We start from the raw sequence: 144,179 nt of genomic DNA, 5'->3' as shown, positions 1-144,179 counted from the left end.
AATATCTTCATATAAAATATAGACAGAAGCATTCTCAGAAACTTCTCTGTGATGTGTGTCCTCAACTAAGAGAGTTCAACCTTTTTTTTGATACAGCAGTTTGGAAACACTCTTTTTGTAGAATCTGTAAGTGGATATTTGGATAGCTATAACGATTTCATTGGAAACGGGTATAACTTCATCTAAAATCTAGACAGAAGCACTGTCGGAAACTACTTTGGGATATCAGCGTTCAAATCACAGTGCTGAACTTTCCCTTTCACAGACCAGGTTTGAAACACTCTTTCTAAAGTATCTGGAAGTGGACATTTCAAGCGCATTCAGGCCTATGGTGAAAAAGGAAATATCTTCCGATAAAATCTACACACAATCATTCTCAGAAACAAATTTGGGATGTGTGTCTTCAACTAACAGAGTTGAACCTTTCTTTTGCTACAGCAGTTTGGAAACACTCTTTTTGTAGAATCTGCAAGTGCATATTTGGATAACTGTGAAGATTTCGTTGGAAACGGCAATATCTTCATATAAAATCTAGACAGAATCATTCTCAGAAACTACTTGGTGATGAGTGTCCTCAACTAACAGAGTTCAACCTTTCTTTTGATACAGCAGTTTGGAAACGCCCTTTTTGTAGAATCTGCAAGTGGATATTTGGAGAACTGTGAAGATTTCATTGGAAACGTGAATATCTTCATATAAAATCTAGACAGAAGCATTCTCAGCAACCTCTTTGTGATGAGTGTCCTCAACTTACAGAGTTCAACCTTTATTTTGATATGGCTGCTTGGAAACACACTTTTTGAAGAATCTGCGAGTGCATATTTGGATAACTGGGAAGATTTCGTTGGAAATGGCAATATCCTCATCTAAAATCTAGACAGAAGCACTGTCAGAAACTACCTTGTGATATCTGCATTCAAGTCACAGAGCGGAACATTCCCTTTCATAGACCAGGTTTGAAACACTCTTTCTGTAGAATCTGGAAGTGGACATTTCGAGTGCATTCAGGCCTAGGGTGAAAACAGAAATATCTTCCCATAAAAACGAGACAGAAGGATTCTCAGACACTTATTTGATATGTGTGTCCTCAACTAACAGAGTTGAACATTTCTTTTGATAGAGCAGTTTGGAAACTCTCTTTTTGTAGAATCTGCAAGTGGATATTTGGATAACTGTGAAGATTTCATTGGAAACGGGAATACCTTCGTATAAAATCTAGACAGAAGCATTCTCAGACACTTCTTTGTGATGTGTGTCCTCAGCTAACAGAGTTCATACTTTCTTTTGATAGAGCTGTTTGGAAACAGTCTTTTTGCAGAATCTGTAGGGGGATATCTGCATACCTCTAATGATTTCGTTGGAAACGGGAATATCTTCATATAAAAATCTAGACAGAAGCATTCTCAGAAACAAATTTGGGATGTGTGTCCTCAACTAACAGAGTTGAACCTTTCTTTTGATACAGCAGTTTGGAAACAGTCTTTTTGTAGAATATGCAAGTGGATATTTGGATAACTGTGAAGATTTCATTGGAAACGGGAATATCTTCATATAAAATCTAGACAGAAGCATTCTCAGAAACTTCTTTGTGATGTGTGTCCTCAACTAACAGAGTTCAACCTTTCTTTTGATACAGCAATTTGGAAACACACTTTTTGTAGAATCTGCAAGTGGACATTTGGATAACTGTCAAGATTTCGTTATAAACGGTAATATCTTCATAAAAAATCTAGACAGAAGCATTCTCAGAAACTTCTTTGTGATGTGTGTCCTCAACTAACAGAGTTCAAACTTTCTTTTGATAGAGCAGTTTGGAAGCACTCTTTTTATAGAATCTGTATGTGGATATTTGGATAGCTCTAACGATTTCATTGGAAACGGGAATATCTTCATATAAAATCTAGACGGAAGCATTCTCAGAAACTTCTTTGTGATAGGTGTCCTCAACTAACAGAGTTCAACCTTTCTTTTCATACAGCTATTTCGAAACACTCTTTCTGTAGAATATGCAAGTGGATATTTGGATAACTGTGAAGATTTCGTTGGAAACGGGAATATCCTCATCTAAAATCTAGACAGAAGCACTCTCAGAAACAACTTTGTGACATCTGCATTCAAGTCACAGAGCTGAACATTCCCTTTCACAGAGCAGGATTGAAACACTCTTTCTGTACTATATGCAAGTGGACATTTCAAGCGCTTTGAGGCCTATGGTGAAAAAGGAAATATCTTCCCATAAAATCTAGACAGAAGCATTCTCAGAAGCAAACTTGAGATGTGTGTCCTCAACTAACAGAGTTGAACCTTTCTTTTGATACAGCAGTTTGGAAACACTCTTTTTCTAGAATCTGCAAGGGGATATTTGGATAACTGTGAACCTTTTGTTGGAAACGGGAATATCTTCATATAAAATCTAGACAGAAGCTTTCTCAGAAACTTCTTTGTGATGTGTGTCCTCAGCTAACAGAGTTCATACTTTCTTTTTATAGAGCTGTTTGGAAACACTCTTTTGTAGAATCTGCAAGTGGATATTTGGATAACTGTGAAGATTTCGTTGGAAACGGGAATATCTTCATATAAAATCTAGACTGAAGCATTCTCAGAAACTTCTTTCTGATGTGTGTCCTCAACTAACAGAGTTCAATCTTTCTTTTGATAGAGCAGTTTGGAAACACTCTTTTTGTAGAATCTGTACGGGGATATTTGCATACCTCTAACGATTTCGTTGGAAACGGAAATATCTTCATATAAAATCTACACGAAGCATTCTCAGAAACTTCTTTGTGATGAGTGTCCTCACCTAACAGAGTTCAACCTTTCTTTTGTTATAGCAGTTTGGAAACACACTTTTTGTAGAATCTGCAAGTGGATATTTGGATAACTGTGAAGATTTTGTTGGAAACGGGAATATCTTCATATAAAATATAGACAGAAGCATTCTCAGAAACTTCTCTGTGATGTGTGTCCTCAACTAAGAGAGTTCAACCTTTCTTTTGATACAGCAGTTTGGAAACACTCTTTTTGTAGAATCTGTAAGTGGATATTTGGATAGCTATAACGATTTCATTGGAAACGGGTATAACTTCATCTAAAATCTAGACAGAAGCACTGTCGGAAACTACTTTGGGATATCAGCGTTCAAATCACAGTGCTGAACTTTCCCTTTCACAGACCAGGTTTGAAACACTCTTTCTAAAGTATCTGGAAGTGGACATTTCAAGCGCATTCAGGCCTATGGTGAAAAAGGAAATATCTTCCGATAAAATCTACACACAATCATTCTCAGAAACAAATTTGGGATGTGTGTCTTCAACTAACAGAGTTGAACCTTTCTTTTGCTACAGCAGTTTGGAAACACTCTTTTTGTAGAATCTGCAAGTGCATATTTGGATAACTGTGAAGATTTCGTTGGAAACGGCAATATCTTCATATAAAATCTAGACAGAATCATTCTCAGAAACTACTTGGTGATGAGTGTCCTCAACTAACAGAGTTCAACCTTTCTTTTGATACAGCAGTTTGGAAACGCCCTTTTTGTAGAATCTGCAAGTGGATATTTGGAGAACTGTGAAGATTTCATTGGAAACGTGAATATCTTCATATAAAATCTAGACAGAAGCATTCTCAGCAACCTCTTTGTGATGAGTGTCCTCAACTTACAGAGTTCAACCTTTATTTTGATATGGCTGCTTGGAAACACACTTTTTGAAGAATCTGCGAGTGCATATTTGGATAACTGGGAAGATTTCGTTGGAAATGGCAATATCCTCATCTAAAATCTAGACAGAAGCACTGTCAGAAACTACCTTGTGATATCTGCATTCAAGTCACAGAGCGGAACATTCCCTTTCATAGACCAGGTTTGAAACACTCTTTCTGTAGAATCTGGAAGTGGACATTTCGAGTGCATTCAGGCCTAGGGTGAAAACAGAAATATCTTCCCATAAAAACGAGACAGAAGGATTCTCAGACACTTATTTGATATGTGTGTCCTCAACTAACAGAGTTGAACATTTCTTTTGATAGAGCAGTTTGGAAACTCTCTTTTTGTAGAATCTGCAAGTGGATATTTGGATAACTGTGAAGATTTCATTGGAAACGGGAATACCTTCGTATAAAATCTAGACAGAAGCATTCTCAGACACTTCTTTGTGATGTGTGTCCTCAGCTAACAGAGTTCATACTTTCTTTTGATAGAGCTGTTTGGAAACAGTCTTTTTGCAGAATCTGTAGGGGGATATCTGCATACCTCTAATGATTTCGTTGGAAACGGGAATATCTTCATATAAAAATCTAGACAGAAGCATTCTCAGAAACAAATTTGGGATGTGTGTCCTCAACTAACAGAGTTGAACCTTTCTTTTGATACAGCAGTTTGGAAACAGTCTTTTTGTAGAATCTGCAAGTGGATATTTGGATAACTGTGAAGATTTCATTGGAAACGGGAATATCTTCATATAAAATCTAGACAGAAGCATTCTCAGAAACTTCTTTGTGATGTGTGTCCTCAACTAACAGAGTTCAACCTTTCTTTTGATACAGCAATTTGGAAACACACTTTTTGTAGAATCTGCAAGTGGACATTTGGATAACTGTCAAGATTTCGTTATAAACGGTAATATCTTCATAAAAAATCTAGACAGAAGCATTCTCAGAAACTTCTTTGTGATGTGTGTCCTCAACTAACAGAGTTCAAACTTTCTTTTGATAGAGCAGTTTGGAAGCACTCTTTTTATAGAATCTGTATGTGGATATTTGGATAGCTCTAACGATTTCGTTGGAAACGGGAATATCTTCATATAAAATCTAGACGGAAGCATTCTCAGAAACTTCTTTGTGATAGGTGTCCTCAACTAGCAGAGTTCAACCTTTCTTTTCATACAGCTATTTCGAAACACTCTTTCTGTAGAATATGCAAGTGGATATTTGGATAACTGTGAAGATTTCGTTGGAAACGGGAATATCTTCATCTAAAATCTAGACAGAAGCACTCTCAGAAACAACTTTGTGACATCTGCATTCAAGTCACAGAGCTGAACATTCCCTTTCACAGAGCAGGATTGAAACACTCTTTCTGTACTATATGCAAGTGGACATTTCAAGCGCTTTGAGGCCTATGGTGAAAAAGGAAATATCTTCCCATAAAATCTAGACAGAAGCATTCTCAGAAGCAAACTTGAGATGTGTGTCCTCAACTAACAGAGTTGAACCTTTCTTTTGATACAGCAGTTTGGAAACACTCTTTTTCTAGAATCTGCAAGGGGATATTTGGATAACTGTGAACCTTTTGTTGGAAACGGGAATATCTTCATATAAAATCTAGACAGAAGCATTCTCAGAAACTTCTTTGTGATGTGTGTCCTCAGCTAACAGAGTTCATACTTTCTTTTTATAGAGCTGTTTGGAAACACTCTTTTGTAGAATCTGCAAGTGGATATTTGGATAACTGTGAAGATTTCGTTGGAAACGGGAATATCTTCATATAAAATCTAGACTGAAGCATTCTCAGAAACTTCTTTCTGATGTGTGTCCTCAACTAACAGAGTTCAATCTTTCTTTTGATAGAGCAGTTTGGAAACACTCTTTTTGTAGAATCTGTACGGGGATATTTGCATACCTCTAACGATTTCGTTGGAAACGGAAATATCTTCATATAAAATCTACACGAAGCATTCTCAGAAACTTCTTTGTGATGAGTGTCCTCACCTAACAGAGTTCAACCTTTCTTTTGTTATAGCAGTTTGGAAACACACTTTTTGTAGAATCTGCAGGTGGATATTTGGATAACTGTGAAGATTTTGTTGGAAACGGGAATATCTTCATATAAAATATAGACAGAAGCATTCTCAGAAACTTCTCTGTGATGTGTGTCCTCAACTAAGAGAGTTCAACCTTTCTTTTGATACAGCAGTTTGGAAACACTCTTTTTGTAGAATCTGTAAGTGGATATTTGGATAGCTATAACGATTTCATTGGAAACGGGTATAACTTCATCTAAAATCTAGACAGAAGCACTGTCGGAAACTACTTTGGGATATCAGCGTTCAAATCACAGTGCTGAACTTTCCCTTTCACAGACCAGGTTTGAAACACTCTTTCTAAAGTATCTGGAAGTGGACATTTCAAGCGCATTCAGGCCTATGGTGAAAAAGGAAATATCTTCCGATAAAATCTACACACAATCATTCTCAGAAACAAATTTGGGATGTGTGTCTTCAACTAACAGAGTTGAACCTTTCTTTTGCTACAGCAGTTTGGAAACACTCTTTTTGTAGAATCTGCAAGTGCATATTTGGATAACTGTGAAGATTTCGTTGGAAACGGCAATATCTTCATATAAAATCTAGACAGAATCATTCTCAGAAACTACTTGGTGATGAGTGTCCTCAACTAACAGAGTTCAACCTTTCTTTTGATACAGCAGTTTGGAAACGCCCTTTTTGTAGAATCTGCAAGTGGATATTTGGAGAACTGTGAAGATTTCATTGGAAACGTGAATATCTTCATATAAAATCTAGACAGAAGCATTCTCAGCAACCTCTTTGTGATGAGTGTCCTCAACTTACAGAGTTCAACCTTTATTTTGATATGGCTGCTTGGAAACACACTTTTTGAAGAATCTGCGAGTGCATATTTGGATAACTGGGAAGATTTCGTTGGAAATGGCAATATCCTCATCTAAAATCTAGACAGAAGCACTGTCAGAAACTACCTTGTGATATCTGCATTCAAGTCACAGAGCGGAACATTCCCTTTCATAGACCAGGTTTGAAACACTCTTTCTGTAGAATCTGGAAGTGGACATTTCGAGTGCATTCAGGCCTAGGGTGAAAACAGAAATATCTTCCCATAAAAACGAGACAGAAGGATTCTCAGACACTTATTTGATATGTGTGTCCTCAACTAACAGAGTTGAACATTTCTTTTGATAGAGCAGTTTGGAAACTCTCTTTTTGTAGAATCTGCAAGTGGATATTTGGATAACTGTGAAGATTTCATTGGAAACGGGAATACCTTCGTATAAAATCTAGACAGAAGCATTCTCAGACACTTCTTTGTGATGTGTGTCCTCAGCTAACAGAGTTCATACTTTCTTTTGATAGAGCTGTTTGGAAACAGTCTTTTTGCAGAATCTGTAGGGGGATATCTGCATACCTCTAATGATTTCGTTGGAAACGGGAATATCTTCATATAAAAATCTAGACAGAAGCATTCTCAGAAACAAATTTGGGATGTGTGTCCTCAACTAACAGAGTTGAACCTTTCTTTTGATACAGCAGTTTGGAAACAGTCTTTTTGTAGAATCTGCAAGTGGATATTTGGATAACTGTGAAGATTTCATTGGAAACGGGAATATCTTCATATAAAATCTAGACAGAAGCATTCTCAGAAACTTCTTTGTGATGTGTGTCCTCAACTAACAGAGTTCAACCTTTCTTTTGATACAGCAATTTGGAAACACACTTTTTGTAGAATCTGCAAGTGGACATTTGGATAACTGTCAAGATTTCGTTATAAACGGTAATATCTTCATAAAAAATCTAGACAGAAGCATTCTCAGAAACTTCTTTGTGATGTGTGTCCTCAACTAACAGAGTTCAAACTTTCTTTTGATAGAGCAGTTTGGAAGCACTCTTTTTATAGAATCTGTATGTGGATATTTGGATAGCTCTAACGATTTCATTGGAAACGGGAATATCTTCATATAAAATCTAGACGGAAGCATTCTCAGAAACTTCTTTGTGATAGGTGTCCTCAACTAACAGAGTTCAACCTTTCTTTTCATACAGCTATTTCGAAACACTCTTTCTGTAGAATATGCAAGTGGATATTTGGATAACTGTGAAGATTTCGTTGGAAACGGGAATATCCTCATCTAAAATCTAGACAGAAGCACTCTCAGAAACAACTTTGTGACATCTGCATTCAAGTCACAGAGCTGAACATTCCCTTTCACAGAGCAGGATTGAAACACTCTTTCTGTACTATATGCAAGTGGACATTTCAAGCGCTTTGAGGCCTATGGTGAAAAAGGAAATATCTTCCCATAAAATCTAGACAGAAGCATTCTCAGAAGCAAACTTGAGATGTGTGTCCTCAACTAACAGAGTTGAACCTTTCTTTTGATACAGCAGTTTGGAAACACTCTTTTTCTAGAATCTGCAAGGGGATATTTGGATAACTGTGAACCTTTTGTTGGAAACGGGAATATCTTCATATAAAATCTAGACAGAAGCTTTCTCAGAAACTTCTTTGTGATGTGTGTCCTCAGCTAACAGAGTTCATACTTTCTTTTTATAGAGCTGTTTGGAAACACTCTTTTGTAGAATCTGCAAGTGGATATTTGGATAACTGTGAAGATTTCGTTGGAAACGGGAATATCTTCATATAAAATCTAGACTGAAGCATTCTCAGAAACTTCTTTCTGATGTGTGTCCTCAACTAACAGAGTTCAATCTTTCTTTTGATAGAGCAGTTTGGAAACACTCTTTTTGTAGAATCTGTACGGGGATATTTGCATACCTCTAACGATTTCGTTGGAAACGGAAATATCTTCATATAAAATCTACACGAAGCATTCTCAGAAACTTCTTTGTGATGAGTGTCCTCACCTAACAGAGTTCAAGCTTTCTTTTGTTATAGCAGTTTGGAAACACACTTTTTGTAGAATCTGCAAGTGGATATTTGGATAACTGTGAAGATTTTGTTGGAAACGGGAATATCTTCATATAAAATATAGACAGAAGCATTCTCAGAAACTTCTCTGTGATGTGTGTCCTCAACTAAGAGAGTTCAACCTTTCTTTTGATACAGCAGTTTGGAAACACTCTTTTTGTAGAATCTGTAAGTGGATATTTGGATAGCTATAACGATTTCATTGGAAACGGGTATAACTTCATCTAAACTCTAGACAGAAGCACTGTCGGAAACTACTTTGGGATATCAGCGTTCAAATCACAGTGCTGAACTTTCCCTTTCACAGACCAGGTTTGAAACACTCTTTCTAAAGTATCTGGAAGTGGACATTTCAAGCGCATTCAGGCCTATGGTGAAAAAGGAAATATCTTCCGATAAAATCTACACACAATCATTCTCAGAAACAAATTTGGGATGTGTGTCTTCAACTAACAGAGTTGAACCTTTCTTTTGCTACAGCAGTTTGGAAACACTCTTTTTGTAGAATCTGCAAGTGCATATTTGGATAACTGTGAAGATTTCGTTGGAAACGGCAATATCTTCATATAAAATCTAGACAGAATCATTCTCAGAAACTACTTGGTGATGAGTGTCCTCAACTAACAGAGTTCAACCTTTCTTTTGATACAGCAGTTTGGAAACGCCCTTTTTGTAGAATCTGCAAGTGGATATTTGGAGAACTGTGAAGATTTCATTGGAAACGTGAATATCTTCATATAAAATCTAGACAGAAGCATTCTCAGCAACCTCTTTGTGATGAGTGTCCTCAACTTACAGAGTTCAACCTTTCTTTTGATATGGCTGCTTGGAAACACACTTTTTGAAGAATCTGCGAGTGCATATTTGGATAACTGGGAAGATTTCGTTGGAAATGGCAATATCCTCATCTAAAATCTAGACAGAAGCACTGTCAGAAACTACCTTGTGATATCTGCATTCAAGTCACAGAGCGGAACATTCCCTTTCATAGACCAGGTTTGAAACACTCTTTCTGTAGAATCTGGAAGTGGACATTTCGAGTGCATTCAGGCCTAGGGTGAAAACAGAAATATCTTCCCATAAAAACGAGACAGAAGGATTCTCAGACACTTATTTGATATGTGTGTCCTCAACTAACAGAGTTGAACATTTCTTTTGATAGAGCAGTTTGGAAACTCTCTTTTTGTAGAATCTGCAAGTGGATATTTGGATAACTGTGAAGATTTCATTGGAAACGGGAATACCTTCGTATAAAATCTAGACAGAAGCATTCTCAGACACTTCTTTGTGATGTGTGTCCTCAGCTAACAGAGTTCATACTTTCTTTTGATAGAGCTGTTTGGAAACAGTCTTTTTGCAGAATCTGTAGGGGGATATCTGCATACCTCTAATGATTTCGTTGGAAACGGGAATATCTTCATATAAAAATCTAGACAGAAGCATTCTCAGAAACAAATTTGGGATGTGTGTCCTCAACTAACAGAGTTGAACCTTTCTTTTGATACAGCAGTTTGGAAACAGTCTTTTTGTAGAATCTGCAAGTGGATATTTGGATAACTGTGAAGATTTCATTGGAAACGGGAATATCTTCATATAAAATCTAGACAGAAGCATTCTCAGAAACTTCTTTGTGATGTGTGTCCTCAACTAACAGAGTTCAACCTTTCTTTTGATACAGCAATTTGGAAACACACTTTTTGTAGAATCTGCAAGTGGACATTTGGATAACTGTCAAGATTTCGTTATAAACGGTAATATCTTCATAAAAAATCTAGACAGAAGCATTCTCAGAAACTTCTTTGTGATGTGTGTCCTCAACTAACAGAGTTCAAACTTTCTTTTGATAGAGCAGTTTGGAAGCACTCTTTTTATAGAATCTGTATGTGGATATTTGGATAGCTCTAACGATTTCGTTGGAAACGGGAATATCTTCATATAAAATCTAGACGGAAGCATTCTCAGAAACTTCTTTGTGATAGGTGTCCTCAACTAGCAGAGTTCAACCTTTCTTTTCATACAGCTATTTCGAAACACTCTTTCTGTAGAATATGCAAGTGGATATTTGGATAACTGTGAAGATTTCGTTGGAAACGGGAATATCCTCATCTAAAATCTAGACAGAAGCACTCTCAGAAACAACTTTGTGACATCTGCATTCAAGTCACAGAGCTGAACATTCCCTTTCACAGAGCAGGATTGAAACACTCTTTCTGTACTATATGCAAGTGGACATTTCAAGCGCTTTGAGGCCTATGGTGAAAAAGGAAATATCTTCCCATAAAATCTAGACAGAAGCATTCTCAGAAGCAAACTTGAGATGTGTGTCCTCAACTAACAGAGTTGAACCTTTCTTTTGATACAGCAGTTTGGAAACACTCTTTTTCTAGAATCTGCAAGGGGATATTTGGATAACTGTGAACCTTTTGTTGGAAACGGGAATATCTTCATATAAAATCTAGACAGAAGCATTCTCAGAAACTTCTTTGTGATGTGTGTCCTCAGCTAACAGAGTTCATACTTTCTTTTTATAGAGCTGTTTGGAAACACTCTTTTGTAGAATCTGCAAGTGGATATTTGGATAACTGTGAAGATTTCGTTGGAAACGGGAATATCTTCATATAAAATCTAGACTGAAGCATTCTCAGAAACTTCTTTCTGATGTGTGTCCTCAACTAACAGAGTTCAATCTTTCTTTTGATAGAGCAGTTTGGAAACACTCTTTTTGTAGAATCTGTACGGGGATATTTGCATACCTCTAACGATTTCGTTGGAAACGGAAATATCTTCATATAAAATCTACACGAAGCATTCTCAGAAACTTCTTTGTGATGAGTGTCCTCACCTAACAGAGTTCAACCTTTCTTTTGTTATAGCAGTTTGGAAACACACTTTTTGTAGAATCTGCAGGTGGATATTTGGATAACTGTGAAGATTTTGTTGGAAACGGGAATATCTTCATATAAAATATAGACAGAAGCATTCTCAGAAACTTCTCTGTGATGTGTGTCCTCAACTAAGAGAGTTCAACCTTTCTTTTGATACAGCAGTTTGGAAACACTCTTTTTGTAGAATCTGTAAGTGGATATTTGGATAGCTATAACGATTTCATTGGAAACGGGTATAACTTCATCTAAAATCTAGACAGAAGCACTGTCGGAAACTACTTTGGGATATCAGCGTTCAAATCACAGTGCTGAACTTTCCCTTTCACAGACCAGGTTTGAAACACTCTTTCTAAAGTATCTGGAAGTGGACATTTCAAGCGCATTCAGGCCTATGGTGAAAAAGGAAATATCTTCCGATAAAATCTACACACAATCATTCTCAGAAACAAATTTGGGATGTGTGTCTTCAACTAACAGAGTTGAACCTTTCTTTTGCTACAGCAGTTTGGAAACACTCTTTTTGTAGAATCTGCAAGTGCATATTTGGATAACTGTGAAGATTTCGTTGGAAACGGCAATATCTTCATATAAAATCTAGACAGAATCATTCTCAGAAACTACTTGGTGATGAGTGTCCTCAACTAACAGAGTTCAACCTTTCTTTTGATACAGCAGTTTGGAAACGCCCTTTTTGTAGAATCTGCAAGTGGATATTTGGAGAACTGTGAAGATTTCATTGGAAACGTGAATATCTTCATATAAAATCTAGACAGAAGCATTCTCAGCAACCTCTTTGTGATGAGTGTCCTCAACTTACAGAGTTCAACCTTTATTTTGATATGGCTGCTTGGAAACACACTTTTTGAAGAATCTGCGAGTGCATATTTGGATAACTGGGAAGATTTCGTTGGAAATGGCAATATCCTCATCTAAAATCTAGACAGAAGCACTGTCAGAAACTACCTTGTGATATCTGCATTCAAGTCACAGAGCGGAACATTCCCTTTCATAGACCAGGTTTGAAACACTCTTTCTGTAGAATCTGGAAGTGGACATTTCGAGTGCATTCAGGCCTAGGGTGAAAACAGAAATATCTTCCCATAAAAACGAGACAGAAGGATTCTCAGACACTTATTTGATATGTGTGTCCTCAACTAACAGAGTTGAACATTTCTTTTGATAGAGCAGTTTGGAAACTCTCTTTTTCTAGAATCTGCAAGTGGATATTTGGATAACTGTGAAGATTTCATTGGAAACGGGAATACCTTCGTATAAAATCTAGACAGAAGCATTCTCAGACACTTCTTTGTGATGTGTGTCCTCAGCTAACAGAGTTCATACTTTCTTTTGATAGAGCTGTTTGGAAACAGTCTTTTTGCAGAATCTGTAGGGGGATATCTGCATACCTCTAATGATTTCGTTGGAAACGGGAATATCTTCATATAAAAATCTAGACAGAAGCATTCTCAGAAACAAATTTGGGATGTGTGTCCTCAACTAACAGAGTTGAACCTTTCTTTTGATACAGCAGTTTGGAAACAGTCTTTTTGTAGAATCTGCAAGTGGATATTTGGATAACTGTGAAGATTTCATTGGAAACGGGAATATCTTCATATAAAATCTAGACAGAAGCATTCTCAGAAACTTCTTTGTGATGTGTGTCCTCAACTAACAGAGTTCAACCTTTCTTTTGATACAGCAATTTGGAAACACACTTTTTGTAGAATCTGCAAGTGGACATTTGGATAACTGTCAAGATTTCGTTATAAACGGTAATATCTTCATAAAAAATCTAGACAGAAGCATTCTCAGAAACTTCTTTGTGATGTGTGTCCTCAACTAACAGAGTTCAAACTTTCTTTTGATAGAGCAGTTTGGAAGCACTCTTTTTATAGAATCTGTATGTGGATATTTGGATAGCTCTAACGATTTCGTTGGAAACGGGAATATCTTCATATAAAATCTAGACGGAAGCATTCTCAGAAACTTCTTTGTGATAGGTGTCCTCAACTAGCAGAGTTCAACCTTTCTTTTCATACAGCTATTTCGAAACACTCTTTCTGTAGAATATGCAAGTGGATATTTGGATAACTGTGAAGATTTCGTTGGAAACGGGAATATCTTCATCTAAAATCTAGACAGAAGCACTCTCAGAAACAACTTTGTGACATCTGCATTCAAGTCACAGAGCTGAACATTCCCTTTCACAGAGCAGGATTGAAACACTCTTTCTGTACTATATGCAAGTGGACATTTCAAGCGCTTTGAGGCCTATGGTGAAAAAGGAAATATCTTCCCATAAAATCTAGACAGAAGCATTCTCAGAAGCAAACTTGAGATGTGTGTCCTCAACTAACAGAGTTGAACCTTTCTTTTGATACAGCAGTTTGGAAACACTCTTTTTCTAGAATCTGCAAGGGGATATTTGGATAACTGTGAACCTTTTGTTGGAAACGGGAATATCTTCATATAAAATCTAGACAGAAGCATTCTCAGAAACTTCTTTGTGATGTGTGTCCTCAGCTAACAGAGTTCATACTTTCTTTTTATAGAGCTGTTTGGAAACACTCTTTTGTAGAATCTGCAAGTGGATATTTGGATAACTGTGAAGATTTCGTTGGAAACGGGAATATCTTCATATAAAATCTAGACTGAAGCATTCTCAGAAACTTCTTTCTGATGTGTGTCCTCAACTAACAGAGTTCAATCTTTCTTTTGATAGAGCAGTTTGGAAACACTCTTTTTGTAGAATCTGTACGGGGATATTTGCATACCTCTAACGATTTCGTTGGAAACGGAAATATCTTCATATAAAATCTACACGAAGCATTCTCAGAAACTTCTTTGTGATGAGTGTCCTCACCTAACAGAGTTCAACCTTTCTTTTGTTATAGCAGTTTGGAAACACACTTTTTGTAGAATCTGCAGGTGGATATTTGGATAACTGTGAAGATTTTGTTGGAAACGGGAATATCTTCATATAAAATATAGACAGAAGCATTCTCAGAAACTTCTCTGTGATGTGTGTCCTCAACTAAGAGAGTTCAACCTTTCTTTTGATACAGCAGTTTGGAAACACTCTTTTTGTAGAATCTGTAAGTGGATATTTGGATAGCTATAACGATTTCATTGGAAACGGGTATAACTTCATCTAAAATCTAGACAGAAGCACTGTCGGAAACTACTTTGGGATATCAGCGTTCAAATCACAGTGCTGAACTTTCCCTTTCACAGACCAGGTTTGAAACACTCTTTCTAAAGTATCTGGAAGTGGACATTTCAAGCGCATTCAGGCCTATGGTGAAAAAGGAAATATCTTCCGATAAAATCTACACACAATCATTCTCAGAAACAAATTTGGGATGTGTGTCTTCAACTAACAGAGTTGAACCTTTCTTTTGCTACAGCAGTTTGGAAACACTCTTTTTGTAGAATCTGCAAGTGCATATTTGGATAACTGTGAAGATTTCGTTGGAAACGGCAATATCTTCATATAAAATCTAGACGGAAGCATTCTCAGAAACTTCTTTGTGATAGGTGTCCTCAACTAGCAGAGTTCAACCTTTCTTTTCATACAGCTATTTCGAAACACTCTTTCTGTAGAATATGCAAGTGGATATTTGGATAACTGTGAAGATTTCGTTGGAAACGGGAATATCCTCATCTAAAATCTAGACAGAAGCACTCTCAGAAACAACTTTGTGACATCTGCATTCAAGTCACAGAGCTGAACATTCCCTTTCACAGAGCAGGATTGAAACACTCTTTCTGTACTATATGCAAGTGGACATTTCAAGCGCTTTGAGGCCTATGGTGAAAAAGGAAATATCTTCCCATAAAATCTAGACAGAAGCATTCTCAGAAGCAAACTTGAGATGTGTGTCCTCAACTAACAGAGTTGAACCTTTCTTTTGATACAGCAGTTTGGAAACACTCTTTTTCTAGAATCTGCAAGGGGATATTTGGATAACTGTGAACCTTTTGTTGGAAACGGGAATATCTTCATATAAAATCTAGACAGAAGCATTCTCAGAAACTTCTTTGTGATGTGTGTCCTCAGCTAACAGAGTTCATACTTTCTTTTTATAGAGCTGTTTGGAAACACTCTTTTGTAGAATCTGCAAGTGGATATTTGGATAACTGTGAAGATTTCGTTGGAAACGGGAATATCTTCATATAAAATCTAGACTGAAGCATTCTCAGAAACTTCTTTCTGATGTGTGTCCTCAACTAACAGAGTTCAATCTTTCTTTTGATAGAGCAGTTTGGAAACACTCTTTTCGTAGAATCTGTACGGGGATATTTGCATACCTCTAACGATTTCGTTGGAAACGGAAATATCTTCATATAAAATCTACACGAAGCATTCTCAGAAACTTCTTTGTGATGAGTGTCCTCACCTAACAGAGTTCAACCTTTCTTTTGTTATAGCAGTTTGGAAACACACTTTTTGTAGAATCTGCAGGTGGATATTTGGATAACTGTGAAGATTTTGTTGGAAACGGGAATATCTTCATATAAAATATAGACAGAAGCATTCTCAGAAACTTCTCTGTGATGTGTGTCCTCAACTAAGAGAGTTCAACCTTTCTTTTGATACAGCAGTTTGGAAACACTCTTTTTGTAGAATCTGTAAGTGGATATTTGGATAGCTATAACGATTTCATTGGAAACGGGTATAACTTCATCTAAAATCTAGACAGAAGCACTGTCGGAAACTACTTTGGGATATCAGCGTTCAAATCACAGTGCTGAACTTTCCCTTTCACAGACCAGGTTTGAAACACTCTTTCTAAAGTATCTGGAAGTGGACATTTCAAGCGCATTCAGGCCTATGGTGAAAAAGGAAATATCTTCCGATAAAATCTACACACAATCATTCTCAGAAACAAATTTGGGATGTGTGTCTTCAACTAACAGAGTTGAACCTTTCTTTTGCTACAGCAGTTTGGAAACACTCTTTTTGTAGAATCTGCAAGTGCATATTTGGATAACTGTGAAGATTTCGTTGGAAACGGCAATATCTTCATATAAAATCTAGACAGAATCATTCTCAGAAACTACTTGGTGATGAGTGTCCTCAACTAACAGAGTTCAACCTTTCTTTTGATACAGCAGTTTGGAAACGCCCTTTTTGTAGAATCTGCAAGTGGATATTTGGAGAACTGTGAAGATTTCATTGGAAACGTGAATATCTTCATATAAAATCTAGACAGAAGCATTCTCAGCAACCTCTTTGTGATGAGTGTCCTCAACTTACAGAGTTCAACCTTTATTTTGATATGGCTGCTTGGAAACACACTTTTTGAAGAATCTGCGAGTGCATATTTGGATAACTGGGAAGATTTCGTTGGAAATGGCAATATCCTCATCTAAAATCTAGACAGAAGCACTGTCAGAAACTACCTTGTGATATCTGCATTCAAGTCACAGAGCGGAACATTCCCTTTCATAGACCAGGTTTGAAACACTCTTTCTGTAGAATCTGGAAGTGGACATTTCGAGTGCATTCAGGCCTAGGGTGAAAACAGAAATATCTTCCCATAAAAACGAGACAGAAGGATTCTCAGACACTTATTTGATATGTGTGTCCTCAACTAACAGAGTTGAACATTTCTTTTGATAGAGCAGTTTGGAAACTCTCTTTTTGTAGAATCTGCAAGTGGATATTTGGATAACTGTGAAGATTTCATTGGAAACGGGAATACCTTCGTATAAAATCTAGACAGAAGCATTCTCAGACACTTCTTTGTGATGTGTGTCCTCAGCTAACAGAGTTCATACTTTCTTTTGATAGAGCTGTTTGGAAACAGTCTTTTTGCAGAATCTGTAGGGGGATATCTGCATACCTCTAATGATTTCGTTGGAAACGGGAATATCTTCATATAAAAATCTAGACAGAAGCATTCTCAGAAACAAATTTGGGATGTGTGTCCTCAACTAACAGAGTTGAACCTTTCTTTTGATACAGCAGTTTGGAAACAGTCTTTTTGTAGAATCTGCAAGTGGATATTTGGATAACTGTGAAGATTTCATTGGAAACGGGAATATCTTCATATAAAATCTAGACAGAAGCATTCTCAGAAACTTCTTTGTGATGTGTGTCCTCAACTAACAGAGTTCAACCTTTCTTTTGATACAGCAATTTGGAAACACACTTTTTGTAGAATCTGCAAGTGGACATTTGGATAACTGTCAAGATTTCGTTATAAACGGTAATATCTTCATAAAAAATCTAGACAGAAGCATTCTCAGAAACTTCTTTGTGATGTGTGTCCTCAACTAACAGAGTTCAAACTTTCTTTTGATAGAGCAGTTTGGAAGCACTCTTTTTATAGAATCTGTATGTGGATATTTGGATAGCTCTAACGATTTCGTTGGAAACGGGAATATCTTCATGTAAAATCTAGACGGAAGCATTCTCAGAAACTTCTTTGTGATAGGTGTCCTCAACTAACAGAGTTCAACCTTTCTTTTCATACAGCTATTTCGAAACACTCTTTCTGTAGAATCTGCAAGTGGATATTTGGATAACTGTGAAGATTTCATTGGAAACGGGAATATCTTCATCTAAAATCTAGACAGAAGCACTCTCAGAAACAACTTTGTGACATCTGCATTCAAGTCACAGAGCTGAACATTCCCTTTCACAGAGCAGGATTGAAACACTCTTTCTGTACTATATGCAAGTGGACATTTCAAGCGCTTTGAGGCCTATGGTGAAAAAGGAAATATCTTCCCATAAAATCTAGACACAAGCATTCTCAGAAGCAAACTTGAGATGTGTGTCCTCAACTAACAGAGTTGAACCTTTCTTTTGATACAGCAGTTTGGAAACACTCTTTTTGTAGAATCTGCAAGTGCATATTTGGATAACTGTGAAGATTTCGTTGGAAACGGCAATATCTTCATATAAAATCTAGACAGAATCATTCTCAGAAACTACTTGGTGATGAGTGTCCTCAACTAACAGAGTTCAACCTTTCTTTTGATACAGCAGTTTGGAAACGCCCTTTTTGTAGAATCTGCAAGTGGATATTTGGAGAACTGTGAAGATTTCATTGGAAACGTGAATATCTTCATATAAAATCTAGACAGAAGCATTCTCAGCAACCTCTTTGTGATGAGTGTCCTCAACTTACAGAGTTCAACCTTTCTTTTGATATGGCTGCTTGGAAACACACTTTTTGAAGAATCTGCGAGTGCATATTTGGATAACTGGGAAGATTTCGTTGGAAATGGCAATATCCTCATCTAAAATCTAGACAGAAGCACTGTCAGAAACTACCTTGTGATATCTGCATTCAAGTCACAGAGCGGAACATTCCCTTTCATAGACCAGGTTTGAAATACTCTTTCTGTAGAATCTGGAAGTGGACATTTCGAGTGCATTCAGGCCTAGGGTGAAAACAGAAATATCTTCCCATAAAAACGAGACAGAAGGATTCTCAGACACTTATTTGATATGTGTGTCCTCAACTAACAGAGTTGAACATTTCTTTTGATAGAGCAGTTTGGAAACTCTCTTTTTGTAGAATCTGCAAGTGGATATTTGGATAACTGTGAAGATTTCATTGGAAACGGGAATACCTTCGTATAAAATCTAGACAGAAGCATTCTCAGACACTTCTTTGTGATGTGTGTCCTCAGCTAACAGAGTTCATACTTTCTTTTGATAGAGCTGTTTGGAAACAGTCTTTTTGCAGAATCTGTAGGGGGATATCTGCATACCTCTAATGATTTCGTTGGAAACGGGAATATCTTCATATAAAAATCTAGACAGAAGCATTCTCAGAAACAAATTTGGGATGTGTGTCCTCAACTAACAGAGTTGAACCTTTCTTTTGATACAGCAGTTTGGAAACAGTCTTTTTGTAGAATCTGCAAGTGGATATTTGGATAACTGTGAAGATTTCATTGGAAACGGGAATATCTTCATATAAAATCTAGACAGAAGCATTCTCAGAAACTTCTTTGTGATGTGTGTCCTCAACTAACAGAGTTCAACCTTTCTTTTGATACAGCAATTTGGAAACACACTTTTTGTAGAATCTGCAAGTGGACATTTGGATAACTGTCAAGATTTCGTTATAAACGGTAATATCTTCATAAAAAATCTAGACAGAAGCATTCTCAGAAACTTCTTTGTGATGTGTGTCCTCAACTAACAGAGTTCAAACTTTCTTTTGATAGAGCAGTTTGGAAGCACTCTTTTTATAGAATCTGTATGTGGATATTTGGATAGCTCTAACGATTTCGTTGGAAACGGGAATATCTTCATATAAAATCTAGACGGAAGCATTCTCAGAAACTTCTTTGTGATAGGTGTCCTCAACTAACAGAGTTCAACCTTTCTTTTCATACAGCTATTTCGAAACACTCTTTCTGTAGAATATGCAAGTGGATATTTGGATAACTGTGAAGATTTCGTTGGAAACGGGAATATCTTCATCTAAAATCTAGACAGAAGCACTCTCAGAAACAACTTTGTGACATCTGCATTCAAGTCACAGAGCTGAACATTCCCTTTCACAGAGCAGGATTGAAACACTCTTTCTGTACTATATGCAAGTGGACATTTCAAGCGCTTTGAGGCCTATGGTGAAAAAGGAAATATCTTCCCATAAAATCTAGACAGAAGCATTCTCAGAAGCAAACTTGAGATGTGTGTCCTCAACTAACAGAGTTGAACCTTTCTTTTGATACAGCAGTTTGGAAACACTCTTTTTCTAGAATCTGCAAGTGGATATTTGGATAACTGTGAAGATTTCGTTGGAAACGGGAATATCTTCATATAAAATCTAGACTGAAGCATTCTCAGAAACTTCTTTCTGATGTGTGTCCTCAACTAACAGAGTTCAATCTTTCTTTTGATAGAGCAGTTTGGAAACACTCTTTTTGTAGAATCTGTACGGGGATATTTGCATACCTCTAACGATTTCGTTGGAAACGGAAATATCTTCATATAAAATCTACACGAAGCATTCTCAGAAACTTCTTTGTGATGAGTGTCCTCACCTAACAGAGTTCAACCTTTCTTTTGTTATAGCAGTTTGGAAACACACTTTTTGTAGAATCTGCAGGTGGATATTTGGATAACTGTGAAGATTTTGTTGGAAACGGGAATATCTTCATATAAAATATAGACAGAAGCATTCTCAGAAACTTCTCTGTGATGTGTGTCCTCAACTAAGAGAGTTCAACCTTTTTTTTGATACAGCAGTTTGGAAACACTCTTTTTGTAGAATCTGTAAGTGGATATTTGGATAGCTATAACGATTTCATTGGAAACGGGTATAACTTCATCTAAAATCTAGACAGAAGCACTGTCGGAAACTACTTTGGGATATCAGCGTTCAAATCACAGTGCTGAACTTTCCCTTTCACAGACCAGGTTTGAAACACTCTTTCTAAAGTATCTGGAAGTGGACATTTCAAGCGCATTCAGGCCTATGGTGAAAAAGGAAATATCTTCCGATAAAATCTACACACAATCATTCTCAGAAACAAATTTGGGATGTGTGTCTTCAACTAACAGAGTTGAACCTTTCTTTTGCTACAGCAGTTTGGAAACACTCTTTTTGTAGAATCTGCAAGTGCATATTTGGATAACTGTGAAGATTTCGTTGGAAACGGCAATATCTTCATATAAAATCTAGACAGAATCATTCTCAGAAACTACTTGGTGATGAGTGTCCTCAACTAACAGAGTTCAACCTTTCTTTTGATACAGCAGTTTGGAAACGCCCTTTTTGTAGAATCTGCAAGTGGATATTTGGAGAACTGTGAAGATTTCATTGGAAACGTGAATATCTTCATATAAAATCTAGACAGAAGCATTCTCAGCAACCTCTTTGTGATGAGTGTCCTCAACTTACAGAGTTCAACCTTTATTTTGATATGGCTGCTTGGAAACACACTTTTTGAAGAATCTGCGAGTGCATATTTGGATAACTGGGAAGATTTCGTTGGAAATGGCAATATCCTCATCTAAAATCTAGACAGAAGCACTGTCAGAAACTACCTTGTGATATCTGCATTCAAGTCACAGAGCGGAACATTCCCTTTCATAGACCAGGTTTGAAACACTCTTTCTGTAGAATCTGGAAGTGGACATTTCGAGTGCATTCAGGCCTAGGGTGAAAACAGAAATATCTTCCCATAAAAACGAGACAGAAGGATTCTCAGACACTTATTTGATATGTGTGTCCTCAACTAACAGAGTTGAACATTTCTTTTGATAGAGCAGTTTGGAAACTCTCTTTTTGTAGAATCTGCAAGTGGATATTTGGATAACTGTGAAGATTTCATTGGAAACGGGAATACCTTCGTATAAAATCTAGACAGAAGCATTCTCAGACACTTCTTTGTGATGTGTGTCCTCAGCTAACAGAGTTCATACTTTCTTTTGATAGAGCTGTTTGGAAACAGTCTTTTTGCAGAATCTGTAGGGGGATATCTGCATACCTCTAATGATTTCGTTGGAAACGGGAATATCTTCATATAAAAATCTAGACAGAAGCATTCTCAGAAACAAATTTGGGATGTGTGTCCTCAACTAACAGAGTTGAACCTTTCTTTTGATACAGCAGTTTGGAAACAGTCTTTTTGTAGAATCTGCAAGTGGATATTTGGATAACTGTGAAGATTTCATTGGAAACGGGAATATCTTCATATAAAATCTAGACAGAAGCATTCTCAGAAACTTCTTTGTGATGTGTGTCCTCAACTAACAGAGTTCAACCTTTCTTTTGATACAGCAATTTGGAAACACACTTTTTGTAGAATCTGCAAGTGGACATTTGGATAACTGTCAAGATTTCGTTATAAACGGTAATATCTTCATAAAAAATCTAGACAGAAGCATTCTCAGAAACTTCTTTGTGATGTGTGTCCTCAACTAACAGAGTTCAAACTTTCTTTTGATAGAGCAGTTTGGAAGCACTCTTTTTATAGAATCTGTATGTGGATATTTGGATAGCTCTAACGATTTCATTGGAAACGGGAATATCTTCATATAAAATCTAGACGGAAGCATTCTCAGAAACTTCTTTGTGATAGGTGTCCTCAACTAACAGAGTTCAACCTTTCTTTTCATACAGCTATTTCGAAACACTCTTTCTGTAGAATATGCAAGTGGATATTTGGATAACTGTGAAGATTTCGTTGGAAACGGGAATATCCTCATCTAAAATCTAGACAGAAGCACTCTCAGAAACAACTTTGTGACATCTGCATTCAAGTCACAGAGCTGAACATTCCCTTTCACAGAGCAGGATTGAAACACTCTTTCTGTACTATATGCAAGTGGACATTTCAAGCGCTTTGAGGCCTATGGTGAAAAAGGAAATATCTTCCCATAAAATCTAGACACAAGCATTCTCAGAAGCAAACTTGAGATGTGTGTCCTCAACTAACAGAGTTGAACCTTTCTTTTGATACAGCAGTTTGGAAACACTCTTTTTCTAGAATCTGCAAGGGGATATTTGGATAACTGTGAACCTTTTGTTGGAAACGGGAATATCTTCATATAAAATCTAGACAGAAGCTTTCTCAGAAACTTCTTTGTGATGTGTGTCCTCAGCTAACAGAGTTCATACTTTCTTTTTATAGAGCTGTTTGGAAACACTCTTTTGTAGAATCTGCAAGTGGATATTTGGATAACTGTGAAGATTTCGTTGGAAACGGGAATATCTTCATATAAAATCTAGACTGAAGCATTCTCAGAAACTTCTTTCTGATGTGTGTCCTCAACTAACAGAGTTCAATCTTTCTTTTGATAGAGCAGTTTGGAAACACTCTTTTTGTAGAATCTGTACGGGGATATTTGCATACCTCTAACGATTTCGTTGGAAACGGAAATATCTTCATATAAAATCTACACGAAGCATTCTCAGAAACTTCTTTGTGATGAGTGTCCTCACCTAACAGAGTTCAACCTTTCTTTTGTTATAGCAGTTTGGAAACACACTTTTTGTAGAATCTGCAAGTGGATATTTGGATAACTGTGAAGATTTTGTTGGAAACGGGAATATCTTCATATAAAATATAGACAGAAGCATTCTCAGAAACTTCTCTGTGATGTGTGTCCTCAACTAAGAGAGTTCAACCTTTCTTTTGATACAGCAGTTTGGAAACACTCTTTTTGTAGAATCTGTAAGTGGATATTTGGATAGCTATAACGATTTCATTGGAAACGGGTATAACTTCATCTAAAATCTAGACAGAAGCACTGTCGGAAACTACTTTGGGATATCAGCGTTCAAATCACAGTGCTGAACTTTCCCTTTCACAGACCAGGTTTGAAACACTCTTTCTAAAGTATCTGGAAGTGGACATTTCAAGCGCATTCAGGCCTATGGTGAAAAAGGAAATATCTTCCGATAAAATCTACACACAATCATTCTCAGAAACAAATTTGGGATGTGTGTCTTCAACTAACAGAGTTGAACCTTTCTTTTGCTACAGCAGTTTGGAAACACTCTTTTTGTAGAATCTGCAAGTGCATATTTGGATAACTGTGAAGATTTCGTTGGAAACGGCAATATCTTCATATAAAATCTAGACAGAATCATTCTCAGAAACTACTTGGTGATGAGTGTCCTCAACTAACAGAGTTCAACCTTTCTTTTGATACAGCAGTTTGGAAACGCCCTTTTTGTAGAATCTGCAAGTGGATATTTGGAGAACTGTGAAGATTTCATTGGAAACGTGAATATCTTCATATAAAATCTAGACAGAAGCATTCTCAGCAACCTCTTTGTGATGAGTGTCCTCAACTTACAGAGTTCAACCTTTATTTTGATATGGCTGCTTGGAAACACACTTTTTGAAGAATCTGCGAGTGCATATTTGGATAACTGGGAAGATTTCGTTGGAAATGGCAATATCCTCATCTAAAAACTAGACAGAAGCACTGTCAGAAACTACCTTGTGATATCTGCATTCAAGTCACAGAGCGGAACATTCCCTTTCATAGACCAGGTTTGAAACACTCTTTCTGTAGAATCTGGAAGTGGACATTTCGAGTGCATTCAGGCCTAGGGTGAAAACAGAAATATCTTCCCATAAAAACGAGACAGAAGGATTCTCAGACACTTATTTGATATGTGTGTCCTCAACTAACAGAGTTGAACATTTCTTTTGATAGAGCAGTTTGGAAACTCTCTTTTTGTAGAATCTGCAAGTGGATATTTGGATAACTGTGAAGATTTCATTGGAAACGGGAATACCTTCGTATAAAATCTAGACAGAAGCATTCTCAGACACTTCTTTGTGATGTGTGTCCTCAGCTAACAGAGTTCATACTTTCTTTTGATAGAGCTGTTTGGAAACAGTCTTTTTGCAGAATCTGTAGGGGGATATCTGCATACCTCTAATGATTTCGTTGGAAACGGGAATATCTTCATATAAAAATCTAGACAGAAGCATTCTCAGAAACAAATTTGGGATGTGTGTCCTCAACTAACAGAGTTGAACCTTTCTTTTGATACAGCAGTTTGGAAACAGTCTTTTTGTAGAATCTGCAAGTGGATATTTGGATAACTGTGAAGATTTCATTGGAAACGGGAATATCTTCATATAAAATCTAGACAGAAGCATTCTCAGAAACTTCTTTGTGATGTGTGTCCTCAACTAACAGAGTTCAACCTTTCTTTTGATACAGCAATTTGGAAACACACTTTTTGTAGAATCTGCAAGTGGACATTTGGATAACTGTCAAGATTTCGTTATAAACGGTAATATCTTCATAAAAAATCTAGACAGAAGCATTCTCAGAAACTTCTTTGTGATGTGTGTCCTCAACTAACAGAGTTCAAACTTTCTTTTGATAGAGCAGTTTGGAAGCACTCTTTTTATAGAATCTGTATGTGGATATTTGGATAGCTCTAACGATTTCGTTGGAAACGGGAATATCTTCATATAAAATCTAGACGGAAGCATTCTCAGAAACTTCTTTGTGATAGGTGTCCTCAACTAGCAGAGTTCAACCTTTCTTTTCATACAGCTATTTCGAAACACTCTTTCTGTAGAATATGCAAGTGGATATTTGGATAACTGTGAAGATTTCGTTGGAAACGGGAATATCTTCATCTAAAATCTAGACAGAAGCACTCTCAGAAACAACTTTGTGACATCTGCATTCAAGTCACAGAGCTGAACATTCCCTTTCACAGAGCAGGATTGAAACACTCTTTCTGTACTATATGCAAGTGGACATTTCAAGCGCTTTGAGGCCTATGGTGAAAAAGGAAATATCTTCCCATAAAATCTAGACAGAAGCATTCTCAGAAGCAAACTTGAGATGTGTGTCCTCAACTAACAGAGTTGAACCTTTCTTTTGATACAGCAGTTTGGAAACACTCTTTTTCTAGAATCTGCAAGGGGATATTTGGATAACTGTGAACCTTTTGTTGGAAACGGGAATATCTTCATATAAAATCTAGACAGAAGCATTCTCAGAAACTTCTTTGTGATGTGTGTCCTCAGCTAACAGAGTTCATACTTTCTTTTTATAGAGCTGTTTGGAAACACTCTTTTGTAGAATCTGCAAGTGGATATTTGGATAACTGTGAAGATTTCGTTGGAAACGGGAATATCTTCATATAAAATCTAGACTGAAGCATTCTCAGAAACTTCTTTCTGATGTGTGTCCTCAACTAACAGAGTTCAATCTTTCTTTTGATAGAGCAGTTTGGAAACACTCTTTTTGTAGAATCTGTACGGGGATATTTGCATACCTCTAACGATTTCGTTGGAAACGGAAATATCTTCATATAAAATCTACACGAAGCATTCTCAGAAACTTCTTTGTGATGAGTGTCCTCACCTAACAGAGTTCAACCTTTCTTTTGTTATAGCAGTTTGGAAACACACTTTTTGTAGAATCTGCAGGTGGATATTTGGATAACTGTGAAGATTTTGTTGGAAACGGGAATATCTTCATATAAAATATAGACAGAAGCATTCTCAGAAACTTCTCTGTGATGTGTGTCCTCAACTAAGAGAGTTCAACCTTTCTTTTGATACAGCAGTTTGGAAACACTCTTTTTGTAGAATCTGTAAGTGGATATTTGGATAGCTATAACGATTTCATTGGAAACGGGTATAACTTCATCTAAAATCTAGACAGAAGCACTGTCGGAAACTACTTTGGGATATCAGCGTTCAAATCACAGTGCTGAACTTTCCCTTTCACAGACCAGGTTTGAAACACTCTTTCTAAAGTATCTGGAAGTGGACATTTCAAGCGCATTCAGGCCTATGGTGAAAAAGGAAATATCTTCCGATAAAATCTACACACAATCATTCTCAGAAACAAATTTGGGATGTGTGTCTTCAACTAACAGAGTTGAACCTTTCTTTTGCTACAGCAGTTTGGAAACACTCTTTTTGTAGAATCTGCAAGTGCATATTTGGATAACTGTGAAGATTTCGTTGGAAACGGCAATATCTTCATATAAAATCTAGACAGAATCATTCTCAGAAACTACTTGGTGATGAGTGTCCTCAACTAACAGAGTTCAACCTTTCTTTTGATACAGCAGTTTGGAAACGCCCTTTTTGTAGAATCTGCAAGTGGATATTTGGAGAACTGTGAAGATTTCATTGGAAACGTGAATATCTTCATATAAAATCTAGACAGAAGCATTCTCAGCAACCTCTTTGTGATGAGTGTCCTCAACTTACAGAGTTCAACCTTTCTTTTGATATGGCTGCTTGGAAACACACTTTTTGAAGAATCTGCGAGTGCATATTTGGATAACTGGGAAGATTTCGTTGGAAATGGCAATATCCTCATCTAAAATCTAGACAGAAGCACTGTCAGAAACTACCTTGTGATATCTGCATTCAAGTCACAGAGCGGAACATTCCCTTTCATAGACCAGGTTTGAAACACTCTTTCTGTAGAATCTGGAAGTGGACATTTCGAGTGCATTCAGGCCTAGGGTGAAAACAGAAATATCTTCCCATAAAAACGAGACAGAAGGATTCTCAGACACTTATTTGATATGTGTGTCCTCAACTAACAGAGTTGAACATTTCTTTTGATAGAGCAGTTTGGAAACTCTCTTTTTGTAGAATCTGCAAGTGGATATTTGGATAACTGTGAAGATTTCATTGGAAACGGGAATACCTTCGTATAAAATCTAGACAGAAGCATTCTCAGACACTTCTTTGTGATGTGTGTCCTCAGCTAACAGAGTTCATACTTTCTTTTGATAGAGCTGTTTGGAAACAGTCTTTTTGCAGAATCTGTAGGGGGATATCTGCATACCTCTAATGATTTCGTTGGAAACGGGAATATCTTCATATAAAAATCTAGACAGAAGCATTCTCAGAAACAAATTTGGGATGTGTGTCCTCAACTAACAGAGTTGAACCTTTCTTTTGATACAGCAGTTTGGAAACAGTCTTTTTGTAGAATCTGCAAGTGGATATTTGGATAACTGTGAAGATTTCATTGGAAACGGGAATATCTTCATATAAAATCTAGACAGAAGCATTCTCAGAAACTTCTTTGTGATGTGTGTCCTCAACTAACAGAGTTCAACCTTTCTTTTGATACAGCAATTTGGAAACACACTTTTTGTAGAATCTGCAAGTGGACATTTGGATAACTGTCAAGATTTCGTTATAAACGGTAATATCTTCATAAAAAATCTAGACAGAAGCATTCTCAGAAACTTCTTTGTGATGTGTGTCCTCAACTAACAGAGTTCAAACTTTCTTTTGATAGAGCAGTTTGGAAGCACTCTTTTTATAGAATCTGTATGTGGATATTTGGATAGCTCTAACGATTTCATTGGAAACGGGAATATCTTCATATAAAATCTAGACGGAAGCATTCTCAGAAACTTCTTTGTGATAGGTGTCCTCAACTAACAGAGTTCAACCTTTCTTTTCATACAGCTATTTCGAAACACTCTTTCTGTAGAATATGCAAGTGGATATTTGGATAACTGTGAAGATTTCGTTGGAAACGGGAATATCCTCATCTAAAATCTAGACAGAAGCACTCTCAGAAACAACTTTGTGACATCTGCATTCAAGTCACAGAGCTGAACATTCCCTTTCACAGAGCAGGATTGAAACACTCTTTCTGTACTATATGCAAGTGGACATTTCAAGCGCTTTGAGGCCTATGGTGAAAAAGGAAATATCTTCCCATAAAATCTAGACAGAAGCATTCTCAGAAGCAAACTTGAGATGTGTGTCCTCAACTAACAGAGTTGAACCTTTCTTTTGATACAGCAGTTTGGAAACACTCTTTTTCTAGAATCTGCAAGGGGATATTTGGATAACTGTGAACCTTTTGTTGGAAACGGGAATATCTTCATATAAAATCTAGACAGAAGCTTTCTCAGAAACTTCTTTGTGATGTGTGTCCTCAGCTAACAGAGTTCATACTTTCTTTTTATAGAGCTGTTTGGAAACACTCTTTTGTAGAATCTGCAAGTGGATATTTGGATAACTGTGAAGATTTCGTTGGAAACGGGAATATCTTCATATAAAATCTAGACTGAAGCATTCTCAGAAACTTCTTTCTGATGTGTGTCCTCAACTAACAGAGTTCAATCTTTCTTTTGATAGAGCAGTTTGGAAACACTCTTTTTGTAGAATCTGTACGGGGATATTTGCATACCTCTAACGATTTCGTTGGAAACGGAAATATCTTCATATAAAATCTACACGAAGCATTCTCAGAAACTTCTTTGTGATGAGTGTCCTCACCTAACAGAGTTCAACCTTTCTTTTGTTATAGCAGTTTGGAAACACACTTTTTGTAGAATCTGCAAGTGGATATTTGGATAACTGTGAAGATTTTGTTGGAAACGGGAATATCTTCATATAAAATATAGACAGAAGCATTCTCAGAAACTTCTCTGTGATGTGTGTCCTCAACTAAGAGAGTTCAACCTTTCTTTTGATACAGCAGTTTGGAAAGACTCTTTTTGTAGAATCTGTAAGTGGATATTTGGATAGCTATAACGATTTCATTGGAAACGGGTATAACTTCATCTAAACTCTAGACAGAAGCACTGTCGGAAACTACTTTGGGATATCAGCGTTCAAATCACAGTGCTGAACTTTCCCTTTCACAGACCAGGTTTGAAACACTCTTTCTAAAGTATCTGGAAGTGGACATTTCAAGCGCATTCAGGCCTATGGTGAAAAAGGAAATATCTTCCGATAAAATCTACACACAATCATTCTCAGAAACAAATTTGGGATGTGTGTCTTCAACTAACAGAGTTGAACCTTTCTTTTGCTACAGCAGTTTGGAAACACTCTTTTTGTAGAATCTGCAAGTGCATATTTGGATAACTGTGAAGATTTCGTTGGAAACGGCAATATCTTCATATAAAATCTAGACAGAATCATTCTCAGAAACTACTTGGTGATGAGTGTCCTCAACTAACAGAGTTCAACCTTTCTTTTGATACAGCAGTTTGGAAACGCCCTTTTTGTAGAATCTGCAAGTGGATATTTGGAGAACTGTGAAGATTTCATTGGAAACGTGAATATCTTCATATAAAATCTAGACAGAAGCATTCTCAGCAACCTCTTTGTGATGAGTGTCCTCAACTTACAGAGTTCAACCTTTATTTTGATATGGCTGCTTGGAAACACACTTTTTGAAGAATCTGCGAGTGCATATTTGGATAACTGGGAAGATTTCGTTGGAAATGGCAATATCCTCATCTAAAATCTAGACAGAAGCACTGTCAGAAACTACCTTGTGATATCTGCATTCAAGTCACAGAGCGGAACATTCCCTTTCATAGACCAGGTTTGAAACACTCTTTCTGTAGAATCTGGAAGTGGACATTTCGAGTGCATTCAGGCCTAGGGTGAAAACAGAAATATCTTCCCATAAAAACGAGACAGAAGGATTCTCAGACACTTATTTGATATGTGTGTCCTCAACTAACAGAGTTGAACATTTCTTTTGATAGAGCAGTTTGGAAACTCTCTTTTTCTAGAATCTGCAAGTGGATATTTGGATAACTGTGAAGATTTCATTGGAAACGGGAATACCTTCGTATAAAATCTAGACAGAAGCATTCTCAGACACTTCTTTGTGATGTGTGTCCTCAGCTAACAGAGTTCATACTTTCTTTTGATAGAGCTGTTTGGAAACAGTCTTTTTGCAGAATCTGTAGGGGGATATCTGCATACCTCTAATGATTTCGTTGGAAACGGGAATATCTTCATATAAAAATCTAGACAGAAGCATTCTCAGAAACAAATTTGGGATGTGTGTCCTCAACTAACAGAGTTGAACCTTTCTTTTGATACAGCAGTTTGGAAACAGTCTTTTTGTAGAATCTGCAAGTGGATATTTGGATAACTGTGAAGATTTCATTGGAAACGGGAATATCTTCATATAAAATCTAGACAGAAGCATTCTCAGAAACTTCTTTGTGATGTGTGTCCTCAACTAACAGAGTTCAACCTTTCTTTTGATACAGCAATTTGGAAACACACTTTTTGTAGAATCTGCAAGTGGACATTTGGATAACTGTCAAGATTTCGTTATAAACGGTAATATCTTCATAAAAAATCTAGACAGAAGCATTCTCAGAAACTTCTTTGTGATGTGTGTCCTCAACTAACAGAGTTCAAACTTTCTTTTGATAGAGCAGTTTGGAAGCACTCTTTTTATAGAATCTGTATGTGGATATTTGGATAGCTCTAACGATTTCGTTGGAAACGGGAATATCTTCATATAAAATCTAGACGGAAGCATTCTCAGAAACTTCTTTGTGATAGGTGTCCTCAACTAACAGAGTTCAACCTTTCTTTTCATACAGCTATTTCGAAACACTCTTTCTGTAGAATATGCAAGTGGATATTTGGATAACTGTGAAGATTTCGTTGGAAACGGGAATATCTTCATCTAAAATCTAGACAGAAGCACTCTCAGAAACAACTTTGTGACATCTGCATTAAAGTCACAGAGCTGAACATTCCCTTTCACAGAGCAGGATTGAAACACTCTTTCTGTACTATATGCAAGTGGACATTTCAAGCGCTTTGAGGCCTATGGTGAAAAAGGAAATATCTTCCCATAAAATCTAGACAGAAGCATTCTCAGAAGCAAACTTGAGATGTGTGTCCTCAACTAACAGAGTTGAACCTTTCTTTTGATACAGCAGTTTGGAAACACTCTTTTTCTAGAATCTGCAAGGGGATATTTGGATAACTGTGAACCTTTTGTTGGAAACGGGAATATCTTCATATAAAATCTAGACAGAAGCATTCTCAGAAACTTCTTTGTGATGTGTGTCCTCAGCTAACAGAGTTCATACTTTCTTTTTATAGAGCTGTTTGGAAACACTCTTTTGTAGAATCTGCAAGTGGATATTTGGATAACTGTGAAGATTTCGTTGGAAACGGGAATATCTTCATATAAAATCTAGACTGAAGCATTCTCAGAAACTTCTTTCTGATGTGTGTCCTCAACTAACAGAGTTCAATCTTTCTTTTGATAGAGCAGTTTGGAAACACTCTTTTTGTAGAATCTGTACGGGAATATTTGCATACCTCTAACGATTTCGTTGGAAACGGAAATATCTTCATATAAAATCTACACGAAGCATTCTCAGAAACTTCTTTGTGATGAGTGTCCTCACCTAACAGAGTTCAACCTTTCTTTTGTTATAGCAGTTTGGAAACACACTTTTTGTAGAATCTGCAGGTGGATATTTGGATAACTGTGAAGATTTTGTTGGAAACGGGAATATCTTCATATAAAATATAGACAGAAGCATTCTCAGAAACTTCTCTGTGATGTGTGTCCTCAACTAAGAGAGTTCAACCTTTCTTTTGATACAGCAGTTTGGAAACACTCTTTTTGTAGAATCTGTAAGTGGATATTTGGATAGCTATAACGATTTCATTGGAAACGGGTATAACTTCATCTAAAATCTAGACAGAAGCACTGTCGGAAACTACTTTGGGATATCAGCGTTCAAATCACAGTGCTGAACTTTCCCTTTCACAGACCAGGTTTGAAACACTCTTTCTAAAGTATCTGGAAGTGGACATTTCAAGCGCATTCAGGCCTATGGTGAAAAAGGAAATATCTTCCGATAAAATCTACACACAATCATTCTCAGAAACAAATTTGGGATGTGTGTCTTCAACTAACAGAGTTGAACCTTTCTTTTGCTACAGCAGTTTGGAAACACTCTTTTTGTAGAATCTGCAAGTGCATATTTGGATAACTGTGAAGATTTCGTTGGAAACGGCAATATCTTCATATAAAATCTAGACAGAATCATTCTCAGAAACTACTTGGTGATGAGTGTCCTCAACTAACAGAGTTCAACCTTTCTTTTGATACAGCAGTTTGGAAACGCCCTTTTTGTAGAATCTGCAAGTGGATATTTGGAGAACTGTGAAGATTTCATTGGAAACGTGAATATCTTCATATAAAATCTAGACAGAAGCATTCTCAGCAACCTCTTTGTGATGAGTGTCCTCAACTTACAGAGTTCAACCTTTATTTTGATATGGCTGCTTGGAAACACACTTTTTGAAGAATCTGCGAGTGCATATTTGGATAACTGGGAAGATTTCGTTGGAAATGGCAATATCCTCATCTAAAATCTAGACAGAAGCACTGTCAGAAACTACCTTGTGATATCTGCATTCAAGTCACAGAGCGGAACATTCCCTTTCATAGACCAGGTTTGAAACACTCTTTCTGTAGAATCTGGAAGTGGACATTTCGAGTGCATTCAGGCCTAGGGTGAAAACAGAAATATCTTCCCATAAAAACGAGACAGAAGGATTCTCAGACACTTATTTGATATGTGTGTCCTCAACTAACAGAGTTGAACATTTCTTTTGATAGAGCAGTTTGGAAACTCTCTTTTTCTAGAATCTGCAAGTGGATATTTGGATAACTGTGAAGATTTCATTGGAAACGGGAATACCTTCGTATAAAATCTAGACAGAAGCATTCTCAGACACTTCTTTGTGATGTGTGTCCTCAGCTAACAGAGTTCATACTTTCTTTTGATAGAGCTGTTTGGAAACAGTCTTTTTGCAGAATCTGTAGGGGGATATCTGCATACCTCTAATGATTTCGTTGGAAACGGGAATATCTTCATATAAAAATCTAGACAGAAGCATTCTCAGAAACAAATTTGGGATGTGTGTCCTCAACTAACAGAGTTGAACCTTTCTTTTGATACAGCAGTTTGGAAACAGTCTTTTTGTAGAATCTGCAAGTGGATATTTGGATAACTGTGAAGATTTCATTGGAAACGGGAATATCTTCATATAAAATCTAGACAGAAGCATTCTCAGAAACTTCTTTGTGATGTGTGTCCTCAACTAACAGAGTTCAACCTTTCTTTTGATACAGCAATTTGGAAACACACTTTTTGTAGAATCTGCAAGTGGACATTTGGATAACTGTCAAGATTTCGTTATAAACGGTAATATCTTCATAAAAAATCTAGACAGAAGCATTCTCAGAAACTTCTTTGTGATGTGTGTCCTCAACTAACAGAGTTCAAACTTTCTTTTGATAGAGCAGTTTGGAAGCACTCTTTTTATAGAATCTGTATGTGGATATTTGGATAGCTCTAACGATTTCGTTGGAAACGGGAATATCTTCATATAAAATCTAGACGGAAGCATTCTCAGAAACTTCTTTGTGATAGGTGTCCTCAACTAGCAGAGTTCAACCTTTCTTTTCATACAGCTATTTCGAAACACTCTTTCTGTAGAATATGCAAGTGGATATTTGGATAACTGTGAAGATTTCGTTGGAAACGGGAATATCCTCATCTAAAATCTAGACAGAAGCACTCTCAGAAACAACTTTGTGACATCTGCATTCAAGTCACAGAGCTGAACATTCCCTTTCACAGAGCAGGATTGAAACACTCTTTCTGTACTATATGCAAGTGGACATTTCAAGCGCTTTGAGGCCTATGGTGAAAAAGGAAATATCTTCCCATAAAATCTAGACAGAAGCATTCTCAGAAGCAAACTTGAGATGTGTGTCCTCAACTAACAGAGTTGAACCTTTCTTTTGATACAGCAGTTTGGAAACACTCTTTTTCTAGAATCTGCAAGGGGATATTTGGATAACTGTGAACCTTTTGTTGGAAACGGGAATATCTTCATATAAAATCTAGACAGAAGCATTCTCAGAAACTTCTTTGTGATGTGTGTCCTCAGCTAACAGAGTTCATACTTTCTTTTTATAGAGCTGTTTGGAAACACTCTTTTGTAGAATCTGCAAGTGGATATTTGGATAACTGTGAAGATTTCGTTGGAAACGGGAATATCTTCATATAAAATCTAGACTGAAGCATTCTCAGAAACTTCTTTCTGATGTGTGTCCTCAACTAACAGAGTTCAATCTTTCTTTTGATAGAGCAGTTTGGAAACACTCTTTTTGTAGAATCTGTACGGGGATATTTGCATACCTCTAACGATTTCGTTGGAAACGGAAATATCTTCATATAAAATCTACACGAAGCATTCTCAGAAACTTCTTTGTGATGAGTGTCCTCACCTAACAGAGTTCAACCTTTCTTTTGTTATAGCAGTTTGGAAACACACTTTTTGTAGAATCTGCAGGTGGATATTTGGATAACTGTGAAGATTTTGTTGGAAACGGGAATATCTTCATATAAAATATAGACAGAAGCATTCTCAGAAACTTCTCTGTGATGTGTGTCCTCAACTAAGAGAGTTCAACCTTTCTTTTGATACAGCAGTTTGGAAACACTCTTTTTGTAGAATCTGTAAGTGGATATTTGGATAGCTATAACGATTTCATTGGAAACGGGTATAACTTCATCTAAAATCTAGACAGAAGCACTGTCGGAAACTACTTTGGGATATCAGCGTTCAAATCACAGTGCTGAACTTTCCCTTTCACAGACCAGGTTTGAAACACTCTTTCTAAAGTATCTGGAAGTGGACATTTCAAGCGCATTCAGGCCTATGGTGAAAAAGGAAATATCTTCCGATAAAATCTACACACAATCATTCTCAGAAACAAATTTGGGATGTGTGTCTTCAACTAACAGAGTTGAACCTTTCTTTTGCTACAGCAGTTTGGAAACACTCTTTTTGTAGAATCTGCAAGTGCATATTTGGATAACTGTGAAGATTTCGTTGGAAACGGCAATATCTTCATATAAAATCTAGACAGAATCATTCTCAGAAACTACTTGGTGATGAGTGTCCTCAACTAACAGAGTTCAACCTTTCTTTTGATACAGCAGTTTGGAAACGCCCTTTTTGTAGAATCTGCAAGTGGATATTTGGAGAACTGTGAAGATTTCATTGGAAACGTGAATATCTTCATATAAAATCTAGACAGAAGCATTCTCAGCAACCTCTTTGTGATGAGTGTCCTCAACTTACAGAGTTCAACCTTTCTTTTGATATGGCTGCTTGGAAACACACTTTTTGAAGAATCTGCGAGTGCATATTTGGATAACTGGGAAGATTTCGTTGGAAATGGCAATATCCTCATCTAAAATCTAGACAGAAGCACTGTCAGAAACTACCTTGTGATATCTGCATTCAAGTCACAGAGCGGAACATTCCCTTTCATAGACCAGGTTTGAAACACTCTTTCTGTAGAATCTGGAAGTGGACATTTCGAGTGCATTCAGGCCTAGGGTGAAAACAGAAATATCTTCCCATAAAAACGAGACAGAAGGATTCTCAGACACTTATTTGATATGTGTGTCCTCAACTAACAGAGTTGAACATTTCTTTTGATAGAGCAGTTTGGAAACTCTCTTTTTGTAGAATCTGCAAGTGGATATTTGGATAACTGTGAAGATTTCATTGGAAACGGGAATACCTTCGTATAAAATCTAGACAGAAGCATTCTCAGACACTTCTTTGTGATGTGTGTCCTCAGCTAACAGAGTTCATACTTTCTTTTGATAGAGCTGTTTGGAAACAGTCTTTTTGCAGAATCTGTAGGGGGATATCTGCATACCTCTAATGATTTCGTTGGAGACGGGAATATCTTCATATAAAATCTAGACAGAAGCATTCTCAGAAACAAATTTGGGATGTGTGTCCTCAACTAACAGAGTTGAACCTTTCTTTTGATACAGCAGTTTGGAAACGGTCTTTTTGTAGAATCTGCAAGTGGATATTTGGATAACTGTGAAGATTTCATTGGAAACGGGAATATCTTCATATAAAATCTAGACAGAAGCATTCTCAGAAACTTCTTTGTGATGTGTGTCCTCAACTAACAGAGTTCAACCTTTCTTTTGATACAGCAATTTGGAAACACACTTTTTGTAGAATCTGCAAGTGGACATTTGGATAACTGTCAAGATTTCGTTATAAACGGTAATATCTTCATAAAAAATCTATACAGAAGCATTCTCAGAAACTTCTTTGTGATGTGTGTCCTCAACTAACAGAGTTCAAACTTTCTTTTGATAGAGCAGTTTGGAAGCACTCTTTTTATAGAATCTGTATGTGGATATTTGGATAGCTCTAACGATTTCGTTGGAAACGGGAATATCTTCATATAAAATCTAGACGGAAGCATTCTCAGAAACTTCTTTGTGATAGGTGTCCTCAACTAACAGAGTTCAACCTTTCTTTTCATACAGCTATTTCGAAACACTCTTTCTGTAGAATATGCAAGTGGATATTTGGATAACTGTGAAGATTTCATTGGAAACGGGAATATCTTCATCTAAAATCTAGACAGAAGCACTCTCAGAAACAACTTTGTGACATCTGCATTCAAGTCACAGAGCTGAACATTCCCTTTCACAGAGCAGGATTGAAACACTCTTTCTGTACTATATGCAAGTGGACATTTCAAGCGCTTTGAGGCCTATGGTGAAAAAGGAAATATCTTCCCATAAAATCTAGACAGAAGCATTCTCAGAAGCAAACTTGAGATGTGTGTCCTCAACTAACAGAGTTGAACCTTTCTTTTGATACAGCAGTTTGGAAACACTCTTTTTCTAGAATCTGCAAGGAGATATTTGGATAACTGTGAACCTTTTGTTGGAAACGGGAATATCTTCATATAAAATCTAGACAGAAGCATTCTCAGAAACTTCTTTGTGATGTGTGTCCTCAGCTAACAGAGTTCATACTTTCTTTTTATAGAGCTGTTTGGAAACACTCTTTTGTAGAATCTGCAAGTGGATATTTGGATAACTGTGAAGATTTCGTTGGAAACGGGAATATCTTCATATAAAATCTAGACTGAAGCATTCTCAGAAACTTCTTTCTGATGTGTGTCCTCAACTAACAGAGTTCAATCTTTCTTTTGATAGAGCAGTTTGGAAACACTCTTTTTGTAGAATCTGTACGGGAATATTTGCATACCTCTAACGATTTCGTTGGAAACGGAAATATCTTCATATAAAATCTACACGAAGCATTCTCAGAAACTTCTTTGTGATGAGTGTCCTCACCTAACAGAGTTCAACCTTTCTTTTGTTATAGCAGTTTGGAAACACACTTTTTGTAGAATCTGCAGGTGGATATTTGGATAACTGTGAAGATTTTGTTGGAAACGGGAATATCTTCATATAAAATATAGACAGAAGCATTCTCAGAAACTTCTCTGTGATGTGTGTCCTCAACTGAGAGAGTTCAACCTTTCTTTTGATACAGCAGTTTGGAAACACTCTTTTTGTAGAATCTGTAAGTGGATATTTGGATAGCTATAACGATTTCATTGGAAACGGGTATAACTTCATCTAAAATCTAGACAGAAGCACTGTCGGAAACTACTTTGGGATATCAGCGTTCAAATCACAGTGCTGAACTTTCCCTTTCACAGACCAGGTTTGAAACACTCTTTCTAAAGTATCTGGAAGTGGACATTTCAAGCGCATTCAGGCCTATGGTGAAAAAGGAAATATCTTCCGATAAAATCTACACACAATCATTCTCAGAAACAAATTTGGGATGTGTGTCTTCAACTAACAGAGTTGAACCTTTCTTTTGCTACAGCAGTTTGGAAACACTCTTTTTGTAGAATCTGCAAGTGCATATTTGGATAACTGTGAAGATTTCGTTGGAAACGGCAATATCTTCATATAAAATCTAGACAGAATCATTCTCAGAAACTACTTGGTGATGAGTGTCCTCAACTAACAGAGTTCAACCTTTCTTTTGATACAGCAGTTTGGAAACGCCCTTTTTGTAGAATCTGCAAGTGGATATTTGGAGAACTGTGAAGATTTCATTGGAAACGTGAATATCTTCATATAAAATCTAGACAGAAGCATTCTCAGCAACCTCTTTGTGATGAGTGTCCTCAACTTACAGAGTTCAACCTTTCTTTTGATATGGCTGCTTGGAAACACACTTTTTGAAGAATCTGCGAGTGCATATTTGGATAACTGTGAAGATTTCGTTGGAAATGGCAATATCCTCATCTAAAATCTAGACAGAAGCACTGTCAGCAACTACCTTGTGATATCTGCATTCAAGTCACAGAGCGGAACATTCCCTTTCATAGACCAGGTTTGAAACACTCTTTCTGTAGAATCTGGAAGTGGACATTTCGAGTGCATTCAGGCCTAGGGTGAAAAGAGAAATATCTTCCCATAAAAACGAGACAGAAGGATTCTCAGACACTTATTTGATATGTGTGTCCTCTACTAACAGAGTTGAACATTTCTTTTGATAGAGCAGTTTGGAAACTCTCTTTTTGTAGAATCTGCAAGTGGATATTTGGATAACTGTGAAGATTTCATTGGAAACGGGAATACCTTCGTATAAAATCTAGACAGAAGCATTCTCAGACACTTCTTTGTGATGTGTGTCCTCAGCTAACAGAGTTCATACTTTCTTTTGATAGAGCTGTTTGGAAACAGTCTTTTTGCAGAATCTGTAGGGGGATATCTGCATACCTCTAATGATTTCGTTGGAAACGGGAATATCTTCATATAAAAATCTAGACAGAAGCATTCTCAGAAACAAATTTGGGATGTGTGTCCTCAACTAACAGAGTTGAACCTTTCTTTTGATACAGCAGTTTGGAAACAGTCTTTTTGTAGAATCTGCAAGTGGATATTTGGATAACTGTGAAGATTTCATTGGAAACGGGAATATCTTCATATAAAATCTAGACAGAAGCATTCTCAGAAACTTCTTTGTGATGTGTGTCCTCAACTAACAGAGTTCAACCTTTCTTTTGATACAGCAATTTGGAAACACACTTTTTGTAGAATCTGCAAGTGGACATTTGGATAACTGTCAAGATTTCGTTATAAACGGTAATATCTTCATAAAAAATCTATACAGAAGCATTCTCAGAAACTTCTTTGTGATGTGTGTCCTCAACTAACAGAGTTCAAACTTTCTTTTGATAGAGCAGTTTGGAAGCACTCTTTTTATAGAATCTGTATGTGGATATTTGGATAGCTCTAACGATTTCGTTGGAAACGGGAATATCTTCATATAAAATCTAGACGGAAGCATTCTCAGAAACTTCTTTGTGATAGGTGTCCTCAACTAACAGAGTTCAACCTTTCTTTTCATACAGCTATTTCGAAACACTCTTTCTGTAGAATATGCAAGTGGATATTTGGATAACTGTGAAGATTTCATTGGAAACGGGAATATCTTCATCTAAAATCTAGACAGAAGCACTCTCAGAAACAACTTTGTGACATCTGCATTCAAGTCACAGAGCTGAACATTCCCTTTCACAGAGCAGGATTGAAACACTCTTTCTGTACTATATGCAAGTGGACATTTCAAGCGCTTTGAGGCCTATGGTGAAAAAGGAAATATCTTCCCATAAAATCTAGACAGAAGCATTCTCAGAAGCAAACTTGAGATGTGTGTCCTCAACTAACAGAGTTGAACCTTTCTTTTGATACAGCAGTTTGGAAACACTCTTTTTGTAGAATCTGCAAGTGCATATTTGGATAACTGTGAAGATTTCGTTGGAAACGGCAATATCTTCATATAAAATCTAGACAGAATCATTCTCAGAAACTACTTGGTGATGAGTGTCCTCAACTAACAGAGTTCAACCTTTCTTTTGATACAGCAGTTTGGAAACGCCCTTTTTGTAGAATCTGCAAGTGGATATTTGGAGAACTGTGAAGATTTCATTGGAAACGTGAATATCTTCATATAAAATCTAGACAGAAGCATTCTCAGCAACCTCTTTGTGATGAGTGTCCTCAACTTACAGAGTTCAACCTTTCTTTTGATATGGCTGCTTGGAAACACACTTTTTGAAGAATCTGCGAGTGCATATTTGGATAACTGTGAAGATTTCGTTGGAAATGGCAATATCCTCATCTAAAATCTAGACAGAAGCACTGTCAGCAACTACCTTGTGATATCTGCATTCAAGTCACAGAGCGGAACATTCCCTTTCATAGACCAGGTTTGAAACACTCTTTCTGTAGAATCTGGAAGTGGACATTTCGAGTGCATTCAGGCCTAGGGTGAAAACAGAAATATCTTCCCATAAAAACGAGACAGAAGGATTCTCAGACACTTATTTGATATGTGTGTCCTCAACTAACAGAGTTGAACATTTCTTTTGATAGAGCAGTTTGGAAACTCTCTTTTTCTAGAATCTGCAAGTGGATATTTGGATAACTGTGAAGATTTCATTGGAAACGGGAATACCTTCGTATAAAATCTAGACAGAAGCATTCTCAGACACTTCTTTGTGATGTGTGTCCTCAGCTAACAGAGTTCATACTTTCTTTTGATAGAGCTGTTTGGAAACAGTCTTTTTGCAGAATCTGTAGGGGGATATCTGCATACCTCTAATGATTTCGTTGGAAACGGGAATATCTTCATATAAAAATCTAGACAGAAGCATTCTCAGAAACAAATTTGGGATGTGTGTCCTCAACTAACAGAGTTGAACCTTTCTTTTGATACAGCAGTTTGGAAACAGTCTTTTTGTAGAATCTGCAAGTGGATATTTGGATAACTGTGAAGATTTCATTGGAAACGGGAATATCTTCATATAAAATCTAGACAGAAGCATTCTCAGAAACTTCTTTGTGATGTGTGTCCTCAACTAACAGAGTTCAACCTTTCTTTTGATACAGCAATTTGGAAACACACTTTTTGTAGAATCTGCAAGTGGACATTTGGATAACTGTCAAGATTTCGTTATAAACGGTAATATCTTCATAAAAAATCTATACAGAAGCATTCTCAGAAACTTCTTTGTGATGTGTGTCCTCAACTAACAGAGTTCAAACTTTCTTTTGATAGAGCAGTTTGGAAGCACTCTTTTTATAGAATCTGTATGTGGATATTTGGATAGCTCTAACGATTTCGTTGGAAACGGGAATATCTTCATATAAAATCTAGACGGAAGCATTCTCAGAAACTTCTTTGTGATAGGTGTCCTCAACTAACAGAGTTCAACCTTTCTTTTCATACAGCTATTTCGAAACACTCTTTCTGTAGAATATGCAAGTGGATATTTGGATAACTGTGAAGATTTCATTGGAAACGGGAATATCTTCATCTAAAATCTAGACAGAAGCACTCTCAGAAACAACTTTGTGACATCTGCATTCAAGTCACAGAGCTGAACATTCCCTTTCACAGAGCAGGATTGAAACACTCTTTCTGTACTATATGCAAGTGGACATTTCAAGCGCTTTGAGGCCTATGGTGAAAAAGGAAATATCTTCCCATAAAATCTAGACAGAAGCATTCTCAGAAGCAAACTTGAGATGTGTGTCCTCAACTAACAGAGTTGAACCTTTCTTTTGATACAGCAGTTTGGAAACACTCTTTTTCTAGAATCTGCAAGGGGATATTTGGATAACTGTGAACCTTTTGTTGGAAACGGGAATATCTTCATATAAAATCTAGACAGAAGCATTCTCAGAAACTTCTTTGTGATGTGTGTCCTCAGCTAACAGAGTTCATACTTTCTTTTTATAGAGCTGTTTGGAAACACTCTTTTGTAGAATCTGCAAGTGGATATTTGGATAACTGTGAAGATTTCGTTGGAAACGGGAATATCTTCATATAAAATCTAGACTGAAGCATTCTCAGAAACTTCTTTCTGATGTGTGTCCTCAACTAACAGAGTTCAATCTTTCTTTTGATAGAGCAGTTTGGAAACACTCTTTTTGTAGAATCTGTACGGGGATATTTGCATACCTCTAACGATTTCGTTGGAAACGGAAATATCTTCATATAAAATCTACACGAAGCATTCTCAGAAACTTCTTTGTGATGAGTGTCCTCACCTAACAGAGTTCAACCTTTCTTTTGTTATAGCAGTTTGGAAACACACTTTTTGTAGAATCTGCAGGTGGATATTTGGATAACTGTGAAGATTTTGTTGGAAACGGGAATATCTTCATATAAAATATAGACAGAAGCATTCTCAGAAACTTCTCTGTGATGTGTGTCCTCAACTAAGAGAGTTCAACCTTTCTTTTGATACAGCAGTATGGAAACACTCTTTTTGTAGAATCTGTAAGTGGATTTTTGGATAGCTATAACGATTTCATTGGAAACGGGTATAACTTCATCTAAAATCTAGACAGAAGCACTGTCGGAAACTACTTTGGGATATCAGCATTCAAATCACAGTGCTGAACTTTCCCTTTCACAGACCAGGTTTGAAACACTCTTTCTAAAGTATCTGGAAGTGGACATTTCAAGCGCATTCAGGCCTACGGTGAAAAAGGAAATATCTTCCGATAAAATCTACACACAATCATTCTCAGAAACAAATTTGGGATGTGTGTCTTCAACTAACAGAGTTGAACCTTTCTTTTGCTACAGCAGTTTGGAAACACTCTTTTTGTAGAATCTGCAAGTGCATATTTGGATAACTGTGAAGATTTCGTTGGAAACGGCAATATCTTCATATAAAATCTAGACAGAATCATTCTCAGAAACTACTTGGTGATGAGTGTCCTCAACTAACAGAGTTCAACCTTTCTTTTGATACAGCAGTTTGGAAACGCCCTTTTTGTAGAATCTGCAAGTGGATATTTGGAGAACTGTGAAGATTTCATTGGAAACGTGAATATCTTCATATAAAATCTAGACAGAAGCATTCTCAGCAACCTCTTTGTGATGAGTGTCCTCAACTTACAGAGTTCAACCTTTCTTTTGATATGGCTGCTTGGAAACACACTTTTTGAAGAATCTGCGAGTGCATATTTGGATAACTGTGAAGATTTCGTTGGAAATGGCAATATCCTCATCTAAAATCTAGACAGAAGCACTGTCAGAAACTACCTTGTGATATCTGCATTCAAGTCACAGAGCGGAACATTCCCTTTCATAGACCAGGTTTGAAACACTCTTTCTGTAGAATCTGGAAGTGGACATTTCGAGTGCATTCAGGCCTAGGGTGAAAACAGAAATATCTTCCCATAAAAACGAGACAGAAGGATTCTCAGACACTTATTTGATATGTGTGTCCTCAACTAACAGAGTTGAACATTTCTTTTGATAGAGCAGTTTGGAAACTCTCTTTTTGTAGAATCTGCAAGTGGATATTTGGATAACTGTGAAGATTTCATTGGAAACGGGAATACCTTCGTATAAAATCTAGACAGAAGCATTCTCAGACACTTCTTTGTGATGTGTGTCCTCAGCTAACAGAGTTCATACTTTCTTTTGATAGAGCTGTTTGGAAACAGTCTTTTTGCAGAATCTGTAGGGGGATATCTGCATACCTCTAATGATTTCGTTGGAAACGGGAATATCTTCATATAAAAATCTAGACAGAAGCATTCTCAGAAACAAATTTGGGATGTGTGTCCTCAACTAACAGAGTTGAACCTTTCTTTTGATACAGCAGTTTGGAAACAGTCTTTTTGTAGAATCTGCAAGTGGATATTTGGATAACTGTGAAGATTTCATTGGAAACGGGAATATCTTCATATAAAATCTAGACAGAAGCATTCTCAGAAACTTCTTTGTGATGTGTGTCCTCAACTAACAGAGTTCAACCTTTCTTTTGATACAGCAATTTGGAAACACACTTTTTGTAGAATCTGCAAGTGGACATTTGGATAACTGTCAAGATTTCGTTATAAACGGTAATATCTTCATAAAAAATCTATACAGAAGCATTCTCAGAAACTTCTTTGTGATGTGTGTCCTAAACTAACAGAGTTCAAACTTTCTTTTGATAGAGCAGTTTGGAAGCACTCTTTTTATAGAATCTGTATGTGGATATTTGGATAGCTCTAACGATTTCGTTGGAAACGGGAATATCTTCATATAAAATCTAGACGGAAGCATTCTCAGAAACTTCTTTGTGATAGGTGTCCTCAACTAACAGAGTTCAACCTTTCTTTTCATACAGCTATTTCGAAACACTCTTTCTGTAGAATATGCAAGTGGATATTTGGATAACTGTGAAGATTTCATTGGAAACGGGAATATCTTCATCTAAAATCTAGACAGAAGCACTCTCAGAAACAACTTTGTGACATCTGCATTCAAGTCACAGAGCTGAACATTCCCTTTCACAGAGCAGGATTGAAACACTCTTTCTGTACTATATGCAAGTGGACATTTCAAGCGCTTTGAGGCCTATGGTGAAAAAGGAAATATCTTCCCATAAAATCTAGACAGAAGCATTCTCAGAAGCAAACTTGAGATGTGTGTCCTCAACTAACAGAGTTGAACCTTTCTTTTGATACAGCAGTTTGGAAACACTCTTTTTGTAGAATCTGCAAGTGCATATTTGGATAACTGTGAAGATTTCGTTGGAAACGGCAATATCTTCATATAAAATCTAGACAGAATCATTCTCAGAAACTACTTGGTGATGAGTGTCCTCAACTAACAGAGTTCAACCTTTCTTTTGATACAGCAGTTTGGAAACGCCCTTTTTGTAGAATCTGCAAGTGGATATTTGGAGAACTGTGAAGATTTCATTGGAAACGTGAATATCTTCATATAAAATCTAGACAGAAGCATTCTCAGCAACCTCTTTGTGATGAGTGTCCTCAACTTACAGAGTTCAACCTTTCTTTTGATATGGCTGCTTGGAAACACACTTTTTGAAGAATCTGCGAGTGCATATTTGGATAACTGGGAAGATTTCGTTGGAAATGGCAATATCCTCATCTAAAATCTAGACAGAAGCACTGTCAGAAACTACCTTGTGATATCTGCATTCAAGTCACAGAGCGGAACATTCCCTTTCATAGACCAGGTTTGAAATACTCTTTCTGTAGAATCTGGAAGTGGACATTTCGAGTGCATTCAGGCCTAGGGTGAAAACAGAAATATCTTCCCATAAAAACGAGACAGAAGGATTCTCAGACACTTATTTGATATGTGTGTCCTCAACTAACAGAGTTGAACATTTCTTTTGATAGAGCAGTTTGGAAACTCTCTTTTTGTAGAATCTGCAAGTGGATATTTGGATAACTGTGAAGATTTCATTGGAAACGGGAATACCTTCGTATAAAATCTAGACAGAAGCATTCTCAGACACTTCTTTGTGATGTGTGTCCTCAGCTAACAGAGTTCATACTTTCTTTTGATAGAGCTGTTTGGAAACAGTCTTTTTGCAGAATCTGTAGGGGGATATCTGCATACCTCTAATGATTTCGTTGGAAACGGGAATATCTTCATATAAAAATCTAGACAGAAGCATTCTCAGAAACAAATTTGGGATGTGTGTCCTCAACTAACAGAGTTGAACCTTTCTTTTGATACAGCAGTTTGGAAACAGTCTTTTTGTAGAATCTGCAAGTGGATATTTGGATAACTGTGAAGATTTCATTGGAAACGGGAATATCTTCATATAAAATCTAGACAGAAGCATTCTCAGAAACTTCTTTGTGATGTGTGTCCTCAACTAACAGAGTTCAACCTTTCTTTTGATACAGCAATTTGGAAACACACTTTTTGTAGAATCTGCAAGTGGACATTTGGATAACTGTCAAGATTTCGTTATAAACGGTAATATCTTCATAAAAAATCTAGACAGAAGCATTCTCAGAAACTTCTTTGTGATGTGTGTCCTCAACTAACAGAGTTCAAACTTTCTTTTGATAGAGCAGTTTGGAAGCACTCTTTTTATAGAATCTGTATGTGGATATTTGGATAGCTCTAACGATTTCGTTGGAAACGGGAATATCTTCATATAAAATCTAGACGGAAGCATTCTCAGAAACTTCTTTGTGATAGGTGTCCTCAACTAACAGAGTTCAACCTTTCTTTTCATACAGCTATTTCGAAACACTCTTTCTGTAGAATATGCAAGTGGATATTTGGATAACTGTGAAGATTTCGTTGGAAACGGGAATATCTTCATCTAAAATCTAGACAGAAGCACTCTCAGAAACAACTTTGTGACATCTGCATTCAAGTCACAGAGCTGAACATTCCCTTTCACAGAGCAGGATTGAAACACTCTTTCTGTACTATATGCAAGTGGACATTTCAAGCGCTTTGAGGCCTATGGTGAAAAAGGAAATATCTTCCCATAAAATCTAGACAGAAGCATTCTCAGAAGCAAACTTGAGATGTGTGTCCTCAACTAACAGAGTTGAACCTTTCTTTTGATACAGCAGTTTGGAAACACTCTTTTTCTAGAATCTGCAAGGGGATATTTGGATAACTGTGAACCTTTTGTTGGAAACGGGAATATCTTCATATAAAATCTAGACAGAAGCATTCTCAGAAACTTCTTTGTGATGTGTGTCCTCAGCTAACAGAGTTCATACTTTCTTTTTATAGAGCTGTTTGGAAACACTCTTTTGTAGAATCTGCAAGTGGATATTTGGATAACTGTGAAGATTTCGTTGGAAACGGGAATATCTTCATATAAAATCTAGACTGAAGCATTCTCAGAAACTTCTTTCTGATGTGTGTCCTCAACTAACAGAGTTCAATCTTTCTTTTGATAGAGCAGTTTGGAAACACTCTTTTTGTAGAATCTGTACGGGGATATTTGCATACCTCTAACGATTTCGTTGGAAACGGAAATATCTTCATATAAAATCTACACGAAGCATTCTCAGAAACTTCTTTGTGATGAGTGTCCTCACCTAACAGAGTTCAACCTTTCTTTTGTTATAGCAGTTTGGAAACACACTTTTTGTAGAATCTGCAGGTGGATATTTGGATAACTGTGAAGATTTTGTTGGAAACGGGAATATCTTCATATAAAATATAGACAGAAGCATTCTCAGAAACTTCTCTGTGATGTGTGTCCTCAACTAAGAGAGTTCAACCTTTCTTTTGATACAGCAGTTTGGAAACACTCTTTTTGTAGAATCTGTAAGTGGATATTTGGATAGCTATAACGATTTCATTGGAAACGGGTATAACTTCATCTAAAATCTAGACAGAAGCACTGTCGGAAACTACTTTGGGATATCAGCGTTCAAATCACAGTGCTGAACTTTCCCTTTCACAGACCAGGTTTGAAACACTCTTTCTAAAGTATCTGGAAGTGGACATTTCAAGCGCATTCAGGCCTATGGTGAAAAAGGAAATATCTTCCGATAAAATCTACACACAATCATTCTCAGAAACAAATTTGGGATGTGTGTCTTCAACTAACAGAGTTGAACCTTTCTTTTGCTACAGCAGTTTGGAAACACTCTTTTTGTAGAATCTGCAAGTGCATATTTGGATAACTGTGAAGATTTCGTTGGAAACGGCAATATCTTCATATAAAATCTAGACAGAATCATTCTCAGAAACTACTTGGTGATGAGTGTCCTCAACTAACAGAGTTCAACCTTTCTTTTGATACAGCAGTTTGGAAACGCCCTTTTTGTAGAATCTGCAAGTGGATATTTGGAGAACTGTGAAGATTTCATTGGAAACGTGAATATCTTCATATAAAATCTAGACAGAAGCATTCTCAGCAACCTCTTTGTGATGAGTGTCCTCAACTTACAGAGTTCAACCTTTATTTTGATATGGCTGCTTGGAAACACACTTTTTGAAGAATCTGCGAGTGCATATTTGGATAACTGGGAAGATTTCGTTGGAAATGGCAATATCCTCATCTAAAATCTAGACAGAAGCACTGTCAGAAACTACCTTGTGATATCTGCATTCAAGTCACAGAGCGGAACATTCCCTTTCATAGACCAGGTTTGAAACACTCTTTCTGTAGAATCTGGAAGTGGACATTTCGAGTGCATTCAGGCCTAGGGTGAAAACAGAAATATCTTCCCATAAAAACGAGACAGAAGGATTCTCAGACACTTATTTGATATGTGTGTCCTCAACTAACAGAGTTGAACATTTCTTTTGATAGAGCAGTTTGGAAACTCTCTTTTTGTAGAATCTGCAAGTGGATATTTGGATAACTGTGAAGATTTCATTGGAAACGGGAATACCTTCGTATAAAATCTAGACAGAAGCATTCTCAGACACTTCTTTGTGATGTGTGTCCTCAGCTAACAGAGTTCATACTTTCTTTTGATAGAGCTGTTTGGAAACAGTCTTTTTGCAGAATCTGTAGGGGGATATCTGCATACCTCTAATGATTTCGTTGGAAACGGGAATATCTTCATATAAAAATCTAGACAGAAGCATTCTCAGAAACAAATTTGGGATGTGTGTCCTCAACTAACAGAGTTGAACCTTTCTTTTGATACAGCAGTTTGGAAACAGTCTTTTTGTAGAATCTGCAAGTGGATATTTGGATAACTGTGAAGATTTCATTGGAAACGGGAATATCTTCATATAAAATCTAGACAGAAGCATTCTCAGAAACTTCTTTGTGATGTGTGTCCTCAACTAACAGAGTTCAACCTTTCTTTTGATACAGCAATTTGGAAACACACTTTTTGTAGAATCTGCAAGTGGACATTTGGATAACTGTCAAGATTTCGTTATAAACGGTAATATCTTCATAAAAAATCTAGACAGAAGCATTCTCAGAAACTTCTTTGTGATGTGTGTCCTCAACTAACAGAGTTCAAACTTTCTTTTGATAGAGCAGTTTGGAAGCACTCTTTTTATAGAATCTGTATGTGGATATTTGGATAGCTCTAACGATTTCATTGGAAACGGGAATATCTTCATATAAAATCTAGACGGAAGCATTCTCAGAAACTTCTTTGTGATAGGTGTCCTCAACTAACAGAGTTCAACCTTTCTTTTCATACAGCTATTTCGAAACACTCTTTCTGTAGAATATGCAAGTGGATATTTGGATAACTGTGAAGATTTCGTTGGAAACGGGAATATCCTCATCTAAAATCTAGACAGAAGCACTCTCAGAAACAACTTTGTGACATCTGCATTCAAGTCACAGAGCTGAACATTCCCTTTCACAGAGCAGGATTGAAACACTCTTTCTGTACTATATGCAAGTGGACATTTCAAGCGCTTTGAGGCCTATGGTGAAAAAGGAAATATCTTCCCATAAAATCTAGACAGAAGCATTCTCAGAAGCAAACTTGAGATGTGTGTCCTCAACTAACAGAGTTGAACCTTTCTTTTGATACAGCAGTTTGGAAACACTCTTTTTCTAGAATCTGCAAGGGGATATTTGGATAACTGTGAACCTTTTGTTGGAAACGGGAATATCTTCATATAAAATCTAGACAGAAGCTTTCTCAGAAACTTCTTTGTGATGTGTGTCCTCAGCTAACAGAGTTCATACTTTCTTTTTATAGAGCTGTTTGGAAACACTCTTTTGTAGAATCTGCAAGTGGATATTTGGATAACTGTGAAGATTTCGTTGGAAACGGGAATATCTTCATATAAAATCTAGACTGAAGCATTCTCAGAAACTTCTTTCTGATGTGTGTCCTCAACTAACAGAGTTCAATCTTTCTTTTGATAGAGCAGTTTGGAAACACTCTTTTTGTAGAATCTGTACGGGGATATTTGCATACCTCTAACGATTTCGTTGGAAACGGAAATATCTTCATATAAAATCTACACGAAGCATTCTCAGAAACTTCTTTGTGATGAGTGTCCTCACCTAACAGAGTTCAACCTTTCTTTTGTTATAGCAGTTTGGAAACACACTTTTTGTAGAATCTGCAAGTGGATATTTGGATAACTGTGAAGATTTTGTTGGAAACGGGAATATCTTCATATAAAATATAGACAGAAGCATTCTCAGAAACTTCTCTGTGATGTGTGTCCTCAACTAAGAGAGTTCAACCTTTCTTTTGATACAGCAGTTTGGAAACACTCTTTTTGTAGAATCTGTAAGTGGATATTTGGATAGCTATAACGATTTCATTGGAAACGGGTATAACTTCATCTAAAATCTAGACAGAAGCACTGTCGGAAACTACTTTGGGATATCAGCGTTCAAATCACAGTGCTGAACTTTCCCTTTCACAGACCAGGTTTGAAACACTCTTTCTAAAGTATCTGGAAGTGGACATTTCAAGCGCATTCAGGCCTATGGTGAAAAAGGAAATATCTTCCGATAAAATCTACACACAATCATTCTCAGAAACAAATTTGGGATGTGTGTCTTCAACTAACAGAGTTGAACCTTTCTTTTGCTACAGCAGTTTGGAAACACTCTTTTTGTAGAATCTGCAAGTGCATATTTGGATAACTGTGAAGATTTCGTTGGAAACGGCAATATCTTCATATAAAATCTAGACAGAATCATTCTCAGAAACTACTTGGTGATGAGTGTCCTCAACTAACAGAGTTCAACCTTTCTTTTGATACAGCAGTTTGGAAACGCCCTTTTTGTAGAATCTGCAAGTGGATATTTGGAGAACTGTGAAGATTTCATTGGAAACGTGAATATCTTCATATAAAATCTAGACAGAAGCATTCTCAGCAACCTCTTTGTGATGAGTGTCCTCAACTTACAGAGTTCAACCTTTCTTTTGATATGGCTGCTTGGAAACACACTTTTTGAAGAATCTGCGAGTGCATATTTGGATAACTGGGAAGATTTCGTTGGAAATGGCAATATCCTCATCTAAAATCTAGACAGAAGCACTGTCAGAAACTACCTTGTGATATCTGCATTCAAGTCACAGAGCGGAACATTCCCTTTCATAGACCAGGTTTGAAACACTCTTTCTGTAGAATCTGGAAGTGGACATTTCGAGTGCATTCAGGCCTAGGGTGAAAACAGAAATATCTTCCCATAAAAACGAGACAGAAGGATTCTCAGACACTTATTTGATATGTGTGTCCTCAACTAACAGAGTTGAACATTTCTTTTGATAGAGCAGTTTGGAAACTCTCTTTTTGTAGAATCTGCAAGTGGATATTTGGATAACTGTGAAGATTTCATTGGAAACGGGAATACCTTCGTATAAAATCTAGACAGAAGCATTCTCAGACACTTCTTTGTGATGTGTGTCCTCAGCTAACAGAGTTCATACTTTCTTTTGATAGAGCTGTTTGGAAACAGTCTTTTTGCAGAATCTGTAGGGGGATATCTGCATACCTCTAATGATTTCGTTGGAAACGGGAATATCTTCATATAAAAATCTAGACAGAAGCATTCTCAGAAACAAATTTGGGATGTGTGTCCTCAACTAACAGAGTTGAACCTTTCTTTTGATACAGCAGTTTGGAAACAGTCTTTTTGTAGAATCTGCAAGTGGATATTTGGATAACTGTGAAGATTTCATTGGAAACGGGAATATCTTCATATAAAATCTAGACAGAAGCATTCTCAGAAACTTCTTTGTGATGTGTGTCCTCAACTAACAGAGTTCAACCTTTCTTTTGATACAGCAATTTGGAAACACACTTTTTGTAGAATCTGCAAGTGGACATTTGGATAACTGTCAAGATTTCGTTATAAACGGTAATATCTTCATAAAAAATCTAGACAGAAGCATTCTCAGAAACTTCTTTGTGATGTGTGTCCTCAACTAACAGAGTTCAAACTTTCTTTTGATAGAGCAGTTTGGAAGCACTCTTTTTATAGAATCTGTATGTGGATATTTGGATAGCTCTAACGATTTCGTTGGAAACGGGAATATCTTCATATAAAATCTAGACGGAAGCATTCTCAGAAACTTCTTTGTGATAGGTGTCCTCAACTAGCAGAGTTCAACCTTTCTTTTCATACAGCTATTTCGAAACACTCTTTCTGTAGAATATGCAAGTGGATATTTGGATAACTGTGAAGATTTCGTTGGAAACGGGAATATCTTCATCTAAAATCTAGACAGAAGCACTCTCAGAAACAACTTTGTGACATCTGCATTCAAGTCACAGAGCTGAACATTCCCTTTCACAGAGCAGGATTGAAACACTCTTTCTGTACTATATGCAAGTGGACATTTCAAGCGCTTTGAGGCCTATGGTGAAAAAGGAAATATCTTCCCATAAAATCTAGACAGAAGCATTCTCAGAAGCAAACTTGAGATGTGTGTCCTCAACTAACAGAGTTGAACCTTTCTTTTGATACAGCAGTTTGGAAACACTCTTTTTCTAGAATCTGCAAGGGGATATTTGGATAACTGTGAACCTTTTGTTGGAAACGGGAATATCTTCATATAAAATCTAGACAGAAGCATTCTCAGAAACTTCTTTGTGATGTGTGTCCTCAGCTAACAGAGTTCATACTTTCTTTTTATAGAGCTGTTTGGAAACACTCTTTTGTAGAATCTGCAAGTGGATATTTGGATAACTGTGAAGATTTCGTTGGAAACGGGAATATCTTCATATAAAATCTAGACTGAAGCATTCTCAGAAACTTCTTTCTGATGTGTGTCCTCAACTAACAGAGTTCAATCTTTCTTTTGATAGAGCAGTTTGGAAACACTCTTTTTGTAGAATCTGTACGGGGATATTTGCATACCTCTAACGATTTCGTTGGAAACGGAAATATCTTCATATAAAATCTACACGAAGCATTCTCAGAAACTTCTTTGTGATGAGTGTCCTCACCTAACAGAGTTCAACCTTTCTTTTGTTATAGCAGTTTGGAAACACACTTTTTGTAGAATCTGCAGGTGGATATTTGGATAACTGTGAAGATTTTGTTGGAAACGGGAATATCTTCATATAAAATATAGACAGAAGCATTCTCAGAAACTTCTCTGTGATGTGTGTCCTCAACTAAGAGAGTTCAACCTTTCTTTTGATACAGCAGTTTGGAAACACTCTTTTTGTAGAATCTGTAAGTGGATATTTGGATAGCTATAACGATTTCATTGGAAACGGGTATAACTTCATCTAAAATCTAGACAGAAGCACTGTCGGAAACTACTTTGGGATATCAGCGTTCAAATCACAGTGCTGAACTTTCCCTTTCACAGACCAGGTTTGAAACACTCTTTCTAAAGTATCTGGAAGTGGACATTTCAAGCGCATTCAGGCCTATGGTGAAAAAGGAAATATCTTCCGATAAAATCTACACACAATCATTCTCAGAAACAAATTTGGGATGTGTGTCTTCAACTAACAGAGTTGAACCTTTCTTTTGCTACAGCAGTTTGGAAACACTCTTTTTGTAGAATCTGCAAGTGCATATTTGGATAACTGTGAAGATTTCGTTGGAAACGGCAATATCTTCATATAAAATCTAGACGGAAGCATTCTCAGAAACTTCTTTGTGATAGGTGTCCTCAACTAGCAGAGTTCAACCTTTCTTTTCATACAGCTATTTCGAAACACTCTTTCTGTAGAATATGCAAGTGGATATTTGGATAACTGTGAAGATTTCGTTGGAAACGGGAATATCCTCATCTAAAATCTAGACAGAAGCACTCTCAGAAACAACTTTGTGACATCTGCATTCAAGTCACAGAGCTGAACATTCCCTTTCACAGAGCAGGATTGAAACACTCTTTCTGTACTATATGCAAGTGGACATTTCAAGCGCTTTGAGGCCTATGGTGAAAAAGGAAATATCTTCCCATAAAATCTAGACAGAAGCATTCTCAGAAGCAAACTTGAGATGTGTGTCCTCAACTAACAGAGTTGAACCTTTCTTTTGATACAGCAGTTTGGAAACACTCTTTTTCTAGAATCTGCAAGGGGATATTTGGATAACTGTGAACCTTTTGTTGGAAACGGGAATATCTTCATATAAAATCTAGACAGAAGCATTCTCAGAAACTTCTTTGTGATGTGTGTCCTCAGCTAACAGAGTTCATACTTTCTTTTTATAGAGCTGTTTGGAAACACTCTTTTGTAGAATCTGCAAGTGGATATTTGGATAACTGTGAAGATTTCGTTGGAAACGGGAATATCTTCATATAAAATCTAGACTGAAGCATTCTCAGAAACTTCTTTCTGATGTGTGTCCTCAACTAACAGAGTTCAATCTTTCTTTTGATAGAGCAGTTTGGAAACACTCTTTTTGTAGAATCTGTACGGGGATATTTGCATACCTCTAACGATTTCGTTGGAAACGGAAATATCTTCATATAAAATCTACACGAAGCATTCTCAGAAACTTCTTTGTGATGAGTGTCCTCACCTAACAGAGTTCAACCTTTCTTTTGTTATAGCAGTTTGGAAACACACTTTTTGTAGAATCTGCAGGTGGATATTTGGATAACTGTGAAGATTTTGTTGGAAACGGGAATATCTTCATATAAAATATAGACAGAAGCATTCTCAGAAACTTCTCTGTGATGTGTGTCCTCAACTAAGAGAGTTCAACCTTTCTTTTGATACAGCAGTTTGGAAACACTCTTTTTGTAGAATCTGTAAGTGGATATTTGGATAGCTATAACGATTTCATTGGAAACGGGTATAACTTCATCTAAAATCTAGACAGAAGCACTGTCGGAAACTACTTTGGGATATCAGCGTTCAAATCACAGTGCTGAACTTTCCCTTTCACAGACCAGGTTTGAAACACTCTTTCTAAAGTATCTGGAAGTGGACATTTCAAGCGCATTCAGGCCTATGGTGAAAAAGGAAATATCTTCCGATAAAATCTACACACAATCATTCTCAGAAACAAATTTGGGATGTGTGTCTTCAACTAACAGAGTTGAACCTTTCTTTTGCTACAGCAGTTTGGAAACACTCTTTTTGTAGAATCTGCAAGTGCATATTTGGATAACTGTGAAGATTTCGTTGGAAACGGCAATATCTTCATATAAAATCTAGACAGAATCATTCTCAGAAACTACTTGGTGATGAGTGTCCTCAACTAACAGAGTTCAACCTTTCTTTTGATACAGCAGTTTGGAAACGCCCTTTTTGTAGAATCTGCAAGTGGATATTTGGAGAACTGTGAAGATTTCATTGGAAACGTGAATATCTTCATATAAAATCTAGACAGAAGCATTCTCAGCAACCTCTTTGTGATGAGTGTCCTCAACTTACAGAGTTCAACCTTTATTTTGATATGGCTGCTTGGAAACACACTTTTTGAAGAATCTGCGAGTGCATATTTGGATAACTGGGAAGATTTCGTTGGAAATGGCAATATCCTCATCTAAAATCTAGACAGAAGCACTGTCAGAAACTACCTTGTGATATCTGCATTCAAGTCACAGAGCGGAACATTCCCTTTCATAGACCAGGTTTGAAACACTCTTTCTGTAGAATCTGGAAGTGGACATTTCGAGTGCATTCAGGCCTAGGGTGAAAACAGAAATATCTTCCCATAAAAACGAGACAGAAGGATTCTCAGACACTTATTTGATATGTGTGTCCTCAACTAACAGAGTTGAACATTTCTTTTGATAGAGCAGTTTGGAAACTCTCTTTTTGTAGAATCTGCAAGTGGATATTTGGATAACTGTGAAGATTTCATTGGAAACGGGAATACCTTCGTATAAAATCTAGACAGAAGCATTCTCAGACACTTCTTTGTGATGTGTGTCCTCAGCTAACAGAGTTCATACTTTCTTTTGATAGAGCTGTTTGGAAACAGTCTTTTTGCAGAATCTGTAGGGGGATATCTGCATACCTCTAATGATTTCGTTGGAAACGGGAATATCTTCATATAAAAATCTAGACAGAAGCATTCTCAGAAACAAATTTGGGATGTGTGTCCTCAACTAACAGAGTTGAACCTTTCTTTTGATACAGCAGTTTGGAAACAGTCTTTTTGTAGAATCTGCAAGTGGATATTTGGATAACTGTGAAGATTTCATTGGAAACGGGAATATCTTCATATAAAATCTAGACAGAAGCATTCTCAGAAACTTCTTTGTGATGTGTGTCCTCAACTAACAGAGTTCAACCTTTCTTTTGATACAGCAATTTGGAAACACACTTTTTGTAGAATCTGCAAGTGGACATTTGGATAACTGTCAAGATTTCGTTATAAACGGTAATATCTTCATAAAAAATCTATACAGAAGCATTCTCAGAAACTTCTTTGTGATGTGTGTCCTCAACTAACAGAGTTCAAACTTTCTTTTGATAGAGCAGTTTGGAAGCACTCTTTTTATAGAATCTGTATGTGGATATTTGGATAGCTCTAACGATTTCGTTGGAAACGGGAATATCTTCATGTAAAATCTAGACGGAAGCATTCTCAGAAACTTCTTTGTGATAGGTGTCCTCAACTAACAGAGTTCAACCTTTCTTTTCATACAGCTATTTCGAAACACTCTTTCTGTAGAATCTGCAAGTGGATATTTGGATAACTGTGAAGATTTCATTGGAAACGGGAATATCTTCATCTAAAATCTAGACAGAAGCACTCTCAGAAACAACTTTGTGACATCTGCATTCAAGTCACAGAGCTGAACATTCCCTTTCACAGAGCAGGATTGAAACACTCTTTCTGTACTATATGCAAGTGGACATTTCAAGCGCTTTGAGGCCTATGGTGAAAAAGGAAATATCTTCCCATAAAATCTAGACACAAGCATTCTCAGAAGCAAACTTGAGATGTGTGTCCTCAACTAACAGAGTTGAACCTTTCTTTTGATACAGCAGTTTGGAAACACTCTTTTTGTAGAATCTGCAAGTGCATATTTGGATAACTGTGAAGATTTCGTTGGAAACGGCAATATCTTCATATAAAATCTAGACAGAATCATTCTCAGAAACTACTTGGTGATGAGTGTCCTCAACTAACAGAGTTCAACCTTTCTTTTGATACAGCAGTTTGGAAACGCCCTTTTTGTAGAATCTGCAAGTGGATATTTGGAGAACTGTGAAGATTTCATTGGAAACGTGAATATCTTCATATAAAATCTAGACAGAAGCATTCTCAGCAACCTCTTTGTGATGAGTGTCCTCAACTTACAGAGTTCAACCTTTCTTTTGATATGGCTGCTTGGAAACACACTTTTTGAAGAATCTGCGAGTGCATATTTGGATAACTGGGAAGATTTCGTTGGAAATGGCAATATCCTCATCTAAAATCTAGACAGAAGCACTGTCAGAAACTACCTTGTGATATCTGCATTCAAGTCACAGAGCGGAACATTCCCTTTCATAGACCAGGTTTGAAATACTCTTTCTGTAGAATCTGGAAGTGGACATTTCGAGTGCATTCAGGCCTAGGGTGAAAACAGAAATATCTTCCCATAAAAACGAGACAGAAGGATTCTCAGACACTTATTTGATATGTGTGTCCTCAACTAACAGAGTTGAACATTTCTTTTGATAGAGCAGTTTGGAAACTCTCTTTTTGTAGAATCTGCAAGTGGATATTTGGATAACTGTGAAGATTTCATTGGAAACGGGAATACCTTCGTATAAAATCTAGACAGAAGCATTCTCAGACACTTCTTTGTGATGTGTGTCCTCAGCTAACAGAGTTCATACTTTCTTTTGATAGAGCTGTTTGGAAACAGTCTTTTTGCAGAATCTGTAGGGGGATATCTGCATACCTCTAATGATTTCGTTGGAAACGGGAATATCTTCATATAAAAATCTAGACAGAAGCATTCTCAGAAACAAATTTGGGATGTGTGTCCTCAACTAACAGAGTTGAACCTTTCTTTTGATACAGCAGTTTGGAAACAGTCTTTTTGTAGAATCTGCAAGTGGATATTTGGATAACTGTGAAGATTTCATTGGAAACGGGAATATCTTCATATAAAATCTAGACAGAAGCATTCTCAGAAACTTCTTTGTGATGTGTGTCCTCAACTAACAGAGTTCAACCTTTCTTTTGATACAGCAATTTGGAAACACACTTTTTGTAGAATCTGCAAGTGGACATTTGGATAACTGTCAAGATTTCGTTATAAACGGTAATATCTTCATAAAAAATCTAGACAGAAGCATTCTCAGAAACTTCTTTGTGATGTGTGTCCTCAACTAACAGAGTTCAAACTTTCTTTTGATAGAGCAGTTTGGAAGCACTCTTTTTATAGAATCTGTATGTGGATATTTGGATAGCTCTAACGATTTCGTTGGAAACGGGAATATCTTCATATAAAATCTAGACGGAAGCATTCTCAGAAACTTCTTTGTGATAGGTGTCCTCAACTAACAGAGTTCAACCTTTCTTTTCATACAGCTATTTCGAAACACTCTTTCTGTAGAATATGCAAGTGGATATTTGGATAACTGTGAAGATTTCGTTGGAAACGGGAATATCTTCATCTAAAATCTAGACAGAAGCACTCTCAGAAACAACTTTGTGACATCTGCATTCAAGTCACAGAGCTGAACATTCCCTTTCACAGAGCAGGATTGAAACACTCTTTCTGTACTATATGCAAGTGGACATTTCAAGCGCTTTGAGGCCTATGGTGAAAAAGGAAATATCTTCCCATAAAATCTAGACAGAAGCATTCTCAGAAGCAAACTTGAGATGTGTGTCCTCAACTAACAGAGTTGAACCTTTCTTTTGATACAGCAGTTTGGAAACACTCTTTTTCTAGAATCTGCAAGTGGATATTTGGATAACTGTGAAGATTTCGTTGGAAACGGGAATATCTTCATATAAAATCTAGACTGAAGCATTCTCAGAAACTTCTTTCTGATGTGTGTCCTCAACTAACAGAGTTCAATCTTTCTTTTGATAGAGCAGTTTGGAAACACTCTTTTTGTAGAATCTGTACGGGGATATTTGCATACCTCTAACGATTTCGTTGGAAACGGAAATATCTTCATATAAAATCTACACGAAGCATTCTCAGAAACTTCTTTGTGATGAGTGTCCTCACCTAACAGAGTTCAACCTTTCTTTTGTTATAGCAGTTTGGAAACACACTTTTTGTAGAATCTGCAGGTGGATATTTGGATAACTGTGAAGATTTTGTTGGAAACGGGAATATCTTCATATAAAATATAGACAGAAGCATTCTCAGAAACTTCTCTGTGATGTGTGTCCTCAACTAAGAGAGTTCAACCTTTTTTTTGATACAGCAGTTTGGAAACACTCTTTTTGTAGAATCTGTAAGTGGATATTTGGATAGCTATAACGATTTCATTGGAAACGGGTATAACTTCATCTAAAATCTAGACAGAAGCACTGTCGGAAACTACTTTGGGATATCAGCGTTCAAATCACAGTGCTGAACTTTCCCTTTCACAGACCAGGTTTGAAACACTCTTTCTAAAGTATCTGGAAGTGGACATTTCAAGCGCATTCAGGCCTATGGTGAAAAAGGAAATATCTTCCGATAAAATCTACACACAATCATTCTCAGAAACAAATTTGGGATGTGTGTCTTCAACTAACAGAGTTGAACCTTTCTTTTGCTACAGCAGTTTGGAAACACTCTTTTTGTAGAATCTGCAAGTGCATATTTGGATAACTGTGAAGATTTCGTTGGAAACGGCAATATCTTCATATAAAATCTAGACAGAATCATTCTCAGAAACTACTTGGTGATGAGTGTCCTCAACTAACAGAGTTCAACCTTTCTTTTGATACAGCAGTTTGGAAACGCCCTTTTTGTAGAATCTGCAAGTGGATATTTGGAGAACTGTGAAGATTTCATTGGAAACGTGAATATCTTCATATAAAATCTAGACAGAAGCATTCTCAGCAACCTCTTTGTGATGAGTGTCCTCAACTTACAGAGTTCAACCTTTATTTTGATATGGCTGCTTGGAAACACACTTTTTGAAGAATCTGCGAGTGCATATTTGGATAACTGGGAAGATTTCGTTGGAAATGGCAATATCCTCATCTAAAATCTAGACAGAAGCACTGTCAGAAACTACCTTGTGATATCTGCATTCAAGTCACAGAGCGGAACATTCCCTTTCATAGACCAGGTTTGAAACACTCTTTCTGTAGAATCTGGAAGTGGACATTTCGAGTGCATTCAGGCCTAGGGTGAAAACAGAAATATCTTCCCATAAAAACGAGACAGAAGGATTCTCAGACACTTATTTGATATGTGTGTCCTCAACTAACAGAGTTGAACATTTCTTTTGATAGAGCAGTTTGGAAACTCTCTTTTTGTAGAATCTGCAAGTGGATATTTGGATAACTGTGAAGATTTCATTGGAAACGGGAATACCTTCGTATAAAATCTAGACAGAAGCATTCTCAGACACTTCTTTGTGATGTGTGTCCTCAGCTAACAGAGTTCATACTTTCTTTTGATAGAGCTGTTTGGAAACAGTCTTTTTGCAGAATCTGTAGGGGGATATCTGCATACCTCTAATGATTTCGTTGGAAACGGGAATATCTTCATATAAAAATCTAGACAGAAGCATTCTCAGAAACAAATTTGGGATGTGTGTCCTCAACTAACAGAGTTGAACCTTTCTTTTGATACAGCAGTTTGGAAACAGTCTTTTTGTAGAATCTGCAAGTGGATATTTGGATAACTGTGAAGATTTCATTGGAAACGGGAATATCTTCATATAAAATCTAGACAGAAGCATTCTCAGAAACTTCTTTGTGATGTGTGTCCTCAACTAACAGAGTTCAACCTTTCTTTTGATACAGCAATTTGGAAACACACTTTTTGTAGAATCTGCAAGTGGACATTTGGATAACTGTCAAGATTTCGTTATAAACGGTAATATCTTCATAAAAAATCTAGACAGAAGCATTCTCAGAAACTTCTTTGTGATGTGTGTCCTCAACTAACAGAGTTCAAACTTTCTTTTGATAGAGCAGTTTGGAAGCACTCTTTTTATAGAATCTGTATGTGGATATTTGGATAGCTCTAACGATTTCATTGGAAACGGGAATATCTTCATATAAAATCTAGACGGAAGCATTCTCAGAAACTTCTTTGTGATAGGTGTCCTCAACTAACAGAGTTCAACCTTTCTTTTCATACAGCTATTTCGAAACACTCTTTCTGTAGAATATGCAAGTGGATATTTGGATAACTGTGAAGATTTCGTTGGAAACGGGAATATCCTCATCTAAAATCTAGACAGAAGCACTCTCAGAAACAACTTTGTGACATCTGCATTCAAGTCACAGAGCTGAACATTCCCTTTCACAGAGCAGGATTGAAACACTCTTTCTGTACTATATGCAAGTGGACATTTCAAGCGCTTTGAGGCCTATGGTGAAAAAGGAAATATCTTCCCATAAAATCTAGACAGAAGCATTCTCAGAAGCAAACTTGAGATGTGTGTCCTCAACTAACAGAGTTGAACCTTTCTTTTGATACAGCAGTTTGGAAACACTCTTTTTCTAGAATCTGCAAGGGGATATTTGGATAACTGTGAACCTTTTGTTGGAAACGGGAATATCTTCATATAAAATCTAGACAGAAGCTTTCTCAGAAACTTCTTTGTGATGTGTGTCCTCAGCTAACAGAGTTCATACTTTCTTTTTATAGAGCTGTTTGGAAACACTCTTTTGTAGAATCTGCAAGTGGATATTTGGATAACTGTGAAGATTTCGTTGGAAACGGGAATATCTTCATATAAAATCTAGACTGAAGCATTCTCAGAAACTTCTTTCTGATGTGTGTCCTCAACTAACAGAGTTCAATCTTTCTTTTGATAGAGCAGTTTGGAAACACTCTTTTTGTAGAATCTGTACGGGGATATTTGCATACCTCTAACGATTTCGTTGGAAACGGAAATATCTTCATATAAAATCTACACGAAGCATTCTCAGAAACTTCTTTGTGATGAGTGTCCTCACCTAACAGAGTTCAACCTTTCTTTTGTTATAGCAGTTTGGAAACACACTTTTTGTAGAATCTGCAAGTGGATATTTGGATAACTGTGAAGATTTTGTTGGAAACGGGAATATCTTCATATAAAATATAGACAGAAGCATTCTCAGAAACTTCTCTGTGATGTGTGTCCTCAACTAAGAGAGTTCAACCTTTCTTTTGATACAGCAGTTTGGAAACACTCTTTTTGTAGAATCTGTAAGTGGATATTTGGATAGCTATAACGATTTCATTGGAAACGGGTATAACTTCATCTAAAATCTAGACAGAAGCACTGTCGGAAACTACTTTGGGATATCAGCGTTCAAATCACAGTGCTGAACTTTCCCTTTCACAGACCAGGTTTGAAACACTCTTTCTAAAGTATCTGGAAGTGGACATTTCAAGCGCATTCAGGCCTATGGTGAAAAAGGAAATATCTTCCGATAAAATCTACACACAATCATTCTCAGAAACAAATTTGGGATGTGTGTCTTCAACTAACAGAGTTGAACCTTTCTTTTGCTACAGCAGTTTGGAAACACTCTTTTTGTAGAATCTGCAAGTGCATATTTGGATAACTGTGAAGATTTCGTTGGAAACGGCAATATCTTCATATAAAATCTAGACAGAATCATTCTCAGAAACTACTTGGTGATGAGTGTCCTCAACTAACAGAGTTCAACCTTTCTTTTGATACAGCAGTTTGGAAACGCCCTTTTTGTAGAATCTGCAAGTGGATATTTGGAGAACTGTGAAGATTTCATTGGAAACGTGAATATCTTCATATAAAATCTAGACAGAAGCATTCTCAGCAACCTCTTTGTGATGAGTGTCCTCAACTTACAGAGTTCAACCTTTATTTTGATATGGCTGCTTGGAAACACACTTTTTGAAGAATCTGCGAGTGCATATTTGGATAACTGGGAAGATTTCGTTGGAAATGGCAATATCCTCATCTAAAATCTAGACAGAAGCACTGTCAGAAACTACCTTGTGATATCTGCATTCAAGTCACAGAGCGGAACATTCCCTTTCATAGACCAGGTTTGAAACACTCTTTCTGTAGAATCTGGAAGTGGACATTTCGAGTGCATTCAGGCCTAGGGTGAAAACAGAAATATCTTCCCATAAAAACGAGACAGAAGGATTCTCAGACACTTATTTGATATGTGTGTCCTCAACTAACAGAGTTGAACATTTCTTTTGATAGAGCAGTTTGGAAACTCTCTTTTTGTAGAATCTGCAAGTGGATATTTGGATAACTGTGAAGATTTCATTGGAAACGGGAATACCTTCGTATAAAATCTAGACAGAAGCATTCTCAGACACTTCTTTGTGATGTGTGTCCTCAGCTAACAGAGTTCATACTTTCTTTTGATAGAGCTGTTTGGAAACAGTCTTTTTGCAGAATCTGTAGGGGGATATCTGCATACCTCTAATGATTTCGTTGGAAACGGGAATATCTTCATATAAAAATCTAGACAGAAGCATTCTCAGAAACAAATTTGGGATGTGTGTCCTCAACTAACAGAGTTGAACCTTTCTTTTGATACAGCAGTTTGGAAACAGTCTTTTTGTAGAATCTGCAAGTGGATATTTGGATAACTGTGAAGATTTCATTGGAAACGGGAATATCTTCATATAAAATCTAGACAGAAGCATTCTCAGAAACTTCTTTGTGATGTGTGTCCTCAACTAACAGAGTTCAACCTTTCTTTTGATACAGCAATTTGGAAACACACTTTTTGTAGAATCTGCAAGTGGACATTTGGATAACTGTCAAGATTTCGTTATAAACGGTAATATCTTCATAAAAAATCTAGACAGAAGCATTCTCAGAAACTTCTTTGTGATGTGTGTCCTCAACTAACAGAGTTCAAACTTTCTTTTGATAGAGCAGTTTGGAAGCACTCTTTTTATAGAATCTGTATGTGGATATTTGGATAGCTCTAACGATTTCGTTGGAAACGGGAATATCTTCATATAAAATCTAGACGGAAGCATTCTCAGAAACTTCTTTGTGATAGGTGTCCTCAACTAGCAGAGTTCAACCTTTCTTTTCATACAGCTATTTCGAAACACTCTTTCTGTAGAATATGCAAGTGGATATTTGGATAACTGTGAAGATTTCGTTGGAAACGGGAATATCTTCATCTAAAATCTAGACAGAAGCACTCTCAGAAACAACTTTGTGACATCTGCATTCAAGTCACAGAGCTGAACATTCCCTTTCACAGAGCAGGATTGAAACACTCTTTCTGTACTATATGCAAGTGGACATTTCAAGCGCTTTGAGGCCTATGGTGAAAAAGGAAATATCTTCCCATAAAATCTAGACAGAAGCATTCTCAGAAGCAAACTTGAGATGTGTGTCCTCAACTAACAGAGTTGAACCTTTCTTTTGATACAGCAGTTTGGAAACACTCTTTTTCTAGAATCTGCAAGGGGATATTTGGATAACTGTGAACCTTTTGTTGGAAACGGGAATATCTTCATATAAAATCTAGACAGAAGCATTCTCAGAAACTTCTTTGTGATGTGTGTCCTCAGCTAACAGAGTTCATACTTTCTTTTTATAGAGCTGTTTGGAAACACTCTTTTGTAGAATCTGCAAGTGGATATTTGGATAACTGTGAAGATTTCGTTGGAAACGGGAATATCTTCATATAAAATCTAGACTGAAGCATTCTCAGAAACTTCTTTCTGATGTGTGTCCTCAACTAACAGAGTTCAATCTTTCTTTTGATAGAGCAGTTTGGAAACACTCTTTTTGTAGAATCTGTACGGGGATATTTGCATACCTCTAACGATTTCGTTGGAAACGGAAATATCTTCATATAAAATCTACACGAAGCATTCTCAGAAACTTCTTTGTGATGAGTGTCCTCACCTAACAGAGTTCAACCTTTCTTTTGTTATAGCAGTTTGGAAACACACTTTTTGTAGAATCTGCAGGTGGATATTTGGATAACTGTGAAGATTTTGTTGGAAACGGGAATATCTTCATATAAAATATAGACAGAAGCATTCTCAGAAACTTCTCTGTGATGTGTGTCCTCAACTAAGAGAGTTCAACCTTTCTTTTGATACAGCAGTTTGGAAAGACTCTTTTTGTAGAATCTGTAAGTGGATATTTGGATAGCTATAACGATTTCATTGGAAACGGGTATAACTTCATCTAAAATCTAGACAGAAGCACTGTCGGAAACTACTTTGGGATATCAGCGTTCAAATCACAGTGCTGAACTTTCCCTTTCACAGACCAGGTTTGAAACACTCTTTCTAAAGTATCTGGAAGTGGACATTTCAAGCGCATTCAGGCCTATGGTGAAAAAGGAAATATCTTCCGATAAAATCTACACACAATCATTCTCAGAAACAAATTTGGGATGTGTGTCTTCAACTAACAGAGTTGAACCTTTCTTTTGCTACAGCAGTTTGGAAACACTCTTTTTGTAGAATCTGCAAGTGCATATTTGGATAACTGTGAAGATTTCGTTGGAAACGGCAATATCTTCATATAAAATCTAGACAGAATCATTCTCAGAAACTACTTGGTGATGAGTGTCCTCAACTAACAGAGTTCAACCTTTCTTTTGATACAGCAGTTTGGAAACGCCCTTTTTGTAGAATCTGCAAGTGGATATTTGGAGAACTGTGAAGATTTCATTGGAAACGTGAATATCTTCATATAAAATCTAGACAGAAGCATTCTCAGCAACCTCTTTGTGATGAGTGTCCTCAACTTACAGAGTTCAACCTTTATTTTGATATGGCTGCTTGGAAACACACTTTTTGAAGAATCTGCGAGTGCATATTTGGATAACTGTGAAGATTTCGTTGGAAATGGCAATATCCTCATCTAAAATCTAGACAGAAGCACTGTCAGAAACTACCTTGTGATATCTGCATTCAAGTCACAGAGCGGAACATTCCCTTTCATAGACCAGGTTTGAAACACTCTTTCTGTAGAATCTGGAAGTGGACATTTCGAGTGCATTCAGGCCTAGGGTGAAAACAGAAATATCTTCCCATAAAAACGAGACAGAAGGATTCTCAGACACTTATTTGATATGTGTGTCCTCAACTAACAGAGTTGAACATTTCTTTTGATAGAGCAGTTTGGAAACTCTCTTTTTGTAGAATCTGCAAGTGGATATTTGGATAACTGTGAAGATTTCATTGGAAACGGGAATACCTTCGTATAAAATCTAGACAGAAGCATTCTCAGACACTTCTTTGTGATGTGTGTCCTCAGCTAACAGAGTTCATACTTTCTTTTGATAGAGCTGTTTGGAAACAGTCTTTTTGCAGAATCTGTAGGGGGATATCTGCATACCTCTAATGATTTCGTTGGAAACGGGAATATCTTCATATAAAAATCTAGACAGAAGCATTCTCAGAAACAAATTTGGGATGTGTGTCCTCAACTAACAGAGTTGAACCTTTCTTTTGATACAGCAGTTTGGAAACAGTCTTTTTGTAGAATCTGCAAGTGGATATTTGGATAACTGTGAAGATTTCATTGGAAACGGGAATATCTTCATATAAAATCTAGACAGAAGCATTCTCAGAAACTTCTTTGTGATGTGTGTCCTCAACTAACAGAGTTCAACCTTTCTTTTGATACAGCAATTTGGAAACACACTTTTTGTAGAATCTGCAAGTGGACATTTGGATAACTGTCAAGATTTCGTTATAAACGGTAATATCTTCATAAAAAATCTAGACAGAAGCATTCTCAGAAACTTCTTTGTGATGTGTGTCCTCAACTAACAGAGTTCAAACTTTCTTTTGATAGAGCAGTTTGGAAGCACTCTTTTTATAGAATCTGTATGTGGATATTTGGATAGCTCTAACGATTTCATTGGAAACGGGAATATCTTCATATAAAATCTAGACGGAAGCATTCTCAGAAACTTCTTTGTGATAGGTGTCCTCAACTAACAGAGTTCAACCTTTCTTTTCATACAGCTATTTCGAAACACTCTTTCTGTAGAATATGCAAGTGGATATTTGGATAACTGTGAAGATTTCGTTGGAAACGGGAATATCCTCATCTAAAATCTAGACAGAAGCACTCTCAGAAACAACTTTGTGACATCTGCATTCAAGTCACAGAGCTGAACATTCCCTTTCACAGAGCAGGATTGAAACACTCTTTCTGTACTATATGCAAGTGGACATTTCAAGCGCTTTGAGGCCTATGGTGAAAAAGGAAATATCTTCCCATAAAATCTAGACAGAAGCATTCTCAGAAGCAAACTTGAGATGTGTGTCCTCAACTAACAGAGTTGAACCTTTCTTTTGATACAGCAGTTTGGAAACACTCTTTTTCTAGAATCTGCAAGGGGATATTTGGATAACTGTGAACCTTTTGTTGGAAACGGGAATATCTTCATATAAAATCTAGACAGAAGCTTTCTCAGAAACTTCTTTGTGATGTGTGTCCTCAGCTAACAGAGTTCATACTTTCTTTTTATAGAGCTGTTTGGAAACACTCTTTTGTAGAATCTGCAAGTGGATATTTGGATAACTGTGAAGATTTCGTTGGAAACGGGAATATCTTCATATAAAATCTAGACTGAAGCATTCTCAGAAACTTCTTTCTGATGTGTGTCCTCAACTAACAGAGTTCAATCTTTCTTTTGATAGAGCAGTTTGGAAACACTCTTTTTGTAGAATCTGTACGGGGATATTTGCATACCTCTAACGATTTCGTTGGAAACGGAAATATCTTCATATAAAATCTACACGAAGCATTCTCAGAAACTTCTTTGTGATGAGTGTCCTCACCTAACAGAGTTCAACCTTTCTTTTGTTATAGCAGTTTGGAAACACACTTTTTGTAGAATCTGCAAGTGGATATTTGGATAACTGTGAAGATTTTGTTGGAAACGGGAATATCTTCATATAAAATATAGACAGAAGCATTCTCAGAAACTTCTCTGTGATGTGTGTCCTCAACTAAGAGAGTTCAACCTTTCTTTTGATACAGCAGTTTGGAAACACTCTTTTTGTAGAATCTGTAAGTGGATATTTGGATAGCTATAACGATTTCATTGGAAACGGGTATAACTTCATCTAAAATCTAGACAGAAGCACTGTCGGAAACTACTTTGGGATATCAGCGTTCAAATCACAGTGCTGAACTTTCCCTTTCACAGACCAGGTTTGAAACACTCTTTCTAAAGTATCTGGAAGTGGACATTTCAAGCGCATTCAGGCCTATGGTGAAAAAGGAAATATCTTCCGATAAAATCTACACACAATCATTCTCAGAAACAAATTTGGGATGTGTGTCTTCAACTAACAGAGTTGAACCTTTCTTTTGCTACAGCAGTTTGGAAACACTCTTTTTGTAGAATCTGCAAGTGCATATTTGGATAACTGTGAAGATTTCGTTGGAAACGGCAATATCTTCATATAAAATCTAGACAGAATCATTCTCAGAAACTACTTGGTGATGAGTGTCCTCAACTAACAGAGTTCAACCTTTCTTTTGATACAGCAGTTTGGAAACGCCCTTTTTGTAGAATCTGCAAGTGGATATTTGGAGAACTGTGAAGATTTCATTGGAAACGTGAATATCTTCATATAAAATCTAGACAGAAGCATTCTCAGCAACCTCTTTGTGATGAGTGTCCTCAACTTACAGAGTTCAACCTTTATTTTGATATGGCTGCTTGGAAACACACTTTTTGAAGAATCTGCGAGTGCATATTTGGATAACTGGGAAGATTTCGTTGGAAATGGCAATATCCTCATCTAAAATCTAGACAGAAGCACTGTCAGAAACTACCTTGTGATATCTGCATTCAAGTCACAGAGCGGAACATTCCCTTTCATAGACCAGGTTTGAAACACTCTTTCTGTAGAATCTGGAAGTGGACATTTCGAGTGCATTCAGGCCTAGGGTGAAAACAGAAATATCTTCCCATAAAAACGAGACAGAAGGATTCTCAGACACTTATTTGATATGTGTGTCCTCAACTAACAGAGTTGAACATTTCTTTTGATAGAGCAGTTTGGAAACTCTCTTTTTGTAGAATCTGCAAGTGGATATTTGGATAACTGTGAAGATTTCATTGGAAACGGGAATACCTTCGTATAAAATCTAGACAGAAGCATTCTCAGACACTTCTTTGTGATGTGTGTCCTCAGCTAACAGAGTTCATACTTTCTTTTGATAGAGCTGTTTGGAAACAGTCTTTTTGCAGAATCTGTAGGGGGATATCTGCATACCTCTAATGATTTCGTTGGAAACGGGAATATCTTCATATAAAAATCTAGACAGAAGCATTCTCAGAAACAAATTTGGGATGTGTGTCCTCAACTAACAGAGTTGAACCTTTCTTTTGATACAGCAGTTTGGAAACAGTCTTTTTGTAGAATCTGCAAGTGGATATTTGGATAACTGTGAAGATTTCATTGGAAACGGGAATATCTTCATATAAAATCTAGACAGAAGCATTCTCAGAAACTTCTTTGTGATGTGTGTCCTCAACTAACAGAGTTCAACCTTTCTTTTGATACAGCAATTTGGAAACACACTTTTTGTAGAATCTGCAAGTGGACATTTGGATAACTGTCAAGATTTCGTTATAAACGGTAATATCTTCATAAAAAATCTAGACAGAAGCATTCTCAGAAACTTCTTTGTGATGTGTGTCCTCAACTAACAGAGTTCAAACTTTCTTTTGATAGAGCAGTTTGGAAGCACTCTTTTTATAGAATCTGTATGTGGATATTTGGATAGCTCTAACGATTTCGTTGGAAACGGGAATATCTTCATATAAAATCTAGACGGAAGCATTCTCAGAAACTTCTTTGTGATAGGTGTCCTCAACTAGCAGAGTTCAACCTTTCTTTTCATACAGCTATTTCGAAACACTCTTTCTGTAGAATATGCAAGTGGATATTTGGATAACTGTGAAGATTTCGTTGGAAACGGGAATATCTTCATCTAAAATCTAGACAGAAGCACTCTCAGAAACAACTTTGTGACATCTGCATTCAAGTCACAGAGCTGAACATTCCCTTTCACAGAGCAGGATTGAAACACTCTTTCTGTACTATATGCAAGTGGACATTTCAAGCGCTTTGAGGCCTATGGTGAAAAAGGAAATATCTTCCCATAAAATCTAGACAGAAGCATTCTCAGAAGCAAACTTGAGATGTGTGTCCTCAACTAACAGAGTTGAACCTTTCTTTTGATACAGCAGTTTGGAAACACTCTTTTTCTAGAATCTGCAAGGGGATATTTGGATAACTGTGAACCTTTTGTTGGAAACGGGAATATCTTCATATAAAATCTAGACAGAAGCATTCTCAGAAACTTCTTTGTGATGTGTGTCCTCAGCTAACAGAGTTCATACTTTCTTTTTATAGAGCTGTTTGGAAACACTGTTTTGTAGAATCTGCAAGTGGATATTTGGATAACTGTGAAGATTTCGTTGGAAACGGGAATATCTTCATATAAAATCTAGACTGAAGCATTCTCAGAAACTTCTTTCTGATGTGTGTCCTCAACTAACAGAGTTCAATCTTTCTTTTGATAGAGCAGTTTGGAAACACTCTTTTTGTAGAATCTGTACGGGGATATTTGCATACCTCTAACGATTTCGTTGGAAACGGAAATATCTTCATATAAAATCTACACGAAGCATTCTCAGAAACTTCTTTGTGATGAGTGTCCTCACCTAACAGAGTTCAACCTTTCTTTTGTTATAGCAGTTTGGAAACACACTTTTTGTAGAATCTGCAGGTGGATATTTGGATAACTGTGAAGATTTTGTTGGAAACGGGAATATCTTCATATAAAATATAGACAGAAGCATTCTCAGAAACTTCTCTGTGATGTGTGTCCTCAACTAAGAGAGTTCAACCTTTCTTTTGATACAGCAGTTTGGAAACACTCTTTTTGTAGAATCTGTAAGTGGATATTTGGATAGCTATAACGATTTCATTGGAAACGGGTATAACTTCATCTAAAATCTAGACAGAAGCACTGTCGGAAACTACTTTGGGATATCAGCGTTCAAATCACAGTGCTGAACTTTCCCTTTCACAGACCAGGTTTGAAACACTCTTTCTAAAGTATCTGGAAGTGGACATTTCAAGCGCATTCAGGCCTATGGTGAAAAAGGAAATATCTTCCGATAAAATCTACACACAATCATTCTCAGAAACAAATTTGGGATGTGTGTCTTCAACTAACAGAGTTGAACCTTTCTTTTGCTACAGCAGTTTGGAAACACTCTTTTTGTAGAATCTGCAAGTGCATATTTGGATAACTGTGAAGATTTCGTTGGAAACGGCAATATCTTCATATAAAATCTAGACAGAATCATTCTCAGAAACTACTTGGTGATGAGTGTCCTCAACTAACAGAGTTCAACCTTTCTTTTGATACAGCAGTTTGGAAACGCCCTTTTTGTAGAATCTGCAAGTGGATATTTGGAGAACTGTGAAGATTTCATTGGAAACGTGAATATCTTCATATAAAATCTAGACAGAAGCATTCTCAGCAACCTCTTTGTGATGAGTGTCCTCAACTTACAGAGTTCAACCTTTATTTTGATATGGCTGCTTGGAAACACACTTTTTGAAGAATCTGCGAGTGCATATTTGGATAACTGGGAAGATTTCGTTGGAAATGGCAATATCCTCATCTAAAATCTAGACAGAAGCACTGTCAGAAACTACCTTGTGATATCTGCATTCAAGTCACAGAGCGGAACATTCCCTTTCATAGACCAGGTTTGAAACACTCTTTCTGTAGAATCTGGAAGTGGACATTTCGAGTGCATTCAGGCCTAGGGTGAAAACAGAAATATCTTCCCATAAAAACGAGACAGAAGGATTCTCAGACACTTATTTGATATGTGTGTCCTCAACTAACAGAGTTGAACATTTCTTTTGATAGAGCAGTTTGGAAACTCTCTTTTTGTAGAATCTGCAAGTGGATATTTGGATAACTGTGAAGATTTCATTGGAAACGGGAATACCTTCGTATAAAATCTAGACAGAAGCATTCTCAGACACTTCTTTGTGATGTGTGTCCTCAGCTAACAGAGTTCATACTTTCTTTTGATAGAGCTGTTTGGAAACAGTCTTTTTGCAGAATCTGTAGGGGGATATCTGCATACCTCTAATGATTTCGTTGGAAACGGGAATATCTTCATATAAAAATCTAGACAGAAGCATTCTCAGAAACAAATTTGGGATGTGTGTCCTCAACTAACAGAGTTGAACCTTTCTTTTGATACAGCAGTTTGGAAACAGTCTTTTTGTAGAATCTGCAAGTGGATATTTGGATAACTGTGAAGATTTCATTGGAAACGGGAATATCTTCATATAAAATCTAGACAGAAGCATTCTCAGAAACTTCTTTGTGATGTGTGTCCTCAACTAACAGAGTTCAACCTTTCTTTTGATACAGCAATTTGGAAACACACTTTTTGTAGAATCTGCAAGTGGACATTTGGATAACTGTCAAGATTTCGTTATAAACGGTAATATCTTCATAAAAAATCTAGACAGAAGCATTCTCAGAAACTTCTTTGTGATGTGTGTCCTCAACTAACAGAGTTCAAACTTTCTTTTGATAGAGCAGTTTGGAAGCACTCTTTTTATAGAATCTGTATGTGGATATTTGGATAGCTCTAACGATTTCATTGGAAACGGGAATATCTTCATATAAAATCTAGACGGAAGCATTCTCAGAAACTTCTTTGTGATAGGTGTCCTCAACTAACAGAGTTCAACCTTTCTTTTCATACAGCTATTTCGAAACACTCTTTCTGTAGAATATGCAAGTGGATATTTGGATAACTGTGAAGATTTCGTTGGAAACGGGAATATCCTCATCTAAAATCTAGACAGAAGCACTCTCAGAAACAACTTTGTGACATCTGCATTCAAGTCACAGAGCTGAACATTCCCTTTCACAGAGCAGGATTGAAACACTCTTTCTGTACTATATGCAAGTGGACATTTCAAGCGCTTTGAGGCCTATGGTGAAAAAGGAAATATCTTCCCATAAAATCTAGACAGAAGCATTCTCAGAAGCAAACTTGAGATGTGTGTCCTCAACTAACAGAGTTGAACCTTTCTTTTGATACAGCAGTTTGGAAACACTCTTTTTCTAGAATCTGCAAGGGGATATTTGGATAACTGTGAACCTTTTGTTGGAAACGGGAATATCTTCATATAAAATCTAGACAGAAGCTTTCTCAGAAACTTCTTTGTGATGTGTGTCCTCAGCTAACAGAGTTCATACTTTCTTTTTATAGAGCTGTTTGGAAACACTCTTTTGTAGAATCTGCAAGTGGATATTTGGATAACTGTGAAGATTTCGTTGGAAACGGGAATATCTTCATATAAAATCTAGACTGAAGCATTCTCAGAAACTTCTTTCTGATGTGTGTCCTCAACTAACAGAGTTCAATCTTTCTTTTGATAGAGCAGTTTGGAAACACTCTTTTTGTAGAATCTGTACGGGGATATTTGCATACCTCTAACGATTTCGTTGGAAACGGAAATATCTTCATATAAAATCTACACGAAGCATTCTCAGAAACTTCTTTGTGATGAGTGTCCTCACCTAACAGAGTTCAACCTTTCTTTTGTTATAGCAGTTTGGAAACACACTTTTTGTAGAATCTGCAAGTGGATATTTGGATAACTGTGAAGATTTTGTTGGAAACGGGAATATCTTCATATAAAATATAGACAGAAGCATTCTCAGAAACTTCTCTGTGATGTGTGTCCTCAACTAAGAGAGTTCAACCTTTCTTTTGATACAGCAGTTTGGAAAGACTCTTTTTGTAGAATCTGTAAGTGGATATTTGGATAGCTATAACGATTTCATTGGAAACGGGTATAACTTCATCTAAACTCTAGACAGAAGCACTGTCGGAAACTACTTTGGGATATCAGCGTTCAAATCACAGTGCTGAACTTTCCCTTTCACAGACCAGGTTTGAAACACTCTTTCTAAAGTATCTGGAAGTGGACATTTCAAGCGCATTCAGGCCTATGGTGAAAAAGGAAATATCTTCCGATAAAATCTACACACAATCATTCTCAGAAACAAATTTGGGATGTGTGTCTTCAACTAACAGAGTTGAACCTTTCTTTTGCTACAGCAGTTTGGAAACACTCTTTTTGTAGAATCTGCAAGTGCATATTTGGATAACTGTGAAGATTTCGTTGGAAACGGCAATATCTTCATATAAAATCTAGACAGAATCATTCTCAGAAACTACTTGGTGATGAGTGTCCTCAACTAACAGAGTTCAACCTTTCTTTTGATACAGCAGTTTGGAAACGCCCTTTTTGTAGAATCTGCAAGTGGATATTTGGAGAACTGTGAAGATTTCATTGGAAACGTGAATATCTTCATATAAAATCTAGACAGAAGCATTCTCAGCAACCTCTTTGTGATGAGTGTCCTCAACTTACAGAGTTCAACCTTTATTTTGATATGGCTGCTTGGAAACACACTTTTTGAAGAATCTGCGAGTGCATATTTGGATAACTGGGAAGATTTCGTTGGAAATGGCAATATCCTCATCTAAAATCTAGACAGAAGCACTGTCAGAAACTACCTTGTGATATCTGCATTCAAGTCACAGAGCGGAACATTCCCTTTCATAGACCAGGTTTGAAACACTCTTTCTGTAGAATCTGGAAGTGGACATTTCGAGTGCATTCAGGCCTAGGGTGAAAACAGAAATATCTTCCCATAAAAACGAGACAGAAGGATTCTCAGACACTTATTTGATATGTGTGTCCTCAACTAACAGAGTTGAACATTTCTTTTGATAGAGCAGTTTGGAAACTCTCTTTTTCTAGAATCTGCAAGTGGATATTTGGATAACTGTGAAGATTTCATTGGAAACGGGAATACCTTCGTATAAAATCTAGACAGAAGCATTCTCAGACACTTCTTTGTGATGTGTGTCCTCAGCTAACAGAGTTCATACTTTCTTTTGATAGAGCTGTTTGGAAACAGTCTTTTTGCAGAATCTGTAGGGGGATATCTGCATACCTCTAATGATTTCGTTGGAAACGGGAATATCTTCATATAAAAATCTAGACAGAAGCATTCTCAGAAACAAATTTGGGATGTGTGTCCTCAACTAACAGAGTTGAACCTTTCTTTTGATACAGCAGTTTGGAAACAGTCTTTTTGTAGAATCTGCAAGTGGATATTTGGATAACTGTGAAGATTTCATTGGAAACGGGAATATCTTCATATAAAATCTAGACAGAAGCATTCTCAGAAACTTCTTTGTGATGTGTGTCCTCAACTAACAGAGTTCAACCTTTCTTTTGATACAGCAATTTGGAAACACACTTTTTGTAGAATCTGCAAGTGGACATTTGGATAACTGTCAAGATTTCGTTATAAACGGTAATATCTTCATAAAAAATCTAGACAGAAGCATTCTCAGAAACTTCTTTGTGATGTGTGTCCTCAACTAACAGAGTTCAAACTTTCTTTTGATAGAGCAGTTTGGAAGCACTCTTTTTATAGAATCTGTATGTGGATATTTGGATAGCTCTAACGATTTCGTTGGAAACGGGAATATCTTCATATAAAATCTAGACGGAAGCATTCTCAGAAACTTCTTTGTGATAGGTGTCCTCAACTAACAGAGTTCAACCTTTCTTTTCATACAGCTATTTCGAAACACTCTTTCTGTAGAATATGCAAGTGGATATTTGGATAACTGTGAAGATTTCGTTGGAAACGGGAATATCTTCATCTAAAATCTAGACAGAAGCACTCTCAGAAACAACTTTGTGACATCTGCATTAAAGTCACAGAGCTGAACATTCCCTTTCACAGAGCAGGATTGAAACACTCTTTCTGTACTATATGCAAGTGGACATTTCAAGCGCTTTGAGGCCTATGGTGAAAAAGGAAATATCTTCCCATAAAATCTAGACAGAAGCATTCTCAGAAGCAAACTTGAGATGTGTGTCCTCAACTAACAGAGTTGAACCTTTCTTTTGATACAGCAGTTTGGAAACACTCTTTTTCTAGAATCTGCAAGGGGATATTTGGATAACTGTGAACCTTTTGTTGGAAACGGGAATATCTTCATATAAAATCTAGACAGAAGCTTTCTCAGAAACTTCTTTGTGATGTGTGTCCTCAGCTAACAGAGTTCATACTTTCTTTTTATAGAGCTGTTTGGAAACACTCTTTTGTAGAATCTGCAAGTGGATATTTGGATAACTGTGAAGATTTCGTTGGAAACGGGAATATCTTCATATAAAATCTAGACTGAAGCATTCTCAGAAACTTCTTTCTGATGTGTGTCCTCAACTAACAGAGTTCAATCTTTCTTTTGATAGAGCAGTTTGGAAACACTCTTTTTGTAGAATCTGTACGGGGATATTTGCATACCTCTAACGATTTCGTTGGAAACGGAAATATCTTCATATAAAATCTACACGAAGCATTCTCAGAAACTTCTTTGTGATGAGTGTCCTCACCTAACAGAGTTCAACCTTTCTTTTGTTATAGCAGTTTGGAAACACACTTTTTGTAGAATCTGCAAGTGGATATTTGGATAACTGTGAAGATTTTGTTGGAAACGGGAATATCTTCATATAAAATATAGACAGAAGCATTCTCAGAAACTTCTCTGTGATGTGTGTCCTCAACTAAGAGAGTTCAACCTTTCTTTTGATACAGCAGTTTGGAAACACTCTTTTTGTAGAATCTGTAAGTGGATATTTGGATAGCTATAACGATTTCATTGGAAACGGGTATAACTTCATCTAAAATCTAGACAGAAGCACTGTCGGAAACTACTTTGGGATATCAGCGTTCAAATCACAGTGCTGAACTTTCCCTTTCACAGACCAGGTTTGAAACACTCTTTCTAAAGTATCTGGAAGTGGACATTTCAAGCGCATTCAGGCCTATGGTGAAAAAGGAAATATCTTCCGATAAAATCTACACACAATCATTCTCAGAAACAAATTTGGGATGTGTGTCTTCAACTAACAGAGTTGAACCTTTCTTTTGCTACAGCAGTTTGGAAACACTCTTTTTGTAGAATCTGCAAGTGCATATTTGGATAACTGTGAAGATTTCGTTGGAAACGGCAATATCTTCATATAAAATCTAGACAGAATCATTCTCAGAAACTACTTGGTGATGAGTGTCCTCAACTAACAGAGTTCAACCTTTCTTTTGATACAGCAGTTTGGAAACGCCCTTTTTGTAGAATCTGCAAGTGGATATTTGGAGAACTGTGAAGATTTCATTGGAAACGTGAATATCTTCATATAAAATCTAGACAGAAGCATTCTCAGCAACCTCTTTGTGATGAGTGTCCTCAACTTACAGAGTTCAACCTTTATTTTGATATGGCTGCTTGGAAACACACTTTTTGAAGAATCTGCGAGTGCATATTTGGATAACTGGGAAGATTTCGTTGGAAATGGCAATATCCTCATCTAAAATCTAGACAGAAGCACTGTCAGAAACTACCTTGTGATATCTGCATTCAAGTCACAGAGCGGAACATTCCCTTTCATAGACCAGGTTTGAAACACTCTTTCTGTAGAATCTGGAAGTGGACATTTCGAGTGCATTCAGGCCTAGGGTGAAAACAGAAATATCTTCCCATAAAAACGAGACAGAAGGATTCTCAGACACTTATTTGATATGTGTGTCCTCAACTAACAGAGTTGAACATTTCTTTTGATAGAGCAGTTTGGAAACTCTCTTTTTGTAGAATCTGCAAGTGGATATTTGGATAACTGTGAAGATTTCATTGGAAACGGGAATACCTTCGTATAAAATCTAGACAGAAGCATTCTCAGACACTTCTTTGTGATGTGTGTCCTCAGCTAACAGAGTTCATACTTTCTTTTGATAGAGCTGTTTGGAAACAGTCTTTTTGCAGAATCTGTAGGGGGATATCTGCATACCTCTAATGATTTCGTTGGAAACGGGAATATCTTCATATAAAAATCTAGACAGAAGCATTCTCAGAAACAAATTTGGGATGTGTGTCCTCAACTAACAGAGTTGAACCTTTCTTTTGATACAGCAGTTTGGAAACAGTCTTTTTGTAGAATCTGCAAGTGGATATTTGGATAACTGTGAAGATTTCATTGGAAACGGGAATATCTTCATATAAAATCTAGACAGAAGCATTCTCAGAAACTTCTTTGTGATGTGTGTCCTCAACTAACAGAGTTCAACCTTTCTTTTGATACAGCAATTTGGAAACACACTTTTTGTAGAATCTGCAAGTGGACATTTGGATAACTGTCAAGATTTCGTTATAAACGGTAATATCTTCATAAAAAATCTATACAGAAGCATTCTCAGAAACTTCTTTGTGATGTGTGTCCTCAACTAACAGAGTTCAAACTTTCTTTTGATAGAGCAGTTTGGAAGCACTCTTTTTATAGAATCTGTATGTGGATATTTGGATAGCTCTAACGATTTCGTTGGAAACGGGAATATCTTCATGTAAAATCTAGACGGAAGCATTCTCAGAAACTTCTTTGTGATAGGTGTCCTCAACTAACAGAGTTCAACCTTTCTTTTCATACAGCTATTTCGAAACACTCTTTCTGTAGAATCTGCAAGTGGATATTTGGATAACTGTGAAGATTTCATTGGAAACGGGAATATCTTCATCTAAAATCTAGACAGAAGCACTCTCAGAAACAACTTTGTGACATCTGCATTCAAGTCACAGAGCTGAACATTCCCTTTCACAGAGCAGGATTGAAACACTCTTTCTGTACTATATGCAAGTGGACATTTCAAGCGCTTTGAGGCCTATGGTGAAAAAGGAAATATCTTCCCATAAAATCTAGACACAAGCATTCTCAGAAGCAAACTTGAGATGTGTGTCCTCAACTAACAGAGTTGAACCTTTCTTTTGATACAGCAGTTTGGAAACACTCTTTTTGTAGAATCTGCAAGTGCATATTTGGATAACTGTGAAGATTTCGTTGGAAACGGCAATATCTTCATATAAAATCTAGACAGAATCATTCTCAGAAACTACTTGGTGATGAGTGTCCTCAACTAACAGAGTTCAACCTTTCTTTTGATACAGCAGTTTGGAAACGCCCTTTTTGTAGAATCTGCAAGTGGATATTTGGAGAACTGTGAAGATTTCATTGGAAACGTGAATATCTTCATATAAAATCTAGACAGAAGCATTCTCAGCAACCTCTTTGTGATGAGTGTCCTCAACTTACAGAGTTCAACCTTTCTTTTGATATGGCTGCTTGGAAACACACTTTTTGAAGAATCTGCGAGTGCATATTTGGATAACTGGGAAGATTTCGTTGGAAATGGCAATATCCTCATCTAAAATCTAGACAGAAGCACTGTCAGAAACTACCTTGTGATATCTGCATTCAAGTCACAGAGCGGAACATTCCCTTTCATAGACCAGGTTTGAAATACTCTTTCTGTAGAATCTGGAAGTGGACATTTCGAGTGCATTCAGGCCTAGGGTGAAAACAGAAATATCTTCCCATAAAAACGAGACAGAAGGATTCTCAGACACTTATTTGATATGTGTGTCCTCAACTAACAGAGTTGAACATTTCTTTTGATAGAGCAGTTTGGAAACTCTCTTTTTGTAGAATCTGCAAGTGGATATTTGGATAACTGTGAAGATTTCATTGGAAACGGGAATACCTTCGTATAAAATCTAGACAGAAGCATTCTCAGACACTTCTTTGTGATGTGTGTCCTCAGCTAACAGAGTTCATACTTTCTTTTGATAGAGCTGTTTGGAAACAGTCTTTTTGCAGAATCTGTAGGGGGATATCTGCATACCTCTAATGATTTCGTTGGAAACGGGAATATCTTCATATAAAAATCTAGACAGAAGCATTCTCAGAAACAAATTTGGGATGTGTGTCCTCAACTAACAGAGTTGAACCTTTCTTTTGATACAGCAGTTTGGAAACAGTCTTTTTGTAGAATCTGCAAGTGGATATTTGGATAACTGTGAAGATTTCATTGGAAACGGGAATATCTTCATATAAAATCTAGACAGAAGCATTCTCAGAAACTTCTTTGTGATGTGTGTCCTCAACTAACAGAGTTCAACCTTTCTTTTGATACAGCAATTTGGAAACACACTTTTTGTAGAATCTGCAAGTGGACATTTGGATAACTGTCAAGATTTCGTTATAAACGGTAATATCTTCATAAAAAATCTAGACAGAAGCATTCTCAGAAACTTCTTTGTGATGTGTGTCCTCAACTAACAGAGTTCAAACTTTCTTTTGATAGAGCAGTTTGGAAGCACTCTTTTTATAGAATCTGTATGTGGATATTTGGATAGCTCTAACGATTTCGTTGGAAACGGGAATATCTTCATATAAAATCTAGACGGAAGCATTCTCAGAAACTTCTTTGTGATAGGTGTCCTCAACTAACAGAGTTCAACCTTTCTTTTCATACAGCTATTTCGAAACACTCTTTCTGTAGAATATGCAAGTGGATATTTGGATAACTGTGAAGATTTCGTTGGAAACGGGAATATCTTCATCTAAAATCTAGACAGAAGCACTCTCAGAAACAACTTTGTGACATCTGCATTCAAGTCACAGAGCTGAACATTCCCTTTCACAGAGCAGGATTGAAACACTCTTTCTGTACTATATGCAAGTGGACATTTCAAGCGCTTTGAGGCCTATGGTGAAAAAGGAAATATCTTCCCATAAAATCTAGACAGAAGCATTCTCAGAAGCAAACTTGAGGTGTGTGTCCTCAACTAACAGAGTTGAACCTTTCTTTTGATACAGCAGTTTGGAAACACTCTTTTTCTAGAATCTGCAAGTGGATATTTGGATAACTGTGAAGATTTCGTTGGAAACGGGAATATCTTCATATAAAATCTAGACTGAAGCATTCTCAGAAACTTCTTTCTGATGTGTGTCCTCAACTAACAGAGTTCAATCTTTCTTTTGATAGAGCAGTTTGGAAACACTCTTTTTGTAGAATCTGTACGGGGATATTTGCATACCTCTAACGATTTCGTTGGAAACGGAAATATCTTCATATAAAATCTACACGAGGCATTCTCAGAAACTTCTTTGTGATGAGTGTCCTCACCTAACAGAGTTCAACCTTTCTTTTGTTATAGCAGTTTGGAAACACACTTTTTGTAGAATCTGCAGGTGGATATTTGGATAACTGTGAAGATTTTGTTGGAAACGGGAATATCTTCATATAAAATATAGACAGAAGCATTCTCAGAAACTTCTCTGTGATGTGTGTCCTCAACTAAGAGAGTTCAACCTTTTTTTTGATACAGCAGTTTGGAAACACTCTTTTTGTAGAATCTGTAAGTGGATATTTGGATAGCTATAACGATTTCATTGGAAACGGGTATAACTTCATCTAAAATCTAGACAGAAGCACTGTCGGAAACTACTTTGGGATATCAGCGTTCAAATCACAGTGCTGAACTTTCCCTTTCACAGACCAGGTTTGAAACACTCTTTCTAAAGTATCTGGAAGTGGACATTTCAAGCGCATTCAGGCCTATGGTGAAAAAGGAAATATCTTCCGATAAAATCTACACACAATCATTCTCAGAAACAAATTTGGGATGTGTGTCTTCAACTAACAGAGTTGAACCTTTCTTTTGCTACAGCAGTTTGGAAACACTCTTTTTGTAGAATCTGCAAGTGCATATTTGGATAACTGTGAAGATTTCGTTGGAAACGGCAATATCTTCATATAAAATCTAGACAGAATCATTCTCAGAAACTACTTGGTGATGAGTGTCCTCAACTAACAGAGTTCAACCTTTCTTTTGATACAGCAGTTTGGAAACGCCCTTTTTGTAGAATCTGCAAGTGGATATTTGGAGAACTGTGAAGATTTCATTGGAAACGTGAATATCTTCATATAAAATCTAGACAGAAGCATTCTCAGCAACCTCTTTGTGATGAGTGTCCTCAACTTACAGAGTTCAACCTTTCTTTTGATATGGCTGCTTGGAAACACACTTTTTGAAGAATCTGCGAGTGCATATTTGGATAACTGGGAAGATTTCGTTGGAAATGGCAATATCCTCATCTAAAATCTAGACAGAAGCACTGTCAGAAACTACCTTGTGATATCTGCATTCAAGTCACAGAGCGGAACATTCCCTTTCATAGACCAGGTTTGAAACACTCTTTCTGTAGAATCTGGAAGTGGACATTTCGAGTGCATTCAGGCCTAGGGTGAAAACAGAAATATCTTCCCATAAAAACGAGACAGAAGGATTCTCAGACACTTATTTGATATGTGTGTCCTCAACTAACAGAGTTGAACATTTCTTTTGATAGAGCAGTTTGGAAACTCTCTTTTTGTAGAATCTGCAAGTGGATATTTGGATAACTGTGAAGATTTCATTGGAAACGGGAATACCTTCGTATAAAATCTAGACAGAAGCATTCTCAGACACTTCTTTGTGATGTGTGTCCTCAGCTAACAGAGTTCATACTTTCTTTTGATAGAGCTGTTTGGAAACAGTCTTTTTGCAGAATCTGTAGGGGGATATCTGCATACCTCTAATGATTTCGTTGGAAACGGGAATATCTTCATATAAAAATCTAGACAGAAGCATTCTCAGAAACAAATTTGGGATGTGTGTCCTCAACTAACAGAGTTGAACCTTTCTTTTGATACAGCAGTTTGGAAACAGTCTTTTTGTAGAATCTGCAAGTGGATATTTGGATAACTGTGAAGATTTCATTGGAAACGGGAATATCTTCATATAAAATCTAGACAGAAGCATTCTCAGAAACTTCTTTGTGATGTGTGTCCTCAACTAACAGAGTTCAACCTTTCTTTTGATACAGCAATTTGGAAACACACTTTTTGTAGAATCTGCAAGTGGACATTTGGATAACTGTCAAGATTTCGTTATAAACGGTAATATCTTCATAAAAAATCTAGACAGAAGCATTCTCAGAAACTTCTTTGTGATGTGTGTCCTCAACTAACAGAGTTCAAACTTTCTTTTGATAGAGCAGTTTGGAAGCACTCTTTTTATAGAATCTGTATGTGGATATTTGGATAGCTCTAACGATTTCATTGGAAACGGGAATATCTTCATATAAAATCTAGACGGAAGCATTCTCAGAAACTTCTTTGTGATAGGTGTCCTCAACTAACAGAGTTCAACCTTTCTTTTCATACAGCTATTTCGAAACACTCTTTCTGTAGAATATGCAAGTGGATATTTGGATAACTGTGAAGATTTCGTTGGAAACGGGAATATCCTCATCTAAAATCTAGACAGAAGCACTCTCAGAAACAACTTTGTGACATCTGCATTCAAGTCACAGAGCTGAACATTCCCTTTCACAGAGCAGGATTGAAACACTCTTTCTGTACTATATGCAAGTGGACATTTCAAGCGCTTTGAGGCCTATGGTGAAAAAGGAAATATCTTCCCATAAAATCTAGACAGAAGCATTCTCAGAAGCAAACTTGAGATGTGTGTCCTCAACTAACAGAGTTGAACCTTTCTTTTGATACAGCAGTTTGGAAACACTCTTTTTCTAGAATCTGCAAGGGGATATTTGGATAACTGTGAACCTTTTGTTGGAAACGGGAATATCTTCATATAAAATCTAGACAGAAGCTTTCTCAGAAACTTCTTTGTGATGTGTGTCCTCAGCTAACAGAGTTCATACTTTCTTTTTATAGAGCTGTTTGGAAACACTCTTTTGTAGAATCTGCAAGTGGATATTTGGATAACTGTGAAGATTTCGTTGGAAACGGGAATATCTTCATATAAAATCTAGACTGAAGCATTCTCAGAAACTTCTTTCTGATGTGTGTCCTCAACTAACAGAGTTCAATCTTTCTTTTGATAGAGCAGTTTGGAAACACTCTTTTTGTAGAATCTGTACGGGGATATTTGCATACCTCTAACGATTTCGTTGGAAACGGAAATATCTTCATATAAAATCTACACGAAGCATTCTCAGAAACTTCTTTGTGATGAGTGTCCTCACCTAACAGAGTTCAACCTTTCTTTTGTTATAGCAGTTTGGAAACACACTTTTTGTAGAATCTGCAAGTGGATATTTGGATAACTGTGAAGATTTTGTTGGAAACGGGAATATCTTCATATAAAATATAGACAGAAGCATTCTCAGAAACTTCTCTGTGATGTGTGTCCTCAACTAAGAGAGTTCAACCTTTCTTTTGATACAGCAGTTTGGAAACACTCTTTTTGTAGAATCTGTAAGTGGATATTTGGATAGCTATAACGATTTCATTGGAAACGGGTATAACTTCATCTAAAATCTAGACAGAAGCACTGTCGGAAACTACTTTGGGATATCAGCGTTCAAATCACAGTGCTGAACTTTCCCTTTCACAGACCAGGTTTGAAACACTCTTTCTAAAGTATCTGGAAGTGGACATTTCAAGCGCATTCAGGCCTATGGTGAAAAAGGAAATATCTTCCGATAAAATCTACACACAATCATTCTCAGAAACAAATTTGGGATGTGTGTCTTCAACTAACAGAGTTGAACCTTTCTTTTGCTACAGCAGTTTGGAAACACTCTTTTTGTAGAATCTGCAAGTGCATATTTGGATAACTGTGAAGATTTCGTTGGAAACGGCAATATCTTCATATAAAATCTAGACAGAATCATTCTCAGAAACTACTTGGTGATGAGTGTCCTCAACTAACAGAGTTCAACCTTTCTTTTGATACAGCAGTTTGGAAACGCCCTTTTTGTAGAATCTGCAAGTGGATATTTGGAGAACTGTGAAGATTTCATTGGAAACGTGAATATCTTCATATAAAATCTAGACAGAAGCATTCTCAGCAACCTCTTTGTGATGAGTGTCCTCAACTTACAGAGTTCAACCTTTATTTTGATATGGCTGCTTGGAAACACACTTTTTGAAGAATCTGCGAGTGCATATTTGGATAACTGGGAAGATTTCGTTGGAAATGGCAATATCCTCATCTAAAATCTAGACAGAAGCACTGTCAGAAACTACCTTGTGATATCTGCATTCAAGTCACAGAGCGGAACATTCCCTTTCATAGACCAGGTTTGAAACACTCTTTCTGTAGAATCTGGAAGTGGACATTTCGAGTGCATTCAGGCCTAGGGTGAAAACAGAAATATCTTCCCATAAAAACGAGACAGAAGGATTCTCAGACACTTATTTGATATGTGTGTCCTCAACTAACAGAGTTGAACATTTCTTTTGATAGAGCAGTTTGGAAACTCTCTTTTTGTAGAATCTGCAAGTGGATATTTGGATAACTGTGAAGATTTCATTGGAAACGGGAATACCTTCGTATAAAATCTAGACAGAAGCATTCTCAGACACTTCTTTGTGATGTGTGTCCTCAGCTAACAGAGTTCATACTTTCTTTTGATAGAGCTGTTTGGAAACAGTCTTTTTGCAGAATCTGTAGGGGGATATCTGCATACCTCTAATGATTTCGTTGGAAACGGGAATATCTTCATATAAAAATCTAGACAGAAGCATTCTCAGAAACAAATTTGGGATGTGTGTCCTCAACTAACAGAGTTGAACCTTTCTTTTGATACAGCAGTTTGGAAACAGTCTTTTTGTAGAATCTGCAAGTGGATATTTGGATAACTGTGAAGATTTCATTGGAAACGGGAATATCTTCATATAAAATCTAGACAGAAGCATTCTCAGAAACTTCTTTGTGATGTGTGTCCTCAACTAACAGAGTTCAACCTTTCTTTTGATACAGCAATTTGGAAACACACTTTTTGTAGAATCTGCAAGTGGACATTTGGATAACTGTCAAGATTTCGTTATAAACGGTAATATCTTCATAAAAAATCTAGACAGAAGCATTCTCAGAAACTTCTTTGTGATGTGTGTCCTCAACTAACAGAGTTCAAACTTTCTTTTGATAGAGCAGTTTGGAAGCACTCTTTTTATAGAATCTGTATGTGGATATTTGGATAGCTCTAACGATTTCGTTGGAAACGGGAATATCTTCATATAAAATCTAGACGGAAGCATTCTCAGAAACTTCTTTGTGATAGGTGTCCTCAACTAGCAGAGTTCAACCTTTCTTTTCATACAGCTATTTCGAAACACTCTTTCTGTAGAATATGCAAGTGGATATTTGGATAACTGTGAAGATTTCGTTGGAAACGGGAATATCTTCATCTAAAATCTAGACAGAAGCACTCTCAGAAACAACTTTGTGACATCTGCATTCAAGTCACAGAGCTGAACATTCCCTTTCACAGAGCAGGATTGAAACACTCTTTCTGTACTATATGCAAGTGGACATTTCAAGCGCTTTGAGGCCTATGGTGAAAAAGGAAATATCTTCCCATAAAATCTAGACAGAAGCATTCTCAGAAGCAAACTTGAGATGTGTGTCCTCAACTAACAGAGTTGAACCTTTCTTTTGATACAGCAGTTTGGAAACACTCTTTTTCTAGAATCTGCAAGGGGATATTTGGATAACTGTGAACCTTTTGTTGGAAACGGGAATATCTTCATATAAAATCTAGACAGAAGCATTCTCAGAAACTTCTTTGTGATGTGTGTCCTCAGCTAACAGAGTTCATACTTTCTTTTTATAGAGCTGTTTGGAAACACTCTTTTGTAGAATCTGCAAGTGGATATTTGGATAACTGTGAAGATTTCGTTGGAAACGGGAATATCTTCATATAAAATCTAGACTGAAGCATTCTCAGAAACTTCTTTCTGATGTGTGTCCTCAACTAACAGAGTTCAATCTTTCTTTTGATAGAGCAGTTTGGAAACACTCTTTTTGTAGAATCTGTACGGGGATATTTGCATACCTCTAACGATTTCGTTGGAAACGGAAATATCTTCATATAAAATCTACACGAAGCATTCTCAGAAACTTCTTTGTGATGAGTGTCCTCACCTAACAGAGTTCAACCTTTCTTTTGTTATAGCAGTTTGGAAACACACTTTTTGTAGAATCTGCAGGTGGATATTTGGATAACTGTGAAGATTTTGTTGGAAACGGGAATATCTTCATATAAAATATAGACAGAAGCATTCTCAGAAACTTCTCTGTGATGTGTGTCCTCAACTAAGAGAGTTCAACCTTTCTTTTGATACAGCAGTTTGGAAACACTCTTTTTGTAGAATCTGTAAGTGGATATTTGGATAGCTATAACGATTTCATTGGAAACGGGTATAACTTCATCTAAAATCTAGACAGAAGCACTGTCGGAAACTACTTTGGGATATCAGCGTTCAAATCACAGTGCTGAACTTTCCCTTTCACAGACCAGGTTTGAAACACTCTTTCTAAAGTATCTGGAAGTGGACATTTCAAGCGCATTCAGGCCTATGGTGAAAAAGGAAATATCTTCCGATAAAATCTACACACAATCATTCTCAGAAACAAATTTGGGATGTGTGTCTTCAACTAACAGAGTTGAACCTTTCTTTTGCTACAGCAGTTTGGAAACACTCTTTTTGTAGAATCTGCAAGTGCATATTTGGATAACTGTGAAGATTTCGTTGGAAACGGCAATATCTTCATATAAAATCTAGACAGAATCATTCTCAGAAACTACTTGGTGATGAGTGTCCTCAACTAACAGAGTTCAACCTTTCTTTTGATACAGCAGTTTGGAAACGCCCTTTTTGTAGAATCTGCAAGTGGATATTTGGAGAACTGTGAAGATTTCATTGGAAACGTGAATATCTTCATATAAAATCTAGACAGAAGCATTCTCAGCAACCTCTTTGTGATGAGTGTCCTCAACTTACAGAGTTCAACCTTTATTTTGATATGGCTGCTTGGAAACACACTTTTTGAAGAATCTGCGAGTGCATATTTGGATAACTGGGAAGATTTCGTTGGAAATGGCAATATCCTCATCTAAAATCTAGACAGAAGCACTGTCAGAAACTACCTTGTGATATCTGCATTCAAGTCACAGAGCGGAACATTCCCTTTCATAGACCAGGTTTGAAACACTCTTTCTGTAGAATCTGGAAGTGGACATTTCGAGTGCATTCAGGCCTAGGGTGAAAACAGAAATATCTTCCCATAAAAACGAGACAGAAGGATTCTCAGACACTTATTTGATATGTGTGTCCTCAACTAACAGAGTTGAACATTTCTTTTGATAGAGCAGTTTGGAAACTCTCTTTTTGTAGAATCTGCAAGTGGATATTTGGATAACTGTGAAGATTTCATTGGAAACGGGAATACCTTCGTATAAAATCTAGACAGAAGCATTCTCAGACACTTCTTTGTGATGTGTGTCCTCAGCTAACAGAGTTCATACTTTCTTTTGATAGAGCTGTTTGGAAACAGTCTTTTTGCAGAATCTGTAGGGGGATATCTGCATACCTCTAATGATTTCGTTGGAAACGGGAATATCTTCATATAAAAATCTAGACAGAAGCATTCTCAGAAACAAATTTGGGATGTGTGTCCTCAACTAACAGAGTTGAACCTTTCTTTTGATACAGCAGTTTGGAAACAGTCTTTTTGTAGAATCTGCAAGTGGATATTTGGATAACTGTGAAGATTTCATTGGAAACGGGAATATCTTCATATAAAATCTAGACAGAAGCATTCTCAGAAACTTCTTTGTGATGTGTGTCCTCAACTAACAGAGTTCAACCTTTCTTTTGATACAGCAATTTGGAAACACACTTTTTGTAGAATCTGCAAGTGGACATTTGGATAACTGTCAAGATTTCGTTATAAACGGTAATATCTTCATAAAAAATCTAGACAGAAGCATTCTCAGAAACTTCTTTGTGATGTGTGTCCTCAACTAACAGAGTTCAAACTTTCTTTTGATAGAGCAGTTTGGAAGCACTCTTTTTATAGAATCTGTATGTGGATATTTGGATAGCTCTAACGATTTCATTGGAAACGGGAATATCTTCATATAAAATCTAGACGGAAGCATTCTCAGAAACTTCTTTGTGATAGGTGTCCTCAACTAACAGAGTTCAACCTTTCTTTTCATACAGCTATTTCGAAACACTCTTTCTGTAGAATATGCAAGTGGATATTTGGATAACTGTGAAGATTTCGTTGGAAACGGGAATATCCTCATCTAAAATCTAGACAGAAGCACTCTCAGAAACAACTTTGTGACATCTGCATTCAAGTCACAGAGCTGAACATTCCCTTTCACAGAGCAGGATTGAAACACTCTTTCTGTACTATATGCAAGTGGACATTTCAAGCGCTTTGAGGCCTATGGTGAAAAAGGAAATATCTTCCCATAAAATCTAGACAGAAGCATTCTCAGAAGCAAACTTGAGATGTGTGTCCTCAACTAACAGAGTTGAACCTTTCTTTTGATACAGCAGTTTGGAAACACTCTTTTTCTAGAATCTGCAAGGGGATATTTGGATAACTGTGAACCTTTTGTTGGAAACGGGAATATCTTCATATAAAATCTAGACAGAAGCTTTCTCAGAAACTTCTTTGTGATGTGTGTCCTCAGCTAACAGAGTTCATACTTTCTTTTTATAGAGCTGTTTGGAAACACTCTTTTGTAGAATCTGCAAGTGGATATTTGGATAACTGTGAAGATTTCGTTGGAAACGGGAATATCTTCATATAAAATCTAGACTGAAGCATTCTCAGAAACTTCTTTCTGATGTGTGTCCTCAACTAACAGAGTTCAATCTTTCTTTTGATAGAGCAGTTTGGAAACACTCTTTTTGTAGAATCTGTACGGGGATATTTGCATACCTCTAACGATTTCGTTGGAAACGGAAATATCTTCATATAAAATCTACACGAAGCATTCTCAGAAACTTCTTTGTGATGAGTGTCCTCACCTAACAGAGTTCAACCTTTCTTTTGTTATAGCAGTTTGGAAACACACTTTTTGTAGAATCTGCAAGTGGATATTTGGATAACTGTGAAGATTTTGTTGGAAACGGGAATATCTTCATATAAAATATAGACAGAAGCATTCTCAGAAACTTCTCTGTGATGTGTGTCCTCAACTAAGAGAGTTCAACCTTTCTTTTGATACAGCAGTTTGGAAAGACTCTTTTTGTAGAATCTGTAAGTGGATATTTGGATAGCTATAACGATTTCATTGGAAACGGGTATAACTTCATCTAAACTCTAGACAGAAGCACTGTCGGAAACTACTTTGGGATATCAGCGTTCAAATCACAGTGCTGAACTTTCCCTTTCACAGACCAGGTTTGAAACACTCTTTCTAAAGTATCTGGAAGTGGACATTTCAAGCGCATTCAGGCCTATGGTGAAAAAGGAAATATCTTCCGATAAAATCTACACACAATCATTCTCAGAAACAAATTTGGGATGTGTGTCTTCAACTAACAGAGTTGAACCTTTCTTTTGCTACAGCAGTTTGGAAACACTCTTTTTGTAGAATCTGCAAGTGCATATTTGGATAACTGTGAAGATTTCGTTGGAAACGGCAATATCTTCATATAAAATCTAGACAGAATCATTCTCAGAAACTACTTGGTGATGAGTGTCCTCAACTAACAGAGTTCAACCTTTCTTTTGATACAGCAGTTTGGAAACGCCCTTTTTGTAGAATCTGCAAGTGGATATTTGGAGAACTGTGAAGATTTCATTGGAAACGTGAATATCTTCATATAAAATCTAGACAGAAGCATTCTCAGCAACCTCTTTGTGATGAGTGTCCTCAACTTACAGAGTTCAACCTTTATTTTGATATGGCTGCTTGGAAACACACTTTTTGAAGAATCTGCGAGTGCATATTTGGATAACTGGGAAGATTTCGTTGGAAATGGCAATATCCTCATCTAAAATCTAGACAGAAGCACTGTCAGAAACTACCTTGTGATATCTGCATTCAAGTCACAGAGCGGAACATTCCCTTTCATAGACCAGGTTTGAAACACTCTTTCTGTAGAATCTGGAAGTGGACATTTCGAGTGCATTCAGGCCTAGGGTGAAAACAGAAATATCTTCCCATAAAAACGAGACAGAAGGATTCTCAGACACTTATTTGATATGTGTGTCCTCAACTAACAGAGTTGAACATTTCTTTTGATAGAGCAGTTTGGAAACTCTCTTTTTCTAGAATCTGCAAGTGGATATTTGGATAACTGTGAAGATTTCATTGGAAACGGGAATACCTTCGTATAAAATCTAGACAGAAGCATTCTCAGACACTTCTTTGTGATGTGTGTCCTCAGCTAACAGAGTTCATACTTTCTTTTGATAGAGCTGTTTGGAAACAGTCTTTTTGCAGAATCTGTAGGGGGATATCTGCATACCTCTAATGATTTCGTTGGAAACGGGAATATCTTCATATAAAAATCTAGACAGAAGCATTCTCAGAAACAAATTTGGGATGTGTGTCCTCAACTAACAGAGTTGAACCTTTCTTTTGATACAGCAGTTTGGAAACAGTCTTTTTGTAGAATCTGCAAGTGGATATTTGGATAACTGTGAAGATTTCATTGGAAACGGGAATATCTTCATATAAAATCTAGACAGAAGCATTCTCAGAAACTTCTTTGTGATGTGTGTCCTCAACTAACAGAGTTCAACCTTTCTTTTGATACAGCAATTTGGAAACACACTTTTTGTAGAATCTGCAAGTGGACATTTGGATAACTGTCAAGATTTCGTTATAAACGGTAATATCTTCATAAAAAATCTAGACAGAAGCATTCTCAGAAACTTCTTTGTGATGTGTGTCCTCAACTAACAGAGTTCAAACTTTCTTTTGATAGAGCAGTTTGGAAGCACTCTTTTTATAGAATCTGTATGTGGATATTTGGATAGCTCTAACGATTTCGTTGGAAACGGGAATATCTTCATATAAAATCTAGACGGAAGCATTCTCAGAAACTTCTTTGTGATAGGTGTCCTCAACTAACAGAGTTCAACCTTTCTTTTCATACAGCTATTTCGAAACACTCTTTCTGTAGAATATGCAAGTGGATATTTGGATAACTGTGAAGATTTCGTTGGAAACGGGAATATCTTCATCTAAAATCTAGACAGAAGCACTCTCAGAAACAACTTTGTGACATCTGCATTAAAGTCACAGAGCTGAACATTCCCTTTCACAGAGCAGGATTGAAACACTCTTTCTGTACTATATGCAAGTGGACATTTCAAGCGCTTTGAGGCCTATGGTGAAAAAGGAAATATCTTCCCATAAAATCTAGACAGAAGCATTCTCAGAAGCAAACTTGAGATGTGTGTCCTCAACTAACAGAGTTGAACCTTTCTTTTGATACAGCAGTTTGGAAACACTCTTTTTCTAGAATCTGCAAGGGGATATTTGGATAACTGTGAACCTTTTGTTGGAAACGGGAATATCTTCATATAAAATCTAGACAGAAGCATTCTCAGAAACTTCTTTGTGATGTGTGTCCTCAGCTAACAGAGTTCATACTTTCTTTTTATAGAGCTGTTTGGAAACACTCTTTTGTAGAATCTGCAAGTGGATATTTGGATAACTGTGAAGATTTCGTTGGAAACGGGAATATCTTCATATAAAATCTAGACTGAAGCATTCTCAGAAACTTCTTTCTGATGTGTGTCCTCAACTAACAGAGTTCAATCTTTCTTTTGATAGAGCAGTTTGGAAACACTCTTTTTGTAGAATCTGTACGGGAATATTTGCATACCTCTAACGATTTCGTTGGAAACGGAAATATCTTCATATAAAATCTACACGAAGCATTCTCAGAAACTTCTTTGTGATGAGTGTCCTCACCTAACAGAGTTCAACCTTTCTTTTGTTATAGCAGTTTGGAAACACACTTTTTGTAGAATCTGCAGGTGGATATTTGGATAACTGTGAAGATTTTGTTGGAAACGGGAATATCTTCATATAAAATATAGACAGAAGCATTCTCAGAAACTTCTCTGTGATGTGTGTCCTCAACTAAGAGAGTTCAACCTTTCTTTTGATACAGCAGTTTGGAAACACTCTTTTTGTAGAATCTGTAAGTGGATATTTGGATAGCTATAACGATTTCATTGGAAACGGGTATAACTTCATCTAAAATCTAGACAGAAGCACTGTCGGAAACTACTTTGGGATATCAGCGTTCAAATCACAGTGCTGAACTTTCCCTTTCACAGACCAGGTTTGAAACACTCTTTCTAAAGTATCTGGAAGTGGACATTTCAAGCGCATTCAGGCCTATGGTGAAAAAGGAAATATCTTCCGATAAAATCTACACACAATCATTCTCAGAAACAAATTTGGGATGTGTGTCTTCAACTAACAGAGTTGAACCTTTCTTTTGCTACAGCAGTTTGGAAACACTCTTTTTGTAGAATCTGCAAGTGCATATTTGGATAACTGTGAAGATTTCGTTGGAAACGGCAATATCTTCATATAAAATCTAGACAGAATCATTCTCAGAAACTACTTGGTGATGAGTGTCCTCAACTAACAGAGTTCAACCTTTCTTTTGATACAGCAGTTTGGAAACGCCCTTTTTGTAGAATCTGCAAGTGGATATTTGGAGAACTGTGAAGATTTCATTGGAAACGTGAATATCTTCATATAAAATCTAGACAGAAGCATTCTCAGCAACCTCTTTGTGATGAGTGTCCTCAACTTACAGAGTTCAACCTTTCTTTTGATATGGCTGCTTGGAAACACACTTTTTGAAGAATCTGCGAGTGCATATTTGGATAACTGGGAAGATTTCGTTGGAAATGGCAATATCCTCATCTAAAATCTAGACAGAAGCACTGTCAGAAACTACCTTGTGATATCTGCATTCAAGTCACAGAGCGGAACATTCCCTTTCATAGACCAGGTTTGAAACACTCTTTCTGTAGAATCTGGAAGTGGACATTTCGAGTGCATTCAGGCCTAGGGTGAAAACAGAAATATCTTCCCATAAAAACGAGACAGAAGGATTCTCAGACACTTATTTGATATGTGTGTCCTCAACTAACAGAGTTGAACATTTCTTTTGATAGAGCAGTTTGGAAACTCTCTTTTTGTAGAATCTGCAAGTGGATATTTGGATAACTGTGAAGATTTCATTGGAAACGGGAATACCTTCGTATAAAATCTAGACAGAAGCATTCTCAGACACTTCTTTGTGATGTGTGTCCTCAGCTAACAGAGTTCATACTTTCTTTTGATAGAGCTGTTTGGAAACAGTCTTTTTGCAGAATCTGTAGGGGGATATCTGCATACCTCTAATGATTTCGTTGGAGACGGGAATATCTTCATATAAAATCTAGACAGAAGCATTCTCAGAAACAAATTTGGGATGTGTGTCCTCAACTAACAGAGTTGAACCTTTCTTTTGATACAGCAGTTTGGAAACGGTCTTTTTGTAGAATCTGCAAGTGGATATTTGGATAACTGTGAAGATTTCATTGGAAACGGGAATATCTTCATATAAAATCTAGACAGAAGCATTCTCAGAAACTTCTTTGTGATGTGTGTCCTCAACTAACAGAGTTCAACCTTTCTTTTGATACAGCAATTTGGAAACACACTTTTTGTAGAATCTGCAAGTGGACATTTGGATAACTGTCAAGATTTCGTTATAAACGGTAATATCTTCATAAAAAATCTATACAGAAGCATTCTCAGAAACTTCTTTGTGATGTGTGTCCTCAACTAACAGAGTTCAAACTTTCTTTTGATAGAGCAGTTTGGAAGCACTCTTTTTATAGAATCTGTATGTGGATATTTGGATAGCTCTAACGATTTCGTTGGAAACGGGAATATCTTCATATAAAATCTAGACGGAAGCATTCTCAGAAACTTCTTTGTGATAGGTGTCCTCAACTAACAGAGTTCAACCTTTCTTTTCATACAGCTATTTCGAAACACTCTTTCTGTAGAATATGCAAGTGGATATTTGGATAACTGTGAAGATTTCATTGGAAACGGGAATATCTTCATCTAAAATCTAGACAGAAGCACTCTCAGAAACAACTTTGTGACATCTGCATTCAAGTCACAGAGCTGAACATTCCCTTTCACAGAGCAGGATTGAAACACTCTTTCTGTACTATATGCAAGTGGACATTTCAAGCGCTTTGAGGCCTATGGTGAAAAAGGAAATATCTTCCCATAAAATCTAGACAGAAGCATTCTCAGAAGCAAACTTGAGATGTGTGTCCTCAACTAACAGAGTTGAACCTTTCTTTTGATACAGCAGTTTGGAAACACTCTTTTTCTAGAATCTGCAAGGAGATATTTGGATAACTGTGAACCTTTTGTTGGAAACGGGAATATCTTCATATAAAATCTAGACAGAAGCATTCTCAGAAACTTCTTTGTGATGTGTGTCCTCAGCTAACAGAGTTCATACTTTCTTTTTATAGAGCTGTTTGGAAACACTCTTTTGTAGAATCTGCAAGTGGATATTTGGATAACTGTGAAGATTTCGTTGGAAACGGGAATATCTTCATATAAAATCTAGACTGAAGCATTCTCAGAAACTTCTTTCTGATGTGTGTCCTCAACTAACAGAGTTCAATCTTTCTTTTGATAGAGCAGTTTGGAAACACTCTTTTTGTAGAATCTGTACGGGAATATTTGCATACCTCTAACGATTTCGTTGGAAACGGAAATATCTTCATATAAAATCTACACGAAGCATTCTCAGAAACTTCTTTGTGATGAGTGTCCTCACCTAACAGAGTTCAACCTTTCTTTTGTTATAGCAGTTTGGAAACACACTTTTTGTAGAATCTGCAGGTGGATATTTGGATAACTGTGAAGATTTTGTTGGAAACGGGAATATCTTCATATAAAATATAGACAGAAGCATTCTCAGAAACTTCTCTGTGATGTGTGTCCTCAACTGAGAGAGTTCAACCTTTCTTTTGATACAGCAGTTTGGAAACACTCTTTTTGTAGAATCTGTAAGTGGATATTTGGATAGCTATAACGATTTCATTGGAAACGGGTATAACTTCATCTAAAATCTAGACAGAAGCACTGTCGGAAACTACTTTGGGATATCAGCGTTCAAATCACAGTGCTGAACTTTCCCTTTCACAGACCAGGTTTGAAACACTCTTTCTAAAGTATCTGGAAGTGGACATTTCAAGCGCATTCAGGCCTATGGTGAAAAAGGAAATATCTTCCGATAAAATCTACACACAATCATTCTCAGAAACAAATTTGGGATGTGTGTCTTCAACTAACAGAGTTGAACCTTTCTTTTGCTACAGCAGTTTGGAAACACTCTTTTTGTAGAATCTGCAAGTGCATATTTGGATAACTGTGAAGATTTCGTTGGAAACGGCAATATCTTCATATAAAATCTAGACAGAATCATTCTCAGAAACTACTTGGTGATGAGTGTCCTCAACTAACAGAGTTCAACCTTTCTTTTGATACAGCAGTTTGGAAACGCCCTTTTTGTAGAATCTGCAAGTGGATATTTGGAGAACTGTGAAGATTTCATTGGAAACGTGAATATCTTCATATAAAATCTAGACAGAAGCATTCTCAGCAACCTCTTTGTGATGAGTGTCCTCAACTTACAGAGTTCAACCTTTCTTTTGATATGGCTGCTTGGAAACACACTTTTTGAAGAATCTGCGAGTGCATATTTGGATAACTGGGAAGATTTCGTTGGAAATGGCAATATCCTCATCTAAAATCTAGACAGAAGCACTGTCAGAAACTACCTTGTGATATCTGCATTCAAGTCACAGAGCGGAACATTCCCTTTCATAGACCAGGTTTGAAACACTCTTTCTGTAGAATCTGGAAGTGGACATTTCGAGTGCATTCAGGCCTAGGGTGAAAAGAGAAATATCTTCCCATAAAAACGAGACAGAAGGATTCTCAGACACTTATTTGATATGTGTGTCCTCTACTAACAGAGTTGAACATTTCTTTTGATAGAGCAGTTTGGAAACTCTCTTTTTGTAGAATCTGCAAGTGGATATTTGGATAACTGTGAAGATTTCATTGGAAACGGGAATACCTTCGTATAAAATCTAGACAGAAGCATTCTCAGACACTTCTTTGTGATGTGTGTCCTCAGCTAACAGAGTTCATACTTTCTTTTGATAGAGCTGTTTGGAAACAGTCTTTTTGCAGAATCTGTAGGGGGATATCTGCATACCTCTAATGATTTCGTTGGAAACGGGAATATCTTCATATAAAAATCTAGACAGAAGCATTCTCAGAAACAAATTTGGGATGTGTGTCCTCAACTAACAGAGTTGAACCTTTCTTTTGATACAGCAGTTTGGAAACAGTCTTTTTGTAGAATCTGCAAGTGGATATTTGGATAACTGTGAAGATTTCATTGGAAACGGGAATATCTTCATATAAAATCTAGACAGAAGCATTCTCAGAAACTTCTTTGTGATGTGTGTCCTCAACTAACAGAGTTCAACCTTTCTTTTGATACAGCAATTTGGAAACACACTTTTTGTAGAATCTGCAAGTGGACATTTGGATAACTGTCAAGATTTCGTTATAAACGGTAATATCTTCATAAAAAATCTATACAGAAGCATTCTCAGAAACTTCTTTGTGATGTGTGTCCTCAACTAACAGAGTTCAAACTTTCTTTTGATAGAGCAGTTTGGAAGCACTCTTTTTATAGAATCTGTATGTGGATATTTGGATAGCTCTAACGATTTCGTTGGAAACGGGAATATCTTCATATAAAATCTAGACGGAAGCATTCTCAGAAACTTCTTTGTGATAGGTGTCCTCAACTAACAGAGTTCAACCTTTCTTTTCATACAGCTATTTCGAAACACTCTTTCTGTAGAATATGCAAGTGGATATTTGGATAACTGTGAAGATTTCATTGGAAACGGGAATATCTTCATCTAAAATCTAGACAGAAGCACTCTCAGAAACAACTTTGTGACATCTGCATTCAAGTCACAGAGCTGAACATTCCCTTTCACAGAGCAGGATTGAAACACTCTTTCTGTACTATATGCAAGTGGACATTTCAAGCGCTTTGAGGCCTATGGTGAAAAAGGAAATATCTTCCCATAAAATCTAGACAGAAGCATTCTCAGAAGCAAACTTGAGATGTGTGTCCTCAACTAACAGAGTTGAACCTTTCTTTTGATACAGCAGTTTGGAAACACTCTTTTTGTAGAATCTGCAAGTGCATATTTGGATAACTGTGAAGATTTCGTTGGAAACGGCAATATCTTCATATAAAATCTAGACAGAATCATTCTCAGAAACTACTTGGTGATGAGTGTCCTCAACTAACAGAGTTCAACCTTTCTTTTGATACAGCAGTTTGGAAACGCCCTTTTTGTAGAATCTGCAAGTGGATATTTGGAGAACTGTGAAGATTTCATTGGAAACGTGAATATCTTCATATAAAATCTAGACAGAAGCATTCTCAGCAACCTCTTTGTGATGAGTGTCCTCAACTTACAGAGTTCAACCTTTCTTTTGATATGGCTGCTTGGAAACACACTTTTTGAAGAATCTGCGAGTGCATATTTGGATAACTGTGAAGATTTCGTTGGAAATGGCAATATCCTCATCTAAAATCTAGACAGAAGCACTGTCAGCAACTACCTTGTGATATCTGCATTCAAGTCACAGAGCGGAACATTCCCTTTCATAGACCAGGTTTGAAACACTCTTTCTGTAGAATCTGGAAGTGGACATTTCGAGTGCATTCAGGCCTAGGGTGAAAACAGAAATATCTTCCCATAAAAACGAGACAGAAGGATTCTCAGACACTTATTTGATATGTGTGTCCTCAACTAACAGAGTTGAACATTTCTTTTGATAGAGCAGTTTGGAAACTCTCTTTTTCTAGAATCTGCAAGTGGATATTTGGATAACTGTGAAGATTTCATTGGAAACGGGAATACCTTCGTATAAAATCTAGACAGAAGCATTCTCAGACACTTCTTTGTGATGTGTGTCCACAGCTAACAGAGTTCATACTTTCTTTTGATAGAGCTGTTTGGAAACAGTCTTTTTGCAGAATCTGTAGGGGGATATCTGCATACCTCTAATGATTTCGTTGGAAACGGGAATATCTTCATATAAAAATCTAGACAGAAGCATTCTCAGAAACAAATTTGGGATGTGTGTCCTCAACTAACAGAGTTGAACCTTTCTTTTGATACAGCAGTTTGGAAACAGTCTTTTTGTAGAATCTGCAAGTGGATATTTGGATAACTGTGAAGATTTCATTGGAAACGGGAATATCTTCATATAAAATCTAGACAGAAGCATTCTCAGAAACTTCTTTGTGATGTGTGTCCTCAACTAACAGAGTTCAACCTTTCTTTTGATACAGCAATTTGGAAACACACTTTTTGTAGAATCTGCAAGTGGACATTTGGATAACTGTCAAGATTTCGTTATAAACGGTAATATCTTCATAAAAAATCTATACAGAAGCATTCTCAGAAACTTCTTTGTGATGTGTGTCCTCAACTAACAGAGTTCAAACTTTCTTTTGATAGAGCAGTTTGGAAGCACTCTTTTTATAGAATCTGTATGTGGATATTTGGATAGCTCTAACGATTTCGTTGGAAACGGGAATATCTTCATATAAAATCTAGACGGAAGCATTCTCAGAAACTTCTTTGTGATAGGTGTCCTCAACTAACAGAGTTCAACCTTTCTTTTCATACAGCTATTTCGAAACACTCTTTCTGTAGAATATGCAAGTGGATATTTGGATAACTGTGAAGATTTCATTGGAAACGGGAATATCTTCATCTAAAATCTAGACAGAAGCACTCTCAGAAACAACTTTGTGACATCTGCATTCAAGTCACAGAGCTGAACATTCCCTTTCACAGAGCAGGATTGAAACACTCTTTCTGTACTATATGCAAGTGGACATTTCAAGCGCTTTGAGGCCTATGGTGAAAAAGGAAATATCTTCCCATAAAATCTAGACAGAAGCATTCTCAGAAGCAAACTTGAGATGTGTGTCCTCAACTAACAGAGTTGAACCTTTCTTTTGATACAGCAGTTTGGAAACACTCTTTTTCTAGAATCTGCAAGGGGATATTTGGATAACTGTGAACCTTTTGTTGGAAACGGGAATATCTTCATATAAAATCTAGACAGAAGCATTCTCAGAAACTTCTTTGTGATGTGTGTCCTCAGCTAACAGAGTTCATACTTTCTTTTTATAGAGCTGTTTGGAAACACTCTTTTGTAGAATCTGCAAGTGGATATTTGGATAACTGTGAAGATTTCGTTGGAAACGGGAATATCTTCATATAAAATCTAGACTGAAGCATTCTCAGAAACTTCTTTCTGATGTGTGTCCTCAACTAACAGAGTTCAATCTTTCTTTTGATAGAGCAGTTTGGAAACACTCTTTTTGTAGAATCTGTACGGGGATATTTGCATACCTCTAACGATTTCGTTGGAAACGGAAATATCTTCATATAAAATCTACACGAAGCATTCTCAGAAACTTCTTTGTGATGAGTGTCCTCACCTAACAGAGTTCAACCTTTCTTTTGTTATAGCAGTTTGGAAACACACTTTTTGTAGAATCTGCAGGTGGATATTTGGATAACTGTGAAGATTTTGTTGGAAACGGGAATATCTTCATATAAAATATAGACAGAAGCATTCTCAGAAACTTCTCTGTGATGTGTGTCCTCAACTAAGAGAGTTCAACCTTTCTTTTGATACAGCAGTATGGAAACACTCTTTTTGTAGAATCTGTAAGTGGATTTTTGGATAGCTATAACGATTTCATTGGAAACGGGTATAACTTCATCTAAAATCTAGACAGAAGCACTGTCGGAAACTACTTTGGGATATCAGCATTCAAATCACAGTGCTGAACTTTCCCTTTCACAGACCAGGTTTGAAACACTCTTTCTAAAGTATCTGGAAGTGGACATTTCAAGCGCATTCAGGCCTACGGTGAAAAAGGAAATATCTTCCGATAAAATCTACACACAATCATTCTCAGAAACAAATTTGGGATGTGTGTCTTCAACTAACAGAGTTGAACCTTTCTTTTGCTACAGCAGTTTGGAAACACTCTTTTTGTAGAATCTGCAAGTGCATATTTGGATAACTGTGAAGATTTCGTTGGAAACGGCAATATCTTCATATAAAATCTAGACAGAATCATTCTCAGAAACTACTTGGTGATGAGTGTCCTCAACTAACAGAGTTCAACCTTTCTTTTGATACAGCAGTTTGGAAACGCCCTTTTTGTAGAATCTGCAAGTGGATATTTGGAGAACTGTGAAGATTTCATTGGAAACGTGAATATCTTCATATAAAATCTAGACAGAAGCATTCTCAGCAACCTCTTTGTGATGAGTGTCCTCAACTTACAGAGTTCAACCTTTCTTTTGATATGGCTGCTTGGAAACACACTTTTTGAAGAATCTGCGAGTGCATATTTGGATAACTGTGAAGATTTCGTTGGAAATGGCAATATCCTCATCTAAAATCTAGACAGAAGCACTGTCAGAAACTACCTTGTGATATCTGCATTCAAGTCACAGAGCGGAACATTCCCTTTCATAGACCAGGTTTGAAACACTCTTTCTGTAGAATCTGGAAGTGGACATTTCGAGTGCATTCAGGCCTAGGGTGAAAACAGAAATATCTTCCCATAAAAACGAGACAGAAGGATTCTCAGACACTTATTTGATATGTGTGTCCTCAACTAACAGAGTTGAACATTTCTTTTGATAGAGCAGTTTGGAAACTCTCTTTTTGTAGAATCTGCAAGTGGATATTTGGATAACTGTGAAGATTTCATTGGAAACGGGAATACCTTCGTATAAAATCTAGACAGAAGCATTCTCAGACACTTCTTTGTGATGTGTGTCCTCAGCTAACAGAGTTCATACTTTCTTTTGATAGAGCTGTTTGGAAACAGTCTTTTTGCAGAATCTGTAGGGGGATATCTGCATACCTCTAATGATTTCGTTGGAAACGGGAATATCTTCATATAAAAATCTAGACAGAAGCATTCTCAGAAACAAATTTGGGATGTGTGTCCTCAACTAACAGAGTTGAACCTTTCTTTTGATACAGCAGTTTGGAAACAGTCTTTTTGTAGAATCTGCAAGTGGATATTTGGATAACTGTGAAGATTTCATTGGAAACGGGAATATCTTCATATAAAATCTAGACAGAAGCATTCTCAGAAACTTCTTTGTGATGTGTGTCCTCAACTAACAGAGTTCAACCTTTCTTTTGATACAGCAATTTGGAAACACACTTTTTGTAGAATCTGCAAGTGGACATTTGGATAACTGTCAAGATTTCGTTATAAACGGTAATATCTTCATAAAAAATCTATACAGAAGCATTCTCAGAAACTTCTTTGTGATGTGTGTCCTAAACTAACAGAGTTCAAACTTTCTTTTGATAGAGCAGTTTGGAAGCACTCTTTTTATAGAATCTGTATGTGGATATTTGGATAGCTCTAACGATTTCGTTGGAAACGGGAATATCTTCATATAAAATCTAGACGGAAGCATTCTCAGAAACTTCTTTGTGATAGGTGTCCTCAACTAACAGAGTTCAACCTTTCTTTTCATACAGCTATTTCGAAACACTCTTTCTGTAGAATATGCAAGTGGATATTTGGATAACTGTGAAGATTTCATTGGAAACGGGAATATCTTCATCTAAAATCTAGACAGAAGCACTCTCAGAAACAACTTTGTGACATCTGCATTCAAGTCACAGAGCTGAACATTCCCTTTCACAGAGCAGGATTGAAACACTCTTTCTGTACTATATGCAAGTGGACATTTCAAGCGCTTTGAGGCCTATGGTGAAAAAGGAAATATCTTCCCATAAAATCTAGACAGAAGCATTCTCAGAAGCAAACTTGAGATGTGTGTCCTCAACTAACAGAGTTGAACCTTTCTTTTGATACAGCAGTTTGGAAACACTCTTTTTGTAGAATCTGCAAGTGCATATTTGGATAACTGTGAAGATTTCGTTGGAAACGGCAATATCTTCATATAAAATCTAGACAGAATCATTCTCAGAAACTACTTGGTGATGAGTGTCCTCAACTAACAGAGTTCAACCTTTCTTTTGATACAGCAGTTTGGAAACGCCCTTTTTGTAGAATCTGCAAGTGGATATTTGGAGAACTGTGAAGATTTCATTGGAAACGTGAATATCTTCATATAAAATCTAGACAGAAGCATTCTCAGCAACCTCTTTGTGATGAGTGTCCTCAACTTACAGAGTTCAACCTTTATTTTGATATGGCTGCTTGGAAACACACTTTTTGAAGAATCTGCGAGTGCATATTTGGATAACTGGGAAGATTTCGTTGGAAATGGCAATATCCTCATCTAAAATCTAGACAGAAGCACTGTCAGAAACTACCTTGTGATATCTGCATTCAAGTCACAGAGCGGAACATTCCCTTTCATAGACCAGGTTTGAAATACTCTTTCTGTAGAATCTGGAAGTGGACATTTCGAGTGCATTCAGGCCTAGGGTGAAAACAGAAATATCTTCCCATAAAAACGAGACAGAAGGATTCTCAGACACTTATTTGATATGTGTGTCCTCAACTAACAGAGTTGAACATTTCTTTTGATAGAGCAGTTTGGAAACTCTCTTTTTGTAGAATCTGCAAGTGGATATTTGGATAACTGTGAAGATTTCATTGGAAACGGGAATACCTTCGTATAAAATCTAGACAGAAGCATTCTCAGACACTTCTTTGTGATGTGTGTCCTCAGCTAACAGAGTTCATACTTTCTTTTGATAGAGCTGTTTGGAAACAGTCTTTTTGCAGAATCTGTAGGGGGATATCTGCATACCTCTAATGATTTCGTTGGAAACGGGAATATCTTCATATAAAAATCTAGACAGAAGCATTCTCAGAAACAAATTTGGGATGTGTGTCCTCAACTAACAGAGTTGAACCTTTCTTTTGATACAGCAGTTTGGAAACAGTCTTTTTGTAGAATCTGCAAGTGGATATTTGGATAACTGTGAAGATTTCATTGGAAACGGGAATATCTTCATATAAAATCTAGACAGAAGCATTCTCAGAAACTTCTTTGTGATGTGTGTCCTCAACTAACAGAGTTCAACCTTTCTTTTGATACAGCAATTTGGAAACACACTTTTTGTAGAATCTGCAAGTGGACATTTGGATAACTGTCAAGATTTCGTTATAAACGGTAATATCTTCATAAAAAATCTAGACAGAAGCATTCTCAGAAACTTCTTTGTGATGTGTGTCCTCAACTAACAGAGTTCAAACTTTCTTTTGATAGAGCAGTTTGGAAGCACTCTTTTTATAGAATCTGTATGTGGATATTTGGATAGCTCTAACGATTTCGTTGGAAACGGGAATATCTTCATATAAAATCTAGACGGAAGCATTCTCAGAAACTTCTTTGTGATAGGTGTCCTCAACTAACAGAGTTCAACCTTTCTTTTCATACAGCTATTTCGAAACACTCTTTCTGTAGAATATGCAAGTGGATATTTGGATAACTGTGAAGATTTCGTTGGAAACGGGAATATCTTCATCTAAAATCTAGACAGAAGCACTCTCAGAAACAACTTTGTGACATCTGCATTCAAGTCACAGAGCTGAACATTCCCTTTCACAGAGCAGGATTGAAACACTCTTTCTGTACTATATGCAAGTGGACATTTCAAGCGCTTTGAGGCCTATGGTGAAAAAGGAAATATCTTCCCATAAAATCTAGACAGAAGCATTCTCAGAAGCAAACTTGAGATGTGTGTCCTCAACTAACAGAGTTGAACCTTTCTTTTGATACAGCAGTTTGGAAACACTCTTTTTCTAGAATCTGCAAGGGGATATTTGGATAACTGTGAACCTTTTGTTGGAAACGGAAATATCTTCATATAAAATCTAGACAGAAGCATTCTCAGAAACTTCTTTGTGATGTGTGTCCTCAGCTAACAGAGTTCATACTTTCTTTTTATAGAGCTGTTTGGAAACACTCTTTTGTAGAATCTGCAAGTGGATATTTGGATAACTGTGAAGATTTCGTTGGAAACGGGAATATCTTCATATAAAATCTAGACTGAAGCATTCTCAGAAACTTCTTTCTGATGTGTGTCCTCAACTAACAGAGTTCAATCTTTCTTTTGATAGAGCAGTTTGGAAACACTCTTTTTGTAGAATCTGTACGGGGATATTTGCATACCTCTAACGATTTCGTTGGAAACGGAAATATCTTCATATAAAATCTACACGAAGCATTCTCAGAAACTTCTTTGTGATGAGTGTCCTCACCTAACAGAGTTCAACCTTTCTTTTGTTATAGCAGTTTGGAAACACACTTTTTGTAGAATCTGCAGGTGGATATTTGGATAACTGTGAAGATTTTGTTGGAAACGGGAATATCTTCATATAAAATATAGACAGAAGCATTCTCAGAAACTTCTCTGTGATGTGTGTCCTCAACTAAGAGAGTTCAACCTTTCTTTTGATACAGCAGTTTGGAAACACTCTTTTTGTAGAATCTGTAAGTGGATATTTGGATAGCTATAACGATTTCATTGGAAACGGGTATAACTTCATCTAAAATCTAGACAGAAGCACTGTCGGAAACTACTTTGGGATATCAGCGTTCAAATCACAGTGCTGAACTTTCCCTTTCACAGACCAGGTTTGAAACACTCTTTCTAAAGTATCTGGAAGTGGACATTTCAAGCGCATTCAGGCCTATGGTGAAAAAGGAAATATCTTCCGATAAAATCTACACACAATCATTCTCAGAAACAAATTTGGGATGTGTGTCTTCAACTAACAGAGTTGAACCTTTCTTTTGCTACAGCAGTTTGGAAACACTCTTTTTGTAGAATCTGCAAGTGCATATTTGGATAACTGTGAAGATTTCGTTGGAAACGGCAATATCTTCATATAAAATCTAGACAGAATCATTCTCAGAAACTACTTGGTGATGAGTGTCCTCAACTAACAGAGTTCAACCTTTCTTTTGATACAGCAGTTTGGAAACGCCCTTTTTGTAGAATCTGCAAGTGGATATTTGGAGAACTGTGAAGATTTCATTGGAAACGTGAATATCTTCATATAAAATCTAGACAGAAGCATTCTCAGCAACCTCTTTGTGATGAGTGTCCTCAACTTACAGAGTTCAACCTTTATTTTGATATGGCTGCTTGGAAACACACTTTTTGAAGAATCTGCGAGTGCATATTTGGATAACTGGGAAGATTTCGTTGGAAATGGCAATATCCTCATCTAAAATCTAGACAGAAGCACTGTCAGAAACTACCTTGTGATATCTGCATTCAAGTCACAGAGCGGAACATTCCCTTTCATAGACCAGGTTTGAAACACTCTTTCTGTAGAATCTGGAAGTGGACATTTCGAGTGCATTCAGGCCTAGGGTGAAAACAGAAATATCTTCCCATAAAAACGAGACAGAAGGATTCTCAGACACTTATTTGATATGTGTGTCCTCAACTAACAGAGTTGAACATTTCTTTTGATAGAGCAGTTTGGAAACTCTCTTTTTGTAGAATCTGCAAGTGGATATTTGGATAACTGTGAAGATTTCATTGGAAACGGGAATACCTTCGTATAAAATCTAGACAGAAGCATTCTCAGACACTTCTTTGTGATGTGTGTCCTCAGCTAACAGAGTTCATACTTTCTTTTGATAGAGCTGTTTGGAAACAGTCTTTTTGCAGAATCTGTAGGGGGATATCTGCATACCTCTAATGATTTCGCTGGAAACGGGAATATCTTCATATAAAAATCTAGACAGAAGCATTCTCAGAAACAAATTTGGGATGTGTGTCCTCAACTAACAGAGTTGAACCTTTCTTTTGATACAGCAGTTTGGAAACAGTCTTTTTGTAGAATCTGCAAGTGGATATTTGGATAACTGTGAAGATTTCATTGGAAACGGGAATATCTTCATATAAAATCTAGACAGAAGCATTCTCAGAAACTTCTTTGTGATGTGTGTCCTCAACTAACAGAGTTCAACCTTTCTTTTGATACAGCAATTTGGAAACACACTTTTTGTAGAATCTGCAAGTGGACATTTGGATAACTGTCAAGATTTCGTTATAAACGGTAATATCTTCATAAAAAATCTAGACAGAAGCATTCTCAGAAACTTCTTTGTGATGTGTGTCCTCAACTAACAGAGTTCAAACTTTCTTTTGATAGAGCAGTTTGGAAGCACTCTTTTTATAGAATCTGTATGTGGATATTTGGATAGCTCTAACGATTTCATTGGAAACGGGAATATCTTCATATAAAATCTAGACGGAAGCATTCTCAGAAACTTCTTTGTGATAGGTGTCCTCAACTAACAGAGTTCAACCTTTCTTTTCATACAGCTATTTCGAAACACTCTTTCTGTAGAATATGCAAGTGGATATTTGGATAACTGTGAAGATTTCGTTGGAAACGGGAATATCCTCATCTAAAATCTAGACAGAAGCACTCTCAGAAACAACTTTGTGACATCTGCATTCAAGTCACAGAGCTGAACATTCCCTTTCACAGAGCAGGATTGAAACACTCTTTCTGTACTATATGCAAGTGGACATTTCAAGCGCTTTGAGGCCTATGGTGAAAAAGGAAATATCTTCCCATAAAATCTAGACAGAAGCATTCTCAGAAGCAAACTTGAGATGTGTGTCCTCAACTAACAGAGTTGAACCTTTCTTTTGATACAGCAGTTTGGAAACACTCTTTTTCTAGAATCTGCAAGGGGATATTTGGATAACTGTGAACCTTTTGTTGGAAACGGGAATATCTTCATATAAAATCTAGACAGAAGCTTTCTCAGAAACTTCTTTGTGATGTGTGTCCTCAGCTAACAGAGTTCATACTTTCTTTTTATAGAGCTGTTTGGAAACACTCTTTTGTAGAATCTGCAAGTGGATATTTGGATAACTGTGAAGATTTCGTTGGAAACGGGAATATCTTCATATAAAATCTAGACTGAAGCATTCTCAGAAACTTCTTTCTGATGTGTGTCCTCAACTAACAGAGTTCAATCTTTCTTTTGATAGAGCAGTTTGGAAACACTCTTTTTGTAGAATCTGTACGGGGATATTTGCATACCTCTAACGATTTCGTTGGAAACGGAAATATCTTCATATAAAATCTACACGAAGCATTCTCAGAAACTTCTTTGTGATGAGTGTCCTCACCTAACAGAGTTCAACCTTTCTTTTGTTATAGCAGTTTGGAAACACACTTTTTGTAGAATCTGCAAGTGGATATTTGGATAACTGTGAAGATTTTGTTGGAAACGGGAATATCTTCATATAAAATATAGACAGAAGCATTCTCAGAAACTTCTCTGTGATGTGTGTCCTCAACTAAGAGAGTTCAACCTTTCTTTTGATACAGCAGTTTGGAAACACTCTTTTTGTAGAATCTGTAAGTGGATATTTGGATAGCTATAACGATTTCATTGGAAACGGGTATAACTTCATCTAAAATCTAGACAGAAGCACTGTCGGAAACTACTTTGGGATATCAGCGTTCAAATCACAGTGCTGAACTTTCCCTTTCACAGACCAGGTTTGAAACACTCTTTCTAAAGTATCTGGAAGTGGACATTTCAAGCGCATTCAGGCCTATGGTGAAAAAGGAAATATCTTCCGATAAAATCTACACACAATCATTCTCAGAAACAAATTTGGGATGTGTGTCTTCAACTAACAGAGTTGAACCTTTCTTTTGCTACAGCAGTTTGGAAACACTCTTTTTGTAGAATCTGCAAGTGCATATTTGGATAACTGTGAAGATTTCGTTGGAAACGGCAATATCTTCATATAAAATCTAGACAGAATCATTCTCAGAAACTACTTGGTGATGAGTGTCCTCAACTAACAGAGTTCAACCTTTCTTTTGATACAGCAGTTTGGAAACGCCCTTTTTGTAGAATCTGCAAGTGGATATTTGGAGAACTGTGAAGATTTCATTGGAAACGTGAATATCTTCATATAAAATCTAGACAGAAGCATTCTCAGCAACCTCTTTGTGATGAGTGTCCTCAACTTACAGAGTTCAACCTTTATTTTGATATGGCTGCTTGGAAACACACTTTTTGAAGAATCTGCGAGTGCATATTTGGATAACTGGGAAGATTTCGTTGGAAATGGCAATATCCTCATCTAAAATCTAGACAGAAGCACTGTCAGAAACTACCTTGTGATATCTGCATTCAAGTCACAGAGCGGAACATTCCCTTTCATAGACCAGGTTTGAAACACTCTTTCTGTAGAATCTGGAAGTGGACATTTCGAGTGCATTCAGGCCTAGGGTGAAAACAGAAATATCTTCCCATAAAAACGAGACAGAAGGATTCTCAGACACTTATTTGATATGTGTGTCCTCAACTAACAGAGTTGAACATTTCTTTTGATAGAGCAGTTTGGAAACTCTCTTTTTGTAGAATCTGCAAGTGGATATTTGGATAACTGTGAAGATTTCATTGGAAACGGGAATACCTTCGTATAAAATCTAGACAGAAGCATTCTCAGACACTTCTTTGTGATGTGTGTCCTCAGCTAACAGAGTTCATACTTTCTTTTGATAGAGCTGTTTGGAAACAGTCTTTTTGCAGAATCTGTAGGGGGATATCTGCATACCTCTAATGATTTCGTTGGAAACGGGAATATCTTCATATAAAAATCTAGACAGAAGCATTCTCAGAAACAAATTTGGGATGTGTGTCCTCAACTAACAGAGTTGAACCTTTCTTTTGATACAGCAGTTTGGAAACAGTCTTTTTGTAGAATCTGCAAGTGGATATTTGGATAACTGTGAAGATTTCATTGGAAACGGGAATATCTTCATATAAAATCTAGACAGAAGCATTCTCAGAAACTTCTTTGTGATGTGTGTCCTCAACTAACAGAGTTCAACCTTTCTTTTGATACAGCAATTTGGAAACACACTTTTTGTAGAATCTGCAAGTGGACATTTGGATAACTGTCAAGATTTCGTTATAAACGGTAATATCTTCATAAAAAATCTAGACAGAAGCATTCTCAGAAACTTCTTTGTGATGTGTGTCCTCAACTAACAGAGTTCAAACTTTCTTTTGATAGAGCAGTTTGGAAGCACTCTTTTTATAGAATCTGTATGTGGATATTTGGATAGCTCTAACGATTTCGTTGGAAACGGGAATATCTTCATATAAAATCTAGACGGAAGCATTCTCAGAAACTTCTTTGTGATAGGTGTCCTCAACTAGCAGAGTTCAACCTTTCTTTTCATACAGCTATTTCGAAACACTCTTTCTGTAGAATATGCAAGTGGATATTTGGATAACTGTGAAGATTTCGTTGGAAACGGGAATATCTTCATCTAAAATCTAGACAGAAGCACTCTCAGAAACAACTTTGTGACATCTGCATTCAAGTCACAGAGCTGAACATTCCCTTTCACAGAGCAGGATTGAAACACTCTTTCTGTACTATATGCAAGTGGACATTTCAAGCGCTTTGAGGCCTATGGTGAAAAAGGAAATATCTTCCCATAAAATCTAGACAGAAGCATTCTCAGAAGCAAACTTGAGATGTGTGTCCTCAACTAACAGAGTTGAACCTTTCTTTTGATACAGCAGTTTGGAAACACTCTTTTTCTAGAATCTGCAAGGGGATATTTGGATAACTGTGAACCTTTTGTTGGAAACGGGAATATCTTCATATAAAATCTAGACAGAAGCATTCTCAGAAACTTCTTTGTGATGTGTGTCCTCAGCTAACAGAGTTCATACTTTCTTTTTATAGAGCTGTTTGGAAACACTCTTTTGTAGAATCTGCAAGTGGATATTTGGATAACTGTGAAGATTTCGTTGGAAACGGGAATATCTTCATATAAAATCTAGACTGAAGCATTCTCAGAAACTTCTTTCTGATGTGTGTCCTCAACTAACAGAGTTCAATCTTTCTTTTGATAGAGCAGTTTGGAAACACTCTTTTTGTAGAATCTGTACGGGAATATTTGCATACCTCTAACGATTTCGTTGGAAACGGAAATATCTTCATATAAAATCTACACGAAGCATTCTCAGAAACTTCTTTGTGATGAGTGTCCTCACCTAACAGAGTTCAACCTTTCTTTTGTTATAGCAGTTTGGAAACACACTTTTTGTAGAATCTGCAGGTGGATATTTGGATAACTGTGAAGATTTTGTTGGAAACGGGAATATCTTCATATAAAATATAGACAGAAGCATTCTCAGAAACTTCTCTGTGATGTGTGTCCTCAACTAAGAGAGTTCAACCTTTCTTTTGATACAGCAGTTTGGAAACACTCTTTTTGTAGAATCTGTAAGTGGATATTTGGATAGCTATAACGATTTCATTGGAAACGGGTATAACTTCATCTAAAATCTAGACAGAAGCACTGTCGGAAACTACTTTGGGATATCAGCGTTCAAATCACAGTGCTGAACTTTCCCTTTCACAGACCAGGTTTGAAACACTCTTTCTAAAGTATCTGGAAGTGGACATTTCAAGCGCATTCAGGCCTATGGTGAAAAAGGAAATATCTTCCGATAAAATCTACACACAATCATTCTCAGAAACAAATTTGGGATGTGTGTCTTCAACTAACAGAGTTGAACCTTTCTTTTGCTACAGCAGTTTGGAAACACTCTTTTTGTAGAATCTGCAAGTGCATATTTGGATAACTGTGAAGATTTCGTTGGAAACGGCAATATCTTCATATAAAATCTAGACAGAATCATTCTCAGAAACTACTTGGTGATGAGTGTCCTCAACTAACAGAGTTCAACCTTTCTTTTGATACAGCAGTTTGGAAACGCCCTTTTTGTAGAATCTGCAAGTGGATATTTGGAGAACTGTGAAGATTTCATTGGAAACGTGAATATCTTCATATAAAATCTAGACAGAAGCATTCTCAGCAACCTCTTTGTGATGAGTGTCCTCAACTTACAGAGTTCAACCTTTATTTTGATATGGCTGCTTGGAAACACACTTTTTGAAGAATCTGCGAGTGCATATTTGGATAACTGGGAAGATTTCGTTGGAAATGGCAATATCCTCATCTAAAATCTAGACAGAAGCACTGTCAGAAACTACCTTGTGATATCTGCATTCAAGTCACAGAGCGGAACATTCCCTTTCATAGACCAGGTTTGAAACACTCTTTCTGTAGAATCTGGAAGTGGACATTTCGAGTGCATTCAGGCCTAGGGTGAAAACAGAAATATCTTCCCATAAAAACGAGACAGAAGGATTCTCAGACACTTATTTGATATGTGTGTCCTCAACTAACAGAGTTGAACATTTCTTTTGATAGAGCAGTTTGGAAACTCTCTTTTTGTAGAATCTGCAAGTGGATATTTGGATAACTGTGAAGATTTCATTGGAAACGGGAATACCTTCGTATAAAATCTAGACAGAAGCATTCTCAGACACTTCTTTGTGATGTGTGTCCTCAGCTAACAGAGTTCATACTTTCTTTTGATAGAGCTGTTTGGAAACAGTCTTTTTGCAGAATCTGTAGGGGGATATCTGCATACCTCTAATGATTTCGTTGGAAACGGGAATATCTTCATATAAAAATCTAGACAGAAGCATTCTCAGAAACAAATTTGGGATGTGTGTCCTCAACTAACAGAGTTGAACCTTTCTTTTGATACAGCAGTTTGGAAACAGTCTTTTTGTAGAATCTGCAAGTGGATATTTGGATAACTGTGAAGATTTCATTGGAAACGGGAATATCTTCATATAAAATCTAGACAGAAGCATTCTCAGAAACTTCTTTGTGATGTGTGTCCTCAACTAACAGAGTTCAACCTTTCTTTTGATACAGCAATTTGGAAACACACTTTTTGTAGAAACTGCAAGTGGACATTTGGATAACTGTCAAGATTTCGTTATAAACGGTAATATCTTCATAAAAAATCTAGACAGAAGCATTCTCAGAAACTTCTTTGTGATGTGTGTCCTCAACTAACAGAGTTCAAACTTTCTTTTGATAGAGCAGTTTGGAAGCACTCTTTTTATAGAATCTGTATGTGGATATTTGGATAGCTCTAACGATTTCGTTGGAAACGGGAATATCTTCATATAAAATCTAGACGGAAGCATTCTCAGAAACTTCTTTGTGATAGGTGTCCTCAACTAGCAGAGTTCAACCTTTCTTTTCATACAGCTATTTCGAAACACTCTTTCTGTAGAATATGCAAGTGGATATTTGGATAACTGTGAAGATTTCGTTGGAAACGGGAATATCTTCATCTAAAATCTAGACAGAAGCACTCTCAGAAACAACTTTGTGACATCTGCATTCAAGTCACAGAGCTGAACATTCCCTTTCACAGAGCAGGATTGAAACACTCTTTCTGTACTATATGCAAGTGGACATTTCAAGCGCTTTGAGGCCTATGGTGAAAAAGGAAATATCTTCCCATAAAATCTAGACAGAAGCATTCTCAGAAGCAAACTTGAGATGTGTGTCCTCAACTAACAGAGTTGAACCTTTCTTTTGATACAGCAGTTTGGAAACACTCTTTTTCTAGAATCTGCAAGGGGATATTTGGATAACTGTGAACCTTTTGTTGGAAACGGGAATATCTTCATATAAAATCTAGACAGAAGCATTCTCAGAAACTTCTTTGTGATGTGTGTCCTCAGCTAACAGAGTTCATACTTTCTTTTTATAGAGCTGTTTGGAAACACTCTTTTGTAGAATCTGCAAGTGGATATTTGGATAACTGTGAAGATTTCGTTGGAAACGGGAATATCTTCATATAAAATCTAGACTGAAGCATTCTCAGAAACTTCTTTCTGATGTGTGTCCTCAACTAACAGAGTTCAATCTTTCTTTTGATAGAGCAGTTTGGAAACACTCTTTTTGTAGAATCTGTACGGGGATATTTGCATACCTCTAACGATTTCGTTGGAAACGGAAATATCTTCATATAAAATCTACACGAAGCATTCTCAGAAACTTCTTTGTGATGAGTGTCCTCACCTAACAGAGTTCAACCTTTCTTTTGTTATAGCAGTTTGGAAACACACTTTTTGTAGAATCTGCAGGTGGATATTTGGATAACTGTGAAGATTTTGTTGGAAACGGGAATATCTTCATATAAAATATAGACAGAAGCATTCTCAGAAACTTCTCTGTGATGTGTGTCCTCAACTAAGAGAGTTCAACCTTTCTTTTGATACAGCAGTTTGGAAACACTCTTTTTGTAGAATCTGTAAGTGGATATTTGGATAGCTATAACGATTTCATTGGAAACGGGTATAACTTCATCTAAAATCTAGACAGAAGCACTGTCGGAAACTACTTTGGGATATCAGCGTTCAAATCACAGTGCTGAACTTTCCCTTTCACAGACCAGGTTTGAAACACTCTTTCTAAAGTATCTGGAAGTGGACATTTCAAGCGCATTCAGGCCTATGGTGAAAAAGGAAATATCTTCCGATAAAATCTACACACAATCATTCTCAGAAACAAATTTGGGATGTGTGTCTTCAACTAACAGAGTTGAACCTTTCTTTTGCTACAGCAGTTTGGAAACACTCTTTTTGTAGAATCTGCAAGTGCATATTTGGATAACTGTGAAGATTTCGTTGGAAACGGCAATATCTTCATATAAAATCTAGACAGAATCATTCTCAGAAACTACTTGGTGATGAGTGTCCTCAACTAACAGAGTTCAACCTTTCTTTTGATACAGCAGTTTGGAAACGCCCTTTTTGTAGAATCTGCAAGTGGATATTTGGAGAACTGTGAAGATTTCATTGGAAACGTGAATATCTTCATATAAAATCTAGACAGAAGCATTCTCAGCAACCTCTTTGTGATGAGTGTCCTCAACTTACAGAGTTCAACCTTTATTTTGATATGGCTGCTTGGAAACACACTTTTTGAAGAATCTGCGAGTGCATATTTGGATAACTGGGAAGATTTCGTTGGAAATGGCAATATCCTCATCTAAAATCTAGACAGAAGCACTGTCAGAAACTACCTTGTGATATCTGCATTCAAGTCACAGAGCGGAACATTCCCTTTCATAGACCAGGTTTGAAACACTCTTTCTGTAGAATCTGGAAGTGGACATTTCGAGTGCATTCAGGCCTAGGGTGAAAACAGAAATATCTTCCCATAAAAACGAGACAGAAGGATTCTCAGACACTTATTTGATATGTGTGTCCTCAACTAACAGAGTTGAACATTTCTTTTGATAGAGCAGTTTGGAAACTCTCTTTTTGTAGAATCTGCAAGTGGATATTTGGATAACTGTGAAGATTTCATTGGAAACGGGAATACCTTCGTATAAAATCTAGACAGAAGCATTCTCAGACACTTCTTTGTGATGTGTGTCCTCAGCTAACAGAGTTCATACTTTCTTTTGATAGAGCTGTTTGGAAACAGTCTTTTTGCAGAATCTGTAGGGGGATATCTGCATACCTCTAATGATTTCGTTGGAAACGGGAATATCTTCATATAAAAATCTAGACAGAAGCATTCTCAGAAACAAATTTGGGATGTGTGTCCTCAACTAACAGAGTTGAACCTTTCTTTTGATACAGCAGTTTGGAAACAGTCTTTTTGTAGAATCTGCAAGTGGATATTTGGATAACTGTGAAGATTTCATTGGAAACGGGAATATCTTCATATAAAATCTAGACAGAAGCATTCTCAGAAACTTCTTTGTGATGTGTGTCCTCAACTAACAGAGTTCAACCTTTCTTTTGATACAGCAATTTGGAAACACACTTTTTGTAGAATCTGCAAGTGGACATTTGGATAACTGTCAAGATTTCGTTATAAACGGTAATATCTTCATAAAAAATCTAGACAGAAGCATTCTCAGAAACTTCTTTGTGATGTGTGTCCTCAACTAACAGAGTTCAAACTTTCTTTTGATAGAGCAGTTTGGAAGCACTCTTTTTATAGAATCTGTATGTGGATATTTGGATAGCTCTAACGATTTCGTTGGAAACGGGAATATCTTCATATAAAATCTAGACGGAAGCATTCTCAGAAACTTCTTTGTGATAGGTGTCCTCAACTAGCAGAGTTCAACCTTTCTTTTCATACAGCTATTTCGAAACACTCTTTCTGTAGAATATGCAAGTGGATATTTGGATAACTGTGAAGATTTCGTTGGAAACGGGAATATCTTCATCTAAAATCTAGACAGAAGCACTCTCAGAAACAACTTTGTGACATCTGCATTCAAGTCACAGAGCTGAACATTCCCTTTCACAGAGCAGGATTGAAACACTCTTTCTGTACTATATGCAAGTGGACATTTCAAGCGCTTTGAGGCCTATGGTGAAAAAGGAAATATCTTCCCATAAAATCTAGACAGAAGCATTCTCAGAAGCAAACTTGAGATGTGTGTCCTCAACTAACAGAGTTGAACCTTTCTTTTGATACAGCAGTTTGGAAACACTCTTTTTCTAGAATCTGCAAGGGGATATTTGGATAACTGTGAACCTTTTGTTGGAAACGGGAATATCTTCATATAAAATCTAGACAGAAGCATTCTCAGAAACTTCTTTGTGATGTGTGTCCTCAGCTAACAGAGTTCATACTTTCTTTTTATAGAGCTGTTTGGAAACACTCTTTTGTAGAATCTGCAAGTGGATATTTGGATAACTGTGAAGATTTCGTTGGAAACGGGAATATCTTCATATAAAATCTAGACTGAAGCATTCTCAGAAACTTCTTTCTGATGTGTGTCCTCAACTAACAGAGTTCAATCTTTCTTTTGATAGAGCAGTTTGGAAACACTCTTTTTGTAGAATCTGTACGGGGATATTTGCATACCTCTAACGATTTCGTTGGAAACGGAAATATCTTCATATAAAATCTACACGAAGCATTCTCAGAAACTTCTTTGTGATGAGTGTCCTCACCTAACAGAGTTCAACCTTTCTTTTGTTATAGCAGTTTGGAAACACACTTTTTGTAGAATCTGCAGGTGGATATTTGGATAACTGTGAAGATTTTGTTGGAAACGGGAATATCTTCATATAAAATATAGACAGAAGCATTCTCAGAAACTTCTCTGTGATGTGTGTCCTCAACTAAGAGAGTTCAACCTTTCTTTTGATACAGCAGTTTGGAAACACTCTTTTTGTAGAATCTGTAAGTGGATATTTGGATAGCTATAACGATTTCATTGGAAACGGGTATAACTTCATCTAAAATCTAGACAGAAGCACTGTCGGAAACTACTTTGGGATATCAGCGTTCAAATCACAGTGCTGAACTTTCCCTTTCACAGACCAGGTTTGAAACACTCTTTCTAAAGTATCTGGAAGTGGACATTTCAAGCGCATTCAGGCCTATGGTGAAAAAGGAAATATCTTCCGATAAAATCTACACACAATCATTCTCAGAAACAAATTTGGGATGTGTGTCTTCAACTAACAGAGTTGAACCTTTCTTTTGCTACAGCAGTTTGGAAACACTCTTTTTGTAGAATCTGCAAGTGCATATTTGGATAACTGTGAAGATTTCGTTGGAAACGGCAATATCTTCATATAAAATCTAGACAGAATCATTCTCAGAAACTACTTGGTGATGAGTGTCCTCAACTAACAGAGTTCAACCTTTCTTTTGATACAGCAGTTTGGAAACGCCCTTTTTGTAGAATCTGCAAGTGGATATTTGGAGAACTGTGAAGATTTCATTGGAAACGTGAATATCTTCATATAAAATCTAGACAGAAGCATTCTCAGCAACCTCTTTGTGATGAGTGTCCTCAACTTACAGAGTTCAACCTTTATTTTGATATGGCTGCTTGGAAACACACTTTTTGAAGAATCTGCGAGTGCATATTTGGATAACTGGGAAGATTTCGTTGGAAATGGCAATATCCTCATCTAAAATCTAGACAGAAGCACTGTCAGAAACTACCTTGTGATATCTGCATTCAAGTCACAGAGCGGAACATTCCCTTTCATAGACCAGGTTTGAAACACTCTTTCTGTAGAATCTGGAAGTGGACATTTCGAGTGCATTCAGGCCTAGGGTGAAAACAGAAATATCTTCCCATAAAAACGAGACAGAAGGATTCTCAGACACTTATTTGATATGTGTGTCCTCAACTAACAGAGTTGAACATTTCTTTTGATAGAGCAGTTTGGAAACTCTCTTTTTGTAGAATCTGCAAGTGGATATTTGGATAACTGTGAAGATTTCATTGGAAACGGGAATACCTTCGTATAAAATCTAGACAGAAGCATTCTCAGACACTTCTTTGTGATGTGTGTCCTCAGCTAACAGAGTTCATACTTTCTTTTGATAGAGCTGTTTGGAAACAGTCTTTTTGCAGAATCTGTAGGGGGATATCTGCATACCTCTAATGATTTCGTTGGAAACGGGAATATCTTCATATAAAAATCTAGACAGAAGCATTCTCAGAAACAAATTTGGGATGTGTGTCCTCAACTAACAGAGTTGAACCTTTCTTTTGATACAGCAGTTTGGAAACAGTCTTTTTGTAGAATCTGCAAGTGGATATTTGGATAACTGTGAAGATTTCATTGGAAACGGGAATATCTTCATATAAAATCTAGACAGAAGCATTCTCAGAAACTTCTTTGTGATGTGTGTCCTCAACTAACAGAGTTCAACCTTTCTTTTGATACAGCAATTTGGAAACACACTTTTTGTAGAATCTGCAAGTGGACATTTGGATAACTGTCAAGATTTCGTTATAAACGGTAATATCTTCATAAAAAATCTAGACAGAAGCATTCTCAGAAACTTCTTTGTGATGTGTGTCCTCAACTAACAGAGTTCAAACTTTCTTTTGATAGAGCAGTTTGGAAGCACTCTTTTTATAGAATCTGTATGTGGATATTTGGATAGCTCTAACGATTTCGTTGGAAACGGGAATATCTTCATATAAAATCTAGACGGAAGCATTCTCAGAAACTTCTTTGTGATAGGTGTCCTCAACTAGCAGAGTTCAACCTTTCTTTTCATACAGCTATTTCGAAACACTCTTTCTGTAGAATATGCAAGTGGATATTTGGATAACTGTGAAGATTTCGTTGGAAACGGGAATATCTTCATCTAAAATCTAGACAGAAGCACTCTCAGAAACAACTTTGTGACATCTGCATTCAAGTCACAGAGCTGAACATTCCCTTTCACAGAGCAGGATTGAAACACTCTTTCTGTACTATATGCAAGTGGACATTTCAAGCGCTTTGAGGCCTATGGTGAAAAAGGAAATATCTTCCCATAAAATCTAGACAGAAGCATTCTCAGAAGCAAACTTGAGATGTGTGTCCTCAACTAACAGAGTTGAACCTTTCTTTTGATACAGCAGTTTGGAAACACTCTTTTTCTAGAATCTGCAAGGGGATATTTGGATAACTGTGAACCTTTTGTTGGAAACGGGAATATCTTCATATAAAATCTAGACAGAAGCATTCTCAGAAACTTCTTTGTGATGTGTGTCCTCAGCTAACAGAGTTCATACTTTCTTTTTATAGAGCTGTTTGGAAACACTCTTTTGTAGAATCTGCAAGTGGATATTTGGATAACTGTGAAGATTTCGTTGGAAACGGGAATATCTTCATATAAAATCTAGACTGAAGCATTCTCAGAAACTTCTTTCTGATGTGTGTCCTCAACTAACAGAGTTCAATCTTTCTTTTGATAGAGCAGTTTGGAAACACTCTTTTTGTAGAATCTGTACGGGGATATTTGCATACCTCTAACGATTTCGTTGGAAACGGAAATATCTTCATATAAAATCTACACGAAGCATTCTCAGAAACTTCTTTGTGATGAGTGTCCTCACCTAACAGAGTTCAACCTTTCTTTTGTTATAGCAGTTTGGAAACACACTTTTTGTAGAATCTGCAGGTGGATATTTGGATAACTGTGAAGATTTTGTTGGAAACGGGAATATCTTCATATAAAATATAGACAGAAGCATTCTCAGAAACTTCTCTGTGATGTGTGTCCTCAACTAAGAGAGTTCAACCTTTCTTTTGATACAGCAGTTTGGAAACACTCTTTTTGTAGAATCTGTAAGTGGATATTTGGATAGCTATAACGATTTCATTGGAAACGGGTATAACTTCATCTAAAATCTAGACAGAAGCACTGTCGGAAACTACTTTGGGATATCAGCGTTCAAATCACAGTGCTGAACTTTCCCTTTCACAGACCAGGTTTGAAACACTCTTTCTAAAGTATCTGGAAGTGGACATTTCAAGCGCATTCAGGCCTATGGTGAAAAAGGAAATATCTTCCGATAAAATCTACACACAATCATTCTCAGAAACAAATTTGGGATGTGTGTCTTCAACTAACAGAGTTGAACCTTTCTTTTGCTACAGCAGTTTGGAAACACTCTTTTTGTAGAATCTGCAAGTGCATATTTGGATAACTGTGAAGATTTCGTTGGAAACGGCAATATCTTCATATAAAATCTAGACAGAATCATTCTCAGAAACTACTTGGTGATGAGTGTCCTCAACTAACAGAGTTCAACCTTTCTTTTGATACAGCAGTTTGGAAACGCCCTTTTTGTAGAATCTGCAAGTGGATATTTGGAGAACTGTGAAGATTTCATTGGAAACGTGAATATCTTCATATAAAATCTAGACAGAAGCATTCTCAGCAACCTCTTTGTGATGAGTGTCCTCAACTTACAGAGTTCAACCTTTATTTTGATATGGCTGCTTGGAAACACACTTTTTGAAGAATCTGCGAGTGCATATTTGGATAACTGGGAAGATTTCGTTGGAAATGGCAATATCCTCATCTAAAATCTAGACAGAAGCACTGTCAGAAACTACCTTGTGATATCTGCATTCAAGTCACAGAGCGGAACATTCCCTTTCATAGACCAGGTTTGAAACACTCTTTCTGTAGAATCTGGAAGTGGACATTTCGAGTGCATTCAGGCCTAGGGTGAAAACAGAAATATCTTCCCATAAAAACGAGACAGAAGGATTCTCAGACACTTATTTGATATGTGTGTCCTCAACTAACAGAGTTGAACATTTCTTTTGATAGAGCAGTTTGGAAACTCTCTTTTTGTAGAATCTGCAAGTGGATATTTGGATAACTGTGAAGATTTCATTGGAAACGGGAATACCTTCGTATAAAATCTAGACAGAAGCATTCTCAGACACTTCTTTGTGATGTGTGTCCTCAGCTAACAGAGTTCATACTTTCTTTTGATAGAGCTGTTTGGAAACAGTCTTTTTGCAGAATCTGTAGGGGGATATCTGCATACCTCTAATGATTTCGTTGGAAACGGGAATATCTTCATATAAAAATCTAGACAGAAGCATTCTCAGAAACAAATTTGGGATGTGTGTCCTCAACTAACAGAGTTGAACCTTTCTTTTGATACAGCAGTTTGGAAACAGTCTTTTTGTAGAATCTGCAAGTGGATATTTGGATAACTGTGAAGATTTCATTGGAAACGGGAATATCTTCATATAAAATCTAGACAGAAGCATTCTCAGAAACTTCTTTGTGATGTGTGTCCTCAACTAACAGAGTTCAACCTTTCTTTTGATACAGCAATTTGGAAACACACTTTTTGTAGAATCTGCAAGTGGACATTTGGATAACTGTCAAGATTTCGTTATAAACGGTAATATCTTCATAAAAAATCTAGACAGAAGCATTCTCAGAAACTTCTTTGTGATGTGTGTCCTCAACTAACAGAGTTCAAACTTTCTTTTGATAGAGCAGTTTGGAAGCACTCTTTTTATAGAATCTGTATGTGGATATTTGGATAGCTCTAACGATTTCATTGGAAACGGGAATATCTTCATATAAAATCTAGACGGAAGCATTCTCAGAAACTTCTTTGTGATAGGTGTCCTCAACTAACAGAGTTCAACCTTTCTTTTCATACAGCTATTTCGAAACACTCTTTCTGTAGAATATGCAAGTGGATATTTGGATAACTGTGAAGATTTCGTTGGAAACGGGAATATCCTCATCTAAAATCTAGACAGAAGCACTCTCAGAAACAACTTTGTGACATCTGCATTCAAGTCACAGAGCTGAACATTCCCTTTCACAGAGCAGGATTGAAACACTCTTTCTGTACTATATGCAAGTGGACATTTCAAGCGCTTTGAGGCCTATGGTGAAAAAGGAAATATCTTCCCATAAAATCTAGACAGAAGCATTCTCAGAAGCAAACTTGAGATGTGTGTCCTCAACTAACAGAGTTGAACCTTTCTTTTGATACAGCAGTTTGGAAACACTCTTTTTCTAGAATCTGCAAGGGGATATTTGGATAACTGTGAACCTTTTGTTGGAAACGGGAATATCTTCATATAAAATCTAGACAGAAGCTTTCTCAGAAACTTCTTTGTGATGTGTGTCCTCAGCTAACAGAGTTCATACTTTCTTTTTATAGAGCTGTTTGGAAACACTCTTTTGTAGAATCTGCAAGTGGATATTTGGATAACTGTGAAGATTTCGTTGGAAACGGGAATATCTTCATATAAAATCTAGACTGAAGCATTCTCAGAAACTTCTTTCTGATGTGTGTCCTCAACTAACAGAGTTCAATCTTTCTTTTGATAGAGCAGTTTGGAAACACTCTTTTTGTAGAATCTGTACGGGGATATTTGCATACCTCTAACGATTTCGTTGGAAACGGAAATATCTTCATATAAAATCTACACGAAGCATTCTCAGAAACTTCTTTGTGATGAGTGTCCTCACCTAACAGAGTTCAACCTTTCTTTTGTTATAGCAGTTTGGAAACACACTTTTTGTAGAATCTGCAAGTGGATATTTGGATAACTGTGAAGATTTTGTTGGAAACGGGAATATCTTCATATAAAATATAGACAGAAGCATTCTCAGAAACTTCTCTGTGATGTGTGTCCTCAACTAAGAGAGTTCAACCTTTCTTTTGATACAGCAGTTTGGAAACACTCTTTTTGTAGAATCTGTAAGTGGATATTTGGATAGCTATAACGATTTCATTGGAAACGGGTATAACTTCATCTAAAATCTAGACAGAAGCACTGTCGGAAACTACTTTGGGATATCAGCGTTCAAATCACAGTGCTGAACTTTCCCTTTCACAGACCAGGTTTGAAACACTCTTTCTAAAGTATCTGGAAGTGGACATTTCAAGCGCATTCAGGCCTATGGTGAAAAAGGAAATATCTTCCGATAAAATCTACACACAATCATTCTCAGAAACAAATTTGGGATGTGTGTCTTCAACTAACAGAGTTGAACCTTTCTTTTGCTACAGCAGTTTGGAAACACTCTTTTTGTAGAATCTGCAAGTGCATATTTGGATAACTGTGAAGATTTCGTTGGAAACGGCAATATCTTCATATAAAATCTAGACAGAATCATTCTCAGAAACTACTTGGTGATGAGTGTCCTCAACTAACAGAGTTCAACCTTTCTTTTGATACAGCAGTTTGGAAACGCCCTTTTTGTAGAATCTGCAAGTGGATATTTGGAGAACTGTGAAGATTTCATTGGAAACGTGAATATCTTCATATAAAATCTAGACAGAAGCATTCTCAGCAACCTCTTTGTGATGAGTGTCCTCAACTTACAGAGTTCAACCTTTATTTTGATATGGCTGCTTGGAAACACACTTTTTGAAGAATCTGCGAGTGCATATTTGGATAACTGGGAAGATTTCGTTGGAAATGGCAATATCCTCATCTAAAATCTAGACAGAAGCACTGTCAGAAACTACCTTGTGATATCTGCATTCAAGTCACAGAGCGGAACATTCCCTTTCATAGACCAGGTTTGAAACACTCTTTCTGTAGAATCTGGAAGTGGACATTTCGAGTGCATTCAGGCCTAGGGTGAAAACAGAAATATCTTCCCATAAAAACGAGACAGAAGGATTCTCAGACACTTATTTGATATGTGTGTCCTCAACTAACAGAGTTGAACATTTCTTTTGATAGAGCAGTTTGGAAACTCTCTTTTTGTAGAATCTGCAAGTGGATATTTGGATAACTGTGAAGATTTCATTGGAAACGGGAATACCTTCGTATAAAATCTAGACAGAAGCATTCTCAGACACTTCTTTGTGATGTGTGTCCTCAGCTAACAGAGTTCATACTTTCTTTTGATAGAGCTGTTTGGAAACAGTCTTTTTGCAGAATCTGTAGGGGGATATCTGCATACCTCTAATGATTTCGTTGGAAACGGGAATATCTTCATATAAAAATCTAGACAGAAGCATTCTCAGAAACAAATTTGGGATGTGTGTCCTCAACTAACAGAGTTGAACCTTTCTTTTGATACAGCAGTTTGGAAACAGTCTTTTTGTAGAATCTGCAAGTGGATATTTGGATAACTGTGAAGATTTCATTGGAAACGGGAATATCTTCATATAAAATCTAGACAGAAGCATTCTCAGAAACTTCTTTGTGATGTGTGTCCTCAACTAACAGAGTTCAACCTTTCTTTTGATACAGCAATTTGGAAACACACTTTTTGTAGAATCTGCAAGTGGACATTTGGATAACTGTCAAGATTTCGTTATAAACGGTAATATCTTCATAAAAAATCTAGACAGAAGCATTCTCAGAAACTTCTTTGTGATGTGTGTCCTCAACTAACAGAGTTCAAACTTTCTTTTGATAGAGCAGTTTGGAAGCACTCTTTTTATAGAATCTGTATGTGGATATTTGGATAGCTCTAACGATTTCGTTGGAAACGGGAATATCTTCATATAAAATCTAGACGGAAGCATTCTCAGAAACTTCTTTGTGATAGGTGTCCTCAACTAGCAGAGTTCAACCTTTCTTTTCATACAGCTATTTCGAAACACTCTTTCTGTAGAATATGCAAGTGGATATTTGGATAACTGTGAAGATTTCGTTGGAAACGGGAATATCTTCATCTAAAATCTAGACAGAAGCACTCTCAGAAACAACTTTGTGACATCTGCATTCAAGTCACAGAGCTGAACATTCCCTTTCACAGAGCAGGATTGAAACACTCTTTCTGTACTATATGCAAGTGGACATTTCAAGCGCTTTGAGGCCTATGGTGAAAAAGGAAATATCTTCCCATAAAATCTAGACAGAAGCATTCTCAGAAGCAAACTTGAGATGTGTGTCCTCAACTAACAGAGTTGAACCTTTCTTTTGATACAGCAGTTTGGAAACACTCTTTTTCTAGAATCTGCAAGGGGATATTTGGATAACTGTGAACCTTTTGTTGGAAACGGGAATATCTTCATATAAAATCTAGACAGAAGCATTCTCAGAAACTTCTTTGTGATGTGTGTCCTCAGCTAACAGAGTTCATACTTTCTTTTTATAGAGCTGTTTGGAAACACTCTTTTGTAGAATCTGCAAGTGGATATTTGGATAACTGTGAAGATTTCGTTGGAAACGGGAATATCTTCATATAAAATCTAGACTGAAGCATTCTCAGAAACTTCTTTCTGATGTGTGTCCTCAACTAACAGAGTTCAATCTTTCTTTTGATAGAGCAGTTTGGAAACACTCTTTTTGTAGAATCTGTACGGGGATATTTGCATACCTCTAACGATTTCGTTGGAAACGGAAATATCTTCATATAAAATCTACACGAAGCATTCTCAGAAACTTCTTTGTGATGAGTGTCCTCACCTAACAGAGTTCAACCTTTCTTTTGTTATAGCAGTTTGGAAACACACTTTTTGTAGAATCTGCAGGTGGATATTTGGATAACTGTGAAGATTTTGTTGGAAACGGGAATATCTTCATATAAAATATAGACAGAAGCATTCTCAGAAACTTCTCTGTGATGTGTGTCCTCAACTAAGAGAGTTCAACCTTTCTTTTGATACAGCAGTTTGGAAACACTCTTTTTGTAGAATCTGTAAGTGGATATTTGGATAGCTATAACGATTTCATTGGAAACGGGTATAACTTCATCTAAAATCTAGACAGAAGCACTGTCGGAAACTACTTTGGGATATCAGCGTTCAAATCACAGTGCTGAACTTTCCCTTTCACAGACCAGGTTTGAAACACTCTTTCTAAAGTATCTGGAAGTGGACATTTCAAGCGCATTCAGGCCTATGGTGAAAAAGGAAATATCTTCCGATAAAATCTACACACAATCATTCTCAGAAACAAATTTGGGATGTGTGTCTTCAACTAACAGAGTTGAACCTTTCTTTTGCTACAGCAGTTTGGAAACACTCTTTTTGTAGAATCTGCAAGTGCATATTTGGATAACTGTGAAGATTTCGTTGGAAACGGCAATATCTTCATATAAAATCTAGACAGAATCATTCTCAGAAACTACTTGGTGATGAGTGTCCTCAACTAACAGAGTTCAACCTTTCTTTTGATACAGCAGTTTGGAAACGCCCTTTTTGTAGAATCTGCAAGTGGATATTTGGAGAACTGTGAAGATTTCATTGGAAACGTGAATATCTTCATATAAAATCTAGACAGAAGCATTCTCAGCAACCTCTTTGTGATGAGTGTCCTCAACTTACAGAGTTCAACCTTTATTTTGATATGGCTGCTTGGAAACACACTTTTTGAAGAATCTGCGAGTGCATATTTGGATAACTGGGAAGATTTCGTTGGAAATGGCAATATCCTCATCTAAAATCTAGACAGAAGCACTGTCAGAAACTACCTTGTGATATCTGCATTCAAGTCACAGAGCGGAACATTCCCTTTCATAGACCAGGTTTGAAACACTCTTTCTGTAGAATCTGGAAGTGGACATTTCGAGTGCATTCAGGCCTAGGGTGAAAACAGAAATATCTTCCCATAAAAACGAGACAGAAGGATTCTCAGACACTTATTTGATATGTGTGTCCTCAACTAACAGAGTTGAACATTTCTTTTGATAGAGCAGTTTGGAAACTCTCTTTTTGTAGAATCTGCAAGTGGATATTTGGATAACTGTGAAGATTTCATTGGAAACGGGAATACCTTCGTATAAAATCTAGACAGAAGCATTCTCAGACACTTCTTTGTGATGTGTGTCCTCAGCTAACAGAGTTCATACTTTCTTTTGATAGAGCTGTTTGGAAACAGTCTTTTTGCAGAATCTGTAGGGGGATATCTGCATACCTCTAATGATTTCGTTGGAAACGGGAATATCTTCATATAAAAATCTAGACAGAAGCATTCTCAGAAACAAATTTGGGATGTGTGTCCTCAACTAACAGAGTTGAACCTTTCTTTTGATACAGCAGTTTGGAAACAGTCTTTTTGTAGAATCTGCAAGTGGATATTTGGATAACTGTGAAGATTTCATTGGAAACGGGAATATCTTCATATAAAATCTAGACAGAAGCATTCTCAGAAACTTCTTTGTGATGTGTGTCCTCAACTAACAGAGTTCAACCTTTCTTTTGATACAGCAATTTGGAAACACACTTTTTGTAGAAACTGCAAGTGGACATTTGGATAACTGTCAAGATTTCGTTATAAACGGTAATATCTTCATAAAAAATCTAGACAGAAGCATTCTCAGAAACTTCTTTGTGATGTGTGTCCTCAACTAACAGAGTTCAAACTTTCTTTTGATAGAGCAGTTTGGAAGCACTCTTTTTATAGAATCTGTATGTGGATATTTGGATAGCTCTAACGATTTCGTTGGAAACGGGAATATCTTCATATAAAATCTAGACGGAAGCATTCTCAGAAACTTCTTTGTGATAGGTGTCCTCAACTAGCAGAGTTCAACCTTTCTTTTCATACAGCTATTTCGAAACACTCTTTCTGTAGAATATGCAAGTGGATATTTGGATAACTGTGAAGATTTCGTTGGAAACGGGAATATCTTCATCTAAAATCTAGACAGAAGCACTCTCAGAAACAACTTTGTGACATCTGCATTCAAGTCACAGAGCTGAACATTCCCTTTCACAGAGCAGGATTGAAACACTCTTTCTGTACTATATGCAAGTGGACATTTCAAGCGCTTTGAGGCCTATGGTGAAAAAGGAAATATCTTCCCATAAAATCTAGACAGAAGCATTCTCAGAAGCAAACTTGAGATGTGTGTCCTCAACTAACAGAGTTGAACCTTTCTTTTGATACAGCAGTTTGGAAACACTCTTTTTCTAGAATCTGCAAGGGGATATTTGGATAACTGTGAACCTTTTGTTGGAAACGGGAATATCTTCATATAAAATCTAGACAGAAGCATTCTCAGAAACTTCTTTGTGATGTGTGTCCTCAGCTAACAGAGTTCATACTTTCTTTTTATAGAGCTGTTTGGAAACACTCTTTTGTAGAATCTGCAAGTGGATATTTGGATAACTGTGAAGATTTCGTTGGAAACGGGAATATCTTCATATAAAATCTAGACTGAAGCATTCTCAGAAACTTCTTTCTGATGTGTGTCCTCAACTAACAGAGTTCAATCTTTCTTTTGATAGAGCAGTTTGGAAACACTCTTTTTGTAGAATCTGTACGGGGATATTTGCATACCTCTAACGATTTCGTTGGAAACGGAAATATCTTCATATAAAATCTACACGAAGCATTCTCAGAAACTTCTTTGTGATGAGTGTCCTCACCTAACAGAGTTCAACCTTTCTTTTGTTATAGCAGTTTGGAAACACACTTTTTGTAGAATCTGCAGGTGGATATTTGGATAACTGTGAAGATTTTGTTGGAAACGGGAATATCTTCATATAAAATATAGACAGAAGCATTCTCAGAAACTTCTCTGTGATGTGTGTCCTCAACTAAGAGAGTTCAACCTTTCTTTTGATACAGCAGTTTGGAAACACTCTTTTTGTAGAATCTGTAAGTGGATATTTGGATAGCTATAACGATTTCATTGGAAACGGGTATAACTTCATCTAAAATCTAGACAGAAGCACTGTCGGAAACTACTTTGGGATATCAGCGTTCAAATCACAGTGCTGAACTTTCCCTTTCACAGACCAGGTTTGAAACACTCTTTCTAAAGTATCTGGAAGTGGACATTTCAAGCGCATTCAGGCCTATGGTGAAAAAGGAAATATCTTCCGATAAAATCTACACACAATCATTCTCAGAAACAAATTTGGGATGTGTGTCTTCAACTAACAGAGTTGAACCTTTCTTTTGCTACAGCAGTTTGGAAACACTCTTTTTGTAGAATCTGCAAGTGCATATTTGGATAACTGTGAAGATTTCGTTGGAAACGGCAATATCTTCATATAAAATCTAGACAGAATCATTCTCAGAAACTACTTGGTGATGAGTGTCCTCAACTAACAGAGTTCAACCTTTCTTTTGATACAGCAGTTTGGAAACGCCCTTTTTGTAGAATCTGCAAGTGGATATTTGGAGAACTGTGAAGATTTCATTGGAAACGTGAATATCTTCATATAAAATCTAGACAGAAGCATTCTCAGCAACCTCTTTGTGATGAGTGTCCTCAACTTACAGAGTTCAACCTTTCTTTTGATATGGCTGCTTGGAAACACACTTTTTGAAGAATCTGCGAGTGCATATTTGGATAACTGGGAAGATTTCGTTGGAAATGGCAATATCCTCATCTAAAATCTAGACAGAAGCACTGTCAGAAACTACCTTGTGATATCTGCATTCAAGTCACAGAGCGGAACATTCCCTTTCATAGACCAGGTTTGAAACACTCTTTCTGTAGAATCTGGAAGTGGACATTTCGAGTGCATTCAGGCCTAGGGTGAAAACAGAAATATCTTCCCATAAAAACGAGACAGAAGGATTCTCAGACACTTATTTGATATGTGTGTCCTCAACTAACAGAGTTGAACATTTCTTTTGATAGAGCAGTTTGGAAACTCTCTTTTTCTAGAATCTGCAAGTGGATATTTGGATAACTGTGAAGATTTCATTGGAAACGGGAATACCTTCGTATAAAATCTAGACAGAAGCATTCTCAGACACTTCTTTGTGATGTGTGTCCTCAGCTAACAGAGTTCATACTTTCTTTTGATAGAGCTGTTTGGAAACAGTCTTTTTGCAGAATCTGTAGGGGGATATCTGCATACCTCTAATGATTTCGTTGGAAACGGGAATATCTTCATATAAAAATCTAGACAGAAGCATTCTCAGAAACAAATTTGGGATGTGTGTCCTCAACTAACAGAGTTGAACCTTTCTTTTGATACAGCAGTTTGGAAACAGTCTTTTTGTAGAATCTGCAAGTGGATATTTGGATAACTGTGAAGATTTCATTGGAAACGGGAATATCTTCATATAAAATCTAGACAGAAGCATTCTCAGAAACTTCTTTGTGATGTGTGTCCTCAACTAACAGAGTTCAACCTTTCTTTTGATACAGCAATTTGGAAACACACTTTTTGTAGAATCTGCAAGTGGACATTTGGATAACTGTCAAGATTTCGTTATAAACGGTAATATCTTCATAAAAAATCTAGACAGAAGCATTCTCAGAAACTTCTTTGTGATGTGTGTCCTCAACTAACAGAGTTCAAACTTTCTTTTGATAGAGCAGTTTGGAAGCACTCTTTTTATAGAATCTGTATGTGGATATTTGGATAGCTCTAACGATTTCGTTGGAAACGGGAATATCTTCATATAAAATCTAGACGGAAGCATTCTCAGAAACTTCTTTGTGATAGGTGTCCTCAACTAGCAGAGTTCAACCTTTCTTTTCATACAGCTATTTCGAAACACTCTTTCTGTAGAATATGCAAGTGGATATTTGGATAACTGTGAAGATTTCGTTGGAAACGGGAATATCTTCATCTAAAATCTAGACAGAAGCACTCTCAGAAACAACTTTGTGACATCTGCATTCAAGTCACAGAGCTGAACATTCCCTTTCACAGAGCAGGATTGAAACACTCTTTCTGTACTATATGCAAGTGGACATTTCAAGCGCTTTGAGGCCTATGGTGAAAAAGGAAATATCTTCCCATAAAATCTAGACAGAAGCATTCTCAGAAGCAAACTTGAGATGTGTGTCCTCAACTAACAGAGTTGAACCTTTCTTTTGATACAGCAGTTTGGAAACACTCTTTTTCTAGAATCTGCAAGGGGATATTTGGATAACTGTGAACCTTTTGTTGGAAACGGGAATATCTTCATATAAAATCTAGACAGAAGCATTCTCAGAAACTTCTTTGTGATGTGTGTCCTCAGCTAACAGAGTTCATACTTTCTTTTTATAGAGCTGTTTGGAAACACTCTTTTGTAGAATCTGCAAGTGGATATTTGGATAACTGTGAAGATTTCGTTGGAAACGGGAATATCTTCATATAAAATCTAGACTGAAGCATTCTCAGAAACTTCTTTCTGATGTGTGTCCTCAACTAACAGAGTTCAATCTTTCTTTTGATAGAGCAGTTTGGAAACACTCTTTTTGTAGAATCTGTACGGGGATATTTGCATACCTCTAACGATTTCGTTGGAAACGGAAATATCTTCATATAAAATCTACACGAAGCATTCTCAGAAACTTCTTTGTGATGAGTGTCCTCACCTAACAGAGTTCAACCTTTCTTTTGTTATAGCAGTTTGGAAACACACTTTTTGTAGAATCTGCAGGTGGATATTTGGATAACTGTGAAGATTTTGTTGGAAACGGGAATATCTTCATATAAAATATAGACAGAAGCATTCTCAGAAACTTCTCTGTGATGTGTGTCCTCAACTAAGAGAGTTCAACCTTTCTTTTGATACAGCAGTTTGGAAACACTCTTTTTGTAGAATCTGTAAGTGGATATTTGGATAGCTATAACGATTTCATTGGAAACGGGTATAACTTCATCTAAAATCTAGACAGAAGCACTGTCGGAAACTACTTTGGGATATCAGCGTTCAAATCACAGTGCTGAACTTTCCCTTTCACAGACCAGGTTTGAAACACTCTTTCTAAAGTATCTGGAAGTGGACATTTCAAGCGCATTCAGGCCTATGGTGAAAAAGGAAATATCTTCCGATAAAATCTACACACAATCATTCTCAGAAACAAATTTGGGATGTGTGTCTTCAACTAACAGAGTTGAACCTTTCTTTTGCTACAGCAGTTTGGAAACACTCTTTTTGTAGAATCTGCAAGTGCATATTTGGATAACTGTGAAGATTTCGTTGGAAACGGCAATATCTTCATATAAAATCTAGACAGAATCATTCTCAGAAACTACTTGGTGATGAGTGTCCTCAACTAACAGAGTTCAACCTTTCTTTTGATACAGCAGTTTGGAAACGCCCTTTTTGTAGAATCTGCAAGTGGATATTTGGAGAACTGTGAAGATTTCATTGGAAACGTGAATATCTTCATATAAAATCTAGACAGAAGCATTCTCAGCAACCTCTTTGTGATGAGTGTCCTCAACTTACAGAGTTCAACCTTTATTTTGATATGGCTGCTTGGAAACACACTTTTTGAAGAATCTGCGAGTGCATATTTGGATAACTGGGAAGATTTCGTTGGAAATGGCAATATCCTCATCTAAAATCTAGACAGAAGCACTGTCAGAAACTACCTTGTGATATCTGCATTCAAGTCACAGAGCGGAACATTCCCTTTCATAGACCAGGTTTGAAACACTCTTTCTGTAGAATCTGGAAGTGGACATTTCGAGTGCATTCAGGCCTAGGGTGAAAACAGAAATATCTTCCCATAAAAACGAGACAGAAGGATTCTCAGACACTTATTTGATATGTGTGTCCTCAACTAACAGAGTTGAACATTTCTTTTGATAGAGCAGTTTGGAAACTCTCTTTTTGTAGAATCTGCAAGTGGATATTTGGATAACTGTGAAGATTTCATTGGAAACGGGAATACCTTCGTATAAAATCTAGACAGAAGCATTCTCAGACACTTCTTTGTGATGTGTGTCCTCAGCTAACAGAGTTCATACTTTCTTTTGATAGAGCTGTTTGGAAACAGTCTTTTTGCAGAATCTGTAGGGGGATATCTGCATACCTCTAATGATTTCGTTGGAAACGGGAATATCTTCATATAAAAATCTAGACAGAAGCATTCTCAGAAACAAATTTGGGATGTGTGTCCTCAACTAACAGAGTTGAACCTTTCTTTTGATACAGCAGTTTGGAAACAGTCTTTTTGTAGAATCTGCAAGTGGATATTTGGATAACTGTGAAGATTTCATTGGAAACGGGAATATCTTCATATAAAATCTAGACAGAAGCATTCTCAGAAACTTCTTTGTGATGTGTGTCCTCAACTAACAGAGTTCAACCTTTCTTTTGATACAGCAATTTGGAAACACACTTTTTGTAGAATCTGCAAGTGGACATTTGGATAACTGTCAAGATTTCGTTATAAACGGTAATATCTTCATAAAAAATCTAGACAGAAGCATTCTCAGAAACTTCTTTGTGATGTGTGTCCTCAACTAACAGAGTTCAAACTTTCTTTTGATAGAGCAGTTTGGAAGCACTCTTTTTATAGAATCTGTATGTGGATATTTGGATAGCTCTAACGATTTCGTTGGAAACGGGAATATCTTCATATAAAATCTAGACGGAAGCATTCTCAGAAACTTCTTTGTGATAGGTGTCCTCAACTAGCAGAGTTCAACCTTTCTTTTCATACAGCTATTTCGAAACACTCTTTCTGTAGAATATGCAAGTGGATATTTGGATAACTGTGAAGATTTCGTTGGAAACGGGAATATCTTCATCTAAAATCTAGACAGAAGCACTCTCAGAAACAACTTTGTGACATCTGCATTCAAGTCACAGAGCTGAACATTCCCTTTCACAGAGCAGGATTGAAACACTCTTTCTGTACTATATGCAAGTGGACATTTCAAGCGCTTTGAGGCCTATGGTGAAAAAGGAAATATCTTCCCATAAAATCTAGACAGAAGCATTCTCAGAAGCAAACTTGAGATGTGTGTCCTCAACTAACAGAGTTGAACCTTTCTTTTGATACAGCAGTTTGGAAACACTCTTTTTCTAGAATCTGCAAGGGGATATTTGGATAACTGTGAACCTTTTGTTGGAAACGGGAATATCTTCATATAAAATCTAGACAGAAGCATTCTCAGAAACTTCTTTGTGATGTGTGTCCTCAGCTAACAGAGTTCATACTTTCTTTTTATAGAGCTGTTTGGAAACACTCTTTTGTAGAATCTGCAAGTGGATATTTGGATAACTGTGAAGATTTCGTTGGAAACGGGAATATCTTCATATAAAATCTAGACTGAAGCATTCTCAGAAACTTCTTTCTGATGTGTGTCCTCAACTAACAGAGTTCAATCTTTCTTTTGATAGAGCAGTTTGGAAACACTCTTTTTGTAGAATCTGTACGGGGATATTTGCATACCTCTAACGATTTCGTTGGAAACGGAAATATCTTCATATAAAATCTACACGAAGCATTCTCAGAAACTTCTTTGTGATGAGTGTCCTCACCTAACAGAGTTCAACCTTTCTTTTGTTATAGCAGTTTGGAAACACACTTTTTGTAGAATCTGCAGGTGGATATTTGGATAACTGTGAAGATTTTGTTGGAAACGGGAATATCTTCATATAAAATATAGACAGAAGCATTCTCAGAAACTTCTCTGTGATGTGTGTCCTCAACTAAGAGAGTTCAACCTTTCTTTTGATACAGCAGTTTGGAAACACTCTTTTTGTAGAATCTGTAAGTGGATATTTGGATAGCTATAACGATTTCATTGGAAACGGGTATAACTTCATCTAAAATCTAGACAGAAGCACTGTCGGAAACTACTTTGGGATATCAGCGTTCAAATCACAGTGCTGAACTTTCCCTTTCACAGACCAGGTTTGAAACACTCTTTCTAAAGTATCTGGAAGTGGACATTTCAAGCGCATTCAGGCCTATGGTGAAAAAGGAAATATCTTCCGATAAAATCTACACACAATCATTCTCAGAAACAAATTTGGGATGTGTGTCTTCAACTAACAGAGTTGAACCTTTCTTTTGCTACAGCAGTTTGGAAACACTCTTTTTGTAGAATCTGCAAGTGCATATTTGGATAACTGTGAAGATTTCGTTGGAAACGGCAATATCTTCATATAAAATCTAGACAGAATCATTCTCAGAAACTACTTGGTGATGAGTGTCCTCAACTAACAGAGTTCAACCTTTCTTTTGATACAGCAGTTTGGAAACGCCCTTTTTGTAGAATCTGCAAGTGGATATTTGGAGAACTGTGAAGATTTCATTGGAAACGTGAATATCTTCATATAAAATCTAGACAGAAGCATTCTCAGCAACCTCTTTGTGATGAGTGTCCTCAACTTACAGAGTTCAACCTTTATTTTGATATGGCTGCTTGGAAACACACTTTTTGAAGAATCTGCGAGTGCATATTTGGATAACTGGGAAGATTTCGTTGGAAATGGCAATATCCTCATCTAAAATCTAGACAGAAGCACTGTCAGAAACTACCTTGTGATATCTGCATTCAAGTCACAGAGCGGAACATTCCCTTTCATAGACCAGGTTTGAAACACTCTTTCTGTAGAATCTGGAAGTGGACATTTCGAGTGCATTCAGGCCTAGGGTGAAAACAGAAATATCTTCCCATAAAAACGAGACAGAAGGATTCTCAGACACTTATTTGATATGTGTGTCCTCAACTAACAGAGTTGAACATTTCTTTTGATAGAGCAGTTTGGAAACTCTCTTTTTGTAGAATCTGCAAGTGGATATTTGGATAACTGTGAAGATTTCATTGGAAACGGGAATACCTTCGTATAAAATCTAGACAGAAGCATTCTCAGACACTTCTTTGTGATGTGTGTCCTCAGCTAACAGAGTTCATACTTTCTTTTGATAGAGCTGTTTGGAAACAGTCTTTTTGCAGAATCTGTAGGGGGATATCTGCATACCTCTAATGATTTCGTTGGAAACGGGAATATCTTCATATAAAAATCTAGACAGAAGCATTCTCAGAAACAAATTTGGGATGTGTGTCCTCAACTAACAGAGTTGAACCTTTCTTTTGATACAGCAGTTTGGAAACAGTCTTTTTGTAGAATCTGCAAGTGGATATTTGGATAACTGTGAAGATTTCATTGGAAACGGGAATATCTTCATATAAAATCTAGACAGAAGCATTCTCAGAAACTTCTTTGTGATGTGTGTCCTCAACTAACAGAGTTCAACCTTTCTTTTGATACAGCAATTTGGAAACACACTTTTTGTAGAATCTGCAAGTGGACATTTGGATAACTGTCAAGATTTCGTTATAAACGGTAATATCTTCATAAAAAATCTAGACAGAAGCATTCTCAGAAACTTCTTTGTGATGTGTGTCCTCAACTAACAGAGTTCAAACTTTCTTTTGATAGAGCAGTTTGGAAGCACTCTTTTTATAGAATCTGTATGTGGATATTTGGATAGCTCTAACGATTTCATTGGAAACGGGAATATCTTCATATAAAATCTAGACGGAAGCATTCTCAGAAACTTCTTTGTGATAGGTGTCCTCAACTAACAGAGTTCAACCTTTCTTTTCATACAGCTATTTCGAAACACTCTTTCTGTAGAATATGCAAGTGGATATTTGGATAACTGTGAAGATTTCGTTGGAAACGGGAATATCCTCATCTAAAATCTAGACAGAAGCACTCTCAGAAACAACTTTGTGACATCTGCATTCAAGTCACAGAGCTGAACATTCCCTTTCACAGAGCAGGATTGAAACACTCTTTCTGTACTATATGCAAGTGGACATTTCAAGCGCTTTGAGGCCTATGGTGAAAAAGGAAATATCTTCCCATAAAATCTAGACAGAAGCATTCTCAGAAGCAAACTTGAGATGTGTGTCCTCAACTAACAGAGTTGAACCTTTCTTTTGATACAGCAGTTTGGAAACACTCTTTTTCTAGAATCTGCAAGGGGATATTTGGATAACTGTGAACCTTTTGTTGGAAACGGGAATATCTTCATATAAAATCTAGACAGAAGCTTTCTCAGAAACTTCTTTGTGATGTGTGTCCTCAGCTAACAGAGTTCATACTTTCTTTTTATAGAGCTGTTTGGAAACACTCTTTTGTAGAATCTGCAAGTGGATATTTGGATAACTGTGAAGATTTCGTTGGAAACGGGAATATCTTCATATAAAATCTAGACTGAAGCATTCTCAGAAACTTCTTTCTGATGTGTGTCCTCAACTAACAGAGTTCAATCTTTCTTTTGATAGAGCAGTTTGGAAACACTCTTTTTGTAGAATCTGTACGGGGATATTTGCATACCTCTAACGATTTCGTTGGAAACGGAAATATCTTCATATAAAATCTACACGAAGCATTCTCAGAAACTTCTTTGTGATGAGTGTCCTCACCTAACAGAGTTCAACCTTTCTTTTGTTATAGCAGTTTGGAAACACACTTTTTGTAGAATCTGCAAGTGGATATTTGGATAACTGTGAAGATTTTGTTGGAAACGGGAATATCTTCATATAAAATATAGACAGAAGCATTCTCAGAAACTTCTCTGTGATGTGTGTCCTCAACTAAGAGAGTTCAACCTTTCTTTTGATACAGCAGTTTGGAAACACTCTTTTTGTAGAATCTGTAAGTGGATATTTGGATAGCTATAACGATTTCATTGGAAACGGGTATAACTTCATCTAAAATCTAGACAGAAGCACTGTCGGAAACTACTTTGGGATATCAGCGTTCAAATCACAGTGCTGAACTTTCCCTTTCACAGACCAGGTTTGAAACACTCTTTCTAAAGTATCTGGAAGTGGACATTTCAAGCGCATTCAGGCCTATGGTGAAAAAGGAAATATCTTCCGATAAAATCTACACACAATCATTCTCAGAAACAAATTTGGGATGTGTGTCTTCAACTAACAGAGTTGAACCTTTCTTTTGCTACAGCAGTTTGGAAACACTCTTTTTGTAGAATCTGCAAGTGCATATTTGGATAACTGTGAAGATTTCGTTGGAAACGGCAATATCTTCATATAAAATCTAGACAGAATCATTCTCAGAAACTACTTGGTGATGAGTGTCCTCAACTAACAGAGTTCAACCTTTCTTTTGATACAGCAGTTTGGAAACGCCCTTTTTGTAGAATCTGCAAGTGGATATTTGGAGAACTGTGAAGATTTCATTGGAAACGTGAATATCTTCATATAAAATCTAGACAGAAGCATTCTCAGCAACCTCTTTGTGATGAGTGTCCTCAACTTACAGAGTTCAACCTTTATTTTGATATGGCTGCTTGGAAACACACTTTTTGAAGAATCTGCGAGTGCATATTTGGATAACTGGGAAGATTTCGTTGGAAATGGCAATATCCTCATCTAAAATCTAGACAGAAGCACTGTCAGAAACTACCTTGTGATATCTGCATTCAAGTCACAGAGTGGAACATTCCCTTTCATAGACCAGGTTTGAAACACTCTTTCTGTAGAATCTGGAAGTGGACATTTCGAGTGCATTCAGGCCTAGGGTGAAAACAGAAATATCTTCCCATAAAAACGAGACAGAAGGATTCTCAGACACTTATTTGATATGTGTGTCCTCAACTAACAGAGTTGAACATTTCTTTTGATAGAGCAGTTTGGAAACTCTCTTTTTCTAGAATCTGCAAGTGGATATTTGGATAACTGTGAAGATTTCATTGGAAACGGGAATACCTTCGTATAAAATCTAGACAGAAGCATTCTCAGACACTTCTTTGTGATGTGTGTCCTCAGCTAACAGAGTTCATACTTTCTTTTGATAGAGCTGTTTGGAAACAGTCTTTTTGCAGAATCTGTAGGGGGATATCTGCATACCTCTAATGATTTCGTTGGAAACGGGAATATCTTCATATAAAAATCTAGACAGAAGCATTCTCAGAAACAAATTTGGGATGTGTGTCCTCAACTAACAGAGTTGAACCTTTCTTTTGATACAGCAGTTTGGAAACAGTCTTTTTGTAGAATCTGCAAGTGGATATTTGGATAACTGTGAAGATTTCATTGGAAACGGGAATATCTTCATATAAAATCTAGACAGAAGCATTCTCAGAAACTTCTTTGTGATGTGTGTCCTCAACTAACAGAGTTCAACCTTTCTTTTGATACAGCAATTTGGAAACACACTTTTTGTAGAATCTGCAAGTGGACATTTGGATAACTGTCAAGATTTCGTTATAAACGGTAATATCTTCATAAAAAATCTAGACAGAAGCATTCTCAGAAACTTCTTTGTGATGTGTGTCCTCAACTAACAGAGTTCAAACTTTCTTTTGATAGAGCAGTTTGGAAGCACTCTTTTTATAGAATCTGTATGTGGATATTTGGATAGCTCTAACGATTTCGTTGGAAACGGGAATATCTTCATATAAAATCTAGACGGAAGCATTCTCAGAAACTTCTTTGTGATAGGTGTCCTCAACTAGCAGAGTTCAACCTTTCTTTTCATACAGCTATTTCGAAACACTCTTTCTGTAGAATATGCAAGTGGATATTTGGATAACTGTGAAGATTTCGTTGGAAACGGGAATATCCTCATCTAAAATCTAGACAGAAGCACTCTCAGAAACAACTTTGTGACATCTGCATTCAAGTCACAGAGCTGAACATTCCCTTTCACAGAGCAGGATTGAAACACTCTTTCTGTACTATATGCAAGTGGACATTTCAAGCGCTTTGAGGCCTATGGTGAAAAAGGAAATATCTTCCCATAAAATCTAGACAGAAGCATTCTCAGAAGCAAACTTGAGATGTGTGTCCTCAACTAACAGAGTTGAACCTTTCTTTTGATACAGCAGTTTGGAAACACTCTTTTTCTAGAATCTGCAAGGGGATATTTGGATAACTGTGAACCTTTTGTTGGAAACGGGAATATCTTCATATAAAATCTAGACAGAAGCATTCTCAGAAACTTCTTTGTGATGTGTGTCCTCAGCTAACAGAGTTCATACTTTCTTTTTATAGAGCTGTTTGGAAACACTCTTTTGTAGAATCTGCAAGTGGATATTTGGATAACTGTGAAGATTTCATTGGAAACGGGAATATCTTCATATAAAATCTAGACTGAAGCATTCTCAGAAACTTCTTTCTGATGTGTGTCCTCAACTAACAGAGTTCAATCTTTCTTTTGATAGAGCAGTTTGGAAACACTCTTTTTGTAGAATCTGTACGGGGATATTTGCATACCTCTAACGATTTCGTTGGAAACGGAAATATCTTCATATAAAATCTACACGAAGCATTCTCAGAAACTTCTTTGTGATGAGTGTCCTCACCTAACAGAGTTCAACCTTTCTTTTGTTATAGCAGTTTGGAAACACACTTTTTGTAGAATCTGCAGGTGGATATTTGGATAACTGTGAAGATTTTGTTGGAAACGGGAATATCTTCATATAAAATATAGACAGAAGCATTCTCAGAAACTTCTCTGTGATGTGTGTCCTCAACTAAGAGAGTTCAACCTTTCTTTTGATACAGCAGTTTGGAAACACTCTTTTTGTAGAATCTGTAAGTGGATATTTGGATAGCTATAACGATTTCATTGGAAACGGGTATAACTTCATCTAAAATCTAGACAGAAGCACTGTCGGAAACTACTTTGGGATATCAGCGTTCAAATCACAGTGCTGAACTTTCCCTTTCACAGACCAGGTTTGAAACACTCTTTCTAAAGTATCTGGAAGTGGACATTTCAAGCGCATTCAGGCCTATGGTGAAAAAGGAAATATCTTCCGATAAAATCTACACACAATCATTCTCAGAAACAAATTTGGGATGTGTGTCTTCAACTAACAGAGTTGAACCTTTCTTTTGCTACAGCAGTTTGGAAACACTCTTTTTGTAGAATCTGCAAGTGCATATTTGGATAACTGTGAAGATTTCGTTGGAAACGGCAATATCTTCATATAAAATCTAGACAGAATCATTCTCAGAAACTACTTGGTGATGAGTGTCCTCAACTAACAGAGTTCAACCTTTCTTTTGATACAGCAGTTTGGAAACGCCCTTTTTGTAGAATCTGCAAGTGGATATTTGGAGAACTGTGAAGATTTCATTGGAAACGTGAATATCTTCATATAAAATCTAGACAGAAGCATTCTCAGCAACCTCTTTGTGATGAGTGTCCTCAACTTACAGAGTTCAACCTTTATTTTGATATGGCTGCTTGGAAACACACTTTTTGAAGAATCTGCGAGTGCATATTTGGATAACTGGGAAGATTTCGTTGGAAATGGCAATATCCTCATCTAAAATCTAGACAGAAGCACTGTCAGAAACTACCTTGTGATATCTGCATTCAAGTCACAGAGCGGAACATTCCCTTTCATAGACCAGGTTTGAAACACTCTTTCTGTAGAATCTGGAAGTGGACATTTCGAGTGCATTCAGGCCTAGGGTGAAAACAGAAATATCTTCCCATAAAAACGAGACAGAAGGATTCTCAGACACTTATTTGATATGTGTGTCCTCAACTAACAGAGTTGAACATTTCTTTTGATAGAGCAGTTTGGAAACTCTCTTTTTCTAGAATCTGCAAGTGGATATTTGGATAACTGTGAAGATTTCATTGGAAACGGGAATACCTTCGTATAAAATCTAGACAGAAGCATTCTCAGACACTTCTTTGTGATGTGTGTCCTCAGCTAACAGAGTTCATACTTTCTTTTGATAGAGCTGTTTGGAAACAGTCTTTTTGCAGAATCTGTAGGGGGATATCTGCATACCTCTAATGATTTCGTTGGAAACGGGAATATCTTCATATAAAAATCTAGACAGAAGCATTCTCAGAAACAAATTTGGGATGTGTGTCCTCAACTAACAGAGTTGAACCTTTCTTTTGATACAGCAGTTTGGAAACAGTCTTTTTGTAGAATCTGCAAGTGGATATTTGGATAACTGTGAAGATTTCATTGGAAACGGGAATATCTTCATATAAAATCTAGACAGAAGCATTCTCAGAAACTTCTTTGTGATGTGTGTCCTCAACTAACAGAGTTCAACCTTTCTTTTGATACAGCAATTTGGAAACACACTTTTTGTAGAATCTGCAAGTGGACATTTGGATAACTGTCAAGATTTCGTTATAAACGGTAATATCTTCATAAAAAATCTAGACAGAAGCATTCTCAGAAACTTCTTTGTGATGTGTGTCCTCAACTAACAGAGTTCAAACTTTCTTTTGATAGAGCAGTTTGGAAGCACTCTTTTTATAGAATCTGTATGTGGATATTTGGATAGCTCTAACGATTTCGTTGGAAACGGGAATATCTTCATATAAAATCTAGACGGAAGCATTCTCAGAAACTTCTTTGTGATAGGTGTCCTCAACTAGCAGAGTTCAACCTTTCTTTTCATACAGCTATTTCGAAACACTCTTTCTGTAGAATATGCAAGTGGATATTTGGATAACTGTGAAGATTTCGTTGGAAACGGGAATATCCTCATCTAAAATCTAGACAGAAGCACTCTCAGAAACAACTTTGTGACATCTGCATTCAAGTCACAGAGCTGAACATTCCCTTTCACAGAGCAGGATTGAAACACTCTTTCTGTACTATATGCAAGTGGACATTTCAAGCGCTTTGAGGCCTATGGTGAAAAAGGAAATATCTTCCCATAAAATCTAGACAGAAGCATTCTCAGAAGCAAACTTGAGATGTGTGTCCTCAACTAACAGAGTTGAACCTTTCTTTTGATACAGCAGTTTGGAAACACTCTTTTTCTAGAATCTGCAAGGGGATATTTGGATAACTGTGAACCTTTTGTTGGAAACGGGAATATCTTCATATAAAATCTAGACAGAAGCATTCTCAGAAACTTCTTTGTGATGTGTGTCCTCAGCTAACAGAGTTCATACTTTCTTTTTATAGAGCTGTTTGGAAACACTCTTTTGTAGAATCTGCAAGTGGATATTTGGATAACTGTGAAGATTTCGTTGGAAACGGGAATATCTTCATATAAAATCTAGACTGAAGCATTCTCAGAAACTTCTTTCTGATGTGTGTCCTCAACTAACAGAGTTCAATCTTTCTTTTGATAGAGCAGTTTGGAAACACTCTTTTTGTAGAATCTGTACGGGGATATTTGCATACCTCTAACGATTTCGTTGGAAACGGAAATATCTTCATATAAAATCTACACGAAGCATTCTCAGAAACTTCTTTGTGATGAGTGTCCTCACCTAACAGAGTTCAACCTTTCTTTTGTTATAGCAGTTTGGAAACACACTTTTTGTAGAATCTGCAAGTGGATATTTGGATAACTGTGAAGATTTTGTTGGAAACGGGAATATCTTCATATAAAATATAGACAGAAGCATTCTCAGAAACTTCTCTGTGATGTGTGTCCTCAACTAAGAGAGTTCAACCTTTCTTTTGATACAGCAGTTTGGAAACACTCTTTTTGTAGAATCTGTAAGTGGATATTTGGATAGCTATAACGATTTCATTGGAAACGGGTATAACTTCATCTAAAATCTAGACAGAAGCACTGTCGGAAACTACTTTGGGATATCAGCGTTCAAATCACAGTGCTGAACTTTCCCTTTCACAGACCAGGTTTGAAACACTCTTTCTAAAGTATCTGGAAGTGGACATTTCAAGCGCATTCAGGCCTATGGTGAAAAAGGAAATATCTTCCGATAAAATCTACACACAATCATTCTCAGAAACAAATTTGGGATGTGTGTCTTCAACTAACAGAGTTGAACCTTTCTTTTGCTACAGCAGTTTGGAAACACTCTTTTTGTAGAATCTGCAAGTGCATATTTGGATAACTGTGAAGATTTCGTTGGAAACGGCAATATCTTCATATAAAATCTAGACAGAATCATTCTCAGAAACTACTTGGTGATGAGTGTCCTCAAC

The sequence above is a fragment of the Gorilla gorilla genome, chromosome 16, assembly GCF_029281585.2.
Source record: "Gorilla gorilla gorilla isolate KB3781 chromosome 16, NHGRI_mGorGor1-v2.1_pri, whole genome shotgun sequence".
Classification (NCBI taxonomy): Eukaryota; Metazoa; Chordata; class Mammalia; order Primates; family Hominidae; genus Gorilla; species Gorilla gorilla.
Note: the sequence above shows the minus strand (reverse complement) of the source record.